The sequence below is a fragment of the Papio anubis genome, chromosome 13, assembly GCF_008728515.1.
Source record: "Papio anubis isolate 15944 chromosome 13, Panubis1.0, whole genome shotgun sequence".
NCBI lineage: Eukaryota > Metazoa > Chordata > Mammalia > Primates > Cercopithecidae > Papio > Papio anubis.
The window spans coordinates 31,815,139-31,959,317 of record NC_044988.1 but is presented as its reverse complement, the minus strand read 5'-3'; the positions used below and the strand labels follow the sequence as shown (position 1 = coordinate 31,959,317).

Here is a 144,179-nt window from a genome sequence, read left to right as displayed (position 1 = left end):
AAAAATTAAGTGACCAAACAATCATCATACAAGGAGTAGTAGTGTCAGAGGTAAAACTGAAGCCTGGGGATTCTGGCCCCCAAAGCCTGTGCTTTACTTATTGTACCATTTTGTTTTCTGAGGATGTGGTTTTCTGCTACTCTCTTCCCTCTATTTCTGCACATTTTCAGGATAGCTGTGCAGAACAGTGGCTGTAGAGTACCAGGTCACAATCAGTCACATCCTGTATGAGCATCTGGTATGAACTAGTGTAGTGGCCACTTTGTCCCAGCCCCTACTAGGACATGGGTGGCCTTTGCCTTGACCATCTGGCAGGAGGTCCATAAAATATCTGGGCAATCATGTGACCATCTCTTCCCCTTTCCTGAGTCCCCAATCCCAGGGCTAGTTTCTGGCCCTCAGGGTTCCCTCCTGCTTCCACTGAGTTCTCTTGGCTGAGCAGAGAGAAGATTCAACTGAGCCTTTCTCATCCTGCAGGTACTGGATTGTGCAGGCACCTGGCTTGCACATCTCTCTCTTCCTGCTGTCTGCCTCCTGGCTATGGCATTCCTCAGTTACCGTCACTAGCACACGGCGGTAATACTCAAATCTGTCAATTCTGCAGCTTGTCGGCTGCTCTGCAGAGGGCTCAGTGGGAAAGGAGGTTGCCGACTCAAAGCTAAACGTAATTTTATACCACTTGCAGAACTCAGTCAACCACAAGACCCATATTACTTGCAAGTTGGCCAAATCAATCAATGGTTTATTGAGCATCTTCACTGACCTTCAGAACTACCATTAGTTCTATCCTCGCTGCCAAGAAATGGCCTGAGCCAACTGCCTGGTGTTGCCTGCCTCGCTGGTTTCAGGTGTGGTCAGGCTGTAGCCATGGCCTTTGGGATAGGATATAAGTAAGCTGACCTAGCACTCATCACTCCAGGATTTCTCTAGCCTTACATGTCAATCTGTCTTCACTTTTGGACAGAGGAGCATGTCTGCCTCTTAGTGCATCTGGACCCAGAGCAGGGATGAAAATTTTTTTTCTGTAAAGGGTCAGATAGTAAACACTTTAGGTTCCATGGGCCATGGGCTTTGTTGCAGTCACTCAGCTCTGTCACTGTAGCATGAAAGCAGCCAGAGACAATATGTGTACAAATGAATGTGGCTGTGCTACCGTAACACTTTATTTATGGACACTGAAATTTGAATTTCATATGATTTTCATTTGTCACAAAATATTATTCTTCCTTTGATTTTTTAAACCATGTGAAAAACATGAAAACTATTCTTGGCTAATATGCTATATAGAAAGAGACAAAGGGCTGGATTTGGCCTGTGGGCTGTAATTTGTCAACCTCTGATCTAGAAGCAGAGGAATATGGTGGTTAAAAGCATGGCCTTTTGCAAAACCTGTGGATGTTAGCAATCAGATGTGTAACTTAACGTCTGCTGCTTCATCTTTCTAATCTTCAGTGTCCTCATTTATGAGATGGGGATAGTTCCAATACATACTACAGAGGGCTACTAGTTGACTAAATGAGATACTCCAGCTACTCTGGAGGATCTCCTGAGCCCAGGAGTTCAAGGCTGAAGTGAGCTATTGTGCCACTGCACTGCAGCCTCGGTGACAGAGCAAGACCCTGTCTCAAAGAAAAAAAAGAAAAAAGAAAGAAAGAAAAAAGAAAAAGATGTATATCATTCAGGATACTGTGAGGCTCCACTGTGGGCCCAGTGGTGAGCTAGGCACTCTAGGAGATCAAACCATAAACCAGACACAGCTGTACACTCCCCAGGAACATGGAGTCTAGCAGGGAGGTGGCCATGTGCCCCAATAATTGTCACGCATGGCAGAGTGATTTTGTCTGCAAGAGAGGCACAGCAGTGACAATTTGTCATCTCACTGCGTGCAGTACTGCTTCTTAGGGTTTTGGAATGCTCAGGGTGTCTGCTCAAAGAGACAGCAGACCCACCTGGGACTGCCACACAAGGTCAGTCCTTGCATTTCTGCTAATCTCCTGCAGCCCACAACTGTGCTGCAACATTTTAAATCCAGCATCACCATTGCCTTTGCCAGCACCCCTTGCCCTTTCATCTGCTCACGGTCCCTTGGCAGCCACAGGAGTAGAACTTCCATTTTCCATCATTTGTAATGTAGTCCAGTTCAGCTTATGGCAGATAGCACCTTGTCACTGGTGAATTTCTATTAAATAGAAGGTATTCTAATAAAATGTATTCATTTTTTGATAAGTCATTTACAAGTGAGGTGAGAAATATGGTAATCTATGTTTTTATGTGTTAGCATTATTTTAACTTCTACTTAGAAATGAACCATACCCTTACCTCTTTTTGTGAGATAACTGATTTCACCCAATCTGGCCACCAACCAGAATCCTAACTGGGCTATATCACCTGGGGACCACCTAGACTATGTTCCTGTCTTTAGTTATAGAATTTTTAAGCTCAGCCCTTAAAGACAAAGATAACAAAGTGACTTCTTGTAAATTACTGGAACCTCCATATGGTTTTAACAGCATACGGTTCTCCAAATTGTTTTCTGTTATATTACGTATAAATCATAGGACATACTTCTGAGACTAAAATAATAAAAAGTGATGTTCAGATGCTAACAGCTAATCTCGCTTCCAGAAAGAATCGATAAATCCCATAATAACAGTCCTGATAAATTCAGTTTGTCTCCTGAAGTCTTCCTGGATCAACATTACCCACGAGTTCTTCCGTGTGCTGTCTGCTCATGTTCTGTGCTGTTCCATGCCCCATTCGTCTCTCAGGATCTTGAATCAGGGATTTTATAACAATCGCAGAGCTTTTTTATGTTTCTTCGACTGTAGTGACTCAAGTCCATGCTTCTCAAGTAGTAATCTCTCCATTCTTCCTTTCTGCAAACCCTTTAGGAGAGTTCTTTTCTTCCAATACACTTTAAAAATGCTGCTGCAGCTACCAGTTACCTTGGGAATTACTTCTCTCATTTTTGCACTGTTATAGTTTCTTTCTGCTCTGTCCACTCTTTGATCTGCCTTCTGCTGTGATGGCAGGAAGGGTTTCTGAGGTTATTCTAGAATTTTGAAATATGAAAGGAGTTTCCAAGTTGGGTATGACATGAAAAGCTTATCTGCATAGGGCTGCTGTGTAACATAATTCCAAGGAACACTGTTCTCTTCATAGCCTATGTGCGTGTTGTAAACTGGAGTTGTGCAATGCACAATCTGCATGGTGATACCCAGCTGCCCTGGGGTCCCAGGGGACAGGACTCATTTGAGACGATGATGAGTACTCTGTATTCTGTTGCCTTTCTCATGAAGAAAAAAGAGGAAGAGGAGGAGGAGGATGCAGATAAAGAGGAGAAAAGAAGAACAGTACTTTGATGGAGCTTCTTTTGTGCTAGGCAGTCTGCAAAGCACTTTATATATATGTGATGGTTGATATTGAGCGTCAACTAGATTGGATTGAAGGATGCAAAGTATTGTTCCTGGTTGTGTCTGTGAGGCTGTTGCCAAAGAAGATTAACATTTGAGTCAGTGGACTGGGAGAGGCAGACCCACCGTCAGTCTGGGCGGGCACCATCCAATCAGCTGCCAGCATAAAAGCAGGCATGGAAAGAGCAGACTTGCTGAGTCTTTGGGCCTGCATCCTTCTCCCATGCTGAATGTGTCCTGCCTTCAAACATCGCACTCCAAGTTCTTCAGTTTTTGGACTCTTGGGCTTACACCAGTGATTTGCCAGGGGCTCTTGGACCTTTGACCACAGACTGAAGGCTGCACTGTCAGCTTCCCTACTTTCGAGGTTTTGGGATTCAGACAGACTTCCTTGCCCCTCAGCTTGCAGACGGCCTATTGTGAGACTTCACCTTCTGATTGTGTGAGTCAATAAACTCCCCTTCATATATACATCTATCCTATTAGTGCTGTCCCTCTACAGAACCTTTACTAACACAATATATTAAATTGTAATTACTAAATAGGTAGCTGGTTGCAGTGGCTCACACCTGTATTCCAGCCCTTTGGGAGGCTGAGGTGGGAGAATCACATCAGCTCAGGAGTTTGAGATCAGCCTGGGCGACATAGTGAGACCTCATTTCTACTAAAAAATAAAAATAATTAGCCGGGTGTGATGGCACATGCCTGTAATCCCAGCTACTCTGGGGGCTGAGGCGGGAGGATTGCTTGAGCACAGGAGGCCAAGGTTGCGATGAGCCCTGATGGTGCCACTGCACTCCAGCCTGGATGATTGAATGAGACCCCTGTCTCAATAAATAAATAAGTTATTAATTAATAGAAGATTTTTTTCCTATTCATCATAGGAATGATTGGTTTTTGCAGTGCACCAGTTACTGACCTGGATAATGCTGAACAAGCCAGAAACATGCTTCCTTTCCTCATGTAGGTTGCAACCTAATGAATTTTGATCATAAAGTCTGCTATGCTATTCATGGCAGGACCAAAGTTCAACACAAAGAAAACTGCTGAAATTGCCATCAGACCCTTCTCAAAGACCCACACAGGCTACCAGTTGCATAAAATGACAAATCCAACCTTACATGTAACATTACATCACCAAGTGAACTTTCTGTTTAGCCTTTATTTTTTTCTGTAACTCCATATCTCAGTTCTTTCACACTGGAAAAATCAGGCTACACCTTTGCCTGCATAGTGATTTAAATTTCTCCACTGGAAGCTTTGCCTCAAGCCCTTACCCTCCATCCTCCTTTCTGCCTATCCAAATGTCTCCTTCTTCTTTGGCTCACAGTTCACCTCTTCTAAGCAGCCTTCCATGATGGAATGCACAGAGCTCTGTCTCCCTGGATCTTTGAATACAAATTATTCTAAAACCATTTTGTGTGTAACAATGTATTGCTTTGCAGTAGTTCTCATGTGTGTCAGTTTCTTCTGTCTCTATCTTCTCTCTCTCTCTCTCTCTCTCTCTCTCTCTCTCTCTCTCTCTCCCCCCATCACATATTCTTTGATGGGGGAAGTCTCATTTCTAATTTTGTTTGTAGCCCCCCTCCATCTTCCCCACTCCTGTGCCTAGCACACAGCAGGTGATCAATAAATCTTTTTAATAAGGAGCTGACTCACCGCCAGCACTCTGGCCCCCTTGGCTCAGGTTGTTCTGAGGCATGCAGCCTTCCAAGAAAAGCTGGCTTTCTTGGCTTCCTTCCATAGTGCTGGTATGAATTTCAATGCTATACCTTCAAAGAAAAAACTCAGAAAGGGCCATCCTACCCTGGGGTAATTGTGAAAGAAACAGATCCCCAGTGGAGAGGAGACCTAGGGGCCACTTGGAAAAAATTCACACCTATGTCCATTTTCCTTTATCAAAATGAAACAGAATTTCTAACCTAAACTAACACTCATTTAAGTGCTTACTATATGATATCTATATGGGTTTGTGCATGCATGCATGCACACCTGCACTCATGTGTATAAATAGGTATTAACATATAACACATGTACATATAATATGTATGCATGCGGATTTTATCTGTCTACCTAGCAAGAGAGAAAGAGGGAGAGTCTAAGCTCTGTGCCTCTGCACTGAATACTTCTATACTATACCTCTTAGAATTAATTCATGTTTTTGTGTGTGTTGTGTGTGTGTGTACATGTGTATGTGTACCTGTGTATAGACAACACAGGAAACAATTTAAGGTACAGTATTATATAAACTTGGTGTTCTTGTTGCTTTACTGTAATAAATCACACATTGTATAATTGATAGATACCTGCTTTATAAGTACAGGAGGAGTTCAGCTAGAGTATTTTTCATAAATTTCTGGCAACACTTTGCCAGTCCAGAATAATAGATGACTAGTTTTCAAATAATTATCTCCAAAGAAAAAACATCTGCAGTTACACAGAGAAATTTTCAGTCTTGATTTTGTAAAATTTAGGATCAAAAAACCTTTCCCTATCTAGCCAATCTTTCTGGTTGGAGCTGAAGCCATTTCCCTGTTAGTTATGTTACATGAATATGTTACATCTTAATTTTGGGTGTGTCTTTTCTTCTCAGTCATCGTCAACTGATAAACAGTTTATTCTGAGGTAGAATATGCCCCTCAGGGTAATCCTGGGTTTCAGAATTTCCCACTTTCTGGAATGCAGATACTGGTGCTGGAATGAACAGTGGCCTGGCTGGTTTGTCTCTGAGCAAACTTTGTCTGTATCTCTCTTCCATCTGTATGATGGAGATCATAAAACCTCTTGGCAATGGGGATTGGATTAAGTGACACCATGAATGTGAAAATGGTACTAAATGGAGCACTTCTTGAGTGCGTGTTTGCTTTTGACCCTGGCTGAGACTGACAGCAGGAAGTATCTCCTCTCCACTCCTGATTGTTCTTTTGTGTTTCTCTCCCCTTGTGCTCCTTTCCCCCAGCCTCCTCCTCTTCACTTTGGTTCCTGGGCAGCTGCTACTGTGAAGACAGTGCAGCTCCCATCTGCTTTCAGCATATGGGACCAAGGCTGTTGCTTCCAAAGTCCTCATGTTTGCTGTTCAGAGCAGGGTGGGTTATTGTGTGGAAAGTGAGGCAGAAAAATTGCAGCATAATTTAATCAGTCTCTGTTAAATCTTCATGTAGTTTTGATGGGATTAATTGATCAGTCTTTCTACCTATCTGTTCATCCATCCATCCATTCATCCATCTATCCATCCATGTATCCGTCTCCTAACTTTTACCACAGAGTTTGAGTTTCCTCACATATCTCTATAGTAAAATATAAATAAAGTTCAAAATTAGAGAACATATACAAAGCACAGAAGTCTGAGGCCAAGAGGAAATTAAAACACAAATCTGCATATTAGAGGACTCATAAGTATGACTGCCAACCCATGTTTTTGACTCTGGGCATCTTGGCATTCAAGCAAAAGGGGAAACACTGTGAATTTACATGATCTCCAGAGTCCATAAAAGATAGAGTAGTGGCAGGAGCGCAGAATATGTCAAACAAAGCTTCTTTCAGCATTTGGATCTGAAGAAATTTTTTTGTATGGGTTCCCAATAGGACCTGGAGTATGCCTTCATACCAGAGTGTCAAGGATTCTAGACTCAACAGTCACTCAATAGCTGCATTCTCAATAAGATTTAGAATATCCCTTTTTATCAAAGTATCAAAGAATTATAGATTTGACACTCATTCTAGAGCTGGATTGCTGTTAAAGCTGCAGGTAAGCCGCATATATAAAAAGATCTGCTGGTTGTGGTTTTAAAAATATTGAATGATAACCAATATCCCTGGATTGAATCCTCCTGACTTTCAGTCCATGTTATCCCCTCTTCTATGTAAGGAAAGTGCAGATGGATGTCAGCTGGAAAGCACTAATTTAACTATTGCTGTATCTATCAGTTGCTTGTCATAGAGTAGATGGTTGATCACTTTGTTAGGGAAGGATAAGGCAGTGGGTGCCATGAGCATCCTCTCTGAGTGGAATCACTCTTCAATATAGATGCCATACTCCAGGATCCCATGGATCATTAGTAACTATACAGGAAGGTTGGGGAGATGAATGGTTTGAGAAAAACTCACATTCGTAGCTGAAATCCGTCAACAGTACTATGTTCACATAAAAACATGTTGTTTGGGAATGATAGTCACTGACTCACCAGAACTTATCTGATAGCTCTAGACTTTGAGTTTAAACCTGCCCTAATGAGTATCTGCACAAAATGACCAAATAAGGTCATTGCCAAGAAGCACAACTACTTCTCTTACACATTTAAAATAAAATCGTCAATTGATTGAAACAAGCATACAATAATATGTTTGGCTATCACTTTTCTTAGCTTTTATGATTTCGTGGTGCTCGATAATAGAAGGGAAGTACATGATATTTTAAGTTGCAGACTTGTTATCCATGAAGTTTTGTAATGGGTCCTTGATTATATGGGAGGTACAGACTCAAATGCCTATACAGCCCAAGCAAGTCATGGAAATGCATGAAGTGGGCTAGTTGCAAAGAAGAGACAATGGGGCAACTATGGCAACTGGAGATCTCATACCCATTCAAAAGGTTGCAGTAGCTACTTCCCTCATGTTGGTTGTTGCTACACAGTAATTCAGACCCTCGTGTGCCCTGTCATACTATTTTAGGTAGAAATCCTTGTTTCCTGTGACATTCTTCTGAGTTTTAAAACATATCATGGCCAAATTAAATATTCCTATAGACCAGATTTAGACCAGATTTAGCCTCTGCTCATTTTATACCCAGTTGACTATCAATATAAATATGAAAGAGAAAACAAGATAAAAGCAAAGAGATTGAGCTAAGAGGACAGATGCACATCACACTTTTAGCCAATTATCATAGATTCACTTCACTGAGAACTACAGTGGGTAAATTTTGCTCTCTAAAAAAATGAATACAAGATGAATTTATTGAATAGGATTAGGTAGTACAACCATGTAGAATTACTGTTAAATGCATGTTTGAATGGGAAGAGAGCTAGATCTTAAAAATCGCATCGCAAAACTAACAAAGCAGTTACTTGTCATCCAAACTGGTCTTTTTATTTGATTTGAAATCTCAACTCTTCCAGGTACAAAATACTTTCTTTCCTCTGTCTTGTTACAGCTATAGCATTTCTCAACTGAGTCTGTAGGTGTTTTTGTCTCATTCATTTATGGATAATATATAAAGGGAAAGCCCAGAGAGATTTTGAAGTCTACCTGTTATGCAAAGTTTTCTCTTGGCAAAATAAAGTGCCCCAAGCATTATGTAGTGAAGATACAGACTGCTATTTCAATTTTTTAAATACTATATATGATTCCACTAATGCTTCTCCAAAGTTATTTGTCAGGGGAATGGAGGGATTATGGCATAAGCAATCATGAAAATGTTTATTTCACTTGTCAAGTGTCATTTTTTAAACAATGTAAATCTAATCAAATTGGAAATGTACCTTTATGCCACCTGTTCGGTGTTTACCTGTGCTGCTTTTTTTGCTGGGAGGCATGCAGAGGCCTCAGGAAGCTATGAGAACTAATTGAATAATAGCTCATGCTGCAACATAAATAAATTAGTCCCTCTGTGAATACATGTTAAATGCTCCAGAAGGTGCATTCTGGCCTTACTTAGTGAATGAAGGTACCATTTGTCTTTCTACAAGTCTGGTGACCTTCAAATGACTAGCAGATTGTTTGAAATTCCATCTTCATCCCAAGTAATCTTAATATGGGGTGGTCTTCACTGGACGGGGTAAAGCACAGTGGTAGAAATAGGCCTAATTGCAAATAGACTGATTCACCGCTAGGGTTCAGGAAAGCATGGTGCAGATTTTAAAAGCACTTGAAATGAGTAAGACATTAAAACATATAAAATTTTTAGTAAAAACAAACAAAAGTAATACACTCTCAGCAAACTCTAGTGTCTGGCAATGACCCAGGAAAAAAATACATTATTTTAAATTGGAGGAATTTCTGTTTTAATCAAAGCTACCTATACGAAGTAGCTCAAGTCAAAAATAAAAAGTTATCGAAGTGAAATGTCTCCTGGAATTTAAGGCATTTCAGGCCCAGACAGTGTCCTGGTACCATGGTGGGGAAGCAGATACATTGTCTCCAGCTTTTAGGTGTTGCTTTGTCTCCTCATAATCATCTTTCTGTCTCCCCATCTCTCTCAGTTGTGAGTGGCTACCTCCCCCAAAGTTGCGTGAACTTATAGGCAGGATGATTCAATCATTTATCATCCAAATCAGGAATCTTTTGAGGGTGAAAGGCAGTGGGATCGATCATTTCTCCAGGACAGCAGGTACAAACTGAGATGTTCCAGGTGAACCAAGACATAGGATTACCTGACTACCACCGACAACGTGAGAGCTTCAGAATCTGTCCCTCTTTGATTACAGTGCCTTAGTCTTTTGGTTCAGGCTGAGTTACCCTCTGGTCAACAGCTCATTCTTAATCTACTTGTTGGCTATGGGGTCCAGTGGTGTAAACAGAACATCTGAAGCTTGGAGCAGTGCCCCCTGTTCTTAATGAGTGTGGACAGAGAAACAGTGTTGGCAACCTAGGCAGTGTCAGAGACTCAACATGTTCTAGAACCAGAAATTTTCCACCAATTGACTTGTAGTAGCCTGTCACAACAACCACCTGCTGCTGGAAGCAAAATCTGGGCTTAAGCTAATGCGAGTTCCAAGATTTCAGAAGTTGATGAGCAGAGTGGGTGTTTTCCATGACTCACCTTCCTCCCATTTGCCCCCAAAGCATGGATATTTTCTCAGTCCTGTTTCTTTTAGCTTATTCTATAATGTTTCTACCTCTTTTTCAGTAGTAGTTAGCTGTGATTTTGCTTATCTTTAATATACTCTCCTCTCTTCTGATAATGGAAGCCCAGTCTTCCTTTTGGGTTAGATAAGGCTGACTCAAGGCTAGTCCACTGGCATTGATCCCCTGGCCACAGAAATGGATTCAGAGATGGGTCTTTAATTTAACATGGTTCAACAAAACTCAATATTGGGCTTTTGTTGGAACGTTTTGGAAGGACAGAGGTTGCTGAGCTTGTAGCATTGTTGTTTTACAGTTGCTGGTAATCATCTTGTTCTATGAGGGGGAAGCCTGCCCAATGGGGAAGCGAAAACAGAGAAATGCAGAGCAAGAAAACAAGAAAAAAAGAGAGCAAAAGAGTGAGAGCACACACAAGTGAGAGAGCAAGCCCTAACAACAGCAATGGAGAACTTGAAAATAGCTATTCTTGAAAATTGAACTTTAATCCTGTATTTTTGGGTTTTGTGAGCCATGAAGCTCCTATTCAAGTTATACGTAGTTGAGTTTTCCACCACTTGTTAATAAAAGAGTTTTCACAGAAATACCTTAGAATCTTGGTTCTGTTCCAGTTCAGTCAGTTATTCCTCTATTTAAGGTTGACCTCCTGTTCCATCTGTTTATTGGAGACCACGCAGTTCTTACATCTTGGGCTTTCTTTGTTGATGGGTAGAGCATCAGGGTAAGTCTACCAGGATTCTACAAGGATTAGGGATCTCACTCAATGTTCAAACAAATGAACAAACCATCTTTGCCTTTATAAATGCTTAACATTACTATTTTACTAATGTTTAGGTCACTACTTGTCATCTCAATAAGTGTTCATTGGTTTTGAAGATATGCATGAAGATCATCTCTGATTTGAAAAAACATGATCTCAATTGTTTTGCCATAAGATGCTTGACAGTTAAAGATTTGACAAATACACAAAATACTCCCAATAGTCCTACCCAGTGCTTTGCACCAATCTTTTGGTTGGACAAAAATTCTGTTACGTTAGTGTTACACAACTTATGAACTGTAGGTTTAGTTGCTAATTGTAAGGCTTTGAGTGAAGAGGAAACCCAAATAATATATTCAGTTTCTTAGAAGTTATAAGTAACTTTGTTTTAAGAGAGTTTGATTTGATGGCTGCTTTCAAGAAATGCTGACAAGTTCTTTTCAAAGAGGAGACAAAAGCACTAAAAGGGAGAAATTAGCTTGAAGTTTGATGAAGCTGTGCATTTTTATAGTTTTTTCATGTATGCGATAGGAACATACAGTGTCTTATAATAATGCTATTTATGTTGGGCACTTAGAGAATCTGCTTTATATTGCTTTCTGCTACTTTGCTAAGTAAACAAACCATTGTATGAGGTGTAAGAAGGGCCACCCTTATGTTGAATTTCACTAAGCAGCAGAGTCCCCTGTCTATATACATGTTTGGAATGTATTCATTTTCCTATACTACTTCAACTCTCACCACCTGAGATATCTGTGCCTTTTTCTGGAATAACACACACAGTATATCTGTATAGGAAAATTCCTAAAATTTGGTTTATGTTTATCTAACTTTGGGAGTTGGGATGAAGAAGGTGTGGGAACTGTCTTATGCAAATATGTCGCTATCCACTGAAAAAAAGAGAAGCAAAAGTACATTGTCATATTTAGGAGTTTAGATAATAAATGGATTTTGACTTGAAATATATGATTGATCAGATAATTTAGTTTTGCCACTGAGACATTAACTCAAAGAACTTTATGATTAGACTTTTTAAGTAAATAGATGGAGCCCAGATAGTTAAGTCTACACACCTATGATTAGGGAAGAAATAAGTCAATGAGAAAATAAACTCCTTATTCTGAGGTAATTGCTTTAGAAGACGTGAACCAGTCGAAAGGTAGAAGTGGAAATGGATTAAAAAAGGAGAAAGAGGACAAGGAGGAAAAATAAAGAAAAAGAAGAATAAAAAAAGGAGGAGGAAGAGAAGGAAAGAAGAGATGAGGAAGAAGAGGTAGAAGAAGGAGAGGAGGAGGAGCAGGAGGAGAAAAGGAAGAAGAAGGAGAAGGAATGGGAAGGAAGAAAAACAAAGAATGCCTTCATTAATTCATTTACTTATGCATTCAATGATATTTATTGCATACTTATTATGTGCCAGGTATCATACTTTGCTCTTGGATTTGATGGTGAATAAATCTTTGTACTTGCTAAATCTTTTAAGCTTACATTCTATGGAGCAAGATAGAAAAAACTAAGTAACTAGACAAAATAGTAATTATTATCCTATATGTTATACACAGAACTAATAAGAGACAGACACAGAGAAGACCAGTATTCCAGCTGTAGATACCACATCCATCCTGTTGAATGATGTTCTGAGTGTAATCCCACTTCTCCCAGCACTGACCAGGTCAGGAGATCGAGACCATCCTGGTTTACACGGTGAAACCTTGCCTCTACTAAAAATACAAAAACAAAATGTGTTGGTGGGCGCCTGTAGTCTCAGCTACTCGGGAGGCTGAGGTGGGAGAACAGCGTGAACCCAGGAGGCGGAGCTTGCAGTGAGCTGAGATTGTGCCACCGCACTCCAGCCTGGGCGACAGAGCAAGACTTCATCTCAAAAAAAAAAAAAAAAAAAAAAAAAGAATATGGGGAATCTACCCTAAGACAGTCTACCTGTCTACCTTAAACCACATCCATCTCAAGGGAGAAATGCTCAGACCGTGAAACTGGGAGAAGAATAATTAAATGAAGCAAGTGGTTAGTGTTGTTCTCTTCTTTGTACACTGATTAAAATGGTATCTTTTTCTTCCTTGAGTGTCCAGTAAAGAGAGCTTAATTGGGTAAGCTCAAGCTGATGGACTAGAGTGAATTGAAATGAGCTGTCTGCAAATTCTTCAAGATAGCCCAGAATCAGTTTGGCAGCAATGTCTAGAGTTTGACATTATTTTATAAAAATCCACACCATGACTATTATATTGACAGTTGTATATTTTCTGGTATAATGTTGGGACATGTGGCCGGAACAGCTGAGGTAGTCAGACAGGTATTACCCTTTCCTGGCACAGAAAGACGCTAGTGTCTTGGTAAATAAACTCTTCGTATGGAAAGCACCACAGGCAGTGTGACTTGTAAATAGCAGCTATTTAAGAAAAGCAAGCAAACAAAAACAGATCCCTTCAATCTGGTCTTTTAGGAGTAGCAGAACAAAAAGAAAATGGTACATCTGAGTAGTCTGTATTGATTCATGAGTAGAAATACATACTAAAATTGAAAAGTAATGGTTTGTCATGAAGAAGCCTAAATCAAGCCTGAGAATGGAAGGAAAATAATTGGAATCATGGCTGTAGCATGGAGCAGCTATGTCCTTGGTAAAACATCTACACGATAGAGAAAATTACATTTATGTATTTGTGACCAAAAAAATTGCAAGACACAATGGTTTACAGCCTGACAGTTTATAATCGTAGTTCCACCAGGTCATTCCTTTTAGAAACAGTGTGGGTAGATGTGTCCTTTGAAAGGTGTTCTCATTTTACTCATGATGTGTGCTCTAGTCAGAGGAACTGGGCTTTTACAAATAACTGAGGGCAGTTCTCCATCCTTACATACTCAGCCCACTGCCCTCAGGCTTCTAGACCATATCCCCATAGGGACCTCTTTATTCCAGAGCAGCAGTTCTAATCCATGTCCTCTCACCTCTCTACCCCGAGCCGCTGAAGGAGCCACTGATCTAATGTGGACATCCATTTTGACTTTCTCATATTCTAAACCAGCTGGCCTTTCTTCCCTCTCCTCGTAACCATTCTGGCTCTACAGAATTAACAGCGTCCTTCAAACAAATCGAACCTGCAGATCAAAAGACTCCTCCACAAAAAAAAAAAAAAAAAAAAAAGAGCACTCCTTCCCAAAATCTTCTCCAAAAGCAAAATTACCTGCTGGATTTAAAGAGCCCTTCACTTCTCTTACCCCAAATTCTGTCCCTCAGTTTGGAGAACTGAGGATGAGGAGGAGGAGGATAGGCTATTACTGCCCCCTTCCTTTTGGGTTCTCCAAAGTAGCTGAGGAGAGGGGAGAAATCAACAATTAAGTTTCTTTTCCTTTTTACACAGGTTTTTATTTATTTATTTTGACTCTTTATACACCATGTGGAAACATAGACGCTTCTTAAAATTTATACACATTTATTTAACCATTAAAATAAAAGTGAGGGTAAATTGTGAAAACAAACAAACAAACAACAACAACAAAAACATTCTTTTGACAAAATTCCCCACAGGAAGGAATTAATTGATGATGATTCCTGGACTTGTCAGGATATTCCTGATTTTCTAAATCCCATCAATCCCATAAATACATCTTAAACTTGTCGAACAAGAGGCTGTGATTTTTGCTTTGTTAAATGTGGCCCCTGTATTAGGATTATAAATAGCAGTGACTATAGTGTCTGCGATGGACTGAATTGTGTCCCGTCCAGATTCACAGGTTGAAATCCTAACCCCAGTATGGCTGTATTTGGAGTAACGAAGCAATTTAAGTTTGAATGAGGTCATGGGGTGGAGCCTTGGTTCTGCAGAATTCATGCCCTTATAAAAAGAGACATCAGAGAGTCAATAGCTTGCTGTCCCTGCCATGTAAGGATGCAGTGGAAAAGGCAGAAAACTACAAGCAAGGAAGGGAACCCTTGCCAGGAACCTAACCGTCTGGCACCTTGACCTTGGACTTCCCAGTCTCCAAAACATTGAGAAAATAAATTTCTGTTGTTTAAGCCAGCTAATCTGTGGAATTTTATTATGGCAGCCTAAGCAGAGTAACACTGTTAATAATATAATAAAATTGGATTTTTAAAATATCAAACAGTAGAACTGACGCATCCAGCTTAGTACTTATTTTGTAGGCTATTTATGTATTGCATGGATGCTGGTGTAACACAAAACTTTATTGAAGCTTCTCTTTTACATTTTCTTTTTGGAGATAATTGGCAAGCTATACAAGAAGACCAGCTGTGTAACTTTATAGTCAAAATCTTGTTTTTTAACCAAAAATGATATTTTTCAACTTGCCATATATCCTATTAACTTAATTGGGCATCCATTATTTTGGGTTGTATTAAGGGCTCAAATTTCCCCCAAAGGATAGAGACTTGCAACTGTTGAGAATATTCAAAAGATTATTTGTTGAACAAATTAATTTACCATAGGCTTTGAAAGTCCAAACAACAGAGACTCAAAGAACTCACAGATGGGTGACAAAAACCACTGCTGGCAATCTCTGAGAACTCAGAGAGAATTGGAGAGGTGCCAGGAAACTGGAGCCGGGTAAATATTGTCCAATATCTTTTTAAAAGAGAAAAACGCAAATATAGGAAATTGTAGCTTAACAGACTTGATATTTTTGACTCCCAATCAAATTTTATAAGCAAATAGTTGAGTCCAGAATTTAAGGGAATATAGTCAAAAAACATTGTTGAAATTAAGAAAAATTAAGATCTACTTAGTCTCTGATGTTGCCTCTGAGAACAAACTGGAGACATGAGCAAAATGACATGACAATTAAGGAGCTTTGTAGCTTTATGTGTAGTTGAGTGAGTCTCTATGAAAAGTGTTGACACAGAAGAAAGCTAACAGTATATTGCTAGTAGTGAAAAAGCAGGTCATAAACCAATAGAGTACAATAGTATTGTTGTATATAATATGGAGATAGATGTAAAAATGTAAATAAAAATTCCTGGGAAAGTCCCAAAATGTTATCAGTGATTATCTCTGGGAATTATTTTTCCTTTTTGGCTTTTCTGCATTTCTAAATTTTATATGGTTAAGTAAGAGAAAATTTTTTTTAATTGCAAAAGAAAATGGTTAAGGCCGGGTGTGGTGGCTCACACTTGTAATCCCAGCACTTTGGGAGGCTGAGAAGGGTGAATCATTTGAGGTCAGGAGTTCAAGACCAGCCTGGCCAACATGGCGAAACCCTGTCTCTATTAAAAATACAAAAATTAGCCAGGCGGTAGTGGCTCACATCAATAATCCCAGCTACCTGAGAGGCTGAAGCAGGAGAATTGCTTGAACCTAGGAGGTGGAGGTTGTGGTGAGCTGAGATGGTGCCACTGAACTCCAGTCTAGGGGACAGAGTGAACCCTATCTCAAAAAAAAAAAAAAAAAAAAAAAAAAAGAGAAAACAAAAGAAAGAAAGAGAAAGAACAGGTCAAAAAAAAAAAATCATAGGAGAACAGAAATGTCCACCAATACATTGATTTTTATGTGTAGGAAGATGCTGTGAAGAAATGGCATTGCTTTTACTGTAATAGGATATTCTTACTATGTGAATGTTGCCATACTTTATTGGCTGAAACTTTCTTGTTACCAGAATCACCAGGGATACAGATTCTGGGTTTTATCATTCTGATACAGTAGACTTGGAGTGAGGCTTGGAAATTTAGCCACAGGGAATTGGTCAAATTATGGCACATTATTAAGCTGAAATCATATATCCATTAGCAATAAGGTAGAGAAGACTACTTAATGGCCTAGGACATTATTCATAGCATGTTAAATAAAAATTACTGGTTATAAAATAATACAATGTAATTTTATAAGTAAGAGGAATTTTTACACACACACAAGCATACCCGAAATGTTAAGCATAATTAGTCACTTCTATAATGGACTTTTTCTTTTTATTTTATTCTTTTTGATTTGTTGCATTTTTCTAAATTTTTTATACTTTTCATTTGTTGGTTTTGTAGTTATTTTTAAACCATCATTTGCATCCTTTCCTTTATAGGGGTATAATTGCAAAAGATAGAGTTGACAGAAATTGTATAATGAAGAGACATTTTTAATCAAAGAATCCTTCTGTTTTCATTTTTAAAAATCCACATGGAAACATTAGTGAGGTGAGGTTAATTACTTGGTATGATCCCTTACAAATTGGTGAAATAGTGATTGTTCAGGGTATACTGTAAATCTAATCCTGATCTACATTTCCACCAAGAACTCCTCCCATTATCCTTCTCGAGGTCCTTTCGAGGAGATGGCATTCCCTTGTGCAGGAGAGGCAGTGGTTACACGTGTTTGCATGTTTATTTTCCAACAAGATCTTTTTTCGAACTATCTGTCCCCACATGGGATGGCCCCAGGGCCTCACAGGGCTGCTTCTCAAATTAAATAGTTTCACCAAGTTCATTGGTCATTTTCCCAAATGTATTGAATTTACATTTCAGACTTATTTGTTAGGGTGGCTACTACATTAGCACTGTGTTCTAGAGACTAGCGATAAATGAGGCTTAAACTTCTGCTGTGGTTTAAGTGTCACCTGCAAAACTTATATTAAAATTTAATTGCCATTGTGACAGTATTAATAAGTGTGACTTTGGCTAGGCATGGTGGCTCACGCCTATAATCCCAGCACTTTGGGAGACCGAGGTGGATGTATCACCTGAGGTCAGGAGTTCAAGACCAGCCTGGCCAATATGGTGAAACCCATCTCTACTAAAAACACAAAAATTAGCTGGGCATGGTGGCAGGCGCTTCTAATCCCAGCTACTCGGGAGGCTGAGGCAGGAGAATCGCTTGAAACCAGGAGGTGGAGGTTGCAGTGAGCTGAGATCATGCCATTGCACTCCACCCTGAGTGACAAGAGTGAACTTCGACTCAAAACAAAAAAACAAAAAAGAAGTATGACTTTTAAGAAGTGAGTAATATCGGGAGAACCTGCTCCAGATGGTTACATGGGTTCTTTTCTATTTCCTAGGTGTCTCCGCCGGTTTGAGAAATAAACAGAAAGAGCACAAGAGAGAGAAATTTAAAGCTGGGTGTCCGGGGGAGACATCATGTGTTGGCAGGATCCATCATGTTCCCCGAGTCGTAAAACCAGCAAGTTTTTATTAACAATTTTCAAAAGGGGAGGGAGTACACGAATAGGGTGTGGGTCACAGAGATCACATACTTCACCAGGTAATAAAATATCACAAAGCAAATGGAGGCAGGGTGAAATCACAGGACCAACCGGATGGGGCGAAATTAAAATTGCTAATGAAGTTTCCGGCCCGCATTGTAATTGATAACATCTTATCAGGAAACAGGGTTTGAGAGCAGACAACATGTCTGACCAAAATTTATTAGGCGGGAATTTCCTCATCCTAATAAGCCTGGGAGCGCTACAGGAGACCGGGGCTTATTTCATCCTTTTCGCTTGACCATAAAAGACGGCACGCCTTAAGGGGGCCATCTACAAACCTACCCTCAGGGCGCATTCTCTTTCTCAAGGATGTTCCTTGCTGAGAAAAAGAATTCAGCGATATTTCTCCTATTTGCTTTTGAAAGAGGAGAAATATGACTCTGTTCCATCCGGATCACTGGCGGCCAGTTCAAAGTTACCTCCCTTGTTCCCTGAACATCAATGTTATCCTGTTCTTTTTTCAAGATGCCCAGATTTCATATTCAAACACACATGCTCTACAAACAATTTGTGCAGTTGACACAACCATCACAGGGTCCTGAGGCGACATTCATCCTCCTCAGTTTACGAAGAAGATGATGGGATTAAGAGATGAAAGTAAAGACAGGCATAGGAAATCACAAGGGTATTGATTGGGGAAGTGATAAATGTCCATGAAATCTTCACAATTTATGTTCAGAGATTACAATAAAGACAGTCATAAGAAATTATAAAAGTATAAATTTGGGGAACTAATAAATGTCCATGAAATCATCACAATTTATGTTCTTCTGCCACGGCTTCAGTCAATCACTCCGTTCAGGGTCCCTGACTTCCCACAACAGAGTAAGCCATGAGAGCTCCACTCTCATGTAATGGTTAATGTCAATAGAGTGGGTTGTTATAAAGGGGACCCTCTCTGTCTCTTGCTCTTGCTCTTGCACAGAGAAGGCCCTCTGCCTTCTGCCATGGTAAGGCACAGCAAGAAGGTCCTCACCAGATATCGTCCCTTAACCTTGGACTTCCCAGACTCCAGAACTGTAAGAAATTAATTACTGTTATTTATAAACTACCCAGTCTGTGGTATTCTGATGTAGTAATACAAAATGGACTAAGACACCTCCTAAACAGTTTCCCAAAAACTTGATTTAGGTAGAGAGATGGTGATTTTTTTAAATCTGTAAGTTCAGTATAGCGTGAATGATGATGGTAAGCTTAGAACATGAGATTGGAAAGATGTTTGTCATCCTTGGCTACACAGGAGAATTTACTCTGGAGGCTTTTTTAAAAATAGAGATGCCTTTTCCCTACCACTAGAACATTTAATTACTAGATGTAGGGTGAGGGTCCAGTATCCTGTAGGTTAAAAAATCTTCCCAAGTAATTCTGATCTAGAGCTGAGTTTGAGATCCACTCTATTACAGCAACTAATTCTGTCTATGATGTTCCAGAATACAGCAGTGAAGAAATGCTAGTTGAATAGAATCTGGGAGGATGAATAGAATTTGACGTCAAAGGATAATCTAACAGAAAAAAAATAGAGGGATTCAAAGTCAAGATTCCTGGCCAGGACTGGGTTGATGTGGGAATTTGTAAGTGTTCAGCATGGTGGAAGCATGGAGGTCATAGGGCAGGTCTCATGTGTGCAGGAAGACAGCACGGAGAGGGTTCTGGAAAGTGCATACAGGTTACTGGACAGGATCATCTAGACTATCTAGGTTGGGTCTAGAATGTGAGGGGCCAGAGAACTTATCATGAACCAAGAGTGTGTGGGCATTAGGGATCCAGCCAAGGCTATAGTATAAGGGAGAGACCTGGTCACAGTGCCTGTGGTGGAATGGAAAGAGGCCACAGACAGTGGAGACTACTGGGCAGTATTCACATCTCTGAGGCAGAAGTCACAGGAAATGGCCACTGTGAACACTGTGTTATCTATTAGCAATATCACTTCTGGAATTTTTTGAGCTTTCACTTCAATATTCTTTCCTCAAATGACAAAGCATTTCTTTGTATTCAAATATCCCCAGTTATTTTACCTTTTCTCTATACATTTAGGTAATACTAAATGAGAGAGAAAAAATGGTCATGACAATAGAATGAGGTTATATGAATGTCTATATAAAATATATGTGTGTATATGTATGTATACATTCTATTTTTTGTATTCACATATATATTTTTTTCTTATTATCAACAATCACCTTCCCTAGAGCACTTTCTGAGTATAAATCTATGAGCTTTGTAAGCGCAGCACCAGGAGAATTTCTGGAGCCCAGTCTCTGCCTGTGTTTCTTTGTGCTCTCTCACTTGACATTTCTGAATGCAAATATGTCTGACAAGTGTAAATAAGGGTGTCACAGCTCGGAATAGTACCCATTTCCGCCTTGCCATCTCTTATCATGTATGTGTTCAGGGATGAATATGCCATTTTCATATTCTAATATTTTCACAGTTGGAATTTTTTACAGAGTGCAATGGTGAGCTCTATGGTTTCCAAGGTGAAGAAATGGATCTGCTTTATATCCTTGTAGAATTCAGTGCATTTGCAAATACTTTGAAAAGATGCCGAAATCAAAAAAAGGAATACTCGGTGTTCAGCCAGTGGACAGAAGAAGCGTCTGCTGCACAGTACTTCCAGGTCAGCAGGGTTATCCTTTGTGGAATAAATTGATTTGTTTCAAGGTGTGCCTCTGAACACATCTGGGCAGGGTGGGTGGAGAGGAGATAATTGATACTGCAGTGGTTCTCAAAATGTGGTCGCCAGACCAGCAGCATCAGCATTACATGGATTTAAATCCCCATTCTGCCACTTATTACATTGTCAGGACTTGGGCAAGTTGCTGGATCTTTCTGAGCCTCAGCTTCCTCATCTGAGAAACATAATTCACCTGATTGTCATGATGCTTTAATTTAATTAGATGAGACTGTGAAGCACTTAGCATGGTACCTGGCCCATAGAAAGGCCTTAAATGGTGCCAATTACAACAATAATATTTCTTACTAGTATTCAGGGACTTATATACACCACATCACCCAACTGGCTTGCCTCTGTTTCCATCAGGATTACCATGATTACTACCTTCTGCCCCACTTCCACCTCCACCAGGATTTCTATCCAAGTTCTGTTTTTCTGTTGAGGCTAATGGGGCTCATCAGGGCAGGCCATCCCTTTTGGCCCTGGATCCTTTCTCTCTTGACTCTATTTTTTTTTTTTTTTTTGTTTTGATAGGGTCTCGCTCTATTGCCTAGGCTGGAGCACACTGGTGTGATTATAGCTCACTGCAGCTTCCAACTCTTGGGCTCAAGTGATCCTCCTACTTTAACCTCCCAAAGTTCTGGGATTGCAGGTGTCAACCATCCCAACTTGTCTATTACTCTTGATTTGTGCTCTCTCATAACCTCTAATTTAGGAAGAGATCTTGAGTACTTATCTCATCAATATCTAGGCCTGTATCTATTGAATCTATGTAGTCAGAAGTCTGGGATCTACTTAGAATTCTATGCTTTACATATAGGGCCAACATGGCCAAGTCACTGTGTCTCTCAGAGCCTCAGCTTCTCTGTTTGTGAAAGATCATGTCTTTCTTGACCAAAGTGGCTGTCAGAATCAGATGCTCATGATCGTGCTGACTTTGTGGGTTGTTTACTCCCCCTCTTTTCTCCTTCCCTTGTGGTTTTATGGCTGCATTTCTCAACAGCAGAACATGATGCAAGATTTTGTGAGGACAGCCACTTACCACAGAGCCGTCCTCCAGAATCACATTGACTTTAGAGACAAGGTGATACCGGCAGCAGTTTATGAATCTCATGCATTTCAGAAACCTTTTCAAGACCAGAATCAAAATGAAACTTTAGTAGAATTACCATATGACCCAGCAATTCCCCTCCTAGTTATACACCTAAAAGAATTGAAACAGGCATTCAAACAAATACTTGTACACAAATGTTCATAACAGCATTATTCAAAATAGCCAGAAAGTGGAAACAGTCCAAATGCCCATCAACTGAAGAATATATAAGCAAAATGTGGTATATTTTCGCATGGAATATTATGACTATTATTCACATTTGTATTATTCATAAGAAGGGATGCAATGCTGATACATGCATCACCATGGATGAACCCCCAAAACATGCTAAGTGAAAGAAGCCAGTCACAAAAGATCATGTGATTCCATTTATGTGAAGCATCAGAATAGATAAATTTATTGAGATAGAAAGTGCACTAGTGGTAGCCAGGGATGAAAGGGAAATAGGAAGCGACTGCTTAATGGGGACAGAGTTTCCTTTGGGGGTGATAAAAATATCTTATAACCAGATAAAGGTAATGGTCACCCAATGTAATGAATGTATTAAATGACACCGTACTGTACACTTTAAAATAATTAATGGCTAATTTGATGTTATGTGAATTTATCTCACTAAAATTATTAACCTTTGAGTGTCGAGAGACTGAATATACTGTTTTGGTGCATCAAACAGTTTAGGAGCTCTATTGCTACATAATAAATAGCTCTTCGTGAGACACTCTACTTCAGTTTTTTCATAGACTCCACAAGTACATGCATTTATTTCCCTCACGAAATGGATATGAATGATGAATGGTTGCCAGCACATTATACAACTGTTGTCTAGGGTTCTTCTACCTGTTAAAGAGAAAAACTATTCAAAACACTCAACAGCTTGTCTCTGAGGCAATAGTACTAGTCCAAAGACTCGGCAGTATGGGACCTAGTTTCATATTTTCTCCTTAACTAGCTGTGTGATCTTAGGCAAAATGCTGAACTTCTCTAAGCCTCACAGTCTAGTCTACTGACATAATAATTGTAGATCCATGGTCTTTGAGTTTTGCAGCATTACTCCCCAGGAAGGTTGTGGTAGGATATTGAAATAATTATCCCAATAATCATGCCTCCCTGTATCCACACATACATAGTCATGTAGCTCCTTCTCTCATCAAGAAGCATTCTAATATTTTGCCCCTTATCTCTGTGCTGACTTTGTGACTGCTTTGACCAATAGAATATGACAGTGGTGATGTTGTTTGAGTTCTAGAGCCTAGGCCCTAAGGAGCCTCATAGCTTTTCTCTCAATTTCTTGGAACCCAGTGATTACCATACTGTGAAGGAGTCTAGCCTGCTAGAGTTCAGAGGTCACATGGAGAGCTGAGGCATCTCAGCCAACAGCTGCCAGACCTGTGAGCAAGGCCATCTTTGGTCTTCCAGTCCAACCAACCCTCCTGCTGGCTGCAGAAGAATGAACAAATCCAAGCAAGACCAGGAGAGAAACTGCCCAGCCCTCCCACAGAATTGAGAAAATTCATAAATTGTTTCTGGTTTAAGTCACTAAATATTCTTGCATCTTTACCTCTGTTTTCACTAACTATTGTTGCATAACAGTAGTTATAGTTGTATACAATACAATTATACAGCTGCATACAAGTATATACAACTGTATGGTATTGTTATACAACAACGTTTAATGAAAACAGAGGAAAAGATGAATGAAAGGTAGTGATACATAGGGCCCCAGCTAGAAGTTGGTTTGCACATGGCTTTCTATTCTTTGTCATCTCCATTCTGCTATTGAGCCCATCAGTGAAGTTTTTATTTTAGTTGTCATATTTTTCAATGCCAAAATTTCCATTTGGCACTTTGTTCTGTCATCTGTGTCTTGGCTGACACTTTCTATTTTCCATTGGTTTTAGCGGTGTTCATGATTGCTGGTTGGAAGTTTTTTAATAATAGCTGTTTTAAAAGTCTTTGTCAGATTGTTCTGACCTCTATGTCATGGCAGTGTTAGTTTCAGCTGATTATCTTTTCCCATAAGAATTGAGGTTTTCCCAATTCTTCTTGGTTGGATTTGGGCTGCAAGTTCCCTCCCCATAGTTGATCTTCTGAGGGCTATGTTTCATATGTCAATTCATTTTTCAAAGCCTTGGCGGTGCTATTTGGATCTGTCCACTGTGTATGTCACCCAGTGGTCAGCCTGGCACCTGGGCAGAGTTCTCAAAGTTTGGTATGCTAATTAGTACCAGATCCATCCATGCACAGGCTGAGGATGACCCCAGGAATGTATAAATGAAAGTGTATGGAGATGCTTTGCCAAGCTCCTTCCTTTCCGTGATACCTTTTGGTTTCCTGTGATCACTTTTCAGTCTCTTGCTAACAAGTTTACTCTGCCATGTACTTCCATGACTTTGCCTGCATATTGGCCAAGCAGAGAGAGACCGAGAGAGAAAAAAAAGCACTGGGGGTCAGCCCAGCCTTGGGAATGACAGCTCCACTGAATGGGGAGGAAGGTTTCCTTCCCTTATAGTTTTGTCTAATTCAGGCTGATGTTGGTAATACCACAAGATTCTTGGGGATAAGAGTGTGGAAGAAGGGAGGAAAAGGAGGGAAATAGAGGGAAGAGAGGAGGGGGAGAAGAGAGAAACACAGAGAATTTTCACACCCTGACTCTACGGAATTTACTTTCCCGCTGCTAAAACCAGAACTACAGGGTGTCTCAGGAGGTCTCTTTGTACCCTGGTGCCCATTTCTGGTGTGTCGACTTTAGGCCAGGGTTTACTGGAGGAAAAAAGGAGTAAACTCACTGTTGGTTGGGTAGTATTTCAAATCCCAGTCTTATCTCCTGATATGGTTTGGCTCTGTGTCCCCACCCAAATCTCATCTTGAATTGTAGTTCCCATAATCCCCACATGTCCTGGGAGGGACCTGGTGGGAGGTAATTTAATCATGGATTGGTTACCCTCATGCTGTTCTTGGGATAATGAGTGAATTCTCATGAGATGTGATGGTTTTATAAAAGGCTTCTCCCCTTTTGCTTGGCACTTCTCCTTCCTGCCATCATGTGAAGAAGGATGTGTTTGCTTCCCCTTCTGCCATGATTACAAATTTCCTAAGGCCTCCCTAGCCATGTTGAATTGTGAGTCAATTAAACCTCTTTTCTTTATAAATTACCCAGTCTCAGGTATGTCTTTATTAGCAGCGTGAGAATGGACTAATACATTTCCTAATCTGCCTGACATTCTTAACTCTTCGAAGGCCTAAAATAGTTACTCGAGGCATTCTGTCCAGGTGTTACAGCTGTATTCAGTGAGAAAGAGAGAGAGAGAGAGAGGGTGAAGTGGGCCTCCTCCAACCCACCCAGGACTGGACACTATCTAAAAGCCACTTCTATGTGCTCTGATGGGTGAAAGTAATGGGTAAGAGGCAAAGGTGAGACCAGAAATGGCGGGGTTTAGCCAAAGAGTCTTATATGTCGTATGTCTTGAGGTGCCCAGCAAACAACCTTACTTTGCCAGTGGGACATGCCTGGTTAACAATTATGAAGTAAACATTCCCAATGAAGAGGATCTGCTAGGATAGATGGGCAGGATGAAGACAAAGGAGAAAAACTAGTTCATTTTTGAGCTTATCTGGTCTTCAAGGTTGTGAGTAAGCAATCTTGTCAACCTAAGGTAGGTTTTTTCCAATTAAAATAAAGTTTAACTCTGAACTGCTGGTTTCTTCTTCATGGTTTGAGCATGTTTCCTGGAGCCATTAGTTTTATTTAGGAAATATCCTCTCTCTGTATAGGGACTTAGTTTTAGTTTTAATCTGTAATCTATTTTCTATGTTATCTATGATCTATTTTAAATTCTGGTTACAACTTTAAAAAGCACTCCCTAAATTACTAATGACACTAATAACTTACATTATAAAAGTCTTTCACAGACTTTTCACATGGATTGTATCACTTGGCCATTTCATTTTTGGATATTTTCATCTATAACAATGAAGATATTGGACTAGATTATCTTTAAGGTCACTCCCAGCTCTAACTTCATTTGATTTTACAAAATACCCTTTCCCTGCCTTCCTGAAATAGGTTCCTCTGCCAATGAAATGAAATAGGCATCCATCTGTTAGGGGTTATGAAGGTGATAATTAATCACATGGTTGATAATTAATTATATCCCTTTTCTTCTTTGAGTTCTGAACCAATTTAGAAATAGACACAGATGTCAGGAAGAAATCACAGTATCAACGCTATTGTTGCTGTTTGCAGAACAGGGTTCAGACCTATGGCCAAATGCAGTTTCCTAAATCTTCTGCTCCCAAACCGAACTTTTCCACTCACTTGCATGCCAAACAACTGGTCTCCCAAACAAGTCCAGAGCCTGCCCCATAAGGTTCTCACATGGGAAACTCAAGGACACACACTTGGCTGGGAGTGGGCAGGCCGACCCCTCCCAGGTGCATGTGCTGTGCTTGCTCCATCCTATTTCCCAGTGTCATCATCAAGGTGAGTCATTCCTGCTAAGGGGAAAAAAGAGGGAGGGGAAATGACCACTCTTAATTCCATTACTGCCCTCTCCTGGGAGTAAATATTTCCTCCCTTCTGAAAATTGAAGGAGAAAACTGACCCTACTTTAGTTTCCCAGGAATCCCCTGGTTCCAAACAAACCAGGATGGTTGGGACCCCTCACTCCATCTTTTTTAGTCCTTTTTTTGTTTGCTTGCATCATACTGAAGAGCATTCTGGAATAATGCCTGGGAGTCTGTGGAGGATGCTCCTTTTTCACTAAATCCTTGCATTCTTTCTCATTGAAATTGACTATTTAAAAGGGCATTGAAATTGACTGCCTAAAAGCACAGGGTTTTAGAATGATCAATAACAATGGCTATTATTTATTGAGCAGCTTAGTATGGGCAAGCACCATGCTAAGGGCTTTCCACACACCGTTTCTTTTAATCTTCATCACAACTTTATGAGATAAATACTAATATTATTGCTCTTTTAGAGATGAGAGAATAAAGGCCCAGGAAGGTTGATAATTTACCTGATTTTATACAACTAGAAATAAAAAGGCCAGAATAAGACCTACTTAGTCTAACTTTGGAGCCTGCACACATAATCCCTGAAAGGCATTGCCCATGGGAAGGTTGGCTAAAATTGCTAAGGGAGATTTTTGTTCTCCAACCTAAGGATGGGATAAAAACATTTTGGTTACTTAAACGTCCCCGTGAATACAATGAGGTTGCCTTGCACGATGGTTACATTCATGAGTTCTGGAACCAGAGAGCTGAGTTGAAACTCCTGCTTGACCACTTACCATATACCTGCCATAGACCTTTGTCCTGTTTGTCTTGAGATCTTGGGCAGGTTGTCTACAGTCTCTGGGCTTTGGCTTCCTTATCTATAAAAGTAGGAAAATGATAAGAGTAGTAGCTATTTTCTAGAGCTTTTACAAGTTCAAGATGATACAGTGTATATGAACTCTGTATTAGCAAGGATTATTATTATTGATGGTCATGGGTTTCCACCTCTGCTATTACTTTAAAGCTTCCACATCTTGATTTTTCATTCTGCCTCCTCCATGCAGTTTTAATGAAAATCCTTTCTTGGCCAGAGCACACTGCTGGCTGAGAACTCCATTTGGAATCCTTCCAGGAAACTGACCCCACTAGAATCCAACCCATCTCCCCTTCTTGGAGTTTCTGTTAATTGCCATCTGGCTATTTTTAGTTTCTTCATGTGTGCACTGGGCACAAGCAGGGAAAGTCCATCCTGCTGAGGGTATGGGGCTGTGTGAGCTGTGGGGTTTTAATTTGGAAATGTTTTGACACTTCATTTGTCAGGGCACCAGTTGCTGGAAACTTGTGAGAGTGAGCAGGAGCTGAGAGCTTATTATTTTTTTAAATCAGTGTTTTCACAGAGGAGAGAATCCCCAGTTGCAACAGCTGCTTAGTGCATCCAAATGTGAGTTTGGCTTAGGCAGAAGGGATTTAGGGATTTGAAAGCTTAAAAGAAAACATAAATAACAACAAACATGGAAAGCAACCTGTTCAGACCATCAGCTGATATTCAGATTGCAGAGCCTGAGCTTTAGTTCTTCTGATATGAGTTTTCTTTGGTGTGTGCTTATCATCAGTTTGGTCAAAGGCCTTTGAGTCCATTTCTAGTCCTGTTCTGAAATTCTCCCTCACTTTAAAACACTGCACACACTAATGAGGCCTGACCTTCATCACTGACCAGAATAAAGGCTACAGCCTAGATCTGCCACATAGTGCTGTCGGTGAGTGCTTGCTTCCTTCCATCTCTACTGTCTCTCTACTTCTTGACCAGCATAGATGTTAACCCTGTGGTGGCAGAATCCTTGTTCAGAGCCTGTGGGTGGGAGTAGAAAGAAAAAGAAATTACTTGTGATTTCTGCTAGGGGCTTCACATATCCTATATAATTTAATCTTTGTGTGTTAGTCAAGGTTCTTAGTTGCCAGCATCAGAAATTAATACAGTAAAAGGATTTCCTTAAAGGTTACAGGAACTTCAGATAATGAGTCTTAGAAGCTACATATCTGGAATAATTTTCAAAATCATGTTGCAGAATTGATCTCAGAAAGACAGCAGTGCAGCCAGACATAAATACTGCAATGTACACAACTTTCACTAAATACCAATCTTGAATGTTGTCCTAAGAACTTTCCCTCTGATTCTCTGGGATCTGGAGGTAACAGATGCCACCATATGACCTCACCATAGTGGATTCCGTGTAGTCCCTACATCTTCACACTCTGAGCTCCCATGCAAAGCACATCTTCCTGGCAGAGCCTGGGTCATGCTTGTGCTTTAGCTGACACCTTCACTTCCCTAGCAAGAGGCTGGTGCTGCCGTGGAATGTGGGGCATTCCCCAAACATAGGAAAGGAGTTCTCATGCTGAGAGGCACCAAAGAATGGCAAATGCCCTGTGTGCTGTACAAGAAACAAATGCAGTACATATTGTTAGGCTAATAGTATAGATAAAGGGATTGGAGCTACAGAAAGTTAACTAACTTGCTTTAGCATAAACAACTGCTACGTGGCAGAGCTACATGCAAACTCAGGTCCGTCTGTATGCAAAGTCTGTACTGCAGGATGATTTTAGGGGTGACAGAAAGTCATTTGTTTTATGCTCTAGGTTGATAAACTGACATTTCGCTATGTGATTTTTGGAATGTGAGGGGAGCAGGATGTGATGGTGAAAAACAGTATCTGCATATATATATATATGTGTGTGTGTGTGTGTGTGTGTGTGTGTGTGTGTGTGTGTGTATGCTTTTTCTATAGCTTGGGCTTTGAAGTGTGATTCAGTTTTCCCGGGCTGCCATAACAAATTACCACAAAGTTAGTAGCTAAGTGCAACTGAAATTTGTTCTCTCATTGTTCTGGAGGCTAGAAGTCTGAAATCAAGATGTCTGCAGGGCCGTGCTCTCTCTGACGGCTTTAGGGGAGGATCCTTCCTTACCTCTTCCTGGCTTCTGCTGGTTGCTGGCAGTCCTTAGTGCTCCTTGGCTTATAGATGCATCGTTCCAATTGCTGCCTCTGTTGTTACATGGCATTCTCCCAGTATGTGTTTCTGTGTAAATTTCTCTCCTTTCTTAGTGACACCAGCCATATGGGATTTAGGGCCCACCCTAATTCATTATAACCTTATCTTAACTTGATTACATCTGTAAAGACCCTATTTCCAAATAAGGTCACATTCACAGGTTCTGGATAGACATGAATTTTGGGGAGGTAGATACTATTCAATGCAGTATAGTATAGAGACTAGTTTCATTAAGTTAGATATCACAGTAACTCATTTCTGAGACTAATTCCCTGTAATAAAGGCAAAGAGAAAGTGATAGAAAATGAGTCTAGGTTTAACTGATCTCTTTGGTCCCTTAAGCCCAAAGGGGACCCACTGAACAGATCTTCTGCCTGTGAGTGAAGCAGGAGTATATCTATGCCAGAATCTTGAGCTTGAGTAGACTTACTTCCTGAAAGGTTACTGGAGAAAGATGCCAGAGTCAGCAAAAGGAAATGCTTTCATTTGGTATGAAAGCAAAGTGCAGCTCCCCAGGGGAGCCAAGAAGACTATGAATAAGTATTGGTCACAGACTAATTTTTAGAGTAATTGGGGAAAAGGAAGCTGAGGGTTTTAGGGTACAATGCAATAGGTGGCTTTCTAACCAAGATATTTGTGCTCAAAGCACATCTCTGCCCCTTTCAAGATGGCGACATGTGACCTTGATCTTTTTGAAGTTAATTTTAAATTGTGGTAAGCACACTTAACCACATGGTGACTGTAAAAATTTAGTAAGCAACTTCTTGGAGAGTCTCAGCACAGCTTTGGAATGCTGCACACGTGACTGGGGAATCAGAATCAGAAATCATCGGACCCTCAAAGATACAGCTTACCCAGGCTTGTGAGTCAGGGCTGTACTGCTGTAACAATCAACTCCTAAATGTCAGTGGCTTAATCCAACAGAGCTTTATTTCTCTACTTTGTATCATTCTCACTCCAGGACCCAGGCTGATGGAACAGCCTCCATGAGAAGCATTACTATTTCCTATTGTAGAGAAAAGGAGGACCTAGCAAATCACACAGCTAGTTCTTAAATCTTCCACCTGAAAGTGGCCAGTGTTACTTCTAACCACATTATGTTGGCCAAAGCAAGTCATATGGTCACTCCTAATTTCAACAAAGCAGGGAAATGCACATCTACATCTGCCCATAAGGAGAACCAGAGATATTCGGTAAATGGCACTATATATTACCTTTGCAAACTCATTAAATTAGGGACATGTTGATAAGGTGATATTCTCAGTGCACCAGCTGTGCATGGGAGGGGGTTAAAAAAAGAGGGGCTTGATGGATTAATACTTCACTTACAGGATTTCATTGAAATTAACTTCTGCCTGGTGGATTGCCTAGCCACTGAACACAAAGCATTTTAGAAAGTTCCTAGAGTTGAACTTCCAACCCTTTCACTCTTCCTCTAAGACAGTGCCATGAAGGGCCAATTTGGGGCAACTACTGACTTCCCAAAGGCTTATATAGAAGGCTCTGTATGACATAGTAGTATCTAAAACAGATGACTTTGTTTTAATGTCTGCTTACAGGCTAAGAATATAAGTAAATAAAGAGGATAAGATCATTAAAAAGCAGTTAAATTGGATGAAGCAACCAACCAATAAGCTCTTCAAAATATTTTTCATCCCTTGGTATCTGTGGGAGGTTGGTTTCAGGATACACACATACCCCCCAAATTAAAATTTGTGGGTTCTCAAATTTCTTGTATAAAATGGCGTGACATTTTCATATAATCTATGCACATCCTCCTGTATGCTTTAAATAATCTCTAGATTAATATCTAATGCAGTGTAAATGCTATATGAATAATTTTTATATTGTATTTTTATTTGTATTTTTAAATTGTTATATTGTTATTTTATGGGGTGTTTTGTTTTTAATATTTTTGATTTATTGATTGAATCTTTGGATGCAGAACTCACAGATACTGAGGGCTAACTGTACTAGACCCTGGTCTTTTCTGGCACTGAACCAGAAAAATTCTGATGAATTTAGAGCTTCTGCCTAAATTCTCTTTTCACTTAATTTCCTAAGTCTGTAGTATTGGCATGTCCACTTTAACCTCAGAGTGGTGGCTTAGGTTTAGAATTGAGAAGTTCTGGAAACCCAGAAAAGACAGAGTCACAGGGAAATTTCAATAAACATGTTGATATTCCTGTAACTACCACCAATTTCTCAGTCTAGATTCCCTAAATTGCAGAGCATGAGGCAAAGGCTTCTGGGCTGGCCCTTTATCTGGGAGTATTAATCTCAGAAAAACAGGAGTAGGAGAAAGGAGGGAGAGCAAGTAGAAAGCAGTACATTACTGAGCTGGCCACAGCTTTATGAAAAACTGATTGCTTTGTGTCATAGGACATCTTCAAAGGGGCAATATGAAGCCACTTCATCCTCAAATAGTTCCTCTAAGGGGAGAAATGGAGAATGATGTATTCATTAGCTGCCATCTCCCATTGGTCAAAGTATTCCCTCACTGGGTATTAACTCCCTTACACTTCAAGGGTACATGCGCATGAGCGTCAAGTAAGTGCTGCAGTGCTTTCTGCTGCCTCGACAGAAACAAGGAAATTCCACTATAGGACGCACATGGCACAAATGAAGTGTGCACTGTTTGTTGTGCTAATGAATGATATGAGGACCTAGAAGAAATCATTGCAATAGGTTCCTCAGGCAGTAGTGAATATAGCAGCAACAGCAGCAGCAGCAACATCAGCAAGAAAATCTAGCTCCAGGATTCAAAGATCAGTGTAAGCAGTTTCTAGGACCCCTCTGCTAGATAGCAAGGCAAGCGTTCTCTTCTGGCTTGAGGCAAAACCAGAATGCATTATAACCAGCACTCAAGCCAGGAACCTAGGAGTCAATCTATACTTTTTATTCTCCTTTCAAGTCTAAATCCCTTAGATTCAATGGTCTCAGCATTTCTGCAATCTTTTCACTTCTCCTGTCCCGCAGAAAGTCCCCAGTTCTCATTCTTATTGTTTCTTTCCTGGAATATTGCAAAAGTTTTGCAACTACTCTTCCTGCTTGTACCAGTTAAGATACCTTTGACTCGGAATAGGAAAAATCCCTACTCAAATTGGCTAAAACAGTCAAAGGTAATGCAACTTTATGGTGTTTTAATCTATGAAGTCACATTACCTTTGACTGTTTTAGCCAATTACTTTGAGCATCACATCCAAATTTAACCACATTCAGGAAATAGGAGGGATCTTTTCTGTGTGTCTCTTTAGGAGGGAGGAAATCTTTCCCAAGTAGTCTTTCTCAGTAGACTCATGAAGAAAATCGTATCACATGCCCAAGCCTAAACCCATCAGTGGCAAGAGGAATAGAACCACTTTTGATTGCCCTAGACCAATCAAGATCCCCTCTCTGGATCTGTGGATGGTTAACCACATAGAGGAGGGTAAATACTCAATTAAACTGAAGTTCTGATTGGAAGGAGGAAGGGAGAGGGGACTGACACTGGTTAGGATTGCTAGGTTCTGTTACCCTTGATGTTGTGGCCCTCCAATCCATGCCACTGGTATGATGTTGCTGAAATGCAACTATGACATAATCCTATGAAATAATCCTTCTATTTAAAACTTTCCAATGATTCTTCTTTGCTGAAGAATCAAGCCAAGTCTTGCACAAAAGACTATTTATGATCAAGCATCTGCCAGTTTCTCCAGGTTTTGCTCTTGCCATGTTTGTGTCTTAACCATGCCCCGCTTCTACCTCTAATACTCATATCATGCTCCTGATGCAATTTACTGCCTTCCGTATGCAACTGGCTCTATCATTCTTAGATGCCTTTGTCCATACTTCCCGGAGCTCCTGCATCTTCCATCATTTAAACGGCACAATATTGACTCACTTTTCAATTTCCAGTACCCAGGTCACCTCAATGAAATCTTTCCAGACCCCGTGGTAAAGTAGGCTCTTTTTCCTTCTGCTCACACTATGCCTTTACATAATTCTATTATTGCCACTGTAGCACATGATTGTACTTCTTTGTTAATGCCTATTCCTCCTCCTAGACAGTCCTGCTCTATTCATCTTTGTATTCTCAGCACCTGGCAGTGCTTGCACATTGGTGAATGAATGAAAGAGTGTTTAAGGGTCTAGAGCTGAGTGATCACGCCCAGGTCTAAAGCAGGGTTAGTTGTGAGGAGATAAACTAAGCATGATCACATGTTTTGAATATTCCCTAATTAGAAAGGAAAATAGTTATAGAACTGGTAGAAGGGTGGTTAAAAGGTTGGTAATAAGTTTATCCGTCTTCTTCCAGAAGACTAAACAGAATGTGCTCGTAAGCATTAATTCTGCATTATTTAAACACAGGCAACCCTCTGCATGCAAGCAAGTTTCACTGCACAGATGTAGAGTTCTGTCTTAGGAGGAGCTATCACTGCAGAATTTTCCTGCCATAATGAAAGTGCTAAGTATCTGAATAAGATTTAAGTCCAAGCTGAAAAGGCCATAAGAGGATGTCTTCTGTAGTTGCTGAGATGTTTTGGACATTCTCTTCTCTGATAAAAGCTGGAGTAGGAGATGCGATGGACTGCAAAAGTCTGTGCAGCTTCCTCTTTCTGTTACTGCCCAGGAGCTGCTCAGTCTACCTGTCAGTCCATAGTTTGGATATTGGAAGATTTGGATACTAGATGCAGTCTATGGGGGTTGGCAACCTGTGGCAGCCAACAGTGATGGTGAAGCACATGACACTGAGCACAAGCTTCAGCCACATGTGGCTTTGGGCTGTCTAGTGAGTTGACTATAGATGGAATAAAATGAGGGCAGGAAGGAGTGATGTCTGTGGAAGTAGGACACAGAACATAGGAATATAAGGCATGCAATAATAACAGGCATTGCAATTCAGAGCAGCCACTGATGTGCTCAAAAAATAAAGAAGAATTAGTAAATAATAACTGATATCACTTGAGGAACCAATTGTGGGATAATCGAAACCTTCATATTTGAAGACAATTATAAAAAGCTGGAGTGAATAATAAGTCTAAATATGGCCAGTATTACTCTAGTCTGAATAGAACAAATAATAATTTAGAATTGAAGTTGAGAGAGTGGCTGATAGTATAGGATTCAACTTAGATAATTTAAAAAATCTCATCTCTGAATCTCAGCCTCCTTATCTACAAAATGGAGAAAATAATAATTGTCATCACAAGTTAAAAAGGTAATTCCTACACAGTACTAAACAGGCGTAGCATACAGTAAGTATACAAGAAGTAGTAGATACAATAGGTCCTTCATATTCCTGCGCTGTTTCTGTGGGTTCTATGTCATGGATACAACCAACTGTGGAACAAAATATTTGGAAAAAAGATGAGTGGTTGTATCTGTACTGAAAATGTATGGACACTTTTTTCTTGTCATTATTCCCAAAACAATGTAGTACAACAACTATTTACATAGCACTTACATTGTACTAGGTATTATAAGTAATCTAGAAACTGCTTAAGGTATTCAGGAGGATGTGCATGTGTCATATGTAAATAGCACACTATTTTATATAAGGGATTTGAGCATCCAAGGATTTGGGTATCCAAGGGGATTCCTGGAACCAGTCCCCCATGTATACCAACAGATGACTGTATTTATTTTTACTCTTTTATTCAAGGGTAATTTTGTTTCATACTTTCATAAGGATCTATATACTCCTTGTTAATTTTAACCTACTAAATCCAAATGAATAGTTTTGAATCGACTTGGAGCTATGTAAGCCCTGTCCAAGCATTTTGCAGGATTTCTTTGCCCAGGAAACTACAAGAACATGTAATTAAAATAATCAGTAAAGCAAAATGATAACCCTTTCTTTCTAATATTTTTAAAACTTTTCTTACCAATAAATCCCCCGGACATTTGGTCACGATTACATGGACCAGTTGTTGACTTTTCCCAGTTAGTCCTGCCAGGGATTTCATACTATTTTCAGGCACCACTATGTATAAGCCAAAAAATAGCCATGTCTACAGTCACTGCCTGTGTATCCAACAGGCAGCTGAGGATGAATTCGCTCTCTAGAAGGTGATTGTCCACAAGACCTAACTGGATGGTAATACAGGGAGAGTATGGCAAGGTCAAAAGAAAGTAATCCTTTGAAAGATTCTTAATTTCACTAGGTTGGTGAGGACTTATGTTGGTATAAGGTGGCTTCTCAGCAAGGTGACAGATTTGTACTATATTTTCTGGATCATGAATCTGTCCTCTCTTTGTGGTAGTGAGAGACCTTTTCATTCCTTCAGTTTGTTCAACAAAGATTTAGTGAGTGTCTCCACTGTGCACCAGACCCTGTACTACATGTCAGATTCAATAGAGAGAAACAGATGGGGTCTCTCCTTTAATGAAGATTGCTATCCAGGGGAGAGAGCAGATATTAATCAAATAATCATTCATTATATGAAAAATAAAAATTCTGGTGAATGTTATGAAGAAAGAGTATGAAGAGATGCTGATAAGAAAGTATACAACAAGAGGACTTAGCATGGTAGGAGAGCAAAGACCAGGGGAGATGTTTGGGACTTAGCCAAGACTACATTTCCCCACCCCCTTGCACCTACATGCATGGCCAATGGAATGTAAGAGGAAGTGATGTGTCACTTCTGGACCAAAGTGGTTAATGGTCCAGCATACCTTCCCTACACTGAAGATTAAAAGGTGGAGATGTTCGTGACCTTAAGGATGAGTTGGTTTAACAGCCAGGGTCCCTGCAGGAGAGAGACAGCACACATGACAGGGTGTGTTAGTCAGGGTTCTCTTAGAGGGACAGAGCTAATTGGAGATATATCCATATCTATATCTATAATCTATCTATCTAAAAGCGAGTTTATTAAATATTAACTTATGTGATTACAAGGTCCCACAATAGGCTGTCTGCAAGCTGAGGAGCGAGGAGAGCCAGCCCAAGTCCCAAAACTGAAGAACTTGGAGTTCAATGTCCAAGGGCAGGAAGCATCCAGCACAGGAGAAAGATGTAGGCTGGGGGGCTAGGCCAGTCTTTCCTTTTCAAGTTTTTCTGGCTGCTTTATATTTGCTAGAAGCTGATTAGATTTTGCCTACCAGATTAAGGATCCACCTTCCCCAGACCACTGACTCAAATGTTAATCTCTTTTGGCAACACCCACTCAGACATACCCAGGATGAATACTTTGTATCCTTCATTCCAATCAACTTCACACTCAGTATTAACCATCACACAGGGTGTTTAATGAGAGTTAAAGATAACGTGACTATTTACAAAGATGTAGGCAGAGTTAGGGGAACAAAGAAGGGATAGTGAAGCACTCTGTTACCAGCAAGAATGTGAACCTGTTATTCTATCTGGACCTAAAGGTAGCTACTGGAAATGTGACATAATATCAGAGCTGTAAGAGATGGGAGTCCGACAAGAACCATGGAGACACAGAAAAAAGGAAGCCAAAAGAATAAATAATCTGACCTCACCATCCTCACTCCCTCTGATCTCCTATTGTCATTTCCCTTGACTTATCCCAACTAGAATCCAGTGGCAAGAAAGCCCATTGTTATGGTCGATATAGGTCAGGCTCCTGCCAAAGACCAAGATGAGAAGAGTGGAGGATAGATCTGGAGGAGCAAATAGAAAATATCCAGCACAATAGTTACTGAGTAAGTGAAAGAATATGACCGCAGACTGAAAGCAGATTGTGTGTAATGGAGAGCATAGCAAGCAAAAGGAACAGAATGTACTAAGGCCTGTGGCAGGAATGAGCATAAAGTCTTCTAAGAACGCCTGTTTTCAGGCAGAAGGACTTGGCGGAAGGCTACCTCAGCTAGTCAGAAGGGTGATCGTGTTCCAATCATAGTCAAGGAGGAAGAATAGAGGTCATGAAAATCAAGACTAAAAAGTGTCAGATGCGTGGGGTGACATGGAGGCCAAGAAATAAGAAAGAGGCCCGAATGCAGAAGACAAGGAAGGTTCAGTGAAACATTACAGGCTATGAATCTTGAATGAAGCAAGGGCATCCTGAGCTCATCCTCTTTGGGTGCTGCCTTGTGATGCAAGAGCATTTCCAGAGTCCAAATGGCAGACAAAAGTCTTAGGCCTTTCCTGAAGATATTTCAAAATGATGTTGGAATTAAAAGACTGCTATCTTGGGCCATCCCATTCAGTCATTTAGGCAACAAATATTTATTAATGGTTTTTATGTTTCCTACTGTGCTCACTAGGTACTGAGAGATGATGTGATTCCTGTCTTTGGTAAGCTCACAGGCTAAGCAGGAAAGACAACTGTGTAAATAACTACTTGTCATATCCTGTGATAAGTGCTGTTAGAGAGTGGCATGCAAGGTGCCAGAGAACCCAGCCTACCCCAACTAGGGAATCAGGGAATGCATCCCTGAGATATGAGATTTGAGCTAGGTCTTGAAGGATGTTTCCCAGGTAGAAAAATGAGAGGAGGGAATGTTATCTAGGGGCAATGTATTGATCAGTGGATGCCAACTACTACTAAAACGATCTCTAAATCTCAGCTGTTTATCATAATAAAATTTATTTCTTGCTCATGCCATGTCCAGTGTGTTCTGAGTGGCTCTTCCCAAAGTGGTGATCCAGAGATTCAGGCTGTTTTCATCTTCAGTGCAGGGAATGTATGCTGGACCTTTAACCACCTTGGCCCAGAAGTGACACTAATCACTTTGCCTCACATTCCACTGGCCATGCATGTAGATGCAAGGGGGTGGAGAGATGTAGTCTTGGGTAGGCAGCTGCTTCCTGGCAGCTGCATTCTGAGAGAGCGTGAACATTTGGTATGGGGTGATGGCTCCCACTGCCACAGGGAATTGCACATGAGGGAGCACAGAATGAAGTAAAGGGACGTGATTCCTAGCCTAGGGTGTGTGTGGAAGAAAGGAGAGGAGTAAAGAAGAAGAGACTAAAAAGGTCAGCCATTACTGGATGGCTCAGGACTCAGGACAACATACCAGAGAGACCTTCTCCTTCTCCCCCAGATGTGTGGAACTGTTAGAAGTGTGATACGGCCAGATTTGCATCTCTTCACAGTACACTCATTTCTCTTTTTTTTTCTGTACAAAAAGAGAGTGAGAGTTGTGCAAAGAGTTAAACACTGGATTTTCATCCTAACTCTGCCAACTGCTGCTTACCAACCCTTGCTACCTACTTAGGCTGGCTACTTAGTATCTCTGAGCCTCAGCTTATCAATAAAATGGGCACAAAACTATATGTACTCTCTATTCCAGAGAGGCATGAAGATCAAATAATGTCAGGCAAACATCCTTTGGCAACTGCAAACTGCTCTACATATACAAGGGGATTTAGTTGCTCTACTTTGCCTCTGCCTGAGGGGAGATATTTTTTCCCAGAGCATGAAAGTATAACTCAATGACTGCTAAGTTCCTGAAATATATCCACTTCTGTGATGACCTACCAATGGTAGAATAAGAAATGAGCTCAATATTACCTCTATAAGAAGAAATAAATACAATTAGAGGCAGCTCCAATGCTTCCTAAGGTGCTACGTAAGAAAGCATAATGGAATTACCTGTGTTAATGACTTTTCTTCTTCCACAGTCTTGGAAACCACAGATGGAAAGGGCTGAGGTAGTGTATTTCCATTAGATCCTAAGTATTTGCTTTGACTCTTAGGGTTTTTTCCCCACAGAATTTATCCTTGGTCCTCCAAGGCTTTGTTTTCCAAAGTTGCATGGCTTATGTAGAGAAAGGGAAATGTCCCTCTACCTCCTCACTGTCTCTTCCCATGGCATGACTGAAAATTTACTTGTTAAGATTTTTTAATATCCACATAAGTGGGCAGCAGATGGACTTATCTGGACAGTGCTAGCAAAAGATTGGATTCTTTTTCAAGGCCTAACTCGGTTTTGAAATAGCCAAATGATTAAAGTTACTTTGGCTTGCATTTTTAGAAAATTTTCTCAGCTTATAATTTGTCACTACTTCTCTAGATATGGCCTGGGTCTGTTAAAGTATCTTTTTACCAAATGGACCAAATTTCCAAAAGCCCAACCACATAAGGCTCCCTCCCATCTCTGTCTCTTTTTCTTTCTCCCAATTTCCTTTCCCCCATCTCTCTGCTAATGGTGAGATGTTCCTTTAGTTTTTAGTCTTCAGCATCACGAGAACTGGAAAACACTGCTCTAAGATGTGCTTTGTGCCATCTTAATAAATTAGATAAAGAACTTCATTTACACATTTCCAGGGCACCTGTTCCCAGAGCATCCAGGTGCAATTTCCATTGTCTCTTAACTTTGCATCCATACCCTGGGCTGAACTTGAAATTTAGAGTGTTGTGTTTTTAATCGAAGAAAGTTCTAGAAAGGTTCTTCTGAATGTAGTGCATTTTTCTTTGGGACCGTGGATTGCATTCTCCAACTTAACAGCCTCCATTTCTTAAATGGCACTTGTGAGTGTTCTTACAACAGACCATGGCCACATGAAGATGATGTATTTCCTGGGGAGGATGAGGAAAAGAGAATACTGTTATTTCTAAAAGTATAGACAGCCTGATAGCCAATTTTGGAGTCTGGGTGACATTTTAAATTGGTAATGCTCCTAATTACCCAAACCCTAGGAAACCGTATGGAATACAGCCACAGCTCTAGATTAATATAAGTGAGCACTGTGAACCCATTACTAACAGCATGTTCTCTTAGAATAATGGCACAGTATCTATGTCATCACAGTGTGATATTGCAGTTAAAATGCACACACACACATCTTAATAATTCTTGTGTTTTGGCAAATTTTCCTGCTATAATTTTTTAACTTTTCTAATTTTTCCAACAAACATACTGCTTTGTTTCCTTGTCAACCATTGTCTATTGGTATTGCCGTGTTGAAATGTCAGTTTTATAGAAGACGAATGTCAGCAAGCAATGTATGATAATAAAAAACATGAGCATGAAGGCAGACATGTTCAGAGTGAACTCTTAGCCTCCCTATTTATTGCCAGCTGAACTTGAGGTGGTTGTTCAGTGTCTCCGATTTTCAGGGATTTTTTTTAACCTATTACATGGGCATAATAATGTTGTCTACTCATATTGTTATTGTGAGGAGGTAAAGCCAAGTAAAATGTCTTGTTCAAAGTTAGTGCCAAAAGATGCTGAGACTAAAAGGCATCAATGAGACAGAAATACAGTAACTCAAAATTTCAATGATCAGGCTGAGATTCGAGCCTTAGCTCCAGCAGTGCTTGGAGAAAGGGGCTGACCACATACCATCCACCCCTTGCATGCAGGGTTCAGTGTTGGCCTTTTTGTGCCAGTAAATGGCGGTTTTCTTGATCTAAGATCCAGATCTGAACACAGAGAGTGGAAGAAAAATTTCATCACTCCACTACCTTCATCTGCTCCTACCCTCCAGAGAAACCTCTCCAACTTTATGGAGGGGGCCTGGTATAAAAGCACACACCTCACTTTTGAATTTTTCAAGACTATCTTCAGTGATTTCTAAACCTAGATATATCATTCCAAAAATTACTGGCCACCGTTTTCGTTGGTTTATGCTGATAGAATTGGTGGAGCAAGCTCATTTGTGACACCTACTTCTCTTGGCCCTAAGCATCCTCAAAGCAGTCCATGTTACAAAGAAACTATCATAATAGCAATAATTCGTGAAACATCAATTATGTGCCAAGTGCTTTGCATGCTTTCATATTATTTAATCTCTACATCCAATTCTAAGAGTGTTTGTTATTAACCCCATTTAACATGTGAGAAAAACAAGGTTCACGGAGATTCATAACCTTGCCAAGGTAAGGCCACTAGAAACATCAAAGCTAGTATTTTAATAAGTCTGACCTCAACACCCAAAGCTGGCTTTGTGCCAGTAGCCAAGCACTTGTTTGTGTTTTCACACTTTTTGTTTTTTGTCTTCTTTCCTTTCGGGTGGTTCTAGATGTTGGTTGTGGATCAGGAATCCTGTCATTTTTTGCCATACAGGCTGGAGCTAGGAGAGTTTATGCAGTTGAAGCCAGTTCAGCAGCACAGTATGCTGAGGTAAGTGGTTGTAGTTTTAAGGCAGTTAATAAGTGGGTCTTCAGTATACTTCAGGGTACCCAGCGATGGAGTCTTCCACGTAGGTCATTTAGAATAATTTTTTTTTTTTAACCAGTGATATGGTTTGACTGTGTCTCCACCCCAATCTCATCTGGAATTGTAGTTCCCTTTATTGCTAGTGTTGTGGGAGGGAGCCGGTGGGAGATAATTGAATCATGGGAGCAGTTTTCCCATACTGTTCCATGGTAGTGAACAAGTCTCACAAGATCTGATGATTTTATAAGGGAAAACTCCTTTTTGCTTGACTCTCATTCTCTCTTGTCTGCCACTATGTAAGACATGCCTTTCACCTTCTACCATGATTGTGAGGCGTCCCCAGCTACGTGGAACTGTGAGTCCATTAAACCTCTTTTCTTTATAAATTACTCAGTATTAGGTATGTCTTTATCAGCAGTGTGAAAATGGACTAATAAAACCAGTCTCTAATTTTTGCTGTATTGGAATGTTACCACCAATCAAGCCTGATTTCCCTGTAGTGATTGATAGGAAAAAATTAATTTTTTTAATTGTCACGATACTGAAATTGTAGCAAAATCTTCTCCCTTCCCATCCACTGGGTGGCAGATGGAGCTGGGGTAGAGGAAGGGAGGCATGAATGTTTTCTTTTAATTATCCGGGTGAGGAGTAATATTTCACTGCAGTTAGATTTATTTTTTTCCTTTTAAGTGTTGTAATGACAATAGCTACACCACTCTAAATTTTACTTTTGGTTTAAGGGGCTGTTGCTACATGGTTGTAGTAAGAGGAAGAGACAGGTTTCTGTGTTTCAGGGAGCTTTTTAAGATTTCAGATTCTGATTGGAGGAGAGGGAGAAGATTTGTTTTAAATGTAGTGCTCTATTATCGTTATGAAATGTGTACAAATATTATAAAATAAGTCAAAGTCAAGAGTCAGGTAATAATGGCTTTCAGTAATATTTGGATGTAATAATAACCCAATCAAACTGCAGAATTGGATATGTGTGCACCTGTGTGAACAGGGTAAGGTGCTTGTCATTCATACCTGGAGGAGGGCTGAATTTTAATGAGGGGTAGGATGACAGATAGAGAGAAAAGCTTGGCTGCTGCTTCAGATGAGCATCATGAAACCCTCTTCCAGTCCGGACAACTGGTACCTCTGAGTGATAGTTGGTTTTGGCATAAGTGAGCAAAGAGGAACCCAGAGACAAGTAAACAACTCTGGCATGTTTGAAGGGAAAGATTGTCAGAGTCTAATGGCTTGGTATGTTGTTGTATTTTCTTTTCTTTTTCCAGCAAGTCCTGAAGAAATATTTTCAGTCATTTTTTTCTTCACCAATTCTTAAATGTCATTTTTATTGAATATTGACTACACGCCAAATAATATTTGTGGGTATGTGTGTGTGTGTGTGTATATATATGTGTGTGTATATATATATGTGTGTGTATATATATATATAGTGTAAAGAATAACATACAATGAATGTGTGCCTGCTTCCCCTTTTAAGAAATAGACCATTAGCATTTTCTTTAAAGGCCCATGTACCTTGTCCTTCCTGATCACATTCCTTTTTTTTTTTTTTTTTTTGGAGAAGGAGTCTTGCTCTGTCACCCAGGCTGGAGCACAGTGGCATGATCTCGGCTCACTGCAAGCTCCGCCTCCCGAGTTCACGCCATTCTCCTGCCTCAGCCTCCCAAGTAGCTGGGACTACAGCGGCCTGCCACCCTGCCTGGCTAATTTTTGGTATTTTTTTTTAATAGAGACGGGGTTTCACCGTGTCAGCCAGGACGGTCTCGATCTCCTGACCTTGTGATCCGCCTGCCTTGGCCTCCCAAAGTGCTGGGATTACAGGCGTGAGCCACCACGCCCGGCCCACATTACTTTTTTTGCCCTAAACAGAGGTAGTCACTACTGTGAATTTTTATTTATCATTCTCTTATTCTTTATACTTTTACCACATATATTTCTATTTCTAAAAACATATCACTTATGAACTTTCCACCAATGGGCTCATAAGTATGCATTCTCCTGCAATTTGCTTTTTTTCACCCAACATCGTGTTCCTGAGGGCCATCTTTGTTGGTGCATACAGCTGTTGTTTATACATTTTCAATGCTGTAGAGTGTCTCATGATATGATATGCCTCAAGTTACTGGTCTTGTTGGCAGACTTTGGATGGCTTCCATTATGAAAGTATTATTATGAATAGTTTTGCACACGGTCTCCACTGCGTCTTTGCTGAAGTTTCTCAGGCATACACGGGAGTGGAAATGTTGAGTCATAGGGTGTGCATACCTTCAACTTTGCTATGTAATGCCAAATTGTTTTCCAAAGTGGCTGTGCCCATTTTTATTCCCTCTAGCAGTATATGCGTGCCATTGTTCTATGTCTTTGTCAGCACTTTGGTATTGTCAGACTTTGAAATTTTTGCCAATTTAGTGGTTATGACAGGATCTTTGTGGTTTTAGTTTGCTTTTTCCACTTACTGATGACTTTGAACATATTTGCAAGCATTTTGGCCATTTGTGCTTTCTCTTCAGTAAAATGCGTATTCAGGTTTTTGACAATTTTTCTTTTGAATTGTCTAATTCTAATTTATTTGTAGGAATGAATTTTATTTTCTAGATATTAATCCTGTATCAGTAATGTATGTAGCAAATATCTTCTCCCCTTTTGTACCTTACATTTTCTCTTTCCTAATGGCCCTAGTCAGCTTTAGATACAGAGGTCTAAAAAAGAATAGAGAAAAGGAGGATAAAAATATGTAGAGAGAACTCCATAGATTAAAATGCCTCTGCTTAGATATTAGTAGATTTCAAAATGAATTCTCAAGGTGAGGGGTTGAATTTAGAACTTTATTTTAGGTGCTGCTTATTCATTTATTCATGTCTTTACTCAATTGCACTCTACAATTCCGTTGTTGGGCAATACAGGAGAAACAGTAACAATCAAGGTCTCTTCCTATATTCAAAGAGCTTTGATTTTTCATAAGGTATTGATCTTGTTGTATCTTATACAAGAGACCAAAAAATAAAATAAAAGAGTGGCATAAATAATTTGGGAGTTTTCTTTTCTTCATATAGTTTGTTTTTTTCATATATTTTAAAGTGGTTTGAGATACTTTAGCTACTTTTAAAACCTTAAACATCTAATGTCCTTGGATATAGTACTTTAAGGAAAAAGAGGAAGAAATTAGCTAGAGATATTCTCACCTTCCTGAGCCATAATCCTGTCTCCAGCCATAGCAAGTGCAAGTACACTGTGATTGTGCCTGTGAATAGCCACTGTACTCCAACCTCGGCAACATAGCAAATCCCTATCTCTAATAAGTAAATAAAATAAGCAAATAAGTAAATAAAAAGAGTTCAAACACTACTCAAATTCCCTTTCCCTAGATTCACCTATTGTTTACATTTCACCCTGTTTGCTTTATCATTTGTTCTAGCTTGCCTTCCCACCACATGCAAACATACATTAATATTAATATGTATACACATATGTATATGAACACACATATGTATATGATCACACACATTTATGAACATATAGACACATTTATATAAACATGAATGTATATATGAAAAACACACATGTATATGAACACTATGAGTGTACATGTATGTATATGAACACACATGTAAGTATATGAACACATATACATGTATGTATATGAACACATACATGTATGTCCAGAGATATAGAGACACATACTTTTTCTATGGGTCACTTATATATATCATAGCCATAACCCTTTATCATTAAGCATTTCAGTGTGTATTTCCTAAAAACAAGACTTTTATATAACCAAAAGAGAACTTGATTTAAAGCTGAAGAATAAGTTATATGATGACTTTCTCATTCAGTCTTTCAGTGTTGGTGGTAACAGGTGTTTGCAGTGGTCCCAGCATGAGCAAGGAGACTGTCACCATGGTGCTGAGGTGAGAGGAGTCTATACTTAACTGCCTCTTCCCTTCCCTTGCATAGTATTTCTAGGAAGGCTTGATTTTTGGGGTGGTGGCAGCGGGGGGACTGGGTCTTGCTCTTTCACCCAGGCTGGAGTGAAGTGGTGTGGTCTCGGCTCACTGCACACTCTGCCTCCCTGGTTCAAGCGATTCTCCTGCCTCAGTCTCTTGGCGGCTTGATTTTGAAAACATTAGAACCAAAGTTCTAAGGAATTCCAAAGCACCATAGTTTATCTTTCGTTTTAGCTTCTGTAGAGGATTTGTGTGTTACAGGAATCTTTCTTTTCTATGTACAACTGGGGCAGGTTGGGGACAGGAGTGGCTTTCCAAATGCTGTCAGGGACTGCTGGGAGCCCTTGAAATCCTTGCTCGCAAGTCTGTTTTGCTCCTGAGGCTTCCCCTGCATGTGGTCCTAAGAACAGGCTGGTTAAAAAATGTATTCAGCGCCAAGGATGATTAGAATCTTCTCAAAGTGTGGATTTAACAACAGACTGGTCCCTCCTGAAATCCATGGCCTCTACTCTGCCCATAACTCCTGCGTGGGTGTCATGAGATGCTCCCCAGGGACCAAGGCCCTTTCACCTTGTGGAGGATGATCTGTACCAGCACGTGGTTTTTCTGTACAGTTTGTGGGTGGCAAAATGCGACTGTGAACAGCACGGAAAAGAATTTTACTCTAAGAATAGGCTGAACTAGCAGCTCCGCACACAGTGCATGGTGCTCCTTTCGACCTTTTCATTACTTGGTAATTGAACCAGCAGACATTTAATTCTTTTCTCTGGAGTCTTCATTAAATTTCTCGGCAAAGATAAAATTGCAACAAGAAAGAAAAATGTACAAATTTAACAACCATCTCCTGTCCCTGGATTCTTCTTCACACGCCAGGCTTCTAGGCTTTAAGTAAACAGAATACTTTCAAATTGCATTGAATTCAATTTCAGTTTCACTTAGTAGAACAGCCTGATTTTGTAAGGGTTGGTCCTTGGTAGGCAGGCTGATGGCAATGACTTCTTATCTGTATGGCATGCATGTACATGTTTTTGCAGGAGTGGTCACAAGCTTGGCAAGGTGTGGCTACATGCTCTCACTGTGGGTCCCATGTGACATTTCTGGGTCAGTAAGAAGATATCATTCCTGTTTAAGGAACAGGGCAGGATAAAGATCTCCCGTGGGTCTCCAAGCTGTGAACCTTCCCACCTCAAGCTGGAAGCTATCTCTTGCTCTTTTTTTCCTTTTCTTATATACGAAACATAAAGCAAAGTCCCCGAGATTATATAGACCAAACGGAAAAGAAGTAAGCATTCATGAAATCTATACAAGTATAAAATCGAGAAAAGGGAATTCCTTAATTTCAATTTATACACAGATAGATGTTATATCTCTCTACCTAAATGAGAAACTCCTTAAAGGGTCACCAGAATAAAAGACAATTAAAGTGAGTGATTATGACTAGATTTCTGTGCTATAATCAACTTAAACTTACAACAAAGTTCTCTGGCACTCAGATTTAACAATGTTCAGAGTCATTATTGGGCCACTATATAATTAGACATCACTAGTATACAGTTCCTAGATATGCCTCATCAGAATGATTTTTAAGGGTCAGACCAAGTGTTTTCCAGATCATGGAGTGGTGGAAGTAAAGGCATATGGAACTGGAACTGTTGTGACATGCCCTCTGCAGAGCAGCTCATCATCTTGAGCTGCTCTGTGCAATATGGTAGCCATCACACACATGTGGCTATTTAAATATAAATTAATTAATAAAATTTAAATTCCTGGCTGGGTGTAGTGGCTCACACCTGTAATCCCAGCACTTTGGGAGGCTAAGGTGGGTGGATCACTTGAGGTCAGGCATTTGAGACCAGCTTGGCCAACATGGCAAAACCTTGTCTCTACTACAAATACAAAAAATCAGGCGGATTGCCTGAGGTCAGGAGGTCAAGACCAGTCTGGTCAACATGGTAAAACCCTGTCTCTACTAAAAATACAAAAAATTAGCTGGACATGGTGGCATGTGCTTGTAATCCCAGCTACTCGGGAGGTTGAGGCAGGGGAATTGCTTGAACCAGGGAGGTGGAGGTTGCAGTGAGCTGAGATCATGCCACTGCACTCCAGCCTGGGCACAGAGCGAGACTCCACCTCAAATTAAAAAAAAAAAAAAAAAAAGAAAAGAAAGAAAAGAAATTAGTCACGTATGGTGGCAAGCACTTGTAGTCCCAGCTACTCGGGAGACTGAGGCATGAGAATTACTTGAACCCAGGAGGCAGGGGTTGCAGTGAGCCAAGATCACACCACTGCCCTCTAGTCTGAGCAACAAAGTGAGACTAAAATAAAATAAAAATAAAAGTAAAAAATTAAACTCCTTAGTCACCATAGCATTTCTAGTGCTCAGTAGCCACAAGTAGCTATTGGTTATTGCATTGGACAGGAAAGATGTAGAATACATTCCCATCGGCACAGAAAGTTCTACTGGAGAGCAATGACAGAGACCACAAATAGCCAAAGTTCACCTTTCTGGCATGTTATGGCCAGAATGATGGCTGTGTTCACTGCCAGGAATTGGTAGCTGTGGCCAGATTGGTCTGGCTTGACTTTAGGTGAGACAGGCCTCCATCAATCTTCCTTGCTGTGGACACTGTTTGTCCTCTTATTTATACGAAAGATCTGTCATAGAGCAGCTTCTCTAGGAAACATCCTCTTATGTGGAGGTTTGTAAGCAGGAAGTATATTGGGAAAGCTCTCAGGAGCCTCACTTCTGGGGAAGTGAAGGAAGCAGGACAGATTGGCCGAGGGGGGAGTTAAGCTGCAATATAGTCATACTAAAGGACTCAGCCAATCGCACAGGGAGTTCTTGAGCTGGGGTGGCCCTTCAGAGTTGAACCACCTTGAGGCGGGGAACTTTATATTCCACATTTTTTTATGCACACACACTGAGGAAGAAGTGTGACCTTGGGTAAGATGGCTCTCCTGGGCAGCACTTAGAATATGACTCACCTGAGAGCCATCATCTGCCAGTATTCCCAGCAGCTGGGGGAATGGGTACCTTGGTCCAGAAGCAAGGATTGGTCTGGTATGTCACAGCATGTACTTCAAGATCCAGGATTCTGACTTTGGGCTACCAAAAGGAAGCTGATGTAAGGTAAAGAAAAGATGACAGTAAATCAAAGGAGGATAGTTAGAGTGAGGGAGCAAGCAGGATAATACCAAAAGCTTAGGAAAAGCCACAAGGCGATATGGTATGAGTCCTTTAGTTGTAAGCAAAAGTTTTCTAGAAATTGAATACATCACCTGATCTGATGTAGTCTGTATTATTCTAAGACCTGGGAGGACATAGAGCACATAACTTAAAATCCAGTTGGTTTTCAAACAAATAAAATTCCTGACACACAGTGAATGCCAAGTGCCCATGAATGGCAGAGATGAAACATGCCATGTCTACACAAGGAACCATTCCCATGAGCTGGGGTGGTTAGGGAAGCCTTCAGAAAAGATATGTGACTTCAATTGGATCCTGAAGGATGAGAAGAACTTAAATGGTCCTCTTTTCATTTTTCTTTTCTTTTTTTTTTTTTTTTTTTTGAGACGGAGTCTCGCTGTGTCTCCCGGGCTGGAGTGCAGTGGCGTGATCTCGGCTCACTGCAAGCTCCGCCTCCCGGGTTCCCGCCATTCTCCCGCCTCAGCCTCCCAAGTAGCTGGGACTACAGGCGCCCACCACCACGCCCGGCTAGTTTTTTTTTGTATTTTTAGTAGAGACGGGGTTTCACCATGTTAGCCAGGATAGTCTCGATCTCCTGACCTCGTGATCCACCCGCCTCGGCCTCCCAAAGTGCTGGGATTACAGGCTTGAGCCACCGCGCCCGGCCCTCTTTTCATTTTTCATGTCTTACTGCTAGCAATGAGATTTTTGAAAACACATGGGGTCCTCCATCTTAAATGTGTTGATAATGTCTTCATAAATGCTTTGAAGGCCAATTATTGGAAAGGTACTTCTCATTTTCAAGCTTGAACACTAGAAAAAGCATATACTTTGAAGTTTTTCTGTATGAATTTATCCTGATTTCAACTCTTTGAGCTAGGGTTTTTCTCCAATTTCTTAAGTGTCTCCAATTGCTAACTTCTCCTTCCTCCTCACTCTCCCACAGACACCAAATGCCTGAGTCACAAGATTCCATCCAGCCTGTCAACACTTTTTATTTTTGCACTGACAATGAAGTTAAAAGGTGGCAATAAGGAATCTGTTAAGGAAACAATAATAAGCATTTGGCAGAGCTGAAGTTTTTGAGTTTTGAAAGCATTTCCACATCTATAAACTCATAGATCTTCAGGAAGAGTCTTTGTGGTGCTTGGAGCAAACAATACCATCCCCACATTACACAGTTAAGAAAGAACCTCAGAGAAGGTAGTCATGAAGGTGGGGCATGACTTGTGAAAACAATTCCTTGCTGCTTCCTTCTAGAATGTCCAGGTAAGCAGGAACTTGTTGTCCCCTTGAAAGTGAAGAAGTGAATGTGTTTGACTAGCACCTACCCGTGTAGATAGGTCATTCAGGAAGGAAGAGAAAACACCATTCACTTACCAAGCAACCTGTTATGAAGCACTTAAACACGGAGACAGTTCTGCCATCCAAAGAGGAACCCTGCTCCATTGGCAAATTCAGCAAGTAATACATTTAGAGGAGGAGTTTAAAGTAGTCCATGTGGAATGTCCCACTGTTTGCCACAAAGCCTCGTCCAAGAAATAAAGAGCCTTCTCATAGCTAGATTGGTGATTGATGAGGACAAAAGACAACTTGGGAGAGAGAATCCATGTGTCTTCATCTCGCTTGACATTCACATCCCTGTAGGGTAGATCCTAAATACCTTTGCAAGGATTCAAATTGAGGGTGGGTTCTGGAATCAGACAGTGTAACGTTGTATCCCTGCCCCATGACCTAATGGCTGTGTGACCTTGACAAATGTATTACGTTTCCTATTGCTGCTGTAAAAAATTAATGCAAACAGTAGCTAAACAAAAAATACAGTTGTATTATCTTACAACTCTGGAGGTCAGAAGTCAGAAATGGGTCTCATGGGGCTAAAATGAAGGTGTTGCAGAAATCTGTTCTTTCTGGACACTCTAGAGGAGAATCAGCTGCTTGCCTTTTCCAGCCTTTAGAGGTTGCCCACGTTACTTGGATCGTGGCTACATCACTCTGACTTCCGCTTCCATTATCATATCTCCTTCTCTGATTCTGACCCTCCTGCCTTCCTCTTATAAGGATTCTGGTGACCATTTTGGACCCTTCTAGATAATCTAAGATAATCTCCCCATTTCACCATTTTTAATATCTCCAAAATCCCTTTGATATGTAATATGACACATTAACAGTTTTCAGGAGTCAGGATGTGGACATCTTTGGGAAGCCGTTATTTTGCCTACCACACAAGTTACTTGACCTTTCCTGACCTCATTTTTTTAACCTATAAAATTATAGATAACAATAGTCCCTCATAAAGATATTATAAGGATTGAATAAGAAAACCGATGTAAATTAGCACAGTGCCTGCCATTCTCCAGCTACTGCTATTATTGTCATCATGGTTATCATTGACATTATTATGGGGCCTCATTTCATCCATATCTCTGTATAAACTAACCAAACAAATATCATGGAAGGGGGATCACTAGGCAACAGTGGGGAGGACAGGGCCAGGCAGAGCACATTTTTTTCAAGAGCATGGTGTTTCAATTGCATGTTGAAATGTCCTTTGTCACTGCTTTTTAAATAAAACCCAAACATTACAGATGCTGAGGATGTACTTGTTTCCCAACTCTTCTCAAAGGATCTAAAGACTTGGCAGGGCAGTGTCTTGAGCAGCTCTCTGGTATCTGATACTCAGGAGAAATTCACAGTTGTTCCTAAGTTCTTTCCCCACTTGCTTTTTTCCTTGCTTACCCCAGTCTACTCAATTCTCCTTGAATGGTCTCAGTATTGGCAACTGTTCAGAAGGAACACAGCTCTTTAGCATTGGGGAGCAAAACAATGGCTCTCAAAGAGGTGCACTAGAATCCCCTGAAGGGCTTTTAAAGCACAGATTGCTGGGGCCCATCTCCAGGCTGTCTGATTCAGTAAGTATGGGGAGTGGCTTGAAAATCTGCATGTCTAATAATGATGCTTCTGGCATCACACTTTGAGAACCAGTAGGATTATGTAACATCGAAACTGAAACAACCCCTAAAAATGATTTACCACAGTGCTATTGAAAGATGCACCAAGAAGTTCCTTCCGGGACTAAGTTAGAAGGGTAAGGGAGCTTGAACTTCAACAGCAAGCCTACCTCCCCAAAAACCTCTACCATGAGAACAACACCCCTTCTATCAGTTTTACTTATTGGGCTTCTGGATTAACTTTTGCTTGCAGAAGGAGATCAAGAAAAACTTTGGAAGCTGAGATCCAATTTCCTTAATTAACAGAGGGAGCCTAGAGAAGTTAAGTAGTTTGTCCAAATCCCCAGTTGCTTTTCCTTTTGCTATGGTATCAGTGCCCACAATATTCACTATTGAAACTTTATCTCCATTGTGATGGTATTAAGAGGTGGGGAAGACCTTTTAGGAAGTGATTAAGTCATGAGGGTTCTGCCTTTATGAATGTATTTGTACCCTAGAAAAGAGCTGGGGATAACTAGTTTAGGGTGTTCCCTTTTGCCCTTTCATTTCTTTGATGCATGAGGACACTGTTCATCCCCTTTTGACCTTATCCATCCCTTCCACCATATGAGGACACCTAGACAGATCTATCTTTGTAAAACGGACCTTCACCAGACACCAAACCTGCAGCACCTGAATCTTGGACTACCCAGACTCCAGAACTGGGAGCAATACGTTTCTTTATACTCAGTTTCGGGTATTTTGTATGAGCAGCACAAACAGACTAAGAGACCTCTGCCATGAGAAATTGTTCTTGTTTCCAACATTGACATGTCTGTCATTTCAGTATTTAAACCACAATTCAAGCAACTTCCTTAGCTCACTTTGCAGCTTCTGAAATCTACTTTTCTAAGCCAAAGTCTTTCTCTCAGCCACCTACCTTCCTCTTTTAGTTTTCTGCTTACCCATCTGCTCCTAGAAGCCACTATTGTGCATTGCTGTCATGGGCCCCTATTTAAGGACCCATTTGATTCTGGGCATTACAGGAGAGAAGCAGCATGTTTAGAGAAAATGCTTGTTGATCTAAAGCATTTTTCTACTGCAGCAGCCACACATTCTAGGGGGATTGTAATTAGGCTGCATGTTTTCTTGGCAAGAAAAGAAGGAACATTGGGACGGACTATAATTTAAGTACACTAAATAATTGATATGGCTTCAGTGACTGGAGGAATACCAGGGCCCTCGGTCTCATGCCAATTTAGATAAAACAACATGAATACACATGGAGTGGCTTTAAGGAGCAGAAAGTTTATTAGGCAAGAAGAAGGAAGGACGAAGAAAACAGCTCCCCTGTACAGAGACAGAGGGAGGGGAGACTCAAATAAAGAGAAATCTCCTGTGCGATGGAAAGTGATTGCTTATATTGGGATGCTGTAGGAGGCGGTGTTTGGTTTGCATAGGGCCCAGGGGATTGGTTTTGATGAGGTGTGTCATTTAGGTAGCCCGGGAAAAACCGGGCCCTCCTACCTTACCCCTTTAGTATGCAAATATGGGTCGCCATGATGTTCTGAACACATGGTGTTACTTGGAGGCAGCCATGACTCTTGGCACACCTGGTGACAAGAAGAAGGAGGCAGGAATCGCCATATTGGGTGGACCGTTTCTAATGGCCAGCATTTGCATATCAAATCTTGCCGACCTGGCCCTTCAAGCCATTTTCTGTTAGAAAATAAATGGTTCGGGGGTTGCTTTTATTAAAAGAAAAAGCCTTTCCAAGAACTCCTTTTGCCCTTTCTATCTGCCTAAAAATTATTTCCTAATAATTTCTGTATTATAATGAAACTAAAAAGCATTCAGATGGTTGATTACTAATCATTGCTAACAATGTATTGGAACTCCTTTAACCTTAGCAGGGAATTGGCCTCACGTCCCCCCAACTTTTCCTTTTCCAGCTGGGTACCTCAAGAATTTTATCCTGTATGTACAAGGTACTGCAACAGAGAGAAAATCAGGATCAGTGAGTTTGGGTGTGTGAGACTTTTCAAGACTAAATCAACATCTGAAAAAGCAAAATCAGTCAAATCAACAGGTTGGTGCCTGCACAATGCCAGGTAATCTCTTTGACTCTGTATTTTCCACGGAATTGATGAACCCTGCTTTGCTCTGGGCTGATGGTTTTGCCATCATGTAGCCACAGATTGGTGTCCAGTCTTGCTCTTTTATCTACTGTAGCTGAGAAAATGATAACTGGTTTTGCCACCTGGGTTACTTTTTAATGATCTGAAAGACCACAAGGAGCCAGCATTTCTTTTGTGCAGTTCCTCATTCAGCAACCTAATAGCTATCTGAAAAGCGCTTTCTTGAAAAGAAAAGCTCTCCTCTCAGGCAGAAGCAATAATACCGCATGATTCTCTGATTAAACTATCACACTGCGCATATTACGGGACATCTGACCTGCTTGAAACTGACTCACTGCTGAGGTTTCTTGGTATTTGCACTGTTGTTTTTCTGCCAACAAGCCGTGAAATGACGGACGAGTGTCCCTAAACTTTAGTGTGAACGGCAAGTAAAGTGCCCAAGAAACTGCTGGGGCCCAGCTGCCTTCTGGGCAATGCTGGAAGGGGAAATGTGTTTTTCTTTAGGGGCACCCTCTGTGCAAATGAACTTCAATCACAGGTGAAACCAAAGCTGTCACTACAGGGTACAACACTGGAGCGAAAACACGCTGCATAGTCTCCTCACTACCCCAGTGGATAGGCAGCCTCTGCTAGCACCTACCAAAGTTAGAAGTAAAAGCAAGAAAATCATTCTTTCTCCTCCTTAAACTCCTTAAAAATACAACATTTTAAACTCTAAAACCTTCATGCTGTAGTATCTGAAAAAACAAATTTGTAAGTACTGTGGTAGCTAGCACTTAAGGCAGTGACCTGGACATTACCGTGTATATCTCCAAGGGTTTGGCTGGGTATCATGACCAGTGAACATTTGGGGCGATCCTGCCAATATATACGTAGTGATTTAATTTGGAAGCTATACGTGTATTACTGTATTCACACTTTATGTATGTTAGAAACATTCTCCAAAGTTAAAATGATGAGATGTCACTGTATACCCATGAATAGCTAAAATTTAAAAGAATGACAATAAGCAAGTAGACAAGGATGTGGGGCCAGTGGAAGCCTCATATATTGCTGGTAGAAATAGAAAATGACACACTTTCAAAAATAACTGAGCAGTTTCTCACACAATTAAACATCTACTCCCCTATGACCCAGCAATCCTATTCTTTTGTGTTTCCCTAAGAGAAATGAAAATTTATGTCCACACAAAGATTTGTACTTGAAAACCTGGAAACAACCCAAATGCCTATTAACAAATGAAAGAATAAACCAATTGTGGTGAATCTAAACAATGGACTATTGTTAAGCCACAAAAGTGAACTATCTATGCACATAACAATATAGAATCTTAAAAACATTATGCCAATCGAAAGACGCGTATACTGTATGAATCATTCGTATGAAATTCTAAAACAGGGAAAACTAATCTACAGTGACAGAAAGCAGATCAGTGGTGGCTGAGGGATGGTGGATGTTAAAGGGGGGTAGGATGAACTGTGAACTGTGAAGAGGCATGTAGGAAGTTTGATGGGGATGGGTATTTTCTATATCTTGATTGTGGTGGTGGTTACATGGATATATATATTTATTAAAACATATCAAACTATACATTTAAAATTAGTGTTTCATTATATGTAAATCATACCTCAAAAACAAAAGTAAACTTCTGGTCAACATGTACTTCCAGTCATCCATGTTGTAGCCTGTGTGAGTATTAGTGCGATAATATAAAAAATAAGAGGGAGAAAATATAAGAATGAAATAAACAATATTTTAAAAATCTATAGATTTCAATAATGGCACACAAAAACCTATAGTGTTATGTAATTTAACATATTGATTGACTGGTGATATTGTGATTTAAAGATCTGTTTGCATGTTAAGTGTATTTTGATATTTGGTTATAAGGGCTGTTGCAGCTGTTAAAAAACAAACATCAGATATACAAATTCAAATGGAAGAAAAGTAAAATGGTTTGAGCTAAGTAAATAATATTCACTTTTCAACCCATTCACCATTATGCGAAGCATGTGAAATTCATTTAATGCATTTCTCTTTGTCCTGATGTCAATCAGAAGCTCTCTTACAAATGAATCAGGATGTGTGGCATTTTTACATTTTAAGAAACAGACTTAAAATTATTTAAATTATTCTTTTGAAAGATTGTTTTTAAGTTTTAAAATTATATTGCCAAGTTTTTAAAATTTGCAGATATAAGGTTTTTATATAATTTTTAGCGATAAAACCATATAACAATGAAATGTTCCAGTGAGCCACTTTCAAAATGTTCTTTCCATAGTGTGAGTTTCTTTTGAAAAATAGTTCTTCTTGCATTCATTACTAAAAAATCATCATTTCAGAATGGCAAAATAAGTTTATTTTTTCAAAAATACTTCCTGGATGGGATAATTTTGACAGCTACTTGTCATTACAGAAAGTTTCAACTCTTGTCTTTAACAAGAAAATTCCATGATTGATTTGTAAGTGGAGCAACTCTCCTAAATACTTTGCTCTTAAACAACCATACCAATAAAGGCCCATTCCTGAAAAGATTTTCAAGGACATCTGTGTGTTATTCCAAAGTACTATAAACAGTCTACTGTCTCTGAAAGGTCATTTTTTCAACATTCTTGTTGTGATAAAGCACACACACCATAACATTTGCCATCTTAACCATTTTTAAGTGTACAGTTCACTGCTAATAACTACATTCATATTGTTGTGCAACCATCACCACCATCCATCCACAGAACTTTTTTCATCTCACAAAATGAAACCTCTATGTCCATTAAACAGTAAGTCACTATTCCTCCTCCTCTCAGCTCCCAGTAACCACTGTTGCTATAATTTTGACTACTGTAGGTACTTCATATATGTGGTATCATACAGTATTTTTCTTTTTGTGATTAATTTACTTCACTTAGAATAATGTTCTCAAAGTTCATCCATGTTGTAGGATGTGTCAGAATTTCCTTGCTTTTTAAGGCTATATAATTTTTCATTTTATGTGTATGCCATGTTTTACCTATTCATGCATCTACTGATGAACACTTAGATTGTGTCTGAGTCCATTTTATGCTGCTGAGGTACTTTCTGCTCAACATACTGAGATTAGGTAATTTATAAAGGACAAATTTATTTCTCACAGGTCTGGAGCCTGGGAAGTCCAAGATAAAGGTGCCAGTATGTTTAGTTGTCTGGTGAAGGCTACATCCTCTGGAGGGGAGAAACACTGTGTCCTCATATGGTGGAAGGCAGGTGGAAGGACAAATGAGCTGAATACTGCGTGAAATGTCGTTTATAAAGGCCTTAATCCCATTCACAGGGAAAGGTCCTCATGGCCTAATCACCTTGTAAAGGGCCTGCCTGTTAATACCATCCCAACTGAATTATAGAGGGCACGCATTCAAGTCATAGCAGGCTGTTTCACTGTTTCACCTCTATGAGTGATAATCCTGTGAACATGGGAGTACAAATATATCTTCAAGATTCTGCTTTCAGTTCTTTCGGGTATATACTCAGATATGAAATGGCTGGATCATATGGTAATTCTACATTTAATTTTTTGAGGAACTGCCATATTGCTTTCAGCAACAGCTGTATCATTCCCACCAACAGTACACAAGGGTTCCAGTTTTCCCACATCTGCACCAACACTTGTTATTTTCTTTTTTATATATATCCATTCTAATTGTGGTTTTGATTTGAATTTCTCTAATGACTAGTGATGTTGAGCATCTTTTTATATGCTTAGTGGCCATTCATATATCTTCTTGGGAGAAATGTCTATTCAAGTCCCTCGCCTTTGCTGAATATGTCCATTAGTTTTAACAGGTTTTTGTAGAATACTTAAGATTTCTACATATAAAGTCATATTTTCTGTTAACAGAGATCATTTTACTTTTTCATTTCCAATTTGGATGTCTTTTGTTTCTTTTTATTGCCAAATTACTTGTTAGGACTTCTAGTCCTATATTGGATAGAAGTGATGAAAATGGGCATCCTTGCTCTCTTCCTTGTCTTAGAAGAAAACCTTTCAGTCTTTCACCATTGAGTATGATGTTTGCTATGGGATGTTGTTATATGGCTTCCATTACGCTGAGGCACTTTCCTTCTATTCCTATTTCTTGAGTATTTTTATCATAAAAGAGTGTTGAATTTTGTCAAATATTGTTTCTGCATTATTTGAGATGATCACTTGTGTTTTCTCCCTTTTATTCTGTTATAATAATATGGTGAATTATTATACATTGATCAGTTTTCATATGTTGAACCATCCTTCCGTTCAAGGAATAAATCTCACTCGGTTGTGGTGAATCGCACTTTTAATATGCTGGTGAATTTTGTTTGCTAGCATTTTGTGTTGTTGTATCAGACCAGGATCGATGTTCATGATACTGGTCTACAGTTTTATTTTCTTGTAGTTTCTTTGTCAGGCTTTGACATTCAGATAATAGTAGCTTCATAAACTGTGTTATGAAGCGTTTCCTCCTCTTCAATGTTTTGGAAAACTTTGAGAAAGATTGCTGTTAGTTCACCAGTGAAGCCATCTGGACCAGGGCATATTTTCGTTCAATGATTTTTTTTTTTTTTTTTTTGAGGCGGAGTCTCGCTCTGTTGCCCAGGCTGGAGTACAGTGGCCGGATCTCAGCTCACTGCAAGCTCGGCCTCCCGGGTTTACGCCATTCTCCTGCCTCAGCCTCCCGAGTAGCTGGGACTACAGGCACCCGCCACCTCGCCCGGCTAGTTTTTTTTTTTTTTGTATTTCCTAGTAGAGACGGGGTTTCACAGTGTTAGCCAGGATGGTCTCAATCTCCTGACCTCGTGATCTGCCCCTCTCGGCCTCCCAAAGTGCTGGGATTACAGGCTTGAGCCACCGCACCCGGCTTCAATGATTTTTTTATTGCTAATTCAATCTCCTAACTAGTTACAGGTCTACTCAGATTTTCTATTCCTTCAAGATTCTGTCTTTGTAGGTTTTATGTTTGTAGGAATTTGTCTATTTCATCTAGGTTATCCAATTTGTTGCCATATGATTGCTTGTAGTATTCTCTTATAATACATTTCTGTAAATTCAGTAGTAATATACCAATTTCATTTCTGATTATAATAACTTGAGGTTTCTTCTTTTCTTTTTCTTAGTCAGTGTGATGGTTATTATTGAGTGTCAACTTGATTGGATTGAAGGAGGCAAAGTATTGTTCCTGGGTGTGTCTGTGAGGTTGTTGCCGACAGAGATTAACATTTGAGTCAGTGTGCTGGGAAAGGCAGACTCACCCTTAAATTTAGGTGGGCACCATCTAATCAGCTGCCAGCATCGCTAGAATAAAGCAGGCAGAAGAAGTTGGAAAGAGAAGACTTCCTGAGTCTTCTGGCCTTCATCTGTCTCCCATGCTGGATGCTTCCTGCCCTTGAACATTGGACTCCAAGTTCTTCAGCTTTTGGACTCTTAGACTTACACCAATGGTTTGCCATGGGCCTCAGGCCTTTTGCCACTGAAGGCTGTACTGTTGGCATCCATACTTTTGAGGTTTGGAGACTCAGACTGGCTTCCTTGACAGCCTATTGTGGGACTTCACCTTGTGATTATGTGAGTCAATATTCCTTAATAAACTCCCCATCATATATTCATCTATCCTATTAGTCCTCTCCCTAATAGGATAGATGCTATTGCTCTCCAGACTGGGTGACAGAGTGAGACCCTGTCTTAAAAATAATTCTCTCTTTGTCTTTGATTTTCCACAGCTACATTATAATGTGTCTCAGTGTGGGTCTCTTTGAGTTCATCTTATTTGGAGAAGAACCCTGACAAATACGGTCAGTCTAGATAAGTTTGTCAATTTTGTTGATCTTTTTAAAGAACTAAATTTTTTATTTTGTTGATTGTCCTCTATTGTTTTTCTATTATCTATTTCATTTATCTCTGCTATAATCTTTATTGTTATTTTATTTTTATTTTTTGCTAGCTTTAAGGCTAGTCCTTCTTATTCTAGTTCCTTGTCATTAAGGTAGGTTGTTGATTTGAGATTTTGATTGTTTTTTAATGTAAGAATATACAGCTATAAATTTTCCTGTATTGGTTTCACTGTATTTCATACGTTTTGGTATGCTTTCATTTTCTTTCATCTCTGAGTGTTTTCTGCTTTTCCTTCTGTTTTTTTTTTTAAATCCATTGGTTGTTTAAGATGCTGTTCTTCAATTTGCTCAAATTTCTGATTTTCTCGTTTTCCTTTGATTATTGATTTCTAACTTCATATCATTGTGGTTGGAGAAGCTTTGTATAATATCTCTATTTTTAAATGTTTAAAACATAATTTGTGACATAACATCTGGTGTATACTGGAGAATGTCTCATCTGCACTAAAGAATAATATGCATTCTGTTGGTGGGTAGAATGTTCTGTGTATGTATGTTAGATCTAGTTGGATTATTGTGTTGTTTAAATCCTTTGTTTCCAGCTTTGCCTCCACTCCTTTTAATTCACTGATGTCACTAAATTACATCCTTGTTATATTAATTTGCTTGATTATGACAATAACTCACGGTGTTTATACAGATTAAGCCATCATGTTGTATACATTAAATATCTGCAATTTTTATTTGTCAGTCATACCTCAATAAAGCTGAAGGGGACGATTACATCCCCTTCCCATTTAATGTAATTGTAATGATTATGATTACATTATTGTGTATCCAAAAACATAAAATAGGCCAGGCGTGGTGGCTCATGCCTATAACCCAGCACTTTGGGAGGCCAACATTGGCAGATTGCTTGAGCTCAGGAGTTCAAGACCAGGCTGACCATGTGGTGAAACCTCGTCTCTACTAAAAATACAAAAATTAGCCAGGCACAATGGCAGGCACCTGTAATCCCAGCTTCTTGGGAGGCTGAGGTAGGAGAATCACTTGAGCCTGGGATGTGGAGGCTGCAGTGAACCAAGATCATGCCACTGCACTCCAGGCTGGGTGGCAGAGCAAGACTCCATCTTAAAAAACAACAACAAAAAAACATAAACTAGAAATGTTTTAAAAAGTTAATTATCCTCTTAAATCATGTAGAAAATGAAAAGTAGAGTTACAAGCCATTGTTAAAACAATGCTAGGTTTTATAAATGTCCATGTATTTACCTACATTGATATGTTTTTCTTCATACAACTTTGTGCCCCTGTCTAATATCTTATCTTTTTTTTTTTTATTTTATTTTAAAGATGGAGTCTCACTCTGTAGCCCAGGCTGGATTGGTATAGTGGCACAATCTCCACTCACTGAAAGCTCCACCTCTTGGGTTCACGCCATTCTCCTGCCTCAGCCTCGCAAGTAGCTGGGACTACAGGCACCCACCACCACGCCCAGCTAATTGTTTCTATTTTTTAGTAGACATGGGGTTTCACCGTGTTAGCCAGGATGGTCTTGATCTCTTGACCTCGTGATCTGCCCACCTTGGCCTCCCGAAGTGCTGGGACTATAGGTGTGAGCCACTGCACCCAGCCATACCTTTTCATTTTAACCTGCAAGACCCCCTTTGGATTTCTTGTAGGACATGTCTAGGGGTAACAAATTCCCTCAGCTTTTGTTTATCTGAGAATGTCTTAATTTCTTCCTGATACTTGAAGGACAGATGTTTTGGGTATAAAATTCTTGGTTGACAGGTTTTTTTAATTTTTTTTTTTTTTAGCACATTAAATATATCCACCGATGGCTTCTGGCCTGCAAAGTTTCTGATGAGAAATCTACTTGTAATCATATCGATGATCTATTGTGTGTAATGAGTCACTTCTCTCTTGCTGCTTTCTTTTCTGTTTGTTTATTTGTTTATTTGTTTGAGACAGAGTCTTGCTCTGTCACCCAGGCTAGAGTGCAGTGGTGCCATCTTGGCTCACTGCAACCTCTACCTCCCGGGTTGAAGCGAATCTCCTGCCTCAGCCTCCCAAGACTGGGATTACAGGCATGCACCCCCATGCTTGGCTAATTTTTGTATGTTTAGTAGAGACGGATTTTCACCATGTTGGCCAGGCTGGTTTCAAACTCCTGGCCTCAAGTGATCCACCCACGTTGGCCTCCCAAAGTGCTGGGATTACAGGTATGAGCCACCATGCCTGTACCCTCTTGCTGCTTTCAAGACTTTCTCTTGGAGACTGGGTGCAGTGGCTTACATCTGTAATACCAGCACTTTGGGAAGCTGAGGTGACTGGATCACCTGAGGCTGGGAGTTCAAAACAAGCCTAAGCAACATAGTAAGACCTGGTCTCTACAAAAAATACAATAACTAGGCATATGTGGTGGCATATGCCTGTAGTCCCAGCTACTTGAAAGGCTGAGGTGGGAGGATTGACTGAGCCTGGGAGTTCAAGGCTGCAGTTAGCTGTGATCATGCCATTGCCCTCCAGCCTGGGTGACAGAGTGAGACCCTGTCTTTAAAAAAAATCTCTCTTTGTCTTTGATTTTCCACAGTTTGATTGTAATGTGTCTCAGTGTGGGTCTCATTGAGTTCATCTTATTTGGAGTTTGTTGAGCTTCTTGGATATTTATATTCATATCTTTCATCAAATTTGGGAAGTTTTCTATGATTTTTTTTTCAGATAATCTCTCCATCTGTTTCTGTTTCTCTTTCTGAACTCCATCAGTGCACCTGTCGGTCTGCTTGAGGGTGCTCTATAGGTCCCTTAGGCTTTATTTTTGTTCAATCTTTTTCCATTTTGTTCTTTAAACTTGATAATTTCAATTGTCCTATCTTCAAGTTTGCTGATTCTTTCTTCTGCTTGCCTCAGTCTGCTTTGAATCCCTCTAATAAATTTTTTATTTCAGTTGTTGCGCTGTTGAGTTCCAATTTTTTTTTTTTTTTTTGGTTTCTTCTTGGTTTCCCTATCGTTTTACTGATATCTCAGTTTTGTTCATACATTTTTTTTTACTTTCTCCATTTCTTCTTTCATTTTTTGAGCATCTTTAAGACATCTTTAAGACAATTTCTGTCCCCAAGAAACTGAACATTTGAATGTATTAGTGTGGTAGTAGGAAACCAGATTCTTCTATTTCCCCAGGGTTTGCTGTTTTTAAAATTTGTGGTTTTTATTATTTTAATCTGTCTCCATACCAAGAATCAGCCTGAAGTATAAACTTTCACTGGGCATGTGCAGTAACTTACTAATTTCCCCTATGTATGCAGATGCTTTTGAATGCCCTAGTCTTTAATGTCTGACTCCCAAAAGGGGAAAATAGAAAAATGATGGAAATCATGGTACCAACTTTTGAAATCTCCTGCAAGTTTTGGAGAGAGAAGCTTATGAAAATTGGAGGGAAGGGGCCACAATGACTTCCTGCCTCTGTGTCTGCACCTCCATAACCAGAAGCAAAAATCAATGAACAGAACACAGAACCCTGATATTTGGAGGACAGAGTTTCTATTGTTCACCCTTGCTCCCACAGGCTGCATAAGAGCTTCTTCAGTAACACTTTGCACAGCTGCCTGCTGCTAGGCTGGAGGTAGGGAATGGGTAGCTGTTGCTGAGCTAAAAGTTGCAACTGACCAAAATTAACCACAATTTACCATCTAAGCCTTGTCCTGGAAATTGCAAGGCTTCAATTTACACCAGAATTTCAACATAGTTACATAAAGCAGATTTTGCCTGTGCAATTGTTGTCTAGGTAGGGACATTGGATTCATGGTGCTTCCTACTTCTTCATCTTTCAAAAATTCTCTTGAATATAAAACTAACCACACCACACAGTCCCCTATGGACTTGTAACCTTAACTTCTTGTCTCTAGTAACATGATGCTGTGAATAAATATCACATGTAGAGCCATCTCTACAACTTTCTCTTTGTGTGAGATTTTCAAAATTTCCATCAAAGTCATAGCTCTATCAGTAGTTATGGTTATACAGTTTTCCCATGAAACACTGAGTTTATTAAAGATCATGAGATCTTCTTCCAGAACTCCTTCATTTAGTTGATTCCCAAAAAAGTAGTTGATCTGATATTTGTTATTGAAACGCATTTTTCTTAAGAAGATCTATACTCAATACAAATATATATAGCAAACCACTCATATAACATATTTCTGAATTTTTCTAAAATCATCAATAATGTTTTCTCTGCATCATCAATAATATTTGCTGACAAATGAATTTATTTCTGTTTTTTGCCACATTGATTCTGTGTATTATTTTAGCCATTTTTACCACTACAGGGAAAGCAAGTATTTCTCATTGATATTTGGCTTGTTATCTTTTTTTATTACATAAGGAACATCATAACTGGCTTATAAAGTTTGGGGAAATTTTATGAAGAACTGAACTGAGTAATACAAAACTTTCAACATTGCTTTAAAATCGTAAAAGTTTGTCTTCATATCTCAAAAGATAAGTTGTTTAAATGTCTTACAAATTCTGATGATTTTTAGCGGCACAATACACACCCTTATGGTAAGATTTGTTGTTAATGATATTTAGTGTAAATATATATTTCAAATAAGTTTTTTGTAATGTTGAATATTTTCAACTGTATTCTCGTGACAGATATCCATGATCTTTTTATCAAAATGGGCCAAAGGGCCAATAATGAAAAGGTCCAACTCTGCCATTTTCTTATTGTTGCTTACTTTTGTATTATGACTATATAGGTATGTCTTAGATGTCTTTGAGCCAGAAAGAGGGTGAATAAAGTGCTATGTATGAAGAAAATGGTACCTAGAGCACCTCAATTGGCTTTGTTTTCCCACCTAGGTTGCCAGCTTTTTATTGGTAATATAATATAAAAATGAAGAGTATAAGCTCTGAAATAAGTGTCTGGGTTTCATTTACTAGCTATGTGGTCCTGCAAAACTGCTTAAACTCTCTGCACTTTGGTTTCCTCATCTGTGAAATGAGGACAATAATAATGTAGCCTTATCATCAACTCCTTTTCCTCTTTCTCCATATTCAACACATCAAATCTAGTAAACTCTACCTTTAAAACATACCCAGAATTCAGCCACTTCTCAAGCCCTCTACCATTCCCCTTCAGGCTAAGCCATCTCCTACCTAAAATACAAGAGGAGCCTCCTAACTAGTCTACTTGCTTCATCCCTTGTTCCTCTTATTCTGTTTTCCACAATACAGTCAGATAAATTTTTTAAAAGTGTCAGTTAGGACCTGACACTTTTGTTCTGGAACTTTGTGGTGGTTTCCCATTCCAACCTAGATAAAATCCAGAGTCCTTGCTGTAGCCTGCAAAGCCATTCATGGTTGACCGTCCATTCCTTCTGTTTACTCTCATGCTTCTGTCACTCACTCTGCTCCAGCATTTCTGGCCTTATTGCTCTTCTCAAACACAGCAAGGACACTTCTACCACATGGACCTTGCTCTAACTGTTCCCTTTTCTAGAAAAATTCTTCCCCCAGGTAGCCACAAGACTAGCATTTACTCCATTCAGTTCCCTTCAAATGTTCACTTAGAAGGTCTTCTCTGATCACTGTATGTAAAGAAGAATCTCCCTTTGGATCATTTTCTTTTCCTTTATCCTGGTTTATTTTTATTAATGGCACTTTTATATCAAATACATTTCAAATCAATACTCTGCTTTTCTGTCTTCTGCCACTAGCCCACTGGTTCTCAATTTTGGATGACTTTGCCTCCTGGAAGACATTTGGTAATGTCTGGAAACATTTTTCTTTGTCACACTGAGGGAAGGGGTAGAGGCCAGACATGCAGTTAACACCCTAAAATGCTCAGAGAAGTTCCCTACAGCAAAAAAAAAAAAAAAAAAAAAAAAAAAAAAAAATTATCTGGTCCAAAATATCAATATTGAGAAGGCCAGCTACAGGGTTCAGCAGCATGAGAACAGGAACCTGGTCTATGCTGTCCCTGGTGTTTACAACCTGGCACATAGGAGGTCCACAATACATTTCTGTTAAGTAACTGAATCAGAGGAGAATATGGCGAAGAATTTAGTACAAAATCTGGCAAATTCTAAGTGTTTCTTTTAACACTGAACAAATATTTATTGAGCTTTACAATGTGCCAGATGCTGTACTAACTTCTTAGGACAAAACATTAAGCAAAACATCCTAGGCCCCTGTTCTCATAAAGGTTGCCTTTTACTGGATGTTAATATTAGTTGTTATTATCAGTGTTATCACTTTAATTTACATCAGTCATCCTAGCTCTATCCAGGATTTGCCATGAGACCAGGATTTTTTGTTTTATATTGCTTTGTGTTTTGATAAGATTCTTATTTTTCAGAGATGCACTGGAAGACTTGGAGAGTAGGTTTGCCAGAAGCAGCTTGGTATGGTGTAAATAAGAACTGTAGAATTTGAAATCAAATAAGCTAGGTTGATATTGGGGTAGCACTTAGTATAGATGTTATCAGTCAGGATAGGCAAGGTCTGCTACATATCAAAGGACTTCAACTTCTTAGGCCTAAAGCCCAGTTTTTGCTCACATACATGTCCATGGCTATGGCTTATTTTACTGACTAAAGCAAGTCATGTGTCTCAGGCTGATGTGGATGGGGCAAGAACGTATGATTTTACCTGGGAGAAGGGAAGAGAATATTTTTAGACAATGGGAAAACTGTCTAGTTTTTTCATCTTCAAAAATCTGTCTGATTTTGTAAAATCTATTAGCTAGGTATTTGGTTGCAAATCACAGAAAGCTAACTCATATTGGCTTAGAAAAAAGAAAATTTACTCGGTCATGTAACCAGGCAGTCTAGAGAGGGCGTGGTTGGCAACATCTGTAACAACTTAAGCAATGGTTAACTGGTTTGAGCTGGTCCTGTGGTTACAACCTTAGCTCTGTTTCCTTCTCTGTTGGATTCATTCTTGTACTATAGACAATCCATCTACATGTGGAGGAGATGACTGACAATCACTGAATAATATCCTTTCAGATCCATGACTCAGAAAACAAGTCATCTTCTCCTCCACATCTACATTGAAAAAAATCTGGGGAAAGATTTTGATTAGCCTGGCTGCCTACCCTCCCAGTCATTATTGTGGGAAGTATGGGAGTACGGTGATTGCCTAGACCTGAATCACGTGCCCATTTCTGTGGCCAGGGTAAGGGAAGTTGTCTGTAATTAGCAGCCTCCCCAGCCTCATATGATCAGAATAGGGGAGAAATAATTTACCAGAATTTACCGGTGGAAGAACAGATCCTGTACAGGTGAAGTTGGCTGGAACATCGAACATATACCTACCCTACTCTAAATACAATGAAGCATGTAAAAGCCTTTTGTTTAAAGCTTTAAAGCATTGTCCCAATGCTAATTGCTGTTATTATTCCTTTCAGGTGGAATAAAAAGCCACATTATTTACTTGGGTAAATTAATGTTGGTGGCAGGCAACTATTGTTCTATACACTTAGTTAGTTCGAAGTAAAGTTGTAATAAATAGGCAAGAGGTTACCAGCAAATGGAGTAAGTCAATGACAAAAGCTGTTAGGTATTAAACCTAGAAGTGGTGCTTATTACTTAGGAATGACACTACATCTGCAAGACATACATAATACAGCCATAATATGACAAATTCTGTGGTACGTATTTTCTGAGTGCTATTATGTTTCTGGCTTGGTGCTAGGGGATATTCTAGAAGAGTAATATGCAGCCCCTCTCTTGGAGAAATATTCCACTCCAACCAGATCCCAATAGCTGCGAATATGCAGATTATGTCAAGGAAGGATCAGGACAAATTGACTGAATTTTTCACTTTTCCTCCTGATGTCTTGACAGCCTGTTTCTCATACTTACTGAATGATGTTTAATTTAATTCATGTGCTCGAGGCGGCACGCTCTGCGTTGCAGCTGTGCACAGTTTGTTTGAAAGGGCTTTCACGGCAAGGCCAAAGGCAGGAAGCACACTGCCGTGATGCCTTGATGAATAGACCCCTTGGGAAAGAAGCGCCTTTATAATGAAGTCACAAAAGAAATCTTCATAAATCCTCAGAAGCCCAGCGGCTTGCATGTGTGAGTGCAACTAAAATACTTCCAAAATGACCCTGCCAAAGGTAAATAAGGCCAATAGTAGGCAGAATTTTTATAAATCTGACTGCTGTGTCTCCAGGCACCATTCCTATAGTCATTTCTCTGTACACAGCCACACATGCACGCACACAGACATGCATAAACACATATGTGCACACACTCTGTATCCATCACTGTTATGAACCCTGCTCCTATTTCTAGCTCCCGATGCCTCCTGCTTTTCCAATCAAAACAGAGAAAAAGAAATAATTGTCACTCTCCCTTGTTGATTGATCAATTGGGTTACTCTTGTGTTAATGAATTTGACCTTCTCAATCAGTGTTGCAATTTTAGGCCTTGAACTCTAACTGTGATAGATGACAGACTGAGAAAAGGAGAGAGGCGGGGTGATGGGAATCATACTTAACAGTATCATGACAACAGCCCTGAAGGTGAAACTGGTTCAGTCTTTTTAGCAAGAGTGGGGGACACTGATATGGGATCCATCTCTCTGTGAGCGCATATCACTTAGATATATTCCTTCTAGATGCCAGTTCCAGGAAAATGTCCCCAGTCTTACTTAGCTGGAGTCCTCAGGTGCTAACATTTAGACTTATTATCTGGGGGCTTTTTCCTGGAACCGGCATCAAAAGGGCACTGTCTCTTGATCTTCATTCTAGGAACCAGAGCTGCCTCAGAGGTAGTGAGACTTCACTGGTGAACAGCTTCCTTTCCTGTCCTTTGTCACTGTGGGTTAGTTTGCTGGGCCTGCCATAGCCAAGTACCACAGACTGGTGGCTTAGACAACAGAAATTTATTTTCTCTCAGTTCTGGAGGCTGGGAGTCCAAGCTGAAGGCGTAAGCAGGGTTCGTTTCTTCAGAGGCCTCTCTCCTTGGCTTGAAGATTGCCTTCTCTGTGTCTTCCCACAGTCTGTGCTCTGTAGCTGCCTGTGTCTTAATCTCCTCTTCTTATAAGGACACCAGTCATATTGAAATGGGGCCCACTCTAATGACTTTCTTTTAACTTAATCTCTTTAAAGACCCCGTCACTAAATTCAGTCACATTCTGAGCTACCAGGGGTTAGGACTTCAGCATACGAATTTGGGGAAACGCAATTCAACCCATACTGACCTGCCACTCTCCCCTTACCCTGACGGGTGGCCTGGTCCCTTCACCTGCCCTAACTGCCTCATGCAGGGCAGGCTTGGCTGACCCAGGCTCCGGGTAACCAAACGGAAGAAAAGCCGAGGGACAAAGCCAAGAAGACTTCCAAAGCAGGAGGTAAGAAACTTCGCAAGCTGGAGAGGGTCCTCAGGTTCTAACACTTAGCTGGAAAGAGTCAGGCTGCCAGAGGGAGGAAGAGGGAGAAGGTTAAATCCAGATGACAAAAGAGGGTGGTCTGGGTCAGCGCCAGAGCCGGCAGGCTCTGGTCCCTGGCTGCTTTCTAGATGTTTGTGGCAGCGAAACACTAAGATCACATGGACACAAAGGAGGAAACAGCAGACACCAAAGCCTATGTGAGGGTGGAGGCTGGGAGAAGGGAGAAGATCAAAAACTGCTATTGGATACTATGTTCATTTCCTGGGTGATGAAATAATCTGTACATCAAACTCCCACGACACACAGTTTACCTATGTAACAAGCCTGCACATGTACCCTGAACCTAAAATAAACGTTTTTGTAAAAAGAGAACCTGAGAGAGAATAGGCATTAACCCAGCCTTACACAATTTATCCAAAATCTGGGCATTCCCATCCTTTCCTTGCTGTCTCTAGCTTGTGATTCTGTAACGTTACACACTTTGCTTTCTCTGTTCAAACCTTCTTTCTCCCCATAGTTACCTGGTGAGCTCGTCATCCTTTCAGATTTTACTAACACGTCACTTCTGGTGTAAAGGTTTCTTGACTCCGTATATTTTAGTTGTTCAGAGATCCAACTAAATTTTCATGAGAATAGAGACATGTCTTTGCACTGAGTCCCCACACTTGTAAATTCTCAGCAAATGTTTATTCAGTGAATGTTTTCAACTGGGAAGATTAAAATCTTTGAACTCAGTTTACGTGCCCCTTCCTGTGTCTGCCGTCTTCTGCTTTATATGTAGGGAAGTACTTGGTATAATACATAGGTCAACAACTAAAATGCCTTCAGCAGTGTGAGCAGTTTAACGATTGTGAAGGCAGACTCTGGCACCTCATTGCTTGAACTTGAATATTGACTTCACTGTTTCTTGGCCTGGTGACCATTTCAGTTTGCTAGGGCTGCCGTAACGAAGTAGTACAAAGTGAGTGGCTTAAAGAGAAATTTATTGTCTCACAGTTCAAGGGGTGAGAAGTCTGAGACTAAGGGATCAGCAGGTTGGTTCCCCTTGAGGACTGTTAAGGAGAATCTGTTCCAGGCCTCTCTCCCAGCTACTGGGAGATGACTGGAATCTTTGGCTTTCCTCAGCTTCTGCTGTATCACACTGAACCCTGCCTTCATCTTCACATGATGCACTCGCCATGTGTGTAGCTATCTCCAAATTTCCGTGTTTTGTAAAGACAAGAGGTATATTGTATTAGGGACCCACCAGACCCCAGTGCAACTTAACTAATTACATATACAACAACTCTATTTTCATGTAAGGTCACATTCTGCAGTCCTGGGGGTTAGGACTTCAACATAGGAATTTTGGGGGAACACAGTTCATCCCAGTAATGGCGACCTTTGACACACTGCCTAGTTTTAGTTCCCATATCAGTAAAATAGAATAATAATATATCCTACCTTATGAGGTTGTTGAGCAATTAAGTGAATTAATATATAGAAAGTGCTTAAGATAGTACAAGGCACACGTAAGCCCTGCTTGGCATTAGCTGCTATTTCTGGTGTGTATATATCTGTCTCTTCCACTAACATATCGTAGGTAGAGACTATACTTGGTCCTGTGTACAACAGTATTTCATCACATATAGTACAGCACATAGCAGAGCACTTTGTGCCTGATACACAACCTTTGATTAAATATAAGGCAGAGATAGTTCAGAGTGATACTGGGGTAGGAACTGAAAGTCTGTCTGCATGTGTGAGGTAGTATATTTGGTATATTAGGCTTGGTCATCCCATTTATATAGTTAGATCCCAAAGGCTTCCCCTAGGAGGAATTTGAAACCACTCTTCTTTCTTGGTCTCTCCCTGAGGTTTCCTTGCTTTTTAAAAAATGTGTAGGGATTTGGTATTACATACACAAATGCTGTTTTGTCTTTGGGTATAGAGAGAGGATTCAGCTCATCTACCTTTAGTTATTGGCATAATTGAATGTGGCAGTTATGTGGTTCTTTCTCAATTGTGATATTATCCGTGCAAGGCAGGATAAAGAAAGGAAGAGCAATGTGATATTTCTTCCTCAGAGACCTGGGTGGGCCATCTGGCAATCTTTAAATCTGGGTGCCAGATTGAATAACATGTTTTGGGTGACTTTTTAAATGCATTATTCAGGGGAGATGTTGTTTTAACCTCTGCACTTCACACAAGTTTCTAGCTGATGGAAATCTTTTCTCCCCTTTACTTGAAAATTACATGGAACACAGACCAGTAGAGACTAATACATCATCAGGAGAATTCCTCAGCTGGTCTGAATAGTACCTAATGATGGAAAAGGTGGTTGAATCAATCTACATAAAGCAAGGGCAAGGAAACGATGTGCAATTGTTCATTCCCCAAATATATGAGACACAGTCTGGTTCCTGATTTGGCAACTCCTCTTGTTCCAAAAATAGGGGAGGTCATCTCCACGTGGGAGTCCAAGTGGTGGAATGAGAAGCTGCATGGGGCACAGTGGGTTTGGCTTCTAGTCTTGACTGGTTTGCTCATTGGTTTCTTGAAATCAATAAGATATATCACTTCTCTGGGTCTCAGTTTCCCTTTTTGTACAATGCAATTGTTGAACTATGACTGCAATCTTTGAGGTCCTGCCTCTGTTTTTACTTCCTCTATAACACTCTGCAAACCTATAGATTCTCAGTCTTCTGTCTCCAGGATAAATACTTTTACTCTAGTTTCTGACAGCCCACCATTTAATTATTCTCTTGAAGCTCAGTGCCAATATCTGTGTTTTCTATATTTTATTGTCTCAAACTGAACTCGAGGTTTGAATGAGACCCTGATCTTGCTTTACAAGTAAATCAAATGAAACAAAGGACAGGTGAGGTCAACCCTATTTCTTAATTCTGAGAAACTGTCTTAATGACTCAGGAAAGAAGTATTTCCACATGAAAGAGAAGACTATTCATCATCATTATGCATGTGTGTTTTTTGTGAGGTCTTGGCATGAAACAGAAATTGATAGAAGGAAACATAAAAGGTGAAAAGCATGCCTGGACCTTCCCTTTAACTGAAGGCATTCTAGCCAGAAGACTAAGGTCACTGATAACTGACTGAAACAGAAGGGACTGTCAGAAGTATATCAGCTGTTCACTTTTCAACCAGATCTTGTTTAAATGCTTTGAGGTGGTAACAAGTCAGTTAGGGGACTAACTGGCTAGTGATGAAATGATCTTTGGCACACTTAACCAAGGCAATGTGTTTTGATTATCTTGGAAGAAAGATGCTTTGTAAGGGTGCAGTGATCTGGGTCACTTTACCCAAATCATCACCAGATATTTCTCTGAAGCAAGAGGGGAGATGGATGTGGAGGAAATTCTGAAACCTCCAGTCTTGCTGAACAATCCCTGTAACACAAGTGGGGTGGCATGGAGAAAGGAGGATGCACATATGCCAAGATCCAGATTCTAAGAGCCCATGATTTTTGAGACTTGTAGTAAGTGTATTTTCATTCAGACCTAGTTTCTTTTTAGAGCCTTGCTGCCTTAGTGTGCTTATTCTATTAATCCTAATGATACTTACTTCATAATGGAGTTCCACGTGAGTTAACCCTTCCTTAGATGGGTTTTCTCTTGTCATGAATATTTCCATCCACTCAGAGCACTGCTTGACCATTCAGAAAAATGATTTTTTCAATTTCTTGTACTAGGTTGTTTTTTTCTTAAGAAGGGCCTAGAGAAAAGAAAATTCAGAATGCCTTAGTTATGTTTCTGTGGTGTGTGCATTTTATCGGTGCTTACTATAGAGGAGCAATTCCATTTATTTAGCTGTGGTCTCCTCAGAGCTCCACAGAACTGGTTGCAGATTGGACTTCTAGATATTCGCATCACTGGTGGCCATTAAAGCCAGGGATGGGCTAATTAGCTGAATTGTACATTTGAGGAGAAATCATTTAAGAAGATGAAATATGTGAGGTTTGATAAAAACCAGAGTTTTTATACTTACATAACATTTGATGGAAAATAAAATCCAGATAACCCCAATTTCTTCATATTTAAATTGTCAAAACATTGCTTTGTCAGAATTGTTTCATAGACATACAGGTTTGTTTTTTTTTTTCCCAACAAAGCTCCTCACTTTGTTTGGTCCTATCACCAGTTTACTTCATTATTTGTATAAGTTTGAAAACAGCAGGGTTAAACATATAATTTAGCAGTAATTTATATTGTCAAAAGCTCTAACTTCAACTAGTCCTTTGGTAAAAATTTTATATTCACATTAGCTCTAAGAAAAACCCAGTTGAGTCAAAAGCTTTGTAAAGTGATCCATTACTATAAAGAAACTGAGTAACCTTAATAGAATTGATTTGAATTTCAGTTTTCCTATCTAAAAAATGAAGATAATAATAATGCATCTCCCATAGTGTTGTGGGGTAGACATGAGATAAGTAAGGGAACACATTTTGTGTTGGGAGGCTGAGGCAGGAAGATGGCTTCAGCCCAGCCCCGGGAGGTCAAGGCTGCAGTGAGCTGTGACTGTGCCACTGCACTCCAACCTCGGTGACAGAGTGAGACCATGTCTCCCCCCCCAAAAAAAGTCGTTCTGAGTTCTCAAACCATATGGTTCTGTTATGACTATCATGACTATCATAGGTAAGAGGCTTCTTTGGTTAGATAAGACACCCAGCATCTGTCCATTGGTTCAGCTGTATCTAACAGAAAACCCAAATTAACGCTGGCTTAAATGCATAAGGACTTTTTTTTTTATCTCTTGTAAAAGAAGTCTGAAGGAGGGAGCCTAAGGCAATGTGGCAACCCCACAAAATTCATAGACCCCCCAGCTTCCTGTTATGTTATCCTGGCGTACAGTATATGACTTATCTGAAGGTCAGTTACCTCAGGATTCAAGATGGCTCTTGGAACTTTAGTCAACAAATTCATGTTCTGGGAAATAGGATAAAGAAAGGGAGGACCCAAAAAAGTCTTCCCCTAGCTTTTGTTCCTCCTTTTAAGTAACCTTCATAGAAGTCCCTCCCAACAATGTATGCTATCTTGAAGGCCAGGACTGACTCAATAGACATACTTAGCTGCAGACAAGGCTAGGAATGTAGTATTTTAGTTAGTTCATTGTTGTCCCCAGTAATATAGGCATTTTATTAATAAGATAAAAGGCAAGAATGGGTGTTGGATGGGCAAGTAGTAGCAGCTGCCACACCAGGTATAAATTATTTTGGCTCTGGGTAAAGTGTAGAAAGGAGAACCTATGGTCTAGGAGAATTGCTGCCAGTGACTTAACCAACAGTCTATGTCCACACGTCCATTTCTGCTGGGAACTGATCACTAATAATCTGGCTCACCTACCATAGGAAAAAAGAAGGGATAATAACTCATATCTATTGTGTGCTTATTATTTGATAAGTAATGTGTAATCATTTTGCATGCATTATTTCATTAAAGCCTCAGAGTAAGTCGTAAAGTGGGTGTTAGTACTATTCCTATTTTACATGTATGGGAACTGAGGCTCTGTGGTTAATTAACTTGATCAAGATTGCTAGGAAGAGTGGAAGTAGAGACTTGAACTCAGGTTCTTTAGTCTCAGAAGCAAGTGCTCTACCACTGCACTGTGCTATGTCACACACACACACACACACACACACACACACACACAAACACAAAAGAAGGGAAAAGGAAGAAAAAAGAGTCATAAAGAGGTAACAGAATAAATTAAATCCCTGAACTAAAATGACAAATTGTATATTAAAATGCTAAGTTAATTTTTAAAAAGGTAAAATGATGACTCTTATACAAACATAAAATTAACATGTGTCAAATATTTTAATTAACTGAGTGAACCACTAGAATGCCAAATATGTTCAAAGGAGAATTCAATGAAATGCAGATATATGGGCAATGAGGAATGCTGGAAAGAATTTTCAAATAGATACAAGACTGGTCTATTCATTGCGCAGTAATCAATTGCATTCCACCAGGCACAATTTCTTTCTATTTGTAAGGACAAGAATGACTTTCTGTTATCGGTTTTACATACAGAGTAAAGGAACCAAAAGATAAAAATAGCCTGGAAAGGTGTGCTAGAAAGGACACTCAGTAACTTTTTGTCTAGTTCAAAGTTTTTCATAATTTAAAAGTTTTTTCTAGCATATCTAGATTATCCTCTCCCCACTGCCTGATATACCAGTGTTTAGGGGGTTGTAAGGAGTATATCAGAGATTGCTTTTTCCTACCTACCCTCCAATTTATCCACTACCAGAGGTCCAGCAGAGAGAGAGATAAGGTCAAAGAATGATCGTTTCTCTTTGAACTGTCCTAGTGTGTTGGTAATAACTTTCCAAACTAAGATGGAAAATTGGATTCCAATGGCTGTCATGTCATCTTTCATGAAGTAATTAACAAATGTGTGTTGGATGCCTTCAATATGCCAGAGACTGCTAGATGGACAATGTAGGCATGGTTCCTGCTGTCAGATACTTACAGTATACAGGGGAAAACTTACCTTCCAATAGAGGGCAAATATGCTGTTCAATATAACGTACAAATGTGCACTCCACCCAACCCTGTGAATTGCTTCTATGGATATTACGTATTTTTTTAGGGCTTACATTATAACTTGTTCAAGACATGCTTTCCAAGCATGGACAGCTTGTCTGCCTCTGCCTCCTTGCTCTTCTTCCCCAATTGTTGAGCAGTTTGTAGCATCATCAGACAAAAAACACTATTGCATTAAAATTGCCAGTGTGGTTTTTTGCTGACGGCCAAACTATGAGTTTGGCAGCGTTCCCCTCCTAAAAGCTTCACATAACTTCCTTCTGTCACCTTTAGAGTTTCTGCAGTGATAAAGGGGCATCAACTTGCTCGGTACAGGGAAGCCTTCTGGACTCCTCAAACTTTGCCCTTAAATCGGCTCAAAGACAAACAGGGAGGGATGTTTCTGTCTTTGCCTCTCTTCCCCTCCTTTCCACTCTCTCATCTGTCATCCTCTGTGTCGTCCTCATTGCCCTACCTACTTAGTTCTCATTTGCAAAGTTTTTTTTCTTTTTTTTTTACACTCATCTCTCAGGCTGCTTCCTCCAGGGATCCATTTACTCTTTCTTGGCAGCAGATTTCGGAGGTCCCTGCCTTCTGCACACTGATAATTAAGAATCAGTGGGCCAAGAGGCATCTTGTGCAGTGCTGAGCAATTCCCCCTGAATTCCAGGCAGGAGGCAAGTGTATACTGAGTGAGGGAAAGGAAAGAGAGAGACAGCGACCACGACCACATCTGTTTCTTCCTTCAACCTTTCTCAGAAAGGAGCCAAGCCATAATGCTACTGTTGCCAATTGATAGTCATGAGCTCAACTGATTTAAACACTGATGATAAATATAGTCACTTTCCTTCAAGTCTGCCACTGCCTCTAGTATTTCCTTGTTTTGAACACTGACCTCTCTAGGACTCAGTTTCCTGATTTATAAAATGACAACATCGTTAACAGGTAGTTAGCAAAGCACTTCAGCTTAAGCATTCTGTTTAAAATAAAGCTGTTGAGTTTATTTAACAGTAAAGTTAATGTTGCTTTTTATAAATGTTTAAGCAGATGTTCAGAATTGCCTATTAAGGAGTAGGATTTGAAAGGAGAGAATGAAAGGATTGGTTAGGTATTCTGTTGTTTGGGGAGCTTCTGACTTTTTTCTTTTAAATGAAAGTAAATACTTGTATTTACTTTCAGGAGAATCGAACAACATAGGAAGGTCTAAAATTAAAAAAAAAAAAAAAGTCCTCCACCTACCCACTCCTGCCTGTCTACATTCTCCAGTGTTAACCATTCTGAGTTTATGTCTTTTTAGTTCTTCCATTGATTACTATGACTTTATGTCATAATGTATGTATTTCTGTTTTCTGAATTACCAACTTTGGATATATTGTTGACTCCCAAAAGAGAAACTTCTCTCTTCTGGTGTGACTCCCAATTTTGTTTGGTTATATTATTTCTAGGTTGTTAAGATATGGAATATATCACTGTCTTTGACGCTTTGTCTGTAGATTGCTTCTGAAAATCTAAGTCCCTAAAAAGTCATATTAAGTATAATGATTATATAAATACTCTTCACTATGGAGTCAAGTTCATTCCTTGGACCCATAGGAAAGGAAATGTGATCCTTTTGTCACTGAACTCTTGCCACTCCAAAAGGAATGTTCTAGAGCTGGGCACCGTGGCTCACTCCTGTAATCCCAACACTTTGGGAGGCTGAGGCAAACCAGTCACCTGAGGTCAGGAGTTCGAGACCAGCCTGGCCAACAAGATGAAACCCCATCTCTACTAAAAATATAAAAATTAGCTGGGTGTGGTGATGCACGCCTGTAGTCCCAACTACTTGGAGGCCAAGGCAGGAGAATCGCTTGAAAACAGGAGGCGGAGGCTGCAGTAAGCCAAGATTGCGCCATTGCACTCCAGCCTGGGGTGACAGAGCGGGACTGTGTCTCAAAAAGAAAAAAAGAAAAAGAAAAAGAAAAAGGTTCTGTATATCAAAAACAGATGAACCTTTTTCCTCTCAGATTGCATCCTTCTTTCCCTTCATAGTCTGGTTACCACTGTTTCTTTTATATTTCTCTTTTCCGTATATGTTTCCTTGTATGTTGTCATTTGTCATATATGATTTTAAAATCTTTGAGGTTTTTTTATGTGTGAAAATGTTTTATATTCCTTTATCATTTACAAATTTTTGACTGGGTATAGAATTGAAGCCTCAAAATCACTTTCCTTCAGAAGTTGCTTCATTATCTGCTAATATCCTGAGATGCTGATGAGATTTCTGGGATCAGTGTGGTTTTTGTTCACCCAAAGCTAGTGTAACTTTTTTTAACCGTGAAAGATTTGAGGCCTTTTCTCTTGATCTCTAGGGTTGTCCAGTTTTGCCATGATGTATTTAGATGTGGACTAAGGGGCTTTATCCTTTCTGTTTCATATTTAGTGGGCCCTTTCCATCTAAAGACCAGTATCTTTCTTGATTTCTGGGAATTGTTTTTTAATATTATTTATGTATCTATCATGTACATGTCAACTTGACTGTTTCTTTCATGGTTTCGGTTGCTACATTCTCAGATTTTCTCAAATTTACCTTCTCTATTGCTATCTTAGCCTTAAGCTTTGACAATTCACCAAATAAGAGTTTTGTTCACAGGACTGAAACTTTAGGTGGTGCTGTTTGATAGTTTTCTTCTCTCAGAGTCTGAAACTGGACTCTAAAGTTACCCCAAGCTTTACTCTGTTAACGTTTCTGGCTTCGGTATCCTAAGATCTTTTCTGAGGCATTTCATCAAAAAACAGTGCCAAGAGCTTTAGCCAGGGGACAGAACCCGGTGATATCAACCTCTCATACTCCAAAGACCCAAGGTGAGGGAAGTGGAACATGCCAGCCTCAGTGATAGCCCTGAGGGCTTCTTCTGTTCCTGGAATTTGATGACTCAAAATTTCCATTTTACTCCCAAACTCCTTTACAGGGAATCTTTCTTAGCTCCGATATGTAGGGGTTCAGAATAATATGTTCTGGTGTTTTCCATCAATCCAATTCAGTCTGCTTTCTGTCTTTCAGAGTTCCCTCAAAATTTCTCCTCCTGTGCTAGCTTTTTAAATATACATGCATATTAAGGTTTTCTTCTGATTTATAACATTTCCTACATTGCTGTGCAATATAAGAAAAGAGAGGAGGTAGATACATTTGCTTAGACCTCTGCTTTTACTAATTTTTCTAAAAAAATAATTTTGCTATTTTCATAAAATAATATCTTATTATAAAGTAAGCAATTCAGAAATTTAATAAAGAAGAAAAATGTAAACCATCCACAATAATTATTAATATTGTGTGAACAGTATTGCAGACATTTCTAATGCAAATATAGAGAAGAACAGATAGAGAAAAGTACTTGTAGGAAATTTAACAGAAGGAAAGGAAACCGAGATAAAAGAAGAGAAACTGCTAAACTTTAAATAAATGCTTCTTCACCATAAGAGAAATCACTTTCTAAAGGATTCCTCTAAAGTTATGGAAAACATTAGGAAATTTGAATTTTTTTCTCTCTTTATGATAAAAATGTTCTTTTCTATGAAAGAGATGAAGTCATGAACACTCGTATCTTTCCTTTCTTCCTCTCCCCTTTGTTAGCTATATATCATTTTTATATTGTCAAAGTGTAAGGTAATTCCCATTGAAATGTGACCAAATATAACAAAACTCCATGTAATTGTTTAGTATTTGTTCTATAATTTGATGGGTTAATTTATAACCATTGGTTTTTAAATTATAGCTTCTTTATTACTAATTTCTTTAGATTCATCTCTTATTTATGCAGATTTTTTTGCCACTTTGGTTCAGCATTTTTTAAAGGAAGTCTCATGTGTGCCACATGTCCTGAGTTCTTTCATGTTGACAATGTCCATTTATTATCTTTATAGGTGAATAACACCTTCTCTGGATTTAATCTTTTGGCCACACCTGTTTTTTCTAAATATAGTAAACGTTGTTTTATTGCTTTCATAGAAGAGGTTAATGACAGCCTGATTTTTTTTTTCAGTTTTTAGGTGATTTGTTTTTCTGCCTGGGTACTCAAGGAATTCATTCTTTATTCCTTAAACCCAAAATCTTTAGCAGAATATATTTTTGTATATTTTGTAATGTGTAGGAACATTACTGTATGAAATGTTCCTATGACCCTTACGTGTTTTTTCTATCAGCAAATTGCTTTTTTTATTTTAATAAAATTTTCTTTTAATATACTGAGTGAGTTTTCTATTCTATTTTTCTGTCATTCTGAGACATTATGCTACCTCATTTTAATCTACATTTTTTCTGTTAATTTGTTGTTACAGAAATCAGTTTGCTTTTTAAAAACTACACTTCTTATGATTATCTCAAAGTTTTCTATTAACAGCATAGTTTAAAATGCTCAAATATTCATACACAGAGGAAATGAGTCTAAATATAAGGAACAAAGAATAATAACTAAATGAACTCTTATATCTCTACAACCCAGCCTAAGAACTAGAATAATATTACTATATATTAAAATTCCTATATATGAATACCTTTCCTAGATTCCATGCTCCTCTGTTCATTCCCCAAAGTTACTAACATCTTAAGTTTTATCTTTAGCATAAGATTATAAAAAATTATACCCTAATGAATACAGTTTAGTTTTGAATACGTTTGACCATTTTTATAAAAGAAATCATACTATATATTCTTTAGCAACCTGTCTTTTTTCTCCTTAAAATTCTGCTTGTGAAATTTATTTATATTAATATATGTGCCTTTAGTTATTTCTTTATCACTGTTAAATAATATTCATAGACAGGGTGTGTGGCTCATGCCTGTAATCCCAACACTTTGGGAGGCTGAGGTGAGAGGATTATTTAAGTCCAGGAGTTCAAGACTAGCCTGAGCAACATAGCAAGACCCCATCTCTAATATTCAAAAAATACGTTGAAAATAATATTCATAGGATGGATACAGTACCATTTATGCATTCATTTCCCTGTTAATGACTTCTAGTTTGTTTCAACATTTTATTTTATTACTATCAATATTATATATATTTTAGTGTATATTATCTAGTACACATGTTCAAATTTTTTTTAGAATGTATGCTTCTGAGGGGTGATATTTCCAAATCATAAGTATATCTTTAACTTTACTGAATAATGCCAAATGATTTTCTAAAATAGTTACATATATTTGAACGTAATATATTCTCTACCTGGTTGATGGCTATTCTGTAATTATGTCACTTTGCTTCTCGATTTGTTTCCTTGAGTCAAGTCTTCCTTTTAATCTGAGTTCTATTGCTTTATCATCTTTTCTTTAAATTATTATTTTATTTCATCTGTATTCTTTGACTTATATATTCCTTTGCACTTTCTCATTTGATTTGATCCTTGAAATAACACTGAAGAATAGGTACTATTATGATTCCCATTTTATAGGTAAAGAAATGGACTCCCAGGAAATCATGCATCTTGGCCACAGGTCACAGCTAGTAAATGGAGGATCCAAACTAGCAACCGAGGCCTTCACCTCCAAAATGCTTGCTTTTTTCTTGCTTTGAGACAGACTATAATTAGATGCTATATTGTATAGTACAGCCTCTAAGACTAATTCAGCTTCTAAACTGAACAGGAATAAATAAACAACACATCTACAGTACATGTAACTTATTGAAAACCCTCCTAAATGAGACAAGAACAGCAGCATACCAGGTGGAATTACTGCCCTGATCTCTCTTGGCACTTATCCTGGTACCTAAAAGGATGAATTCTGCTGCTACCACCTAAAGTGTGTATGTGTATGTGTACGTGTATGTGTATGCATATGTGTACGTGTATGTGTGTGTTTTAAGCAGCTGATACAAGTGATAGTACTATTGACATAGATTTTAGAAACCCAATTTAATAACAAGGGAACAGGATTAAAACAAGAATATGATGTGGGTTTGCTTGGGCTTCGATGATGTCTAAGAAGAGCCTTTATTTGGAATATCCCTCCATCCTGAGCTCTTAGAAAAGGACCAGGTCACACAGGGTAAACCTGTGCAGCAATTAATGTGGTGGATTGCAGAACCTTGCCCTGTGTTAGCGGACTTTTCTAGCACTTGGAGGGGCATAGTGAAGTTCAGTTATTCCTGGAAAGGATATCTCTCCTGAGTTAGTTTTAGAAGAATGGCAATGAAATGACAGGCTACCCAAAGATAATCTATACTGGTCAGGAGATCGAGACCATCCTGGCTAACACGGTGAAACCCCGTCTCTACTAAAAAATACAAAAAACTAGCCGGGCGAGGTGGCTGGCGCCTGTAGTCCCAGCTACTCGGGAGGCTGAGGCAGGAGAATAGCGTAAACCCGGGAGACGGAGCTTACAGTGAGCTGAGATCCGGCCACTGCACTCCAGTCTGGGCGACAGAGCGAGACTCCATCTCAAAAAAAAAAAAAAAAAAAGATAATCTATACTGAGACTGTTGTAAACTGAAGATGAGGGGAGGCAGCAAGACTGACTCAAAGAACAGTCATGCATCTAGACTTAGCTGCCCTTCTGTATTAGAGCGATTGCTGGTTGAATTTATGTCCTATTTTCCAATATCTTTATCAAGGAATTGTAATCAAACCTAAGATAATCAAATAATTATTTTCATTGTTTCCTAAAGATTGATCTAGGGAGATGCATATAGATCCAGTGGTGAAAAAAACCTGCAAAGCATTCTAATAAGTTTGGATGTCTTTAATTTAACCAAGCCAAGAGTTTTCTTTTCTGTAGAATTCCTCAAAGCTATTAATATGCTAATGCACTCTGAATTTGTAAGAGGGATATGTATTACAAAGAAGTTCTAAGTTATTTGATCATGAAACCCTTGTATTCATGGACTCCTGGAACATATTTCAAGAAATTTTGCTTTCTTCTAATCATAAAATATTCAAACTAGAAGATGCCTCAAAACAACTCCAGTTTTAAACCCTAATTTTACAAGAAGGGAAACTAAAATTTAGAGACTTTAAGTGACTTCCCCAAGGTCACATAGCTCTTTGGTGATAAAGGTAGAACTAGAATTTTTAATCTTCAGATTCCTGATCTTGTGTGAAACTGATCAAAAATAGATTAAGTCACAAGATACAATGACCTGAAGTCAGGCCTGTTTGCTCCCTTCCAGGCATGTGATATGTCCTTCTTTGCCAGTGAGAATAATGAGACCTAAAATTATTTCCTGTGGACCCAAAATTGTACTTCTGACAGCTCATGAAATCCTCTCTCTGAAACCTTATTACATCTCTGCTCTCCCTAAAGATTGAAGAGTCTAGGGGTATCCTCTCTAAATTCTGCATATAAGGCCTACATCACAGATATTCACCTGAGTATCTTACTATATTGTGCCCTCCAGCTACACTTAGAGAACAGCTCCCCTTCCAGCATCCTGTTGCAAGTTGAGGAGTCTGTGGAAAGAGGCAATTTTATATACTGAGGTTACCTGGACAGCCTCAGACCCCATAAGCAGAATTTAGAGAGGGCTTGAAATTTAGAAAAGGGACCACCTTTCCGGTAAGCAGTGGGGCAGTGTATATCAAAAACCCTTACCAGCTTCATACCCTTTAACTTTGAAGGAAATAGCAGAAAGTGTATTTTCAGATTTAATTGCATTAGTATTTGTCAATATACTATTTTAATAGAAATTTGAAATAACCTGAGTATCCAATAATAGGAGATATCAAATAAATCAATACACATCTATTAAATACTATATAGCCAATAAATTTATGTTATAGAACCATTCATGGAAAGATGTCTAGAACAGAGCTTCCCAACCAGTTTGCTGGGTATTGAGATTTTGATGTCCTTTGCACTCATGGCAGGTAGTCAGGGTCTAGTGTGGCCAGAGTCCCCACTCAAATGTCTCAAAATGCAAGCAGGCTCTTCTTTCACCCAAGTGTACCATAAAATTACTTGGTTTTTAAAAATGTGTGCCATGATGTAAAAGTGTTCAGAAAACTGATCTAAAACATATTGCTGGGAAAAAATTATGAAGTATTATTACATTGAGATTTGAGATATACTCCAATGTCTGATTGAAAACATACCTTGCCTATATCTGGAATACTAGTAATTTTTATGTTTTTGTTTATTTGCATTTCTCTTTTTAAGTAAAAAGTTGTTTGTTTTGTTTTGTTTTTTTGACAGTCTCACTCTGTCACCTAGGCTGGAGTGCAGTGGCACAGTCTCAGCTCACTACCTCCCTCCCGAGTTCAAGGGATCCTCCCACCTCAGCCTCCTCAGTAGCTAATTACAGGCATGCTCCACCACGTCCGACTAACTTTTTAAACTTATTTTGTATTTGTAGTAGAGACGAGTTTTACCATGTTAGCCAGGCTGGTCTCAAACTCCTGACCTCAAGTGATCTGCCCACCTCAGCTTCCCAAAGTGCTGGGATTACAGGCATGAACCACCACACCTGGCCCAAAGTATTATTTAATAAGAATAATATAATAATTTTAATGCTTACATAGCTCTTAATATATTTTATTTGGTTTGATCCTCAAACAAACTTATGAAGTAGTTACTGCCATCATTGTTTTCATTATATAAATATCATTTTTTAAGTCCATATTTGAAGCTAGTAGGAACTGGACAAGTTGATGCTGGCAAAAGAAGGCAGAAATAAAATATATCTGAAAGGTAGAAATAAGAAAATGTAATAACTAATTACCTGTGGGAACTAAGTATACCTCCAGGACATTGGGGATTGTGGTATTGATGACCAAAACAGAATCATAGAAATGCAATATTTTACAAAGATTTTAAAGGCAAACTCAGGGAATGATTAATGTTCAAGAAGCAGCTGAGTTTTGCTGTTTACTTGTTATTTAGGAGGTGCGAAATTCACTGGTGAAAATGTCCAAGTTATTGTTGAAACTCAGCTGAGAGGACGAAACTAAAGATGTAGTTTGGATAGTCATTCACAATGGAGCCACAGTCAAAGCTGTGCAGGAGAATTGATTCTCCTGGCAAGAATGTAGAGAGAAAAGCAGGACACCAAAAGCTCGAACCTTTAGTCATTGTCTCTGCAGAACTCCCAGGGACTTGACTTCTATGTGTGGAATGATGATAGAGTCATTGGCAATGGATGAATATTGACAATGTATGACATGTTCAAACAGTTTTCTTTATTATTCCTCCATAGATTAGAGATTACTTGATTTTAACAAACAAAGACATTTTGTATGCTCACAGAGCATGTGTTGGTGAGCAGCACCCTAGAAGACAGGATTAATGTGACAGGTATCCTAGCCATTTGAAGAAGTGATCAGAAATTAAGAAGGTGCCACTGAATTATAACAAGTGCATAGTACATTGCACTTAGGATGGGCAAAGGGATTAAGCTACAAAAATACAAAATGGAAGGACTCTGACAGGCTGTACATACAATGAGGAAAAATCTACAAGTCTCAGAGAGGAACAACTTGAAAAGGAATGTGCTGTATATATTTATGCTGGCAAATATAAAATGTTTATTAGAAAATATGTTTTCAGGCAGTAGAAAGACATAATAATTCAATCACCTTGTCATATTTGGCATTCAGAAGAAATACATTAGAAACATAGTAAATGTATTTCTCTTCAGGGTGCCTCTTTTGAAAGAGTTTAAGTTTATTAAATAAAATATAAAGGACATCAAAGAAAATTAATACATGACTGTAAAAACGTACACCTAAAGAAAGGTCAATAATCATGGTATTTATTTTTGACATCAAAAGACCAAGGAAAAATTTAATAAGGATCAAGATCATTGGCCTGTGTGCAGTGGCTCACATCTGTAATCCTAGCACTTTGGGAGGCTGAGGTGGCAGGATCACTCGAGCCCAGGAGGTCGAGGCTGCAGTGAGCCATGATCACACCACTGCACTCCACTCTGGGCTACAAACTGAGACCCTATCTCAAAACTAAGCAAAACAAAAAAGATCATTAATCTGTGGAAGATCATTGTACAGAGTTGTTTGGCATCTCTATTGCAAGTAGAACAATAGGAAATAAACTGAAGCCATGAATTTTTAAAAATCCCCCTATATATATAAAAGTATATAAATGTATAAATATATATAAATATATAAATATAAATATGTATATATACACACACACACATACACAGACCACACATACTGGCATACATACACATATATGTGTATGTTTGTGTAGAGTCTAGAAGAGAATGCATCAAAATATTGATAGTTATTATTAGGATCGTAGGTGTTTTATTTGTTTTATATCTGTATCTTTTCCAAAATTATATATATTAAACATGCAATTTTTGTGTAGTGAGACAAATGAGTTATTTTTCTTTAAAAGTGTTTCTAGAAACAAATGTTACTTCTTTCTCCTTCCTGTCACATTCTCAGCCCTTAATCGATAAAACTCATTTTTCATAAGATCCTGAATAACAACAGTTCTGGCACCCCATTTTATCTTTTTCAGATGCTAGTGAAAAACAATCACCTTTCAGGCAAGATCATTGTTTTGCCAGGAAAAATTGAAGGCATCTCACTTCCTGAGGCTGTAGATGTGATCATTTCCGAACCAACGGGATACATGCTGTTCAATGAACGGATGCTAGAGAGTTATCTTCATTCCAAAAAATGGCTAAAATCAAATGGTAAGTTGGCCCATTCTTGGTTTAAAAAACAGTCTGACTTCTCTGTAAAAGCATTTCTATTATACTCAATTATTTGTTTTTGTCATCTCATTTTTCCATAACAAATTAACTAGTCTCCAATCATAAGAACACAGGTATGCTTCACAGTATTCAACGTGGTATAGAGAGCCAGGTCTGAGTTTTGTGTTTTTTGTCGTAGTTCAATCCCTTCGTTCCTTAATGAACTTGGGCTAACACTTGACCATTTGGCTTTGGTTTCCTCATCTGTAAAATGATATTATTACACATAATCTCTGATATCCTTTCAAGTGTTGGCCTTCTATAATGTGAGGAACTCTCTGGGGTCTGCTTGTTCTTTTTGACATGTTTTTTTCCCTACTGTATTTCTCTCTCTGTCTATGATCACTACACATAGTCAAGATAATATTAAATCCAATATGCTTTTTGTGCTTTCCAAGTGCCAATTTGAATAAATTATTTTATAAAATCCTTATAAAGTCTGAATGATGAAGGTTTTCAATTTATTCGGGGGGTTAGCCTCGAAGCTAATTTTGCAACCTTCCCCAGGGACATTTGACAATGTCTGGAGACACTTTGGTTGTCACAATGGCAGCAGGGGCTGGGGTATTGGCATCTAGTGAATAGGGGCAAAGATGCTGTCAAGCATCCTTTGATGCACAGGACAGTCCCCTGCATCAAAGAATTATCAGCCCAAAATGTCAATAGTATATGATTGAGACCTGGGTTAGCGGAGGGCATTGTTATGATCCCATTTTATAAAGAGAAAACTGAGACTCAATGAGGAAAAGTAACTTGGCAGAACAGACATCTAACAATTGGCAGGCCAAGAATTTGAGCCTACATCCATCTGACCCTGAAGCCTACACTCATGACTTTGGCGCACACACTGGCTTTCCACTCTTCACCAGAGAAAGTAGACGCATTCCAACAGCAGGTGTTTTCAATTAAGACATCGGGGCTAACTGGCCAATTTTAAGTTGCATCTTATGAGAATTTCAGCTCCTTACCCCAATTGTATTTATCTAAATTACCAATGTTGTAGCTCCCTATCTTGCTATTCAATGAAAACAAAATAGTGAACGACTGTGCAACTCATACGTACCAACATGCATTTAAGTGAAGTTTGAAGTTTATAATTTCCTACATGCTTCAAAATTCAGAAATAGGCACTGAAAGAAAATTCATGTATAAATAAATAAATAAGCTCAGGCAAAGTATACCTGATGTCAAGAACTTCATTAGCAATCTTGCTGTAAAACAGCTCAGGATGCTCTTGGAAGCCTTGTGTGTATGCGATAAAATTGAACTGTGGGAGATGAAAGTGAAGGTACAAAGTGGCTTGGATTTCCTCCTCAATGCCCCCAGGAAGAATTTGTATGGTTTTTTCCTGGACTTTTTCAGATGGTTAGGTGCTTCTATATGATGAGATTTATAATGTAGTTAATTAACATGTATCACCTGAGCCCCTCTTAAGCTCAGTATTTAGATAGTATCTAGGTATCTTCCCTGGATATTTGAAATGAATATGACATTTTATACTGGGCTATATATCTTTAACTAGGCAAGTAGAAATGAATACTGATTTTATTGGCTTTCTAGGCTATGTCTTCCTCAGGGAAGGGTGATTGATTTTTTTTCTAATTATATATTCCATCATAATAAGACATAGTTTAAAACATCAATTAATAATAAAAAGGCTTATAATGAAAAATAGTAGTCTTCTGCCACACCTCTTTCTATCGTCAGACTGCTCCCCAAAGGCAACTGCTTTCAACTCTATCTGTTGTTTCTTCTATTATTTACCTACATATTCCTATCTAAGATGATTACATTGCTATTCTCATCACTCTCTGCTTGAGAATTCAGCTTTCCTGAATAGCAGCTCCTTCCTTCCTGATGCACCTACCCCACCCCCATCCTCTCAATGTATTTAGATAGGTCCTCAGTTCCTTTATCCCAACCCTTAGGGCCAGATATGTTTCAGAATTCAGCATCTGAAGGACTTTTGAAAGTTAATATGATCACATACCATGTACTACTTAATTCTCCCAGTGGGATCTGAGGCAACACTCTGTAATGAAACACATTATATTCCTGCAACAAAACATAAGAATATTGATACCAAGAATAAATGAAGACTACAAATAAACTCTCGTGTTAGTTCAGGTCAGGTTTTGCCATCAAATGATGCTGCCGCAAACTTATAAAAATCTGTTGCTTTTCAGATCTCAGAATTTAGCATAAAGAAATATAGGCCTAGATCATTATTCGGTTAAATCAAGAATCAGCATTTACAGTGTTATGATGTAATGTAACTATTGTTGAATACTGAGTCAGATGGTAGAGTAGATGCTGTATACTTATGTATGTTTTCTCATATAATCTTTTGTTTTTCCCGGAGTTAATTGTCTTGGTTTCTTTTATTAGCTTAGCTTTTATATATTCATGGTTAAGTGTTTCTACGCTCCAATAGATCTGACAGATGCCATCAATATGTGTTCCTCTGTTGCCCCCCTCTATTCAGTAGTCCTCTGGCCTTCTCTAGCAACATGAACTGAGTGTTCTGCAGCCCCATTGCATGACAGCAACACTTTGACTTTCCATCATCATCCTTTTGTCTTCCTCTTTGTTGGTTTACGACATCATTTCAGCAAAGGATATTCTCTACCAGCTTCTGCAGGAAAGGAGCTTGAGGAGTTACTTTTTATCAAGTCCTTGTGCTATTATTTGGTCAAGAATTTTACTTAAAAACAATTTTTAATCAATATTTTTAAAGCTTGTGTTTTGGTTTTTGTGTTTGGTTTCTGTCTGCAAATCTTGCTATTGAGAAGTCAATGCCATTCTGACTCCTGCTCCTTTAGAGTAACAAAGTTTTCCCCTCTAGATGCTTTTAGTATCTTCTTTTTATTTATAGTGTTCTAGTGAGAATCTTTTTTAAGTTCCTGTGCTGGAAATTCAGTGAATATGTTTGATCAGGAGGCTGATTTTCTTCTGTTCTTCGAATTTTCAAAATATTTTACATTTGATTTTCTCCCCTCCATTTTATCTGACATTCTTGGAATTCCTATTAGATTGAGGCTCATAACATCATCCTCTAATCTTCCCAAGTTTACACAAGCAGCGATACATATTACTTCTCTGAGGTTATTTAATATCCTTCTATCGTCTCGAAATTGAAAAACCATCAAGCAATCATTATTGTTTTGATACCAATGCCTGAGATTTAGATGGGGACATATGAATGAGGTTATGATCATGCTTTGCCCCTGACCACTTCTGAAAATACCCCAAATAAAATAACCTGTTTTAACAGATATGAAAAGCCACATAGTTTAAGGATGGGGCACTGATTATCAGATGAGATTCCACTCCCTGGATTTTGCTCTGCTATTTGTTAACTCTATGATACCAAGTAACTTAAATTTCTCTGTTTTCCTGTTTATCAAATGGACATAATAATAGAACCCACTTTATCTTGGTATGAGAATTATATAAATTAATGCATGGGAAACCCTTGGAAAAGTACATGAGAGGGTCATCATAACTGAGAAATTTTAGCTATTTTTGTTGTTTTTATGACAGCGTCTCTGGTGTCTTAAGTCAGCCTTATTTCTGAAATATAGTTAATAGTTCCTCTTTCTTTCGTGTGCAATTTAATAAATGGCTATAAAAAGATTTTCCCTAAAATTGCAAGAGTAACAATGCTGATCATCAGGTCTGCCTACTCAGAAAGGCCCAACTTCAGGCATGCCAATCTAGGTGCTCATTTGCCCACTGAAGAATCTACCTTTCCTGTAGTGATTGTGGATGCCAAGAAATAGTACAAATGTGTATTTCCCAGCATGAAGATTGGCGAGCATCCATATAAACATAAATCCCAAAAGCACCTAAGAAGACAGGTGGTCGATCTGATTCTACATGGACAAAGTCTGAGAATGAGAATAATAATGTGATGGGAGGATGGGATTTTGATTATTTTTAAAGCTAAATTATTGTTACAATAAATAAGAGAATAAATAAATTAAATAAATAAATAAATAAATAAATAAATAAATAAATCCAGAATTCATAGGACAAACAGAAAGGGGAAAAAAAGCCAGTAACTGAGAAGGCAACTGCCAGGTTGAAAGGCTTGCCTAAGTCTCTGCAAGCTTTTATCATTGTATTGCTTTGTGACTTGCTTTGATACTCTTTTCTATAGCCCCTCTACTCTTCTGCCTAATTTTGTATACTTGCATTGAGACAAAATTATATTTTGTCCTGTCATGTCATAACTGAAGCAAAAGAATGGAATTGGTCTCAGGTGGCAGATGAGTACAGCCTTCAATCAGAAAGCGACAGAAGCTGACTTCTGGGTCTCTTGTGTTTTGCTCATCAGGAATGATGCTCCCGACATTCAGCGACATCCACTTGGCCCCTTTTTCTGATGAACAGCTCTATGTGGAACACTTCTCCAGAGCCAATTTTTGGTAATGTTCTTTTTTCCGTCCTTCCTTTCCCTTCAAAGAAACGAGAGTTTTTAAAACTATTGCTATTTGGGGTCATATGTATGTTGTTGGGTAGGGGGAGGCGGGGCGGCGGCAGTGAGGCACCTATCCTGTACACTGTAGAATGTTTAGCGGCATCCCTGGTCTCTACCTATTAGATGTTAGTCACATCTTCCCCCCAGAGTTGTGACAACCACAAATGCCCTCCAGACATTGCCAAATGTCCCCTTGCAGGATCGCCACCAGTTGAGACCACAACTCATAAATCAGAGACAGGTGAATCAAGGAGCTGTTCATGCAATATCAAACATCCAAAAAGCTATCCTACTGCTAAAACAACATCCTCCCCTGCCTGCTGCTGTTCTCTTCCCATTTTTCACCATCCACTTCTTTGATTCTTGGCTATGGTTTCTGTTAGGGCTTGACTTTGACAGAGAACATATCAATCAGTACACCTGATAAATGAGTTGATCAAACATTTATGGAGTTTTAATTGGCAGTTGGCTTTTGGGCCCACTTCACCCCTCTGAGATTGAGTTTCTTTATGTGTAAAATGGGAACTGATACAAAAGCTCCTGCCAGTTTTAAACCACCATTGCTTCTGGGATTCCTTTCTGAGAACTAGTTTTTACAAGAAGAAGGAAGGAAGGAGCATGGGAGGGAGAAAGAGAGCAGATATCATCTGTGTTGGAATGTTACATGTGTGGGAGCACAGGCATGTCCTGCAGGAGGTTCAGGATCCTCAAATTTAAGGTTTGACTTTGGTCTGAGGTATACAGGGCCTTATAATACAAAGAGGTCCAAAGTTGATTTCTGGGTTTTTCTCTTTGTAATCCTAGAGAAGGGGCAGCAAATAGGAAGTACTTTGGTTTCCAGGGCTACTAAGCTCTTTGAGGAGTAGGGTCAAATGGCTAATTTTTCTTTCCATTTTTTTTTTGGCAAAATAGGCTTTCCTAGCACAGATTCAGAGCATTTTGTGGTTTTGTCGAATCTGCAATTCTGAGATTCTAAGCCACAAGCTTTCCCATGGGGGTGAATGGCTTCTTGGTGTATACACGTGTCGGGTGGGGCAGGGGAATGGTCGGGGAGCTTTTACCTTGATAATCATTGCTCTGTGAGATTATGCTGACCCTAAATGATTACACTTTTATTATAACCTCCTGAGGAAATGCAGAGATGAAAGGGTTATGAATTTTAAGCAGCAGAATAGACCAGACCAATGAACTAGAGGTTTGTCGTCCAGGCAGTCCTTGTGTGACCTTCCAAGCATACCATGTGCTGCCATCTTACTAACTTGAGGATATTAATGATCACAGCGGTTTGGCTCAGTTTTCTACCACATACCAACATGCTGCTATTTGTTGCATCTAAAAATGAAAAACAGAAACAAAAAATGAAAACATCATCTTCTCTAGATGTCGCTTTCCCAGTCAGCCATGGCCAACTCTCTAAGCCCCTTTCAGCAAAATTCCTCCGAAGGGTTGTCTATACTCAGTGTCCAACTCCCCCCTTCTATTTCTCACTGGAGCCATTTCTCCAAAACCACTCTTTTTGAGGTCAGCAGTGCCCTGACCTCCACATTGCTAATGCCAGTGATCAACTCTCACTTCTCAACTTATCTAATTTACTGGCATCATTTGAAACACTGTTTTTGCTTCATGATCTTTTGATTTTTCTCCTCCCTTGCTGACACTTTCTCAACCAGCTATCATTATTACTTGTCTTCATAAGCCCCTGGTTTTGAAGTGTCCCAGGATGCAGTGTTTGGACCTCTTCTCTGTGCAGGCTCCCTTGGTGAGCTCACCCATTCTCATAACTACAAATACCATCCATAGGCTAATGGTTCCCAAGTGTCCCTCTCCAGTGCAGACGTATCCTCCAAACATGATGTTTTCCTAGTAAACTTCCTCCTGGATGTTCCCTCCTTGCAGAAATTTATCATGTGCAAAATTCAACTTCTCATCTCCCAATTTCTACCCAAAGCCTGCTGTACTGGTAGTTTTTCTGTCTCAATTGATAACTTTATCCTCTCCATCATTCAAGCCAAGAACTTTGAAGGCCTCTCTTTCTTTATCTCCTGAATCCAAACCATCAAGTAATTATATTTGTTCTACTTTCAAAATCTATCCAGAATCACACCAATTTTTATTATATTCACTGTTTCCTCTTTTTCTCAACACCATCATCTCTCATCTAGATTACTGCAATAGCTTCTTACCTGTCTGTTCTCAACAGAGCCAAAGCCTCGCAGGAGCTTCTCCATAATCTGGCTCCCAGTTACTCTCTAGCCTCATTTCCTACTCCCGTGTTCATTTGGGTCCTGCTTCACAGGCCTGTGTGCTGATTCTCAGACACATCAGGCATGCTCCTAAGTTAGGGCCTTTGCATTTGCAGGGTTTTTTGTGTTTTTTTCCCCCTTTGAATACTTTTTCCTCAATGTTCACATGGTCAATTCCTTTAACTCCATAAAGTCTTTATCAAATGCTACCTTCTCAATGAGATTTACCCTGACCATCCTATTTTCAATTGCACCCATGCCATGCCCAACCCTTCTTTTTCAATTCTATGTTTTTTCTCTAACACTTACAGCATCCTAAAAGATATATAACCTGTTCCTATTATTATCTATGGTCTGTATCCCTCTTGATAAAATGTAAGCACTGGAAGGTCAGCAATGCTGTCAGTTTCCACTGGATGTATCCCAAGCACCCAGAACACTGCCCGCCACAGGGTAGGCTCTCAGTAAATGTTTCTGAATGAATAAAAACTTCAGTATGCCCAAACATGCATGAAAATAATTATTAAGATTTTAGGTGATATAGTTCCAGTTTTTCTATCCTTTCTTTACAAAAACAGAGTCAAAAGTACCATTTTATAGCTTGTTTTTTGTTTTTTTACTTTCACAATACTTTGTTGACATGTTCTCACATCGTCTACATACATTTGACTGAAGAGTATTTCTTTTGTGACTCATAATTTATTAACTCAGTTTTCAATGTTGAATATTAAATTATTTTAATTGCCATTTTAGTCCTATAGATTCTATAACAAACCACACCAAGGTTTCAATATTCTATAAGAATATAGAATCCTATAGAATTATATATCCTAAATTCTATAAGACACAACACTAAAGTGAACATCCTTTCATATAAATTTTGGTGTACATTCTGATTATTTCCATATGATAAATTGCTAAAAGCAGAATTACTGGACCAAAAAATGTGAAGAAGGAACTTATAAAAAATTATTCTTATATATTGCCAAATTGCCCTCTAGAAAAGTTTTACCAATTAACACTTCCACCAGTGGTATTTGGGAATGTCTGCTAAGTCTTGCCCATACGGGATATGCTTTTTAAAATGCCAATTTGATTTGCAAAAAAAATGGTGGCCAGTTTATTTTTAATCTGTATTTCTTTGATAGCTGGTGCATTTGAACGATTATTTTTAGTCAACAAACACAAAAATATTTTTAAAAATATATAGTTATCAAAATTCACAGCCTTTGCTTTCCTTCTAATTCCTCTCCCTTTGTGAGGTTTCTGCATTAGTCGACTGGCATTTGGGTCTCTTGTTGCTTTGATCCAGGAAACAGGTGGTGAATGCTTGCATGATTTCTGTCAGAAGAAGCAAAGAAGTGGATATGTACGCTGGGGAGTGGTGCAAAAAATAAGTTTGGGTGAGATCTCTCAGCTGAGAGATGAAGGAACAACTAATTGGCTAAACAAGATCATCAGATGCAGTCAGTTTTCAGTCCTCACCTGATTTTCTTATTATCTGCACTTGACACAGTTGACTCTCTCTTTGCTCCACTTCTCAAGCCTGAACCTGTTTTTTCTCCTACCTTTCTGGCCCCTACTTCTCAGTCTCCTTTGCTGATTCTTCCTCATGGCCCAAATCTTTAACATTGGAGTGACTCCAGGTTTCTTTCTTACATGTCTTCCCCTTTCTGTCAACACTCACTGTCTTACTTGATCTCATTCTGTCTCTTGGCTATAAATACCATCTTTCTGTCTACAACTCGCATAGTTAGAACTCCAGCCCAGACCTCTGCCCAGAACCACAGACTTGGATGTCCAACCGGCTGTTGACAACTACACTTGGATGTCTATTGGGCATCTCAAAATTAACATGCTTAAATGCAAGCTACTGATCCTCACCATGTCCCCACTGCCCACCTTTGCAAAACAAAACACCCCTGTGTCTACTACAGTCTTGGCAATAGCCTTCTAACTTAAATCCTCTTTTTAAACCACAACCATGCTCTTGATGAAACATAATTCAGATTATATTATTTCACTGCATAAAGTCTTTTAGTGGCTTCCCTGTTTCTGCATAGTGAAAGCCAAAGTTCTCATAATAGTTGGGAAGACCGTATATGATCTAGATCCTACCCTGCTACCCCTCTGACTCTGTCTCCTGCTACTTCCTCTCTTACTCTCTCTCCCCTCTGGCCTCACTGGCTGGCCTCCTTGCTTCTCCTGGAACAAACCAGGCATGCTCCTGCCTCCCTGACATTCGCTCTGCCCAAGACACAGACAATCCAGTGGCTTTTCTCACCTCCTGCAGGTCTTTGCTCACATGCCACCATCCCAGAGAAACCTTCTATTGATTACAAACTGCAGTCTCTTTCCTCCTGCAAGCCTGTACCACACTTCTCAATTCATTTTTCTCTATAGCACTTATCACCATATACTGTGTTATATGTTTTTACTTATTTATTGTCTATATCCCCCATAAGACTGCAAGTTCCCTAAGTGTGGCTGCTTCATTTACTTCTATAGCCCTGTCATCTAACCTGGCTAACGGTAGTTGCTGAAGACATTTTTGATGATTAGAAGATGAATGCATTGATTTGTAAAAATTCTGTCTATATTAAGGACATTAAAACTGTTGTATTTTCTTCAGAATTTCCAGCTTGCCTTGTAATTTTATTTGTGATAATTTTGACCACAAAACAACTTAAACTTTTTATGTAGCTGGATCTACCAATAATTATCTTTTATTGTTTCTCTATTTTCCTTTGTAATTTTTTAGCTCCCCTTCCCTCTCCCCCATGAATTTGGCATTAACTTCCTTTTTTAAAGTTTTTACTTTTCCATGTGACATTTTTTAAATTTTGCATTTAACTCTGAAATTCATCTTAGTATACAGTCTGCAATAACCATATAACTTTATCCTTTCCAAATAACCAATTATGAGACTCTCTCTTAGTAGACCAAATTACTACATTCTGATGCTAGTAGCAGTCACCTACAAAATTAATAATTTTCTTTTATATGATGATTCCTTGGGCCCCATTAATTAAGGTGATGGGAAGTATCTCCTGAGAGTAAGGCTCATCATAAAGAATCATCATTCCCGACTGTTCTTCTTAATGTGATGGGTACCTCTGGCATTATTGAAAATAATTGGCTCAGGGCTTTTATGCCAAAGCCTATAGATACAATTTTAAATGGGTTCTCATATGAAGAAAAATATATACATAGGATCTATTAAGAGGTGCAGCCAAATATTGTCAAGAAGCTTGAGACTAAACTAGACTGTTTTATTACATTTATTACAGTTATAGAACATAAAAGCATAAACAAAATAGGTAGTAGTTAAAAGCCAGATGACTCAGACTCTAGATCCAGATGGAACTATGTTTAATTCTTGGTTCTGGCAATTACCAACTGTAAAGCCTTAGCCAAGTTAATTTAATCTCTCTGAGATTAATTTCAATCCATAAATTGAAGAAGATAATTTTACCTACCTGAAGATGATGAAATCTCCGGGATGGATCCTCTACTTGTACTTTTCTACCATAGTAGCCCTTTCTTCATGGGCCAGGTTACCCATGGTGTAGGGTTCTTCCAGATGCTGAATATATCTATCCCAATTACATATTCAGGGACCACGAAAATAATCATAGGGTTTGCATGAAACAAGTGGATACGCTGTGAGATGGACTTGGTCCAAGACTCCACTTACTACCTATTCTCCATAGCCCTCACTAACCAGAGGCATTTTAGATTTTTTTGTATCAATATAAGCTCAAACTCCTTATCTAACATTTCTCAAAAAATTGAGGTATCCTTCCTTCACCATGGTTGCTTTGTCATAGAAACCCAGGTCTCTCTGGAGAAGGAGTGGGGAATGTTCACTGTGTGTGCCTGTGGTGGCAGTGAGTCCTTCCTCAAGAGGACTGGGACTCTACTTAAGTCTGGACAACTTGGATCTGGAATTTGGGGGAGGGACTTAATATTTCCATTGTGACAGCTGACATCATCCTTCTGCTCATGAGCTAGCCATTTTTTGTTATACAAATTGAGCACTATCCTAGCTGACTTTCCATCTATTTTACCTCTCTAGTAACACTAGGATCTATTAACACCAAAGGTTCTTGTAGGTCAAGGTGCCCGATTGCTACGCTACCCTAGCTTTTTACACAGTAATTATGCCATTCTTGCCTAGGCCAGATAATTACTGCTTTCCTGCTCTGACATTCTGAAATGTCATTCAAATTGTGTTCATTCAGAGCACAATTTAATGGCTACATCACCTACCACCATCTTTCATCTACCAAGGACAGCTACTCTAAGGTTCTCAAAGATGCCACTGTTATCTAACCAGTTTTTTTCCCTATTACCTTGTAAAAGGAAAGTTTCCTGTGCTCTGAGAAAACAGTCAGGTTGAATGTTCTTACGTATTCCATAGTCAATCCGTCTAGCATTTCCATGTCCCTGAGCCTTCTAACCCCTTCCTCAATGCAGCAGAAGTTCTGAAATCTCCACCTCATTGACTGCAGGCCATCATGATGACCAAGTTTCAAAGTGACATCCAGTGGACTATTAGGACTTCTGGTGTCTTGTTAGAACACTGGATCTATGAGTGCCCCATTTCAATGAGTTACACTCTCTCCTCATTTACATTCTGCCCTCTTTATGGACTTAAAATCTACTCTAATACAATATTTCCTAGTTCTTAGCAGAAAATACTATTTGGCTTCTGCAGTGTTTTAGGTATGTAAATTATCTCCTTCTGGAATAGGAATTGTGTTTACTGCTCTGGCTGGGCTTGAGTTTTTGGCCTGACAGCAATGAGAAACTATTAGCCTGAAGGCAATGAGTGATCATGAGGCAGATCTCGAAGAGAATAAAATCATCTTTCAAGGCAAAGGCTCTTGGAGAAGTTGTTGCATAGTCTTTAAGCAAGGCTGTTTTCCTCTGGTAAAAGGGGAAAGAATTCTGCCTCTGCTGGCTTGAAAGATTCAGGGGAACTGGAAAGATTTCAGGCTTCTCTGCTTTCCCCACCCAATCATCCCAACCGCAGGTCTCAGGGCCCTACCATTTCCCTGTCAAGGCCACAGTTTTAATACGTAAGATCTGTCAAGAGTGTATATCCAATCTCCTCTGCAGCTCTTCTACTATTACCATTTTACTGTCTTATTTGGAGTAGGGGGATGGAGCAGTTTCAGTTCCAAAGATGTGGCTTCTGCTTGTCAAATTCTATACATGATTTTCAGCACAGCAGGTCTTGGATCACCGAAGAGATAGGAATTTCTTTAAATCTGCTAGAAAGCCCCTCTGGATTTCACAGTGTGTCTTAAGTTGGGAGTTGCTGCTCTGAGATTAAAATTTTCTTTTTGCAAAGCTTGCAATGCTGTCAACAGAGGCTTGCCTACTCCTCAATTCATGTAATAATCATTGCTCCAAAACTTCAAGCACACAGTTGCCATAAAGCCCAATGTTTCACCTTCTACCTTTCTGTATCCTAATTAACCATCAGCAAGAACACTAGAAATTGTGATGAAAGGCTTGGCGCAATGGCTCACGCCTGTAATCCCGGCACTTTGGGAGGCCAAGGTGGGCGGATCACCTGAGGTCTGGAGTTTGAGACCAGGCTGGCCAACGTGGTGAAACCCCATCTCTACTAACAAAAATTAGCTGGGTGTGGTGGCAGGCACCTCTAATCCCAGCTACTTGGGAGGCTGAGGCAGAGAGAATCACTTGAACCTGGGAGGCGGAGGTTGAAGTGAGCCGAGATTATACCACTGCACTCCAGCCTGGGCAACAGAGTATATAGGTGAAGCTTATGTACTACAACTTTATTAAGAAGTGTATTTCCAGTGAAACAAGAATTAGGAGAAAGAAGAATGAGGCAGGGAATGAAGGGAGTGCTGGTGCAAAAGTGCATTACCATTACGAGATCCTTGGGGTGTTGCTTCACCAGCCAGAAACCTCTGTGGCCAGTGGCACCTTTGACTGAGTTTTGCTTTGTTCTGCTTACTCAGTCTGGCAGGCTGCGTTCAGCTCACACTACCAGCCTGGATCCCAGGATGCCAAGGGCAAGCCAGGTGCAGAGTGGCAAGGGGTGTGTGAGCAAGCATGGGGTCCGGTCTTTGCGCATAGCCAGGCATGCCAGCTGCTGCTGCAGGACCGCTGCCAGCAGCGGCACTGGCTCCCTGCAAGGCCACAGCTGGACAAGGCACACGACAAGCAGCTTCCACGGCTGGCACTGGGGAGCACAGTAGTGCCCAAAAGCTTAGAGCCTTCCAGGAACTGCAAGGCTCCAAAGAGGGAGTCACAGACCTGGCTCAAGGAGCTCCCAGGTCTGGGCTCCCCAAAGGGCTGCAGCCCTTCTCTCCTTCTTTTTGCCTGCAACATGGAGAGCAAAGGGTGTGTCTCAGCCATGTTTGTGTCACAGCTCTTTTAGCCCTGAATGGCGAGTACTGATTTCTTGTCCTGCATACAGGAAGAATGAGGTAATCAGACAAGTGGAGGGCGAGCAAAACGAAGAGGAGCTTTATTGAGAAAAAGAACAGCTCAGAGGAGACCCACAGTGGGTAGCTCCTCTCTGTAGCCAGGGTGTCTGGAGGAGGGTTCGGCTCTCTTAGCAGAGAGGGTAGCTCCTCTCTGCAGCTGTTTGACCAGTTGTCTCACCATGATCCTTTCTAGTCTGGCTGAATTCCAGGTTTTTATGGGACTCAGAGGGGAGGAAGTGTGTGCTGATTGATCCACAGGTGGCTATGGGCCCTCCCAGGGAAAAGCACCCCAAGTTCCCCTCAGGTCAGGGTGACTGGCCGCCCAGCCCTCAGGTTTCAGACCCTCCCTGGCTTGAAGATGAGGCTTCACTGGGGACCCAACCCCTTCTGCCCAGGAGGCTTGTCTGTCTCCCGCCACTGTTCATGCCTTCATGCCAAGGGGCGCCTGCAGGCCAGTGCCAGGTTGTCCTCAGCCACCTCTAAGCCTCCCTTTCATGTTTGTCAGAGCCCAAAGTCTGCAGGAGGTCGAGGGGCAGGGGGCCGGTGTGTCAGCACTGCCGTAATCATGTGCACACCTGGCCAGACTGCAACAGCGCCTGGACTTGGCCCCAACTTAAGTCCAAAATCGAAGTAGACACCAACAGCGGGGAGAAGCCAGGCAGCAGCAGCAGGAACTTCCTAGCCTACAAGGGGCAAGGGGATCCTCCTAGGCCACCAAGAATGCAGAGATGTCTGGGTCTGCAGCCACCCTACAGCAGCTGCAGCTGTACCCTAGAAGTTCTTGCTCCAACTTGGAAGGGCGGGGCTCTCGCCTGTCTCCAGGTCCCACCAGCTCCATGGAACGTGCAGCCCCGGTGGTGCTTCCTTGCAGCCTGGGGCGGGGGCTTCATGTCCTCACTGGGCCGAGGCCTGCGTCTGGGGCAGAGGTGATGTCACGAGTTCTCCCTGTGGCCCCAGTGCTCAGGGGTGGCCCTGGGACTCCCCCTCATCCTGCTTGCTAACTCCTGTCCCTTTGAACAGTGTCTGGTTCACCCACTGGGCTGAAACTCTCCAATGAACAGGACACGCCCCCTGCCTCAGTACAGCCTGGCCGGCTCACGGCCATGCCTGGGGTTAGGGGGCGCCTCCAGGAGCAGATGGCAGGCGCGGGGCCTGACCATCAGGATTGTCTGGCTTGGTGGTCACCTTAATGTGGGGCATGTCCTGGGGATACCATCTCAGGAGGCCCCTTACAGAGCCTTTTCCTGAGGCGCAGGAACCTGGCGCCATCGGCAGGTTGGGTGCAGTGGCCATGTCACTGGGCAGGTCCTCGAAGTGGGTGCCACTCCCACTTCTTGTCCTGGGCCCCTGAAGCGGGGCCCCAACTCCACATCTCGGGCCCGGGCCCCATGCTCCGCATGCAAGCGCGGCACCGCCCTGGGCCCAGCTCTGCCTCGGGGACCGTCTCTGCCCATTTTTCTCTGCCTGACCTCACTGCTCTCCCTCCAGCGGGTGGCTCGGCCCAGCCCCATTCCCGGGGTTCCCAGGGGTGGGTTCTCAGGGCAGCAGGTTCCGGGGGCGCTCCCAGTGGTAGGCTCCAGGGGCTGCCCACCTCAGCATCTGTACCTGAGGGCCCACGGCCTACTCCTGTACCCCACTGCAGCCGGCGTCGGGGTAGCGGCTGCTTGGCACAGGCTGCTGCTGCTATTATCACCATGCTGACCACCGCCTAGTATTAAACAAGAGATTGCTGGCTCTCTCAGGACCGTCTTCAAAAGATCAAATGAACTACATCTCAGGACAGTTTATACAGGGAGATAAATGAATTTATACGCTGGCTTTTATCTCCTCATTTATCAAATACTCATCCTGCCGACATTAACTAGCCTTCTGGGTCTTATGGCATCTCATACCCAAAGTTAACAGGGATGCCCCAGGGTAGGAGGAGAGAGGCACATTGTGCAGGCCTGGGGTGAGACATTGTTGCACTGTGCCCATGCAAGGTCAGAGGAGCCCATCCTTTGGCACAGTTGGTGCAGAACACATGGCTGAGGTTTCCAGAGACAGGTAAGAAAGATCTGGGATGGCACTTAAAAGGTGAAGGCACCAAACGACATTTTCCAGTTCCCTTTTCAGAGTATTATGCATGGATAGTATGCGTCTGTCATACTTGACCAGAGCAAAGTCAATTGAGTGAAATCAGGGATCCCAGCGGTGAATGGCCTCAAGTCAGTTGTTTTTTACAGAAATCGGAGGTCTGTGTTTGCAAAGGATGAGGGAAGATAAATGTATGTAGAATATTGCTACAGGCAATGAGAGCTCCCTTTTTGTTCCTTTCTACTCTGAGTCTACCAAATACCTTGTTGGCCATGGTACTACTGAGAAACATTATTTTTAAAGAAATCCATTCTACTGAGTGGACAAGCTGCCGAAGTCTACTGTGAAGGTAATGAACGATTTGTTCGTAGCCTAATTATGCATCAACCTAAATTTCCCACTAAAGTTTCTTTTGCATAGTTTGAGTTTTAGGCCTTCTGGTCATTCCCAAAAGTATATTTGACCCTGATGGTCACTAGTTCATAGAAATACTATGAAGATCAAATAAAAATATTTCAAATTAGCATATGAGATAACCAAAATTTTTTCAGAAGTCAAGTAAACAGCACAAAATGTCACAGAGAAGGAACTTTTGTAGGAATATTACCGTTACTGAAAAATCATGTCAGTATTTTCATGTGCCTCCGTCCTTATCCCATTCATATTTCAGTGATTTCTTGGTCTCTAATCCTCTTTCAGTTGCCTAGTACTCATTCTTGATATGTCCTCTGCAACTCTGTTTATATCTGCAGCTCTTGAACTCATCTGGCTTTTGCTCTTAGGATAAGCCTTGATTTCTGTATTTATCTTGTTTCATAATGTTTGTCAAACTCATGGCTCTTTTATAATATTCTGCCTCGATCAAGTTCATGCCTTTTTTATACATCCTGACTTGTGTTGTCAGGGATATGCAGTATTCCCATCCCCTGGCCCAATTATGGGTTGTAACAATTTAGTTCAGTCCTGGTAGAACTAGGACTTCACTGAACCAGGCAAAGCTATTCTCTCAGAATTGTATGTACATAGTGCGGTGCATAAAGACCCATTAATTTTTTTCAGTTAAGACACTTCTTAAGTGGCCAAAAGTCACACAAAAAGTCACTTAGGGAAAAAGAGTATTTATGACTAATGTATCTGAAAAGTCTAAGGATAGATTCAGCTTCTCAGACGTAAATGGATTTCAAGGCACTTATATTGGATCCTGGTCTCTCTATCTCACTCAGCTTGGCTCCATTCTTAGGTAACTTTCCCCTCATGGCAGCAATGTGTTTTCTAGAGAATCTAGATTTATAGACTCATAGCTCCATCACCACTTCTCCTTTGCCACAGTTTAAACAAAAGTCATAGGCTTGACTCTCGTTGGGTCACATGCTTAACCCTAAGTCTATCACCAAGGCTAGGGTGATAAGACACTGCGACTGGCCGAGACTGAGCCACATGTTGAAAGCATAGTCAAGACCACCTAAACCACAAGAACTGTGAGTAAGAAAGAGATGCCTAACAGAAAAAAATCTGGTGCTGTTACTGCAAGGGCAGCCATTCGCCATGTAGAACAGACATGAGATAACCATCATAGTTGCCTTGACTGACTCATTCTTCCTTTCAATATGGCTTTCATAGGTCCAATTCTTAGGCCAACCACTATAATATCTAGATTTAGCTTGACACACCTGAGAATGCTCCACAGATTTCTTTACAGAATCACAGACTTTCCCTTACTTTTTACCAAAGAGCCATGGTCTGAAGTGCACCTGTTTTCCCTCTCTCATTTATACTTAAAAAAAAAAAAAAAAAAAAAAGATTACAAATACAAAAAAATATCTAACTATAGCATATGGCAAACACAAGCCACACTACTTTGCTGGTGTTTAAACCAGTAAAATCAGAGACATAATGAGCACACATCTTTGCACAGATACCACTTTCCACAGTGGTTGATATGCCTGCAGTCGGCTGGGGTGGAAAATTGTATCAAATCGAAATCACAGTGAGAGATCACTTCACACCCTTCAGGATGGCTATTATTGAAAAAAATAAGACAAGTGTTGGTGAGTATGTGGAGAAAATGGTACCCTCGTGCATTGTTAACAGGAATGAAATTGTACAGCTGCTATGAAAAAATATATGTAGGTTATTCAAAAATTTAAAAATAAAACTACCATATGATTCAGCAATCCCACTTTCGGGTATTTATCCAAAAGAATTGAAATCAGGATCTTTAAGAGATGTTAGTACTCCTATATTCATTGCAGCACTATTCACAATCGCCAAGATACGGAAACAGCCTAAGTGTCCATCAACAGATGAATGGATTTTAAAAATGTGGTATATACATACAGTAGAATATATTTTGCCTTAAAAAGAAGGCAGATTCAGCCATGGAAAAGAATGAGGTCATGTGTTTTGTGGGAATATGGACGGAGCTAGAGGCTATTATCCTTAGTAAACTAATGCAGGAACAGAAAACCAAATACTGTATATTCTCACTGATAAGTGGGAGCTAAATGATGAGAACTTATGAACACAAAGAAGGAAACAACTGACACTGGGGTCTGCTTGAGGGTGGAGGGTTGTGGGGAGAGGAACAGAAAAGATAACTATTGGTTACTGCACTTAATTCACAAGTGATGAAATAATCCGTACAACAAACACTCATGACATGAGTTTACCTGTGTAATGAACATTCACATGTACCTCCAAACCTAAAATGAAAGTTTAAAAAAATAAAATCATACAGGAAACATTGTCAAATATTAAAAACAGAAGGCAGAACATGGCAGCGTGTCTGTAATATGTGACAAGGTAGATGAACCTTGAGGACATTATGCTAAATGAAATAAGCCAGTCACAGAAAGACAAATACTGCTTGATCCTATGTATATGAGGTATTTAAAATAGTCAAGTTTATAGACTCAAAGAGTAGAATGGTGATTACCAGCAGCTGGAGGAAACATGGAGCATTACTAATCAATAAGTATAAAGTTTTAGTCAATCATGATAAAAATAAGTAGAGCTCTGCTCTACAACATTGTACCTATAGTCAAAAATAATGTATCCTAACTCAAAGATTTGGTAAGAGAGCAGATCTTACAAGTGTTTTTGCCACAATTAACACATAAAATAACCATATAGAATTTAATTTTAAAAGAAGTTTGTCAAAAACAACCAAGCCTCAAGTCCTGCTGTATACAAGGAACGTATAAGAAATCAAATAAAGATGCAATTTATTCCTAGACACACACCCTTCTCCTACTAGGAACTCCCAACCATACTCCTATGCCACATTTTCAACATTCTTTGTGGCTGTAGTGACATTTTTGAATCTTTGCTTTTGTTTCCTAGTTCTTGGGGTTACATACGTCTCCCATCAGGTTAGTGTACACTTGGTTGTTAATTCTGGTAGAGCACAGCACATTAAGACACAAAAGTTGCTTAACTGTCAAACAGCACAACCTGGATTCCCATCCCCCAACACCATCCCACTTCTCTCTCTCTCTCATTTATCTTCTACCTTCCTTCTTTTTTTTACAAAGGAAGAAAACTTCTTAATAGGGATGAGCAGCTTTTTTGTCAGAATAGAATAAAGACAAGATTCTTCTTAAAGTGTCTGATTTATATGAACTGTATTTTTAGGCATTTCCAGATGTTGCATGCATGATGGTTGTGGTGTTGGTAAATGTGAAGGATTTCCCACATGAAGAATGGTAGGAATTGGGAATGTGAACTCGGGAGAAAAAAACACCCAGACCCTCTCTCTTACGTGCTCATAAAGACACCCTAAATTAACTTAGAAAATAGAAGCCACAGCTGATGAAAACAATGGAAACTATTCCTAGCTCCCCATTCAACAGATTAGTTGCCTGATCAATCTCCCTGACCCCCTGACACACACGATGTATCTCAGGAGACCACGAGAGATGCCAGATTTTATCTGCTTTAATTATTTTATGATGCATTGCAGAAGGATATTTAAAATTTCTAAGAATTAGAAATATGAAATATGGTCCAGCCAGAATTTTTTTAAAAACCCAGGCAGTGGGCTCTTTGCCCACAGCTTTCCATCTGCCCCAGAAATGGTGCCCATCTGCACCACACTGTTTGTGGCTTATGGGTTTTAATTGGTACTGAACATGCAAAGCAAATGGCACAGACGCATCATCCTCTTTGAGAGCTGAGGTGGTATTCAGTGGATAGACGGAAGTTTTCAATTCAGTCATGCCATGTGGAGGACTGTCTTTGCCCCTGGAGTTTTCTTTTTGGCCAATAATCTTTTTGGCCAAGAATCTACTTGGTCAAGAATCTAGAACAACTAACTTAGTACCCAACCCTGGTTGCACTTTAGAATCACCTGTTTAGCTGTGGAAATAAACAGGCACTAGGGCTATCCCTAGATCAAATGTATCACAATTCAGAGGCATCAGTACTTTTAAAAATTTTCCAATAAAGTCTAAAAACCATAGTTTTCTAAGCTATTGAAAAATTTTCTTTCTGTCTCTCCCTCCTTCTCCCCCTCCCTCTCCTTCTCTCATTCTTTCACTCATCTCCTTTTCTTCCTCCCTCCTTCAAATATAAGTTTGGTGCAAAAGTAATGGCAAAACCTGCGACTCCTTTTGCATCAACCTAATAATAGGCTGTTGTGACATGATTATTTCCCCAAGAACACTCCCATTGTCGTTCTGTTAAAGCCATTTAAATCTACAGTGTTCTATTTCCAGACATTTTCTAGGATTATAGGAGGCTTGTTTTCAATGTATGTGTTTATAAAATGATGTGAAGCACCATTTGGCTTTACCAGTGGGCCAGCTTGGCTCTGGCCCTTGGTAGAAGCAGAAGATTAGGAATTGAGTGATGAAGCTGAAGAAACTTGGCCAAATGACTTTTCCCATTTCCTCTTCATTGTCATTGATGCCTGTACCCACATATAGGGCCATTTAGAGTACCAAGCCCTCCAGTTCATTCCAGTTCATTCACTGATTAATTTATTCATTAAATAAATAAATGTGGACAGATCTTTTTCACCCTAACAATATTCCTTGCCCCATGCTAAGTGTTAAGTATACTCTGATGAATAAGAAAATTCTTCTGCTTTTAAGTGAATGAAGCATAGATACTTAATCATAACACAAGGTTTTGCATTCTTAAATGGAAATTTTTGAGCACAGTCTTATTATTATACTTTGTGTTCTGGGGTACATGTGCAGAACATGCAGGTTACATAAGCATACATGTGCCATGGTGATTTGCTGTACCCATCAACTCCCGTCATCTACATTAGATATTTCTCCTAATGCTATCCCTCCCCCTACCTCCCACCCCCTGACAGGCTCCTGTGTGTGGTGTTCCCCTCCCTGTGTCCATGTGTTCTCACTGTCCAAATCGCACTTATGAGAACATGTGGTGTTTGGTTTTCTGTTCTTGTGTTAGTTTGCTGAGAATGATGGTTTCCATCTTCATCCACATCCCTGCAAAGGACGTGAACTCATCCTTTTTTATGGATGCATAGTATTCCATGGTGTATATGTGCCACATTTTCTTTATTCAGTCTATCATTGATGGGCGTTTGGGTTGGTTCCAAGTCTTTGCTATTGTGAACAGAACCACAATAAACATGCATGTGCATGTGTCTTTATAGTAGAATGGTTTATTAATCCTTTGGGTATATATGCAGTAATGGGATTGCTGGGTCAAATGGTATTTCTAGTTCTAGATCCTTGAGGAATCGCCACACTGTCTTCCACAATGTTTGAACCAATTTACACTCCCACCAGCAGTGTAAAAGCATTTCTGTTTCTCCACATCCTCTCCATCATCTGTTGTTTCCTGACTTTTTAATGATCACCATTCTAACTGGCATGAGATGGCATCTCATTGTGTCTTGATTTGCATTTCTCTAATGACCAGTGATGATGAGCTTTTTTTCATAAGTTTGTTGGCTGATAAATGTCTTCTTTTGAGAAGTGTCTGTTCATATCCTTTGCCCACTTTTCGATGGGGTTGTTTTTTTCTTGTAAATTTGTTTAAGTTCTTTGTAGATTCTGGATATTAGCCCTTTGTCAGATGGATAGATTGCAAAAATTTTCTCCCATTCTTTAGGTTGACTGTTCACTCTGATGATAGTTTCATTTGCTGTGCAGAAGTTCTTTAGTTTAATTAGATCCCATTTGTCAATTTTGACTTTTGCTGCTATTGCTTTTGGTGTTTTAGTTATGAGGTCTTTGCTCATGCCTATGTCCTGAATGGTACTGCCTAGGTTTTCTTCTAGGGTTTTTATGGTTTTAGGTCTTACGTTTAAGTCTTTCATCCATCTTGAGTTAATTTTTGTATAAGGTATAAGGAAGGGATCCAGTTTCAGCTTTCTGCATATGGCTAGCCAGTTTTCCCAACGTTTATTAAATAGGGAAACCTTTCCCTATTGCTTGTTTTTGTCAGATTTGTCAAAGACCAGATAGCTGTAGATGTGTGGTGTTATTTCTGAGGCCTCTGTTCTGTTCCATTGGTCTATATATCTGTTTTGGTGCCAGTACCATGCTGTTTTGGTTACTGTAGCCTTGTAATAAAGTTTGAAGTCAAGTAGCATGATGCCTCCAGCTTTGTTCTTTTTGCTTAGGATTGTACTGGCTATGTGGGCTCCTTTTTTGTTCCATGTGAAATTTAAAGTAGTTTTTTCCAATTCTGTGAAGAAAGTCAATGGTAGTTTGATGGGGATAGCATTGAGTCTGTAAATTACTTTCAGCACCATGGCCATTTTAATGATATTGACTTTTCCTATCCATGAGCATGGGATGTTTTTCCATTTGTTTGTGTCCTCTCTTATTTCCTTGAGTAGAGGTTTGTTGTTCTCCTTGAAGAGGTCCTTCACATCCCTTGTAAGTTGTTTTCCTAGGTATTTTATTCTCTTTGTAGCAATTGTGAATGGGAGTTTGACAAAATTCAACAGCCCCTCCTGCTAAAAACTCTCAATAAACTAGGTATTCATAGAACGTATCTCAAAATAATAAGAGCTATTTATGACAAACCCACAGCCAATATCATACTGAATGGGCAAAAGCTGGCAACATTCCCTTTGAAAACCGGCACAAGACAAGGATGCCCTCTCTCACCGCTCCTATTCAACATAGTATTAGAAGTTCTGGCCAGGGCAATCAGACAAGAGAAAGAAATAAAGGGTATTGAATTAGGAAAAGAGGAAGTCAAATTGTCTCTGTTTGCAGATGACATGATTGTATATTTAGAAACTCCGTCATTTCAGCCCAAAATCTCCTTAAGCTGATATGCAACTTCAGCAAAGTCTCAGGAACAAAATCAACTTGCAAAAATCACAAGCATTCCTATACATCAATAACAGTGAGCCGAGTCTTAAAGACTAAATAGGAATTAACAGGGCAAAAAAGGAAAAGGGGCATTCCGGGTAGAGGGGAAAACAACCAAAAGCTCAGAGGTGAGAAATTGTACAATCCCTGTAAGAATGTGTGAGTGTTCAATGGGGCTCAAGTTTGGCTCGCATGTTGAGGGCTGGCTGCTGACTAATAGCATCAGGCTTCTTTCCTCACTGCTGCCTGTGAGCACATTTGAGGCTTTCACTTTTGATATAGAGCCTCACTTTGGATGATCCTTTCAACAAAATCTAACTGCATCCTAATTTTTTATGTTTATTCCATGTTTCTGTGGTTTTTTTTTCTTTCTTTCTTCCCTACAGGCTGGTGGATATTGGGTTTGGGGAGGGTGAGGACTGATGAATTGAGTTCCCATTTGATTCACAGACTATACGGCACACATAAAACACACCCTTATTAGGGAATCTTAATGAGGGATACAGGCTTTCAACCTCTAGTGATAAGGTTGCCAAGCCTTTCTGGAGTTTGGGCCTGGGAATCTGAATTCTTAACAGGCTCCCCAAAGTAAACTCAGCACAGTCAGATTGGACAGCACTTCCCTAGTGCCCAGTGCTGATCTGAGAAGGTACATTTAGGGCATACTAGCTAACACTTATCTATTAGTAACAAATGCCAAGAATCATTCAAAGTGCTTTCTAAAAATTAACTCAACCCTCATAAGAACCCTAAAAGGCAAGCTTGTAACTATGTCCATTTTAGAGATAAGGAAACTGGTGCACAGAGTTCAAATGACTTGTCTGAATTGCACAGCTAGTCAGTGGCAGAACTGGAATCAAAGCTACTCTGATTTCATACCCTAGATTGCTTTCCTAAATTTTCAAGGCCATTAGCCAAGCTGATACGAAATACCTGCTATGCTCCAGGCACAGTCTATATTGCAGCAGATACATAAAAGTATTAGGTCGGTGCAAAAGTAATTGGGGTTTTTGCTACTACTTTTAATGGCAAAAACCACAATCACTTTTGCACCGACCCAATACAACAGAGCCAGTGGTGTGCTGGTAAACACGTTATATCTGGTTCTCTGGGTGGGGGGAGGGGTGGAGACATGATATGTAATGTTTGTCAGTTTCTATGGTTCAGATGTCACTGACCATGGAATTGGGAAGAAATGTGCACAGTGGGCTCTGATAAGCTGTTATGAGCTGGCTCCAGATCACCACATGATACATCCCCTGCTCACTTGTGACTTGCTGCCTGGTGTCAGCTATCACCACAAATGCCATCATGAAGGTACCAGCCAGTGGCTAGGGAAGAACAGAGAAGGAAAATCTATTTTCTCAAACAGCAGGAGTGTCAAGCGGCTTTGGAGAGCTAAAGTCGTGCTCTTGGTTGGGATAGTGGGAGGACCAAGGAAACTGCATTTCAGCACTTGAACAGCACAGCACAGAGCCGGGGACCACCCATTGGGGGAGATCAAGGGTAGGAGCTCAAAGGCCTTCCTACCCCCAAATATCCTTCTTGATAATCTCCTTACAAATTTATTTACTTGTTTAGAGACACAGTCTCACTCTGTCACCCATGCTGGGGTGCGGTGGCATGATCTGGGCTCACTACAACCTCCGCCTCCCAGGTTCAAGCAATTCTCCTGCCTCAGCCTCCCAAGTAGCTGGGACTATAGGTACCTGCCACCACGCATGGCTAATTCTTGTAATTTTAGTAGAGATGAGGTTTCACCATGTTTCCCAGGCTTGTCTCGAACTCCTGAGCTCAAGTGATCCTCCCACCTCAGCCTCCCAAAGTGCTGGGATTACAGGGATGAGCCCAATTTATTTCAACTCAACTTGTTTTCCCCTTCTTTCTCTCCCAACCGCATGTCAAATACGGGTCTGCAAATTTTCTAGGGAGAATTTCCTGCCACACCCTATAGACCAGCTGCCCTTCATATGTGCAAACATTCTCCGCAGGGCTAACGCAGAGGACCCATGAGGCAGCCTTATAGCACATAACAGCTATGGGGCGCCTGGGGACTCAGATGACAGACAAGATGCATGGTGATTTTTTTGTGATATTTTAGTTACCAGCAATGTTTCTATGGGGTCAATCTGTCCAGTCTCCGGGGTGCAGCAGTGGATGAATACTTCAGGCAGCCAATAGTAGTGAGTGTGCTCTCTTTTCAGGCTTTCTCCCATGTTTATATATTGATTCATTCACTCATTCACTCATTCACTGGCGTGCACTGCGCTGCCAGGTTCTGTGCTAAGCCATCACAGAATAGGAGAAAGAGTTCCCTAGAGCACTATGTGTTCAAGTCTTCCAGCTCTAATCTCCTCCATCAATTAAGAAAATCATCAGAGAATGATACTATTGAAAGCAAGAAAATTTTTAAACTACCTTTCAGTAAGTAACTTGTAGTTCCCCACTGCCCTGACCCACCCCATACGCAACTCAGCCCTTACATTTGTTCAATAATTCACATCCTTCCTTTCATTCTAGTGGCCCAAAACATAATAGAAGAGCAAGCATTATATAACAGCTTAGAGCAGGAGCTTTGCCGTTAATCAGATTTAAATTTCAGCCATGGCCCCGTTTTGCTGTGTAACCTTGGAAAACTTTAAGTTTGCATCATCTGAAATTCTTTCAGTTGTAAGTAGAAGAAAAATCAAATTGGCTTAAGCTAAAATTGAATGACTGTCTTTCAAAAATTACAAAGCCTAGAGACAGAGTTTGCTTCTGGGACGTGTTGCAGGATCTCCAAAAATGTCACCAGGATGTGATTTTTCTATCCTTATCAATTATCTCTACTTCCTCTGATTTAACACTTTTCCTAGACAGGCTTTCCCTTCGTGGTAACAAGATGGCTACAGAAACTCCAGCCTCTGATTTTTACGACTCTAAATTCCACAGGAGAGCCTGCCTTTTCCTAATAACTTAAGCCAAAAGCTCCAGATTTAGTTTAGGTAGTTTAGTTAGTTATCCTACCTTGGATTATGTGCTCATCTATGAACCAATCACTGTCTTCAGGGGAAAAGTAGTGCTCTGACTTGCTGATCTGGGGTCATATGCCACATCTTTTACCGAGGGTATACTAAGTTCACATGGAACTTTTTGGACAGAATGTGGAGAAGAGATAAACCCGCACTGCTAAATAAATTCTGGATAGTCAGAAACACACACACACACACACACACACACACACCCGAAATGCCTGCTCCAGAGATTTTTAAAGAGTAAATGATACATCCTAGTAAAGCCCTTAGCACTTAGTAAAGCACGAAAAGCACTCAGTGCTTAACATAGTAGGTACTCATTTTTTATTGTTTTTATTGTTAACATTATTCTCATTAAGCTCATGCTTTCTAAATTCCAACTCCTGATGACTTAAAATTACAGAAGAAAAGCTAGACTGCAAATTTCCTTGAGCTCAGTTTATCTTGGCAGAAAGGTAACATCTTTGATTTTTTCCCCCAAGGACACATTCGATGTTAGGATTTTGATGGCTCAAATAGTCAAATACACAGTAAACTTTATGGATGCAGAAGAGGAAGATCTACACAGATTTGTGCAAATCAGTGTTGCTCTTGATGTTTACAATCTTCTCTCTACATCTCCCACCCACAAAACTTCATTGCAGACTTTTGCTACTCACACAGGGGAGAGATTTTAGATATTGGTCACATATGGGAATGATGTGTCAGTATTAGTTTCATTTATTGCTAAATAAAGATAATGATGTTTCCTTCCTAGGATATTATCCCCATTTTATGGATGACACATAGGAGGCGAAGTGGAATGATAGTTTGCATAAAGTCACAGAATTAAAAATTGTATTAATTGGAACTAGGATTTGAACCTTTCAGAAGGCTCCAAAGTCTGGGCTTTTAGCCACCCTGCTTTGTGCCTCTAAAGTGACGGCATATATGTGAATGCACTTAGGCCAGTGAATGTATTAAGGACAAGCAAAGAGCTACAACTTGTTAGGTGCTTTCTCCATACTAGGTACCGTGCTAAGTGTTTTAGAGGCACCAGCTGATTTTAAAGAGGGCACTCAATAAATATTCATTTCTGTCCTCTTCCCCTCCACTTGAAAAGACTCTGAAATGAGAATTCCTACTTTGACTTGGCTCCATTTTTTTAGATGGTGGTGTGAATCATTTTGGGGTGACCTTTCATTAATATTTTGTCTTTTTCTCCCATAGAAAATTAATAGTCATATTTGTTTTCTGGACAAGAAAGTTAAGACTTAGCCAGGTGGTTGTTTACCTGGAGCTACTGGGGAAGCAAGGGTGAGAATTTAGAAGGTGCATCTGGCTAATGAAAAAATCATCCATCTTGATATCATGATGCACAAAGGGTATCCTGGATGTTAGGATAGGCCAGAACATGCTGCAGTAACAAAAAGAAACCTCAGTGGCTTCTAATAACACAGGTGTCTTGTTTTCTACACAATTATCCATCATGTGCTAGCTTTAGCTCTACCATGCATTACTCACACCAGTAATTGGGCCAGTGCAGCAGCTTCTATCTGAAATGATGCTGGTCACTCAGGAGAAAGAATGAGTGTGTTAAAGTATGAAAGGACAATGAAAGCTTCTGCCTGGAAACGGCACAAGTCACTTCTGTTCACATTTGATCAGTCGAAGCAAATCACAAGGCAGTACCTGAGCTCAAGTGGGTGGAAAACTGCAATCCTACCATATGCTCAGAGCAAGAGAAATGGCATCTGCAAATGACTCTAATAACTACCAAAGATCCAGAAAAAAATCGACTTTGATTAGCTTTATTTATTGCTCTGAACTACCTCCTGAATCCTAGGGAATATTTTAAAAATTATGTCTACGTGGGTTTTCCACCGATGTCATTCATTCATTTGTGCATTAATTCAACAAATGTTTATTGAGATCCTACTATGTGCCAGGTACTGTGGTGGTGCTAGCACATGTATGGAAAGTAATTTTTAAAGTCTCTATTCTTCAGGAGCTCATACTTTATCTAGGGAGATGCAAAACATGAAAAGAAATAATAACAGTCAAGACCGATAAATTCAATGTGCCAAGTACAATGGAAAACTCTAGAAATATTTTATTTTCAGGCGAGTGAAGGAAGGTAAGTCTTTGGGGACACCATGAATACAGAGAACATACAACCTCCTTTGAAAACTTCTAAAGCACTTCAGAAAATCCAACTCCTTGAAGTGATACAGCCCCAGCAATGAGCCAATAATTATGAATTACTCTAAAGTTTGCAAAGAACTCTTATATACATGTTTTTTCACTTAACATGCAGAAGAATCTTATGAGGAAAGTAGGAGAGTGATTTTGTCACCCTTCAGCAAATGCAGGTACCAAGTTTCAGGGAATTTAAATGACCTTCCAAGGTTCCACAGCTAAAATAGGTCCAGCATCTAGATTGCATTGTATCTTTCCCAATACCCTTTCTATTCCTGCTTATTCTGCATTTGGCATAAACCATAGCCACTTCTGCATGACTCTTGTTGTAGCCTAGTGGAAGTTAAATTGCCTCCCACAAAAATAAATTAACTATGAGGATGACCTTCTGAGTTCGATGTTTCCTTTGTGCTCCACTCCATTTTTAGAGGCCTGAACAACCTTTCCCTTTGAGCAGCTGTGGAAGGGAACTGTCCCTGCCCATGCTTTGGCTTCTTGAAGGATGGCTGCCCTCTGTGTCCTGAGTCATCTTCCTCTTCTCTAGTCAAACCTAGCTCCATGTAAATTTGTTTGAGTTCTTTGTAGGTTCTGGATATTAACCCTTTGTCAGATGAGTAGATTGCAAAAATTTTCTCCCATTCTGTAGGTTGCCTGTTCACTCTGATGGTAGTTTCTTTTGCTGTGCAGAAGCTCTTTAGTTTAATGAGATCCCATTTGTCAATTTTGGCTTTTGCTGCCGTTGCTTTTGGTGTTTTAGACATGAAGTCTTTGCCCATGCCTATGCCTTGAATGGTACTACCTAGGTTTTCCTCTAGGGTTTTTATGGTATTAGGTCCCCCCATCAAAAAGTGGGCAAAGGATATGAACAGACATTTCTCAAAAGAAAACATTCATACAGCCAACAGACACATGAAAAAATGCTCATCATCACTGGCCATCAGAGAAATGCAAATCAAAACCACAGTGAGATACCATCTCACACCAGTTAGAATGGCGATCATTAAAAAGTCAGGAAACAACAGGTGCTGGAGAGGATGTGGAGAAATAGAAACACTTTTACACTGTTGGTGGGATTGTAATCTAGTTCAACCATTATGGAAAACAGTATGGCGATTCCTCAAGGATCTAGAACTAGATGTACCATATGACCCAGCCATCCCATTACTGGGGATATACCCAAAGGATTATAAATCATGCTGCTATAAAGACACATGCACACGTATGTTTATTGCGGCACTATTCACAATAGCAAAGACTTGGAATCAACCCAAATGTCCATCAGTGACAGACTGGATTAAGAAAATGTGGCACATATACACCATGGAATACTATGCAGCCATAAAAAAGGATGAGTTTGTGTCCTTTGTAGGGACATGGATGCAGCTGGAAACCATCATTCTTAGCAAACTATCACAAGAACAGAAAACCAAACACCGCATATTCTCACTCATAGGTGGGAACTGAACAATGAGATCACTTGGACTCGGGAAGGGGAACATCACACACCGGGGCCTATCATGGGGAGGGGGGAGGGGGGAGGGATTGCATTGGGAGTTATACCTGATGTAAATGACGAGTTGATGGGTGCTGACGAGTTGATGGGTGCAGCACAGCAACATGGCACAATATACATATGTAACAAACCTGCATGTTGTGCACATGTACCCTAGAACTTAAAGTATAATAATAATAAAAAATAAAATAAAATAAAATAAAAAAACCTAGCTCCAGATGTTACATTCACCCTATGCAGTTCCAGGTCATTGCAGCAGAGTAGCATAGTTCTTGAAGGGTTTTGTCAAGAAGTAAGCTTCTCAAATGTGCAGCACCACCCAAGCATTAATCACACACCAAGAGAACTTGGCTGCCAAGGCAAAAGTGCCCAAGAGAGAAAGAAAATATTCCTACTGATCTCACAAATATATCTAGTACATCTGTCAACAAAAACAAAATAATTCCAAGTCTTTTATCTTTTTTATTTCCTTACAGAGTAGAAATTCCCTTTGTGTTTCGGATAGCACAGTCTGGGCTCATCCATGGCCTGGCGTTCTGGTTTGATGTGGCATTTGTTGGATCTCTGTGTGTATACCCCCCACCAACATTTTCTCAGTCTGCTCTACCCCATGCTATCTACTATTTGTAATCACAATTTTAAAGTGTTTAATAATTGATTTCAATGACACTAATTCTTGTTTCTCCAATTTTCAAGGAAATAAACACAGATGTTAATGTTAATTTTAGATTTTAGGAAAAAGTGAAAATGAGATGCTTTTCCATGTGTCATATCAACTCTAACTAAACTATGCAAAGCCTCTTCAGCCAAATGGATTGAGCTTTGGAGGAGTGAGAGAGGGTTTGTGCTTTTTGCACCTCTTTGGTCTTTAATAGAATCGATGGTGTGGTACCCCAAGCCTTTGCTTTTGTTTCTGACACACCGGCTTATACAATCTCTTGTATCCTGATACCTTGAATTATACTTTTCCCGGTTTCGGTTTATACTCTGGAGTCCTTTGACGATCAGGCAGATGTGTATTACTAATGCTAGTTGCAACATTAGGAAACTTCGCTATCTGTGCACCTTCCTATTGCACAGGTTTGAAAGTTGCGGGGAAAAGAGGGGAACGACTACCTACACATTGGCTGTCACTGTTTGGTGTTCCTTGTGTGGGCTGCACCAGTCCGTGGCCCCCAAATCTCTATTCTCTTCCTGACTGCTGTACTCTCTTCCCAGGCTTTCTAGTGTGTTCCAACTAGCAAAGAGATCTGGTCTGGGTCCCATGCCCAGGTGGAGGAAAATGTTTACCATGTGCTCTCCTTCATTCCTTGTGAGAATGCCCAGGCTTATCATTGTACCTGCTTAGAAAGAAATGCCCATGGGGCTGTAATACAGCTTGGGGGTCTGGGGGGAAGACTCAAGAGAGGTGACCCCTGGAAACCTTGTCAGAGCTGACAATCTGAGAAGAAGAAAATGAGGCACAAATAACCTTGACTCCATATGAACATGTTTGTTCAAAGAATACATACATTTTCTCCTCTCTGTAATAGCCCATGTAAGTGAATTTGGTCCTGTAAGGGTGAGAGAGACAAGTGTGAAGTGGCCTACCTCAAGGGGGAAGTGTCTTTGAAATTAAATGCTTTGTCTTTTTAAAAAAATATATAGAGAGAAAATTTGTGGGCCAGCTTGGGCAACATAGCAAGACCCTATCTCACAAAAGGTTTTTTTAAAAATTAGTTGGGCATGGTGGTGAATGCCCGTAGTCCCAGCTACTTGGGAGGCTGAGGTGGGAGGATCACTTGAGCTCTGGGCAACGGAAAAACAGGCCTTGAAACAGGGCAGAAACCCTGTTTCAAAAAAAAAAAAAAAAAAAAAAAAAACAGAAGAAGAAGGGGAAGGAAGATTTGCATTCTATTCTATATTATATCTGAGTATATTTTGATATAAAAGTCATTTATATTACTTAGGTAGGTAAATTACATATAATTTTTCCCCAAATCTTCTAGTCAAAATTAACCCTCTAGGAATTTGCCCCATGCTTAATGTGCCCCTTGCTCCCCTTCAGCCAGCAACCACTGCCCAACCCCTGGACAGGTGACCTTGGTGTAGAAGCACAGCAAGACTTTCTCACTTTTTCATATAAAATGAGGAAACTCCATTTAACACTCAGGCAGACACACACAGGATGTCAGAGCTGGAAGCATGGTAGACGCCATATGCTCTGGTAGTTTTTCTTGCCTCCAGAAGCCCCTTCAAGACCCCTGAACAGGTTGGCAGGAGTCAGTCAGAGGCCAGACTCTAGACATCTCCCTTTGCTGCACTATCCAAGCAAATCAGCTTCTGATTTAACCTTGTTACTTATTGGGCCTCTAATGAGCTTTGATTCAGAAATACAGGTTGCCATGGTGGCCAAGTCTATCAGTTTGAAGCATGGTTCCCCAGTTGTCCTATGTGATGTTGGGCAAATTGTTTAACCTCTCTGGGCATACTTCATAGGATGATTGTATAGATTTACTAAAATTATATACATAAACTCTTAATTCAGTACTCAGCATATGGTACTTGCGCCATAATTTTTTTTTTTTTTTTTTTTTTTTTTTGAGACTGAGTCTTTCTCTGTCACCCAGGTGTGATCTCACTCACTGCAACCTCTGCCTCCCAAGTTCAAGCTATTCTCCTGCCTCAGCCTCCCGAGTAGCTGGGACTACAGGGGCCCACCACCATGCCCGTCTAATTTTTGTGTTTTTAGTAGAGATGGGGTTTCACCATATTGGCCAGGCTGAACTCGATCTCCTGACCTTGTGATCCGCCTGCCTTGGCCTCCCAAAGTGCTGGGATTATACAGCCATGAGCCACCGCGCCCGGCCTGCTCCATAAATTGAGCTATTCTTCTCATCAAAGGGCTCTATGACTCAAAAGAACGAAAACCACTATCAACCTTAGTCTGCAGTCCAACCCATTAATGTGGGTCTGACATGTGATTGGCTTTTATCTCTTTTTCTTGCCCTACAGGGTAACGGTTTGGCTGTCAACAGCCCCAACTGAGCCTCTGACTCATTGGTACCAGGTGCGGTGCCTCCTGCAGACTCCTCTTGGCCAAGGAAGGGGAGACGCTGTCAGGGAAAATGCTGTTTGTAGCCAATAAACGGTAAGCAGGAAAGTACAGATATGTTTTCACCTCTTTTTCCTGGGCATTGAGGTCTGGGAGCAGGAAGAAGCCGGCGGGCCCCTGAGACTCCAGCATGTACAAACGGACAGCAAGCTTTCCAGAGGCCTGCCTGAGCAATGTGTGTGGTAAGGAAGAGGAGCTTCACATAACTCAAAGGCAGTGTTCTCCGCCTGACCGTGGAGGAAGGAAGGAAATCCAGCAGCTCACAGGAGTACTTGCCAAGGCTTGAATGATCAAGTGTTTAAACCTTGTGTCAGCTTCCTGGACTGACTTACATCGGTCGGTCTGGCCACATACCCCCAAATTTAGTACAATAAAATTGATCTGTATACAGGGGAGAAAAGCATTCCAGAGGCAGCATATAGTGTCAGGAAGGACTCTGTGGAAATGGATTTCATGAGTTATCTGCAAGATTTACCTCGATTTATCTCTCATTTTTTCAATGTCCTATTTCACCTTGTTGGAACTCTGCTGTGTGAGTTAGAGGATGGAAGAGTAGAGGAGTGGTTCCAAGACCTTCAGGGTATCAAGGGTACTCAGAGGTCATCTTATTCAACTTTCTTTCCTCGCTACCTCCCACTCTTCCTTCTATTTTATCTTTTGCAGATGTAACAGTCAAATTTTTATTTCAAAACTATTAAGCAGAGAAAGGTCTGTGCTTGAATACTCCTGTGACAAAGAGCTCACCACCTCACAAACTAACTCTTTCATTTTGGAAGTCTTTATTTCTTTAATTACAAAAATCTAACATACATATAACTCAAAACTACACAAGTGTATAGAATCCTTCTCCAGTCCCACACCTCACCCCGCACCTCTGATGTGACAGTTTTGATTTGTATACTTTCAGGTGATTTTTCCGTGATGTGCCGGTAAAGAACATCATGGTGGGACTTGTTTGTACAAGTTACACTAGAAGTCTGCAACTTAATTTTTACTTAGTAATAAGTCCTGAATCTGCACAGATAGATTTTTTTTGTTCTTTTTAATACATGCATAATAGTCCAGAGCATGGTTGTACTATGATTTTTTTTTAAAAAAAATCTCTGATTGACTGATTCAGGTTGCTTTCAATTATTTTGGCATTGCAACAAATTCCGCACTGAACATCTTGGAACACACAGTGTGTACAGTGACATGAGTGTTTTCAAATGAGATGCCTAGAAATGGAAATGCTGAATCACAGTATGTACCTGTTATGCTCTGATAGATACTACTTTTCTCAGTGGTTGCACCAGTTTCCCCTTGCACCAGCAATAAATAAGCATGTTCATTTCTCTACATCTTTTCCTAAACTTCATGTTATCCATCTCTGTGATTTGTGTCAGTCTGATAGACCCAAAAATATTTTTTTACAGTAGCATCTTGTTTGGTTTGTATTTAAGTTTTGGTAAGGTTAGGTTATGCTTCATATGGTCCTTGGCTATTAATGTCCCCCATTTTCAACATCTCCAATTATTAAAAAATTATCCTTGCTGTTGATTCTATATCTTACTTTCTATAAATTCCACTTATTGATCTTAGTTGTGTTTCTGAACTCGAACAAAGTAAGTTGGCTGTAACCTCTAAATGGCAATTGTTCAAATATTTGGAGAGTTTTACCAAATGTCCTTCTAGCCTACCTGTCTTTAAGCTAACATCCTCAACTCCTCCCTCCCATAAGAGTGATTTTGAAATAGCTTGAAATTCTAAGTTCTCCCCCTCTGAAATACCCTGGTTATCAGTGTCCCCTTTTAAAACATTTCTTCAGAACTAATTACAGGACGACAGCATATGTGTTCTGATAAATGCTGGGATCAGAGCAATAGTAACTATTTCTGTTTTTAATCACAGTAATATATTTTTAAGTTTGGGATCCATTTTACTTGAGTGTATAGTCAATTAAACACAAGAAGTGTATTTTTGCATGATTGACTTTCAAATCACATTTCTCCCTTTTCCTAGTATGCAGCTGGTCTTTTTCAACTTCGGTACAGGTTTTTGTATTTATTCCACTCATTCAATTATCTATCGTTTTTGGATCTTTACTAGAGCCAGTGGATTATTTCTTTTAAAGTTTTTAGCATATTAGTGATTCCTACCATTTTATCTTTTGCAGATTTAATAGGCAAATTTAGATTTAAAAAATATTAAGTAGAAAAAAGCCAAGGATGTAATCTTTCTTCAAAGTTTGCATGTATTCAGCTTTCTTCACACCTTTTGGCTTTGGTCATGGAAGTAGCTCAAAATCCACTCACCTGTATTCATTCCCAGGCCACATTTCTCCATCTAGGTCAGAAAGAAATATAATATGACCTTTTTGGAATATGATATCTAAATAAACTTAATTTCTGACTTCACTCTCATAGCCCAGTCCAATAACTCTGCCAAAAAAAAAAGGAAATGAAACTAATTGGACATCGCTTTTATTGTAGTGAAACTGAGCTAGATCTCTAATTATCATGACTTTCTATCTCCTTAACCTCATTTGGGCCCCTCCTCTTCCCCCATCATGTAGCCTCAGTTATTATTTCTTGCATATCCTCTCAGAGTTTCATTTTAGATATAAAATTACAAAACACTGTAAAGGTAAGAATCTACTTTCTTATTTATTTCCTCCTCACTGCTTTTATACCTAAATAGTAATATTCTGTATCTGCTTTCTACGTCCTTTTTCATTTAGCAATACTTCTCAAAGACATTTCCGTATCTGCACATTAAGATCCTTCTTGTTCCCTTCCGTCTGCATCATGATCTTCCTTCATGAAAGTTATTGCTTCCTTCATACAGGTGAAGACTTCATTATGTTTCAAAAATCGTGAGAAAATATTTGCTCACTTTTTTATATGTGCCATGGCATCATTTTACTGATACACGTTTTTCATGTGTTTGTAAATTTTACTACTTTTTTCTGCTTTTTTTCCTGATCACCTCTCTCGTGCTTGTTGTTTTGATGTTATTGTTCATCAAATTATAGGACTTTTCTGGGCAGTTATTTACAGGAGGAAGTTTCTGTGGCAGAAGAAGATGTGACAGTTTTCATGCTATCGGTTTTTCTCAACTCAAACTTCTTCTTCTTCTAGGTTGCCACAGAATCACACTACTTCCTGCAACAATGGCTCCTCTTGTATTCTTTAGGTAGTTCCACCATGCTCCAGTTCCAGGAGCATTTCTGCCCAAAGCTCTGCTCACCCCAGTTCCTGCACAAGATGTTACAAACAAGGAATATACCTTTTGCATTTCAGAAAAATGCTTCTTATTTTCAGGTGCTAAGATGTGCTGCCGCTGGGCTCTTTTGTCCCTCTTTGCACTTCTTTTGCACCTTTTCCCACATGACTAATAACCAATCCTGACTGCTTTTACAGCCCTTACACATATGTCGAAGACTGCAGATTATCTCCTTCTCCTAGTTTTACAGAAAATGAGGTTTGCCATCTGCAGAATATTTCGATTCTCCTTGTTTTTGGATAGCTTCCAGAAGGAAAAGTGGAAAATGCTGACTTATGCCATGTTCATCCTGAAAGTTACTACTTTCTTTCTAAATCTTTATCAACCATCTGTTTAATGACCAGTTCTGGGGAAAAAAAAAAAAAGGAAAGCACAAAGGAGCAATAGCCAACATCTGCCTGGAATTTTGGACTTTGTCTTTTCTGCTTTTTGCAAACCAGGATAACATTATTTTTCTTTCAGATATTTATGTTTTTACAGTTTCTTAGTGTATAATTTTGTGAGTGAATTTAAATCATCTTATTCTTCTATTACTTTTCTTCTGACATACCTTGTGTTTCATCCTCATGGGTAATATTTTTTCTACCCTTCTTAAAAGGTAAGAAGGAGGCAAACCATCTACTTCACACTCCTGCCCATGGCTCCTACAGCCCTGTAGTACCTCTGTTAGAGCACCTATTTATTGCTGTAATTTTCTGTATGTGAGCTGCCTGAGAAGAGAGATTGAGTCTTATTCTATGGTGTATCCCTCTTTACTTAATATATTTCAGACACCCAGAAATATTGTGGAATTACTAACTGAGTGAAGGCGTCATCAGCTGATATCCGTCTCTCACTAAGAACTTAGTCTAGCACAATTGAAAGAAGCAGCTAAAATATGGCCATGTAATGCTTTGCAAAGGAAGAAAGGAAGGGAGGAAGTTTTTAATCTTAGTAGGTTAGCACCCTTATGTAGTAAAGAGACCACAGTTTGGAGTCTGCTATGTGCTGGTTCTGTTCAGTCTCTTCTATATACTGGTTGGTACTGGAGTGATCTTGGTCAGGTTAATGAATCTAACATCCCAGTTTCCTCACCTCATCCATCACCTATAAAGTAGTATTTGTAATCCTTGTCTCATCAGACTTTTACAAATATTAAAAGAGATAAGATAGTATTTGTGATTAACACACAGTAAGCCCACAGTAAATCTTAATTCCAATTCCTCTTCCTTTATTCTCATCCTTATTCTTAGTATCTCTCTTCAGATATTTTGGGTTTGAAATCCTTGTTTTCCTTGGTATTTTCTAAAAGCCTCTGCACTTCGTGAATGTCAGTGTTTTCATTCTTTTTCAGTAAGGTGCTGTCCCTTTGTACTGCTTTGGATAGAATCTCCCCCTACCTTATTGTCAAATATTCTTTTAAACTCTGAACTCCTAGGAGAGTTCCCTATGCAACCTCACAGGTATGACAATAACTGCCCTTTTCTTCCCCATCAGGTCCATTTATGATTGTACTATTAACATTTTATTTTTGACAGTCTCCCATCATTCTGGAGCTGTCATTCATTTTATTGCTCGAGCAATAAAATAGAACCTAGTGTTTTCATTAACTTTATGAAATTTATATACTGAAAGTTGTAGAAATGGTCTTTAAAGTTTTTTGATCATCTGCACCTATGAATAAAAACACTTTATGTATGTCTTCCCCAAGTATACCAATATTTATCTTTTGTTGTTGTTGTTGTTGTTGTTGAGACGGAGTCTCCCTCTGTCACCCAGGCTGGAGTGTAGTGGTGTGATCTCAGCTCACTGCAAGCTCCGCCTGCTGGGTTCACGCCATTCTCCTGCCTCAGCCTCCCAAGTAACTGGGACTACAGGTGCCCACCACCATGCCTGGCTACTTTTTAAATATTTTTTTAGTAGAGACGGGGTTTCACCATGTTAGCCAGGATGGTTTTGATCTCCTGACCTCGTGATCCGCCCACCTTGGCCTCCCAAAGTGCTGGGATTACAGGTGTGAGCCACCGTGCCCAGCCCAATACTCTTTTAATTATGTGCATGTACTACAGTAATAATAATAGAAAGCCCAGAACTAAATAGTTTCTCTCTAAATACACACACACACACACACACACACACACACACACATGTGTATACAGATATGCTATATATATCTATCCACATATATATATATACACATACATAGACAGATCTATGTGTACATAAGCATATATAGAAACTCATATATTATATATTTTGTAAGACATACAAAAATAGAAATCAAAGGATGCATTGAAAAATAAATATAGGCTGATTTTTGGATCTAGCTCAGCCACTTGTAGAGAAATATTTTGAAACATTATTTAAAATTTTTGGATCCCTGTGAAGGCCTGCTGTACCCAGATTTGCCAAGGGATTTGGTTTGGAGAGTTTGATGAGCTTTATAGTTTATAAACCTAGAAGAAATGCTGATCAAAGAATTAAAGCATAGGAAGCGTCACTGCAATCATTGCTATTTCTAATGGTCATTGTTAAACAGTTTTACCTTGGACATCACATAAAATAAAACCTCTCCATAGTTATATATGTGGTCATCTGCATCAGAAGGAATTATGGAAGAAACTATTGTGCATTACTCGGCACAGTGAAGTAATAGAATGTGCTAGTGCAGCTTTAGATGACATTTTTTTGTTCTACAATGTTACTCATATTCTTCTAGCTCTGACCCATGTGCCTATCACATGGCTGGTATTTAACTCACTAATGTTGCACCATATTAGTTAAAATATGATTAGAGTCTTATTGAATCTAACCATAATGATAATAGATTCTTTCAGCTATTATATTTTCTTCTATTTTTTTCTCTGTGTACTTACAGATGTAAATGTTTAACAAAATGATGCCTAAGTATTGCTTCATATATTCCTTCTTTTATTTGACATAAGCAAGTATCTATCCTATGTCATAATTATTGAAAATGTAGTTTTCAATGGCATTATATGAATATATAGCACTATTTAATAATTTCCCATTGTTGAATATTCATATTTTTATAATGTATTATTACTTATAATGATAAACACTGAATTTTTGACAGAAATACTGTAAAGTGTCAGCAGGGTCACATTTCCTTTGAAAGATGAAAGGAAGAAGCTGCCCTTTGCTTTTCAGCTTCTTATGGTGCCTTGCAGTCCCTGGAATTCCTTGGAGCTGCATGGCTCCAGTCTCTGCTTCTGTCTTCACATGGCTGTCTTTCCTGCATGTATCTCTGTGTCCTCTCTTCTTCTTATGTGGACAGCCATGGAATTTAGAATCTCTTCAAATTCAGTATGGCCTCTTGTGAACTTGGTTACAGGTGCAAAACCCTATTTCCAAACAAGGTAACATTCATAGCTACTGGTAGGTAGACCTTGCGCATATGTTTTGGAAGGACACAATTCAGTCCATCATAACTACGAAAAAAATTTTTAATAGTTCAGCATTTTCTTCCACACTCCAATGTGTCATCCCACGTTCTCTCTGGGGGAAAACTCAACCCCTTTGAAGAACACTGGTCTAGAGTCCATGCCTGCAGAGGCTTTCATTTCTTTATGTATCAGTGACTCCTCGGTGACTTGGGTAATTTTTTCCCAGCTTCCTGCCACGTATTTCTCCATCCATTATTTTTTGATGGTCAGAACTAAGCCTATCCCACTATTTCATCTTCTGTTTTCTGTAAGAGGAAATTATCATGAATTACCATACTCTCTGGAAAGACATGTTCTGCATATGTTGTTCCCAAGTTTCCAATTTATTCTTGGATATTGCAAAAGAAATGCTGGTATACAAAGCGATGGTTTTGTATTCAATCCTTGAACTAAGATATGTTCCCACTTAACCCACCTGCTCTGTCTCTATACGGTTTAAAATAACTAAGTGCGGCAAGGAACTAGGGTTTTAAAAATGCACATTTTCAAATAACTGGTTCAAAAGAACTAATAGTTATTAAAAGTTCTGTAGACACAGTTTTAGATTATTCATTATTGGTTGCTTTAGGAACATTCCATAAACATTACACTTTAATTGTTGAGTTTGGGGTTGACCTTCTGGGTATCTTGGCATTAGCATGACACTGCTATTAAAGTGTATTATTTTCCTGAAATTTTAAATAAGACACATTCTCCTTGATCAGGTGAATCACTATAAAATCAGTGAACCTGACTATTCTTTCACTGCACCCCCAATCTCCCCCGCCACACACTAAAGGGCTTTAACCACAAATCTCAACTTTTCAAAGCCCAGACTGACCCCAGACTGCTCCCTCTTTTTCCTTCCATCAGAGAAGATAGGATTTTGATAGTGTGCAAAGAGGAGTGGGTTGTAAAAAGTGAGTGTGAAGTAGCTACATTATCGTACATCCTATTCTGAAAAAAAAGCCTTGCCGAAGACCCCATAACAAAAATCTATTGACTGTTCATCCCAACCACAACAAGAACCATGCAGTTCCTGTGACTAACCTGGTTCATATGTGCATCCATAAATACACACATCCACTCATACGTCAGAGTACTCAATTCCTACTTGGAGTTCTACTTTAATTACTTCAGACATTGTTAAGATGTCTTTCATTTAGCAAAAAGGGTAGGTATGTCTCTCCCTTACTTATTTACCAGGCTGATATCTCAGTCTTTCTATGATTCCAGCAAGGTTTGAACCTCTTCTAATGAGCTCATTGTCACAATATCTAGTTCCCCTTGAATCTACCTTCAGGTATCAAAAATGTAGTGAAGTATTGGATGTAGTTATCATAGAAGAAAAATTTTAAAACAATGTTCTGAGCCAATTAGCTGAGTTAAAAAAGGATCAAAGGATATAGTCTTGATTTTTAAACATGTAGCTATGTTTTCCTTCCAGTTTGCCTGGTCCCAATAAAATCAAGAACTTAAGTTACTGGTTTTACAGGATATGACATTATATTTAAGGCTATTCAGGCTTCTACTGGCAATGACAATGTGGAAGTGCGAATAGAGGACTTTATATCACTCATTAATTTCTGAAATTTAAAAAAGATGCTTAATAAAGGAAATTTAAAATCCACAATATTTTAACTCCAAATATTTAAATATTAAGGATTTGGAAGGTGTGATAACATTAGCACTTTCACATTGGGCATGGTGACTCACACCTGTAGTCCCAATGTTTTGGGGAACCTAGGCAAGAAGATTGCTTGAGGCCAGGAGTTCAAAACCAGCCTGGGCAACATGGGTAGCTATTGGGCAGGTGAGGCGGGAAGATCATGTGATCCCAGGAGTTTGAGACTGCAGTGAGCTGTAATCATGCCACTGCACTCCAGCCTCCGCAAGAGTGACAGCTGTCTCTTAAAAAAAAATGGCACTTACATGCTTTGTAGGTGAGGAAGTAATTTGGTACCCTTTCTGGAAGATATTTTAGCAATTAGTTTTGGGAATTATAAATACATTAATATGCTTTAGCCTTGTGAGTCAACCTCTAATTTATTCCAGTAAATAATTGTAGGTAGGACATAAAGATATATTGCAAGAATGTCCTTTACCACATTTCTGTAAAGAATTCAGTGTTTGTTATTATAAGTAATAATATATTACAAAAATATAAATATTCAGCAATGGGAAATTATTAAATAGAGCTATAAATTCATATAATTCATATGAATTATGTAATTCATATAATTGAAAAATACATTTTCAAGAATTATATAGGATAAACGCTTATGTCAAATAAAAGAAGAAATATATAAAGCAGTACTTAAGCATCATTTTATTAAACATTTACATCTATAAGTATACAGAGAGAAAAATAGAAGGAAAATATACTAGCTGAAAGAATCTATTATTACAGATTATTTTCCTTATATTTTCTCTATTTTTCAATTTTTCTACAGTGAATATGTAACATTTTTATAATCAGCAGAAATATATGTATTATTAAGAATGACTAATAAAATCCTACAAACATAACTCCTTCAGATTAGTCACCAAGAATGTTATTTATTCACAACAGCCAATTCCTCTCACTGTAATTGCATGAGCCTTCATCTGAGGCCTCTTAAAATCAATCACATCTGTTTGCTGTTAGGCTGTTTTACATCAGTTTGAAATTTTAGCTCACCCAGTCCTTCCATGATTGAGATTGTTTTGGAACTTCAATGATGACATATAAAGCATCTCTGTTACTTAAAGCCATTTTCTGTCATTGATGTTGATAAAGCTTCTCTACTCCACCCCTTCCCAAAAATGTGCTTTGATCAACCAGAAGTACCATTACCTTTGTAATTTTTAGATCAAGAAATTATAGCTATCAAATTCTTCTAATGAATAAACAAGACTTTGAATTGCCTCTACAAATACTAATGGCTTCCAAATAAATGCACATGTACATATATAAGATGCCAAACACCTACTCTCAAAACCCTTATGAAGTAGGCATATATGAAAGATGCCTTATATGTACATGAGTAGCTAACCAGTCTTGTGAGATGTGGTTTTCTCTGTAATGCAGACAGAGCTATGACATTCAGATCGTGGCGCTGGTGAACCAAACAGGCTTCAGATCTGAGAACATCCTTGACTTAAAGAATCCTTTCTTTAGGTAAGAAATCTTCCCATGCATTTTACACCTACGTTTATAAAATCTTAATCACTCCATGACCAGGTAAAGAGGAACAGAATAACTCTATCTTTCCTAAGAGGAAAAGAAAGTATATACTAGTTCTCTTCCTCTCTGAGGAGACTTGGCGCCTGTATGGAGTTGAATGTTTTATGATCCCTTAAACAGAATTCAATACATAACAATCTGATACTGAAACAAAGACACTAGAGAGTCCTACAAAGTGAGCTATAATGTCCTCCAGTTCCAAGTGAGCTCAGTTCTCCAGCTGAGCTATAATGAGCTGTGTGACCTCAGGCAAAGCAAGTTTCTCTCCCTGGCATTTGGTTTTCTCATCTGTAAAATGTGGGATTCAAAGATAGTCTGACTTTCATTCACTTTATGTAGCAGTTATTTCAATACACCTAAAACATGAATTCGTTTAAGTTACATTTTTTTTGAGACTCATTGGATGTGTAGCTCACATAAGTCAGGACATTCCTCTCTTTAAAAGCTATGCAGATTTCATCTGATACAAGGAACTTGCCACAGTGAGATGAATACAATAAATGTTTCCAGAAAAAAAAACTCCCCATCCTTAGACACCTGTTCAAATATGAGCCAATTAAAAATCCACACATGAAATCAACCACACAAATAAAACCACTGGACACTGTTACTCTTGATTTCCTTATTAAAAAGAGACTTTTTCCTCATAATGTCTCCCAAAGGCTATTAGTCAAAGAATCATATCTCTGTAGTATTGAAAAACTTGAAGCAAAGAGGAAACTCAGGAAACCAAACCAATAATTCTTTAGCAGAGATAAGAAAATGAGAGATTTTGACCTTGAAGCAGGAAAGGAAAAAAAAAAAGGGCAAAGCTACAATGTAATATATTGTATACCAGTTGTCACATACAGTGTGAATCTTTGAAACTCCTTGCCCATTAGAGATACAGATCATGTCTTTAATTCTGAGGGAAGGGAGGTGTCCTTGCTTTCATCGGTCCTTAACACAATCATGCCATGTAAAGCAAAGGGTACAGGTTTGGGCCTCAGAGAGAACAAGCTGACTACTCACTAACATGCAGACCAATTTGAGGCAAATTATGTAACCTATGTAGGCCTCAGTGTTTTTATCTGTATAATGAGATAAAAAGCATATACCTCACTAGGATTGCAAGAATTTACATAACATGCCCAAGTACCTAACAGTTCACAGAATTAGTGCTCAATAAATGCTAATTTTTTTTCTTCCTCCTTTTTCTTCCTGTTCTCTGCTTTCCAACTCTCTCCATATGGTAAATAGATGATGATTTGTAGTTTATTCCAAACAGAATCATTTGGGATTTGAAAAAGAATGTGACTACTTAGAAGGTTTTAGAAAACTCGCCTTTTGAATACAAGAACCATGTAAACTATTAACTCTTGAGTCCCACCTCTGCTTTATCTTACAAGAACAAGGCTTTTACCAAAAAACCACCCAGAGAGATCCTGGCCAGGGCCAACACCTCCCTTGTGTGAAGGCACAAACAGTGACCATAAGGTCATAGTGAGAGATTGTAAGGTCTGAGGATAATTCAAGATGGCCACAGCTCAATCAAAACAGACTGGCTGTTGAATGAAGGGCACATGACTTTCCTTTTCCCTTGCCTCTTACTCAGCAGCTGACAGACAGAAGCAGAGGAGGGTACTTAATTCCCTGAGAATTCCAGATCTTGACTATATTTCTTCACCATCCCTTTCCTGATGTCTAGACCTCAGCATCCTCAGTGGAGATGGGGACTAAATGACAGAATATTAGAAAAGTGCTTAGCATACAATAGGTGCTCAGTTAAGTGTTCAACAATGGTAATGCCCTTCTCCAGACCACTCCCACTGCCAGTTCAATGCCAGTTTGCTATTACAGCATCTGAGAGGAAGCATGTGTGTGTGTTGGGAAGAACTAAAATAAATGGTGTAACCCAGAGAAATTGTTGGTAATTTAGCACCAAAATAACTTTTTCTCCATTTGTTTTTTGTTCTACCATTTTTAAGGCACTGTAAACACTACCGACATGCAAGAGCATGCCATCTGGGCATTATTTACATACTAGAAACATCTCAAGATCAGCAAATTTATTACTAAAGGCACAAACGTCCACCATTGCATAAAATGTGAAAGTTTCTATTTTTCCTTGGTGGGGTGGAAACCTTTGTTTTGAAAATTAATTATTTTAAAGTAATTTGAAAATAAAAGAGTAGCTAACAGTTGTTCCTAAAACTGAGCAAGAGGACAAAAACACTTCATCAGAGAGGACAAGCTCTCAGGTAACCTGGCAGATTTTACAAGAGTTTTGAGACTAGCGCTTCATCATTCAGGCTCTGCACAAGACCTGGCTGGGCCATTCACTATGTCAGGCAGCAGCAATGTAGCAGATTGGGACAGATTCAATCTCTGCCTCCAGGAAACTCATATCGTAGTGGGAGGGAAGTAGGTATCAAATAGCTTGATGCATAATTAATTATCATAATTGCAATAAGTGATATGAAGGAGAAGGAAAGGGTGCTAAGGGAGCATTTATTGGGAGACCTAGAGCAGAGTTTCAGAGTTAATCTGTAAAACAACCACCCCCAGTGACCCAAATCCAGAAACAGCTGGTGGTCCTTTAGAATACAAGAAGAAACCTGTGGTACATTGTTACAGAGTGAACCATTTGAAGGGAAGGTGGGGCTCAAAGTTTCCTATTGAAACTTGAAAACTTCATCAAGCATGGCCTCTTCTGCAAAGCTTTTCCCAAGGCTGAGTTAGATGCCTCTCCCACATCACTCAAAGACCCCTGCATAAACATCACTTTTATGGCATCTGGATGCAGTTGGTCTCAGTTATTGTTTAACTTGTCTGGGACCCCTAATACTTTGAGACAAGACCTTGTCACTGCCCTTTGTAACACAGTGTTACACAAAGCTGCTGGATAAATGTCTGATGAATGAGTGAATGAATGTGGCCCCAAAGAGCTCCTCATGGGTCCCCAAAGAAATAAGCTTATGATCACAATATCATGGCCAAAAGAGCATTTAATCTTCCAGGCTAGCACCACAGCAAACCTCTATTACTACATTAATAGCTCTCACAAAATAATTTGATCCTTCCTTTTCCAAAATATTAAGTTCCCTTAATTTCCTCAACTTAATTATTTCTTAACTTCTCTTCTTTCTTTCAACTAATTTATTAAACAATTATGGTGTGTCAGGTACTGTTCTTGGTGCTGAAGTAGAACAGAGAATGAGATAGAAACAAACTCCCTGGTCCCGTGGTTCTAGAGAGTCTCATGGTTTGATGTCTCCCAACAGAAATTTTTTTAAAAGTAGGCTGGGCAAGGTGGCTGATGCCTGTAATCCTAGCATTTTGGGATGCCAAGGTGGGAGAATCGCTTGATTTCAGGAGTTTGAGACCAGCCTGGGCAACATGGCAAGACCCCATCTCTACCAAAACAAAAAACAAACAAACAAACAAAACCCAGCCAGTCATGGTGGTGCACACTTGTAGTCCTAGCTACTCAGGAGACTGAGGTAGGAAAAATCACTTAAGCCTAGGAGATTGAGGCTGCAGTGAGCCCTGATCATACCACTGCACTCCAGCGTGGGTGGCAGAGCAAGTCCCTATCTCAAAAAGAAATTTAAAAAGCTAAGCACATGGGATAATTTCAGATGGTGATAAGTTTTCTGAAAAGGATGAAGGGTAATATCTACCTGATTTCATTACTTACTATAAAACTACAGTAATTGAGGCTGTGCAGTACTCATGAAAGGGTAGATGTGTAGGTCAATAGGATGGATTAGATCAAAGACAGACCCTAACATACATGGTCAGTTGGTTTTTGGGAGTTGCAGATAATTCAATGGAGAAGAGTTAGTCTTTCAAAAATGCTGGAATCATTGGATATCAGTATGTGATTTTTAAAAATAAACTTTAATCCATATCTCATAGCATCTACAAAAATTAAAATAAATCATAGGTTAAAATATAAAACCTAAAAGCATAAAATTTCTAGGAAAAAAACCAAAATCTTTGTGGCCTCAAGTTAGACAAAAATTTCTTACATATGATCGCAAAAACTCAGAGAAAAATGATAATACTTCAAAATTAAGAACTCATAACCTTGGAAAGACACACTAAGAAAATGAAAAGACAAGTCACACACTGGGTACAACTATTTGGAAATCACAAACCTGAAAAAAAAATCTAGAATATTAAAAGAACTTGTGATATAATTCTGCCTGAAGGCCCAGTAATAAGAAAACTCAATTTAAAAAGTAATGATAAAGGCAAAAGATTTGAACAACTACTTTACCAGAAAAAAAAAGTTCCGTACAATAGCAAATAAGCACATGAAAAGATGTTTGGCATCATTAGTCATGAGGGAAATTTAAATTAAAATCATGATGAGATACCACTACACAACTATTAGGTGGCTAAAATATAAGAATCTGACAATGCTAAATGCTGACAAATATGTAGAACTACTGGAATTCTCATTTATTGCTGGTGGGAATACAACATGGCACTATCACTTAGGAAAACCATTTCATAGCTTCTGATGTAATTAAGCATTCACTTACCATGTGACCTGGCAATTCTCACTCCTTGATATTTACCTTAGTGAAATGAAAACTTGCATTAACAGTGAAAAGTATATTTGAATGTTTATTGCAGCTTTATTTGTAATCACCAAACCTGGAAACAACTAAAATGTCTCTTAAATAGAGAATAAACAGGCCGGGCGTGGTGGCTCAAGCCTGTAATCCTAGCACTTTGGGAGGCCGAGACGGGCAGATCACGAGGTCAGGAGATCGAGACCATCCTGGATAACACGGTGAAACCCCGTCTCTACTAAAAATACAAAAAACTAGTTGGGCGAGGTGGCGGGCGCCTGTAGTCCCAGCTACTCTGGAGGCTGAGGCAGGAGAATGGCGTGAACCCGGGAGGCGGAGCTTGCAGTGAGCTGAGATCCAGCCACTGCACTCCAGCCCGGGTGACAGAGCGAGACTCCGTCTCAAAAAAAAGAGAATAAACAAACAAACTGTAGTTCATTCATACAATGGAATAATAATGATAATAATAAGGAATGGAATACTGATATGTGTAACAATATCACTACATTATACTCAGTGAAAGAAGCCAGATTCAAAAGGCTACATACTATTAGATTCTATTTCTATGCCACTGTGGAAAAAGCAACATTATAGATAAGAAAACAGATCAGAGCTACATGGCAAAACCCCATCTCTACAAAAAATATAAAAATTAGCCGGGCATGGTGGTCTGCAACTGTAGTCCCAACTACTCGGGGTACTGAGGCTGGAGGATCACTTGAGCCTGGGAGGTGGAGGTTGCAATGAGCAGAGATTGTGCCACTGCACTGCAGCCTGAGTGACAGAGCAAGAGCCTGTCTCAAAAACAAACAAAAATAGAACAGAGGTGGGGTTTTTGGAAGGGTTGGCTCTAAAGAGGTATGCGAAAATTTTAGGGGTGAGCGATAGAACTTTTCCATATCGTGATTGTAGAGGTGGCAACACATAGCTATATGCTTTGTCAAAACCCAAAGAACTATACATTAAAAAGGGTGAATTTTACTGTGTAAATTTTTTAAATTACATAAAAACTTGTTTAAAAATGATTACATAAAGGAATTATAGGGAAGTGAAAAAGGAATAAGCTATAAAGTGTCAAGGCCAGGATTGAAGGATTGGAGGATTGGTGGAGGAGGTCTGTTCCAAGAGGTGGCACCTGATAGAGGCCTAAATGTCAAAAAGAAGCCAGCATGGGCAGATGCACAAGCAGAGCCTTACCAGAAGACAGAAGTAAGGGCAAGGGCCCCAGGCAAGATAAGCCTATTGAGTAGCAGAAAAATAAATCAGTGCTTAGGCTTTGCTATAAATCTACAGAAAAGAAAAAAAGTTCTTTTGATGAACAAAAATCTGGATCATCGTCTTGGATCTGAATTCAGGCTGTGCATAATCAAACATACTAAATATAGTGGGTAAATATAGATTTAGGGCTGCCCCTATAAGCTCCAGGGAATAGGAAAGGGGAAAGAGGAAAGGAGGAGAAGGAGAGGACATGAAAACAAAACTTGCTTGCTTATAGCTTTGGGTCTGGCTAGAACTTAACCACTTCAGTGTCACTTTCTCTGTTTTAGGTTTGCTTAGAAGACAGTAACAAGCCAAGCAATAAGTAAAATGAAGGCCTGTAAAGTTTATCAGCATCCCAGTTCATACTTCATGATCTGTGCATTCTAAACTTTACAAGGGTGTTTCAGTTTATTTAATTTTTTTTCTAACTCTAAAATTTGCATACTAACTTTACTGAAGAGTATATTTCTTAGTGCTTCTTAGACTAGCTCTTTATAATTTTCTTCATGTGCCTGAAGATTAAATTTCTTTTAATTGTGGGTTTCTCTTTATTACTATTATAGCAAAACAAACAACATTACTTTAATTTTAGAAGTATTTTTAAAGAAATTTAGCCTGTGGACTGTGGGCAGCCAGGGTTGGTGAAGGATCCCAAGATGGTTGGGTGAAAACTTGCTCTAAAAACCACTGACTGGGTAGCTTTTGCAGAGATCATACCCCAGAACCAAAAGGCCATTGCTAATTCCCTGAAATCCTGGAATGAGACCCTCACCTCCAGGTTGGCTACGTTACCTGAGAATCCACCAGCTATCAACTGGGCTTACTACAAGGACCATGTAGCCAAGGCAGGCTTGGTGGATGACTTTGAGAAGAAGTTTAATGCCCTGAAGGTTCCCATGCCAGAGGATAAATATGCCACCCAGGTGTATGCTGCTGAGTGGGTGTCTCTCTCAAAGGCCAGGATTGTAGAATATGAGAAACAGAAGGAGGAGAAGAACTTAATTCCATTTGATCAGATGACCATTGAGGACCTGAACAAAGCTGTCCCAGAAACCAAATTAGACAAGAAAAAGTATCCCTAATGACCTCACCAACCAATCAAGAATGTTTAAAATTGAGTCCAGGAGGAAGATCTGGCCCTTATATTACACATTCTGAACATTAAAAATAAAAATACAGTTAAAAAAAGAAATTTAACAAAATCCTACCTCATGTTTATATGTATGCAATACATATGACTGAGATAAGAGCATGTTAGGAGTGATCCTCTATTTACAATTTCAATCTATTTTTGCAAACATTTTCAACAAATCAGCAGCGACTTTCTAGCTCAGCAATGTGTTAAGAAATTTTTGCCTTCTTCATGTTGTTGAATATAATATGATGTCAGGAATGTTCTTCACTGGCAGTAATAGTTGATGAGTCTGTATGTAGTTAAGAGAATAAAGATGGTGCCTTTGTCAGTTTCTCTTAGGTTTACAATAAAAATGTACAGTGTGAGACGGCAGTGAGGCCTCTCCTTTTCTTTAAGACATTTGTTATATGTCACATGTCAAATGGTCATGAAAGATGATCTCTCTAAAGAGCAGGTTTTCCCCGGGCCCAAACAACTCTTACAAAAGTGGATGTCACATCAGCACACCAGTCTAATGAAGTCCACCAGGCAACCTGCTCATTCTGTAGGGAGAACTGGAATAAATAGCAGCTACATATTCTCATCAGTCAGGCAGCCATCCAGAGCTTAAAACTTTCCACGCTGGTGCTTTTGCTCATTCTGGCCCCTCAGTCTGAAATAATCTTCCCCTTCTATCCACATGAACAATCTTACATCACTACAAGACTCACTTCTAATACACCCTCCCCAGTGTGCCTTGCTGACTCCTTCCACACTCACTAAAGATACCTTTCCCACCTTTGACATATCCTGCAGTCCCTCCCCTTATCTAGTCCTATCTTGCAGCATTTAATCATGCACACATCTTTCTCTTCTATCAGACTTAAGTTCTTTACTGGTTGGATCTGGGTCCAATTCATCTTTTTATTACCCGTGTTGCCTAACAGTATGCCTCATACATTGAAGGTACTCAATAAATGTACATTGATTAAATAAATAAATTGATCCTAACAGTAACTAGAATTATAGAATCAGACATGACAATGTTCTAATTGCCTTTCAAGCATGGCAGGCAGAAAATATAAACCCTAGATTGCAGAAATACATACATAATGGCTTCTGCCTCTGCTCCACCCACACTAAGGGCAGACATGCATAATCTGTCCTAGCACTTTTTCCTCCTGAGACTTGATGAGGCCTTGCCATCCTTCTCAGCCCCATGTTCTCGGAAGCCATTATCAATACATAAAAGCCGGCATAAGAGATGAAACTTCTGACTTTTAAAGATTCACAAATTGGTATTATTTCCTATCTTTGAACAATCCTGAAGATCTGTGAGGTTTATGAATTTCTAATTTTGCTGAAGTAAAAATTTGGTACAGATATATGCTACGAGGTAGGTGTGGAGAAATAACTGACTTTTTATAGATCACTCAGAGGATGCACCTCCATGCAAGCAACAACTCCCCTCATATTAAAAATTTCTATTCATCATCTTCACCTTAGTTTTGAAAATTCAAGTAAATGCTTAAGTAAATGTTACTATAAAAATGATGTAATGTAGGGTTGTGTTTATTCCAGTCAAGAAATTTTGTAACTTTACTAATTATTCCAACCTGTAGCTACAGAATTATTAAAGAATGAAAGGAGCTTATTTATTAAAGTGTTCATTTATTGCATTTTATGGGGGAAATTACGTAACTTTAGTATTTGTAAATTAGAAAGGACCTCAAAGCATGTCCTTCATTGAGATGGTTAATTTTATGTGTCAACTTGACTGCACTAGGGGTGTCCAGAATAAACTTTATTTCTGGATGTGTCTACAAGGGTATTTCCAGATGATATTAGCATTTGAATCAGTTGAATTTAATAAAGTAAATTGCCCTCCCCAATGTGGGTGGGAATAATCCAATCTGTTGAGAGCTTGAAAGAACAAAAAGGTAGAGGAAGAAGGAACTTCTGCCTGCCTGCCTGCTTGAACTGGGACATGGTCTTCCCCTGCCCTTGGCCTGGGATGTATACCATCAGCTCCCCTAGTTCTCAAGCCTTGGGAGTTGAACTTGAATCACACCACTGGCTTTCCTGGGCCTCCAGCTTGCAGACAGTAGGTTGAGGGGCTTCTCAGCCTCCATGATTGTGTGTGCCATTTTCTCATAATCTCTTTATATATATATATGTGTGTGTGTGTATGTGTGTGTGTGTATATATATAGTTTTGAAAATTTAAGTATATGTAAAATATATATATCTTTATATATAAAAAATGAATTGGACACAGATCCAACCATATACATATACACACACACACATATATATACATATATATACACACACATACATACACACACATACTGTTGGTTCTGTTTCTCTAAAGAATCCTGACTAACACACTTGTGAATATCAAGAGTAGCTTTAGCTTTGGACTTAAGGACACCTTGGAAATCTCAGTCTTTCATGAACCAGTCATAATTAAGATAAGGCCAAAACTATGAAGAATTGTAGTAGGAACTGATGATGACTGATGTGAGGAACTATTCTGAGGCAGCTCACATCTTGGGGTATGCAGCTGGGACAAGGATAGGAGGACGTGGAAAACACATGGGCTGAGGAACTCCAGGACACATACCGGTAAATTGCTATGGAAGTTAAATTGTGCCTTTGCCAAGAGCACAAGACGCTGACTGAAAATACTTTAAACAAAGAAATTTATCATATGGTATTGCAGGAAGTCCAGAGGTACAGTGGGCTCTAGGATTGATGACTCAGTGACTCAGTGACTCTGTGATTTCATCAAGGACCGAGGTTCTTTCCTTTTTTTGCTCTGCATCCAGCCCCCATTATAGGCACAAGGTGACCATGAAAGTTCCAGGGGTCACATCCAGACACCATAACGCTCAGAGTCATAAAGAGACTATCGCTTTTGCTGATAGTCATCAGCAAAACTATGACTATCATTCTTGTTATCATAATTTTCCTCTTAAAATTATGATAATGACATTTAACACTTCTTATGTGCCAGGCACTATTCTAAATGCTTTATAAATATAACTTTTTTTTACCATAATTAGTTCATTTAATTTTTGTCAGGACATGAAAATGCAAAGCTTCAATAAAAAGAATCATTATGCAAAGCAAAGCTATGACCCTCTATTAAGCGTTTGGCAAAGAAATATAATTTGGCCAGACATGGTGGCTCACACCTATAATCCCAACACTGGGAGGCTGAGACGGGATGATCTCTTGAGGACCGGATTTCAGAGAGAGACCCTATCTCTACAAAAAATTTTAAAAATAGCCAGGTGTAGCAGCGCAAGCCTGTGTTCCCAGCTACTGGGGAGACTGAGGTAGGAGGATCCTTTGAGCCCAGGAGGTAGAGGCTGCAGAGAGCCATGATTGTGTCACTGCACTAGCCTGGGTGACAGAGTGAGACCCTGTCTCAAAAAAAGAAAAAGCACTTTTATTATTATTTTATAATTTCAATTTTTATTTTAGATTCAGGGATACATGTGCAGATTTCTAACATAAGTGTATCGCCTGACGCTGAGGTTTGGGGTACAGATCCCATCACTAAGGTAATGAGCGTAATTCCCAATAAGTAGTTTTTCAACCCACAGCCCCCTTCCTCCCTCCCTACTCTAATAATCCATAGTGTCTATTGTTCCCATCTTTATGTTCATGTGTACTCAATGTTTAGTGTCCACTTATAAGTGAGGACATAAGGTATTTAGTTTTCTGTTCCTGCATTAATTCTCATAGGATTATGGCCTCCAGCTGCATCCATGTTGCTACAAAAGACATGATTTCATTTTTTATGGCTGGGTAGTATTCCATGATGTATTTGTACCATATTTTCTTTACCCAGTTTCCTTTTCCCCACAGCCTCACCAGCAGCTGTTGTTTTTTGAATTTTTAATAACAGCCATTCTGACTGGTATGAGATGGTATCCCATTGTGGTTTTGATTTGCATTTCTCTGATGATTAGTGATGTGCATTTTTCACGTTTGTTGAAAACGTGTATGTCATCTTTTGAGAAGTGTCTGCTCAAGTCTTTTGCCCACTTTTTAATGAGTTTGTTTGTTTTTTGTTTATTTGTATAAGTTTCTTATAGATTCTGGATATTAGACCTCTGTCAAATGCATAGCTTGTGAATATTTTCCCCCATTCTGGAGGTTGTCTGATTATAGATAATTTCTTTTGCTGTGCAAAAGCCCTTCAATTTAATTAGGTCCTAATTGTCAATTTTTGCTTTTGTTGCAACTGCTTTTGGGGCTTAGCAAAATAATTCTTGGCAAGGCCAATTTTGAGAAGAGTATTTCCTAAGTTTTCTTCTAGTATTTTTATAATTTGGTCTTGCATTTAAATCTTTAATCCATCTTGAGTTATTTTTTGTATATGGTGAAATGGGGTCCGGTTTCATTCTTCTGCAATGACTACTCAGTTATCCCAGCACTATTTATTGAATAGGGAGTCCTTTCCTCATTGCTTATTATTGTTGATTTTGTCAAAGATCAGGTGGTTGTAGGTTTGCAGCTTTATTTCTGGGTTCTATTCTATGTGTTTGTTTTTGTACCAGTACCATGTTGTTTTGGTTACTGCAACCTTATAGTATAGTTGGAAGTTGGGTAGTGTAATGCCTCTGGCTTTGTTCTTGACTAGGATTGCTTTAGCTATTCAGGCTCTTTTTTTGGTTCCATATGAATTCTATAATAGTTTTTTTCTAATTCTGTGAAAAATGACATTGACAGATTGACAGGAACAGTGTTGAATCTGTAAATCATTTTGGGCAATATGGCCATTTAGACAATAGCGACTCTTCTAATCCATGAGCAAGGAATGTGTTTTCATTTACTTGTGTCATCTCTGATTTTTTTCACCAGTATTTCATAGTTCTCCGTATACAGCTCTTTCAACTTCTTGGTATATGACTATTGTCAATTGGATCGTGTTCTTGATTTGACTCTCAGCTTGAACATTATTGATGTATGAAATTCTACTGATCTTTGTACCTTGATTTTGTATCCTGAAACTGTACTAAAGTCATTTATCAGTTCTAGAGGCATTTTGGCAGAGTGCTTAGGGTTTTCTAGGTGTAGAATCATATCATCATTGAAGATAGATAGTTTGACTTCTTATTCTCCTATTTGGATGCTTTTTATTTCTTTCTTTTGCCTGATTGCTCTGGCTAGCATTTCCAGCCCTATGTTGAATAGTAGTGGTGACAGTGGGGATCCTTGTCTTGTTCCAGTTCTCAAGAGGAATGGTTTCAGCTTTTTCCCATTCAGTACGATGTTAGCTGTGGGTTTGTCATAGATTGCTCCTATTATTTTGGAGTATTTTCTTTTAATGCCTAGTTTGTTGAGGGGTTTTATCATGAAGGATGTTGGATTTTACCAGAAGCTTTTTCTACATCTATTGAGATAATCAGATGGCTTTGCTTTTCATTCTGTTTATGAGGTGAATGATATTTATTGATTTGCATATGTTGAACCAGCCCTGCATCTCAGGAATAAAGCCTACTTGATCATGGTGTTTTAATTTTTCATTGTGCTACTAGATTCAGTTTGGTAGTATTTAGTTAAGAATTTTTGCATTTATGTTCACCAGAAATGTTGGCCTGCAGTTTTCTTTTGTTGTTGTTGTTGTGTCTCTGCCAGATTTTAGTATCAGGCTGATGCTGGCTTTATAGGATGAGTTAAGAAGCCCCTCCTCCTTGATTTTTTGGAATAGGTTCAGTATGACTGATAACAGTTCTTTGTTTGTCTGGTAGAATTTGACTGAGAATCCATCTGATCTAGGGCTTTTTTTTTTTTTTTTTTTTTTCTTCCTTATGGTTGTTAGGTCTTTTATTGCTGATGCAAGTTTGGAACTTGTTACTGGTCTGTTCAAGTTTTCACTTCCTTCCTGGTTTAATCTTTGGAGGTTGTGTGATTCCAAGAATTTATCCATTTCCTCTAGATTTTTCAACTTGTGTGCATAGGGTTGTTCATAATAATCTCTGAGGATCTTTTGTGTTTCTGTGGGATTAGTTGTAATGTCATCTTTGTCATTTCTGATGGTATTTATTTGAATCTTCTCTTTTATTCTTTGTTAATCTAGCTAGGAGTCTATCAATCTTGTTTATTCTTTCTAAAAATCAACTCTTGGTTTCATTGATCTTTTGGTTCTTCTATAATTTTAGTTATTTCTTTTCTTCTGCTAGCTTTGGGGTTGGTTTATTCTTTATTTTCGAGTTCCTCTAGGTACAAAGTTATATTGTTAATTTGAGATTTTTTTTCTAACTTCTTGATGAAGATGTTTAGCACCATAAACTTTGCTCTTAACACTGCTTTAGCTGTATCCCAGAGATTTTGGTAAGTCTTGTTTCTATCTTCATTAATTTCAAATTTTTCCATTTCTGCTTTGATTTCATTGTTCACCCAGAGTTACTCAGGAGGAAGTTGTTTGCTTTCTATGTATTTGTGCTGTTTTGAGAGATTTTCTTGATATTGATTTCTGTTTTGTTGCACTGTTGTCCAAGATTGTGCTTGGTATGATTTTGATTTCTTTGAATTTATTGAGACTTTCTTTATGACTAAGCACATTGCCAATCTTAGAATATATTCCAGTGTGGATGAGAAGAATGTATATTGTGTGGTAGGTGTCTATTAGGTTCAATTGGTCAAGCATTGAGTTTTATTCCAGAATTTCTTTGTTAGTTTTCCACCTTGATAATCTGTCTAATGTTGTCGATGTGGTGTTACATTCTCCCACTATTATCGTGTGCTAAGTATTTTCCTAGGTCAAGAAGAACCTGTTTTATGAATCTGGGTGTTCCAATGTTGGGTACGTATATACTTAGAATAGGTAAATATTCTTGTTGAATTGTACCCCTTATCATTATGGGATGTTTTCCTCTGTCCTTATTGTTGTTGGTTTAAACTCTTTTATCTGATATAAAACTAGTGACTCCTGCTTTTTTTGTTGTTTTCTATTTGCATGGTAGATCTTTCTCCATCCCTTTACTTTGAGCTGGTGAGTCTCATTGAATGTGAGATGGGTCTCTTGAAGGCAGCAGACAATTGAGTCTTTCCTTTTTATCCAGCTTGCTGCTCTGTCTTTTAAGTGGAGACATTTAGTCCCTTTCATACTGATATGTGAGATTTTGATCCTGTTATTGTTAACTGGTTGCTTTCTAGACTTGATTGTATAGTTCCTTTATGGTGTCTGTGGGTTATGTCCTTAAGTGTGTTTTTGTGATAACAGGTGTCATCATTTTGTTTCCAGGTTTATCACTCCCTTAAGGGGCTCTTGTAAGGCTGGTCTAGCTATTATGAATTTCTTCAGCATTTGCTTGTGTGAGAAGGATTTTACTTTTCCTTTGCTTATGAAGCTTAGTGTGCCAGGAAATGAAATTCTTGGTTGGAGTTTCTTTTCTTTAAGGATGCTGAAAATAGGTCCCCAATCTCTTCTAGCTTGTAAAGTTTCTGCTGAGAGGTCTGCTGCTAGCCTGATGGGGTTCCCTTTGTATGTAACCCAACCCTTCTCTGTAGCTGCCTTTAAGATTTTTTCTTTTACCTTGACCTTGGTGAATCTGATGACTATGTGCCTTGGGGATGATCATCTTGTATAGTATCTAGTAGGGGACCTCTGTATTTCTCGAATTTTCATGTCATCTTCTCTAGTGAGATTAGGGAAATTTTCAAAGACTGTGTCCTCAAATATATTTTCCAAGTTGCTTACTCTTTCTCCTTCTCTCTCAGGAATGCCAATGCTTGGTCTATTTACAAAATATTCACTAATTTGATACTCACAACAACCCCATTAGGTACATATTAACCCCATTTAACAGATGAGAAAGTGGAGGTGAAACATTAAGTGACTTATAATGACACACAGCTAGTAAGCAGTGGACCCAGGATTATAAACCAGGCGGTTCACTTCAGAATCTGTACTCTTAACTGTTAAACTCTTTCTACTACAAGAAAACTTTTCCAAAAGGAACCCAGAGATTTGACTTTATATTTCATTGGCCAGAACTGAGTCACAGGCCCACCTCTTAACTAATCACTGACAAGAGGCATGGAATTATCATGAAAAGCATAAAGCTATCAAGATTTGTCACTGAGCTGGAGATGGACTCCTCTTTTCCAATGAAGAGGCCCTAAAAAATAGGAATAGGGTTTTAGTCTCATAGAAAGAGAATGAACATATGGCAAGGAACCAGCCATGCCTGCTATGGGGGGCTACCTACAAAAAGTTCAGCTTACCTAACTCCATTTCCTCTGCTTTCATAAGTTAAGATAGCATGCGATACCATGATCATCCGTGCATGTATCTGTGCCTCCTTCAACTTGCTTGCAAGTATCCCAAAGATAGGAAAAAAATCTCATAGATCTGCATATTCTCCACAAGGCCTGGCATAGGGCCTCACACATGGAAAATGTTCAAGAAACATTTGTTCATTGTAATTGAATTTTCATTCTCAACTCTACTTAATTGGAGAGGTCAACAGTTGGCCATGCTCAAGGCAGGCAGATAATGCATTTTCACATTGATCTTGCAATCAAATGAATTCTGAAAAACTTCCCTTGCCATGCAAAATAGCAAGAAATCACATATTAACATAGGTCATGCAAAAGCCCAAACTTATTAAATTGTTAGTGCCTTGCACTTGGCACCCTTAGAGGTAACATTAATGTCACAATTTTATTATGACT

General features: G+C 39.4%; 1 protein-coding gene, 1 long non-coding RNA gene and 1 pseudogene across 3 annotated transcripts; all 3 read left to right on the top strand.

Moving 5' to 3' along the window:
• Window positions 1-36,467: 36,467 nt before the first annotated feature.
• LOC101014598 lies at window positions 36,468-55,927 on the top strand. 2 transcript variants are annotated; one of them, XR_002517615.2, is made up of 3 exons: window positions 36,468-41,537; window positions 45,419-45,493; window positions 53,599-55,927. It is a non-coding gene; the product is annotated as an uncharacterized LOC101014598 (long non-coding RNA). The 2 variants fall into 2 exon arrangements; XR_002517614.2 differs by lacking the exon at window positions 53,599-55,927 and adding an exon at window positions 49,663-53,592.
• Window positions 55,928-59,133: 3,206 nt separating this feature from the next.
• Window positions 59,134-123,680, top strand: LOC110741431 (histone-arginine methyltransferase CARM1-like). Its single transcript, XM_021927518.2, has 6 exons — window positions 59,134-59,356; window positions 59,512-59,583; window positions 86,011-86,188; window positions 90,588-90,678; window positions 118,530-118,584; window positions 118,717-123,680. Exons 3-6 carry the CDS (start codon window positions 86,011-86,013, stop codon window positions 118,813-118,815), a joined length of 423 nt encoding a protein of 140 aa, XP_021783210.1. The 5' UTR covers window positions 59,134-59,356; window positions 59,512-59,583; the 3' UTR covers window positions 118,816-123,680.
• Window positions 123,681-133,861: 10,181 nt separating this feature from the next.
• On the top strand, window positions 133,862-137,691 carry LOC101013173 (annotated as a pseudogene).
• Window positions 137,692-144,179: the final 6,488 nt, after the last annotated feature.

Coding starts and splice junctions, on each gene's coding strand:
- LOC110741431 (XM_021927518.2), top strand. CDS start 86,011: ATGCTAGTGAAAAACAATCACCTTTCAGGCAAGATCATTGTTTTGCCA. Junction 90,679..118,529: donor TTCTCCAGAGCCAATTTTTG/GTAATGTTCTTT, acceptor CTTGCCCTACAG/GGTAACGGTTTGGCTGTCAA. Junction 118,585..118,716: donor CTCTGACTCATTGGTACCAG/GTGCGGTGCCTC, acceptor CTGGGCATTGAG/GTCTGGGAGCAGGAAGAAGC.